This window comes from Idiotropiscis lumnitzeri, unplaced genomic scaffold (assembly GCF_059441095.1).
Source record: "Idiotropiscis lumnitzeri isolate Australia: NSW breed Sydney's pygmy pipehorse unplaced genomic scaffold, RoL_Ilum_1.0 HiC_scaffold_41, whole genome shotgun sequence".
In the NCBI taxonomy this organism is placed as follows: domain Eukaryota; kingdom Metazoa; phylum Chordata; class Actinopteri; order Syngnathiformes; family Syngnathidae; genus Idiotropiscis; species Idiotropiscis lumnitzeri.
The window spans coordinates 1064455-1208633 of record NW_028283579.1 but is presented as its reverse complement, the minus strand read 5'-3'; the positions used below and the strand labels follow the sequence as shown (position 1 = coordinate 1208633).

Below are 144179 nucleotides of genomic sequence, written 5' to 3'. Positions count from 1 at the left end.
GGCCCTGAAGACGGCTGCCAACTTATTTTTGATCGCAGTGGTAGCGCCACCAACTGGTTAAAACAAATACAAATCATTTTCATTGATTTTTTTATCCGGGCAGGTTAACAAAATCTACCTTACATTTGCTCGGATGAGTGTTTAGGCCTTGAGGATGTCACAATACGAAAGTCTTTCGCCTTCTTCAGAGTGTCACATGATGGTGTCTTGTGGCCCGTCTTTATCAGCTGATGTTCCATGAGGGCGTGACTTGCCTGTCACAAGAATGAAGGCAAGTCACGCCCCCCGCTGTCCGTTCACTCCGCCAAAATGCTGCTCCAGGTGGTAGAGAGGATGAAGGCTCCCTTGTCTCTGTTCATGGTTTTTATGCCTCGCTTGCAGATCTCAATGGCCTCTCTGATCCAGCGCTGTTGTTTGTTCTCTTCGGTGCGGATGACCCTGCCCTTCTCCCGGTCCATGATGTGGTTTTCCCTTTTGCAGTGGTCAGTGATTGCTGATTTGTAATGTTCATGTTGTGCTTGTTCTTTTACTGCTCTGATTTTTCATTTTTTTGACAGGTAAGTCACACCCTCATGGAACATCAGCTGATAAAGACGGGTCTCAAGACACCATCATGCGACACTCTGAAGAAGGCGAAAGACTCGCCGAAACATGTCAGGTAAAAAATTAACCTAAAACATAATTGTCTGCTTTTAATGAATCAGTCAAATATCAATAATAAGAAGACAAAATGAACCTAATACAAATAAATGAATGCTTAATAACTCCCCTGCACATGCTCCTAAAAATCCAAACCTTCACCTGTAAATAAAACGTCCCGACCTGAAGACATCTTAATGTTATTATTTTGTTATACACACAGTGCCGCCAAGTGGAATCAAAAATTTGTTTTTATTTTAATTTTCACGTACTGCACGGTGCCCTTTCGACGAATCCGACTGAAAATTAGTCAGAAAAGACTCAAGACAATGATCTTACTCTCTGCCGAATTTTGTGACGTTTTGGCAAAAGGCGTGGCTATTACGGTGCTGAAAAGTCCGATTGTACTCTGTGGCAACAAAAGCTCCAACAACATGACTCAGGTGATCCTATCTTCTCGAAGTTGCACACATTTGAGGATACTTAAGCCCTGAAGACATCTACCAACTTATTTTTCATCGTAGTAGTAGCGCCACCAACTGGTAAAAGCTAATACAAGTTATTTTCTTGGATGTTTTTCTCCGTGCAACTCAACAAGGTCGCCCTCATATATGCTCGGATGACTGTTTCGGCCATGAGGATGTCACAATACGAAATTCGTCCTTTTTCATGAAAAGTTGTGGGAGTGGCATTGCACTGTTCGGCAATAAAACAAAGCTGATTATGAGGTTCTAAATATGAACGACAACTCGTGAAACTTTACACACACATCAGGCCGAGCAAATTTATCAATATTTTATACGTTAGTTGTGCAGCTTTTTTGAAATGGCTCGCCATGGCCCTCGAGAAATGTTCAAAAAAGCAGCCCTGGTTGAGTGTTTCACCTCGCTTTTTGTAAATTTTATGGAGTACAGTGAACCCTCGGTTATCGCGGTTAATGGGGACCGAGACCACCCGCAAAAACTGAAAATCCGCGAAGTAGCGGCGCACCTTCAAAAATGCTTAAAAAAAATATACAATATATATAATAAATATATAAATATATATATATATATATATATATATATATATATATATATATATATATATATATATATACGGGGGGAGAGAGAGAGACAGAGAGTGAAATTCATGTTATAACAAAAAAAACAAATTATTATTAAAACTTATTATTTTTTTATTCCCCAACCATTCTTTTTGTATTTATTTAATTACTCCGACTTTTACCTGCTGGTACGCCGTCCGGTGTGCCCTGTGAAATGAAAGGTGGCATTCTTTATTTATTTATTCATTTATTCATTCATAACTGACAGCCTCGCGCTCCGCTCGTGCCCGGGCAGAAGAGGTGCTCCAATTCGGCTTCACTGTGACACACGCCCGCCCTCCTCCCCCGGAGCTTCCATTCGGTTAAACTTAGGGGCCGCTTGGCACCGCCCGTGCCCGGGGAAGGTGCTCCTCTTCGGCTTACTGTGACGCGAGCATGCCCTCCTCCTGCGGAGCTTCCATTCGGTTAAACTTAGGGGCCGCTTGGAACCGCCCGTGCCCGGGGAAGGTGCTCCTCTTCGGCTTACTGTGACGCGAGCATGCCCTCCTCCTCCGGAGCTTCCATTCGGTTAAACTTAGGGGCCGCTTGGCACCGCCCGTGCCCGGGGAAGGTGCTCCTCTACGGCTTAACTGCCACGCACGCCGGCCGGAGCTCTGGTACGGTCCGAACCGCGCGAAACGTCGCCACCGATCGTGTCCGGGGGAACGTGCTCTTCTTCGTCCACTCTCCTCTTCGCCCACGCTCTTCTTCGGCGCACGCCGGCCGTCTAACTGCTCCAGCGCCCCGTCGTGCCGCTCGGCGAAACTACAATGCCCCCGAATATTTTTTAGACCCGCGAAGCACTGAACCCGCGAAAGGTGAACCGCGAAGTAGCGAGGGTTCACTGTATGTATAAGACCAAGACCTACAAAAAAGTCTCTTGGAGCAATGAGCTAGGTTTTACAGGAAGTCGGCCATTTTGAATTTACTTAAAAGGGGGCGGGTCACCACAATGGACTTTGTGTAGAAATTATTATTGGGGCCCGAGCAGCGACCGCGGCGAGGTCCCTATTGTTTTTGTAGAAATTATTATTATTATTATTTTTCCGATTGTTCGATCGCATTTTTGACCCCCGAAACATGCACAAAAACTCACCAAACTTGGCAGTCTCATCGGGCATGGCGAAAAATTTGATATTTTAACGTCTAATATGAACAGGAAGTGAGTTATGAATTTTTGAAAGTCCGATTTTTGCCCTTTTTTGCATGTTTACAGGGGTCATTCTTTTGCACCCTGATCCTAAAGGCTTCATCTGATTGCCTTAAAATTCTGTCTGTAGCATCTTAAGACCTGGGACAAACACTGGGGCTAAAAATTTTTGTTTCCGAAATACTATATGACGGGGGCGGGGCTTCAAAGTTTTCACTTAAGATTTCCTTCGCCGCAATGGACAAAATGCTTAATAACTCTCCTGCACGTGCTGCTAAAAATCCAAAACTTCACATGTACATAAAGAGTCGGTACCTGAAGACATCTATATGTTTATATTCAGTTATACACCTTGCGCCAATCAATATCATTTTTTACATTTTGACGTACTGCACGGTGCCCTTTTAACGAATCTGATTGAAAATTGGCTAGAAAAGACTCAAGACATTGATCTTACTCTATCCCTATTTTTGTGACTTTCCTTCGAAGGGCGTGGCTATTACGGTGCCGCAGAGTCTGATTATTCTCCGTGGCAACAAAAGTTCCTGCAAAATGATTCAGATGATCCATCTTCTCGAAATTTTTCACATTTGAGGATATTCAGGCCCTGAAGACGGCTGCCAACTTATTTTTGATCGCAGTGGTAGCGCCACCAACTGGTTAAAACAAATACAAATTATTTTCGTTGATGTTTTTCTCCGGGCAGGTTAACAAAATCTACCTTATATTTGCTCGGATGAGTGTTTAGGCCTTGAGGATGTCACAATACGAAAGTCTTTCGCCTTCTTCAGAGTGTCACATGATGGTGTCTTGTGACCCGTCTTTATCAGCTGATGTTCCATGAGGGCGTGACTTACCTGTCACGAGAATGAAGGCAAGTCACGCCCCCCGCTGTCCGTTCACTCCGCCAAGATGCTGGTCCAGGTGGTAGAGAGGATGAAGGCTCCCTTGTCTCTGTTCATGGTTTTTATGCCTCGCTTGCAGATCTCAATGGCCTCTCTGATCCAGCGCTGTTGTTTGTTCTCTTCTGTGCGGATGACCCTGCCCTTCTCCCGGTCCATGATGTGGTTTTCCCTTTTGCAGTGGTCAGTGATTGCTGATTTGTAATGTTCATGTTGTGCTTGTTCTTTTACTGCTCTGATTTTTTTCATTTTTTTGACAGGTAAGTCACACCCTCATGGAACATCAGCTCAAGACACCATCATGCGACACTCTGAAGAAGGCGAAAGACTCGCCGAAACATGTCAGTGAAAAAATTAACCTAAAACATAATTGTCTGCTTTTAATGAATCAGTCAAATATCAATAATAAGAAGACAAAATGAACCTAATACAAATAAATGAATGCTTAATAACTCCCCTGCACATGCTCCTAAAAATCCAAACCTTCACCTGTAAATAAAACGTCCCGACCTGAAGACATCTTAATGTTATTATTTTGTTATACACACAGCGCCGCCAAGTGGAATCAAAAATTTGTTTTTATTTTAATTTTCACGTACTGCACGGTGCCCTTTTGTCGAATCCGACTGAAAATTAGTCAGAAAAGACTCAAGACAATGATCTTACTCTCTGCCGAATTTTGTGACGTTTTGGCAAAAGCCGTGGCTATTACGGTGCTGAAAAGTCCGATTGTACTCTGTGGCAACAAAAGCTCCGGCAACATGACTCAGATGATCCTATCTTCTCGAATTGTACACATTTGAGGATACTTCAGCCCTGAAGACATCTACCAACTTATTTTACATCGTAGTAGTAGCGCCACCAACTGGTAAAAGCTAATACAAGTTATTTTCTTGGATGTTTTTCTCCGTGCAACTCAACAAGGTCGCCCTCATATATGCTCGGATGACTGTTTCGGCCATGAGGATGTCACAATACGAAATTCGTCCTTTTTCGTGAAAAGTTGTGGGAGTGGCATTGCACTGTTCGGCAATAAAACAAAGCTGATTATGAGGTTCTAAATATGAACGACAACTCGTAAAACTTTACACACACCAGGCCGAGCAAATTTATCAATATTTTATACGTTAGTTGTGCAGCTTTTTTGAAATGGCTCGCCATGGCCCTCGAGAAATGTTAAAAAAAGCAGCTCTGGTTGAGTGTTTCACCTCGCTTTTTGTAAATTTTATGGAGTACAGTGAACCCTCGGTTATCGCGGTTAATGGGGACCGAGACCACCCGCGAAAACTGAAAATCCGCGAAGTAGCGGTGCACCTTCAAAAATGCTTAAAAAAAATATACAATATATATAATAAATATATATATATATATATATATACGGGGAGAGAGAGAGTGAAATTCATGTTATAACAAAAAAACCAAATTATTATTAAAACGTATTATTTTTTTATTCCCCAGCCATTCTTTTTGTATTTATTTAATTACTCCGACTTTTACCTGCTGGTACGCCGTCCGGTGTGCCCTGTGAAATGAAAGGTGGCATTCTTTATTTATTTATTCATTTATTCATTCATAACTGACAGCCTCGCGCTCCGCTCGTGCCCGGGCAGAAGAGGTGCTCCAATTTGGCTTAACTGTGACACACGCCCGCCCTCCTCCCCCGGAGCTTCCATTCGGTTAAACTTAGGGGCCGCTTGGCACCGCCCGTGCCCGGGGAAGGTGCTCCTCTTCGGCTTACTGTGACGTGAGCATGCCCTCCTCCTCCGGAGCTTCCATTCGGTTAAACTTAGGGGCCGCTTGGAACCGCCCGTGCCCGGGGAAGGTGCTCCTCTACGGCTTAACTGCCACGCACGCCGGCCGGAGCTCTGGTACGGTCCGAACCGCGCGAAACGTCGGCACCGATCGTGTCCGGGGGAACGTGCTCTTCTTCGTCCACTCTCCTCTTCGCCCACGCTCTTCTTTGGCGCACGCCGGCCGTCTAATCTCTCCAGCGACCCGTCGTGCCGCTCGGCGAAACTACAATGCCCCCGAATATTTTTTAGACCCGCGAAGCACTGAACCCGCGAAAGGTGAACCGCGAAGTAGCGAGGGTTCACTGTATGTATAAGACCAAGACCTACAAAAAAGTCTCTTGGAGCAATGAGCTAGGTTTTACAGGAAGTCGGCCATTTTGAATTTACTTAAAAGGGGGCGGGTCACCACAATGGACTTTGTGTAGAAATTATTATTGGGGCCCGAGCAGCGACCGCGGCGAGGTCCCTATTGTTTTTGTAGAAAATATTATTACTTTTATTATTATTATTATTATTATTATTAGGGCCTGAGCAGCGACCGCTGCGAAGTCCCTATTGTTTTTGTAGAAATTATTATTATTATTATTTTTCCGATTGTTCGATCGCATTTTTGACCCCCGAAACATGCACAAAAACTCACCAAACTTGGCAGTCTCATCGGGCATGGCGAAAAATTTGATATTTTAATGTCTAATATGAACAGGAAGTGAGTTATGAATTTTTGAAAGTCCGACTTTTGCCCTTTTTTGCATGTTTACAGGGGTCATTCTTTTGCACCCTGATCCTAAAGGCTTCATCTGATTGCCTTAAAATTCTGTCTGTAGCATCTGAAGACCTGGGACAAACACTGGGGCTAAAATTTTTTGTTTCCGAAATACTATATGACGGGGGCGGGGCATCAAAGTTTTCACTTAAGATTTCCTTCGCCGCAATGGACAAAATGCTTAATAACTCTCCTGCACATGCTGCTACAAATCCAAAACTTCACATGTACATAAAGAGTCTGTACCTGAAGACATCTATATGTTTATATTCAGTTATACACCTTGCGCCAATCAATATCATTTTTTACATTTTGACGTACTGCACGGTGCCCTTTTAACGAATCTGATTGAAAATTGGCTAGAAAAGACTCAAGACATTGATCTTACTCTATCCCTATTTTTGTGACTTTCCTTCAAAGGGCGTGGCTATTACGGTGCCGCAGAGTCTGATTATTCTCCGTGGCAACAAAAGTTCCTGCAAAATGATTCAGATGATCCATCTTCTCGAAATTTTTCACATTTGAGGATATTCAGGCCCTGAAGACGGCTGCCAACTTATTTTTGATCGCAGTGGTAGCGCCACCAACTGGTTAAAACAAATACAAATTATTTTCGTTGATGTTTTTCTCCGGGCATGTTAACAAAATCTACCTTATATTTGCTCGGATGAGTGTTTAGGCCTTGAGCATGTCACAATACGAAAGTCTTTCGCCTTCTTCAGAGTGTCACATGATGGTGTCTTGTGACCCGTCTTTATCAGCTGATGTTCCATGAGGGCGTGACTTACCTGTCACAAGAATGAAGGCAAGTCACGCCCCCCGCTGTCCGTTCACTCCGCCAAGATGCTGGTCCAGGTGGTAGAGAGGATGAAGGCTCCCTTGTCTCTGTTCATGGTTTTTATGCCTCGCTTGCAGATCTCAATGGCCTCTCTGATCCAGCGCTGTTGTTTGTTCTCTTCTGTGCGGATGACCCTGCCCTTCTCCCGGTCCATGATGTGGTTTTCCCTTTTGCAGTGGTCAGTGATTGCTGATTTGTAATGTTCATGTTGTGCTTGTTCTTTTACTGCTCTGATTTTTTTAATTTTTTTGACTGGTAAGTCACACCCTCATGGAACATCAGCTCAAGACACCATCATGCGACACTCTGAAGAAGGCGAAAGACTCGCCGAAACATGTCAGGTAAAAAATTAACCTCAAACATAATTGTCTGCTTTTAATGAATCAGTCAAATATCAATAATAAGAAGACAAAATGAACCTAATACAAATAAATGAATGCTTAATAACTCCCCTGCACATGCTCCTAAAAATCCAAACCTTCACCTGTAAATAAAACGTCCCGACCTGAAGACATCTTAATGTTATTATTTTGTTATACACACAGTGCCGCCAAGTGGAATCAAAAATTTGTTTTTATTTTAATTTTCACGTACTGCACGGTGCCCTTTTGACGAATCCGACTGAAAATTAGTCAGAAAAGACTCAAGACAATGATCTTACTCTCTGCCGAATTTTGTGACGTTTTGGCAAAAGGCGTGGCTATTAAGGTGCTGAAAAGTCCGATTGTACTCTGTGGCAACAAAAGCTCCGGCAACATGACTCAGATGATCCTATCTTCTCGAAGTTGTACACATTTGAGGATACTTCAGCCCTGAAGACATCTACCAACTTATTTTACATCGTAGTAGTAGCGCCACCAACTGGTAAAAGCTAATACAAGTTATTTTCTTGGATGTTTTTCTCCGTGCAACTCAACAAGGTCGCCCTCATATATGCTCGGATGACTGTTTCGGCCATGAGGATGTCACAATACGAAATTCGTGATTTTTCGTGAAAAGTTGTGGGAGTGGCATTGCACTGTTCGGCAATAAAACAAAGCTGATTATGAGGTTCTAAATATGAACGACAACTCGTAAAACTTTACACACACATCAGGCCGAGCAAATTTATCAATATTTTATAAGTTAGTTGTGCAGCTTTTTTGAAATGGCTCGCCATGGCCCTCGAGAAATGTTAAAAAAAAGCAGCTCTGGTTGAGTGTTTCACCTCGCTTTTTGTAAATTTTATGGAGTACAGTGAACCCTCGGTTATCGCGGTTAATGGGGACCGAGACCACCCGCGAAAACTGAAAATCCGCGAAGTAGCGGCGCACCTTAAAAAATGCTTAAAAAAAATATACAATATATATAATAAATATATATATATATATATATATATATATATACGGGGAGAGAGAGAGTGAAATTCATTTTACAACAAAAAAACCAAATTATTATTAAAACGTATTATTTTTTTATTCCCCAGCCATTCTTTTAGTATTTATTTAATTACTCCGACTTTTACCTGCTGGTACGCCGTCCGGTGTGCCCTGTGAAATGAAAGGTGGCATTCTTTATTTATTTATTCATTTATTCATTCATAACTGACAGCCTCGCGCTCCGCTCGTGCCCGGGCGGAAGAGGTGCTCCAATTCGGCTTAACTGTGACACACGCCCGCCCTCCTCCCCCGGAACTTCCATTCGGTTAAACTTAGGGGCCGCTTGGCACCGCCCGTGCCCGGGGAAGGTGCTCCTCTTCGGCTTACTGTGACGCGAGCATGCCCTCCTCCTCCGGAGCTTCCATTCAGTTAAACTTAGGGGCCGCTTGGAACCGCCCGTGCCCGGGGAAGGTGCTCCTCTTCGGCTTACTGTGACGCGAGCATGCCCTCCTCCTCCGGAGCTTCCATTCGGTTAAACTTAGGGGCCGCTTGGCACCGCCCGTGCCCGGGGAAGGTGCTCCTCTACGGCTTAACTGCCACGCACGCCGGCCGGAGCTCTGGTACGGTCCGAACCGCGCGAAACGTCGCCACCGATCGTGTCCGGGAGAACGTGCTCTTCTTCGTCCACTCTCCTCTTCGCCCACGCTCTTCTTCGGCGCACGCCGGCCGTCTAACCGCTCCAGCGCCCCGTCGTGCCGCTCGGCGAAACTACAATGCCCCCGAATATTTTTTAGACCCGCGAAGCACTGAACCCGCGAAAGGTGAACCGCGAAGTAGCGAGGGTTCACTGTATGTATAAGACCAAGACCTACAAAAAAGTCTCTTGGAGCAATGAGCTAGGTTTTACAGGAAGTCGGCCATTTTGAATTTACTTAAAAGGGGGCGGGTCACCACAATGGACTTTGTGTAGAAATTATTATTGGGGCCCGAGCAGCGACGGCGGCGAGGTCCCTATTGTTTTTGTAGAAATTATTATTAGGGCCTGAGCAGCGACCGCTACGAGGTCCCCATTGTTTTTGTGGAAATTATTATTATTTTTTTTATTATTATTATTAGGGCCCGAGCAGTGACCGCTGCGAGGTCCCTATTGTTTTTCTAGAAATTGTTATTAGGGCCCGAGCTGCGACGGCTGCGAGGTCCCTATTGTTTTTGTAGAAAATATTATTACTTTTATTATTATTAATATTATTATTATTATTATTAGGGCCTGAGCAGCGACCGCTGCGAAGTCCCTATTGTTTTTGTAGAAATTATTATTATTATTATTTTTCCGATTGTTCGATCGCATTTTTGACCCCCGAAACATGCACAAAAACTCACCAAACTTGGCAGTCTCATCGGGCATGGCGAAAAATTTGATATTTTAACGTCTAATATGAACAGGAAGTGAGTTATGAATTTTTGAAAGTCCGACTTTTGCCCTTTTTTGCATGTTTACAGGGGTCATTCTTTTGCACCCTGATCCTAAAGGCTTCATCTGATTGCCTTAAAATTCTGTCTGTAGCATCTGAAGACCTGGGACAAACACTGGGGCTAAAATTTTTTGTTTCCGAAATACTATATGACGGGGGCGGGGCTTCAAAGTTTTCACTTAAGATTTCCTTCGCCGCAATGGACAAAATGCTTAATAACTCTCCTGCACATGCTGCTAAAAATCCAAAACTTCACATGTACATAAAAAGTCTGTACCTGAAGACATCTATATGTTTATATTCAGTTATACACCTTGCGCCAATCAATATCATTTTTTACATTTTGACGTACTGCACGGTGCCCTTTTAACGAATCTGATTGAAAATTGGCTAGAAAAGACTCAAGACATTGATCTTACTCTATCCCTATTTTTGTGACTTTCCTTCGAAGGGCGTGGCTATTACGGTGCCGCAGAGTCTGATTATTCTCCGTGGCAACAAAAGTTCCTGCAAAATGATTCAGATGATCCATCTTCTCGAAATTTTTCACATTTGAGGATATTCAGGCCCTGAAGACGGCTGCCAACTTATTTTTGATCGCAGTGGTAGCGCCACCAACTGGTTAAAACAAATACAAATTATTTTCGTTGATGTTTTTCTCCGGGCAGGTGAACAAAATCTACCTTATATTTGCTCGGATGAGTGTTTAGGCCTTGAGCATGTCACAATACGAAAGTCTTTCGCCTTCTTCAGAGTGTCACATGATGCTGTCTTGTGACCCGTCTTTATCAGCTGATGTTCCATGAGGGCGTGACTTACCTGTCACAAGAATGAAGGCAAGTCACGCCCCCCGCTGTCCGTTCACTCCGCCAAGATGCTGGTCCAGGTGGTAGAGAGGATGAAGGCTCCCTTGTCTCTGTTCATGGTTTTTATGCCTCGCTTGCAGATCTCAATGGCCTCTCTGATCCAGCGCTGTTGTTTGTTCTCTTCTGTGCGGATGACCCTGCCCTTCTCCCGGTCCATGATGTGGTTTTCCCTTTTGCAGTGGTCAGTGATTGCTGATTTGTAATGTTCATGTTGTGCTTGTTCTTTTACTGCTCTGATTTTTTTCATTTTTTTGACAGGTAAGTCACACCCTCATGGAACATCAGCTCAAGACACCATCATGCGACACTCTGAAGAAGGCGAAAGACTCGCCGAAACATGTCAGGTAAAAAATTAACCTAAAACATAATTGTCTGCTTTTAATGAATCAGTCAAATATCAATAATAAGAAGACAAAATGAACCTAATACAAATAAATGAATGCTTAATAACTCCCCTGCACATGCTCCTAAAAATCCAAACCTTCACCTGTAAATAAAACGTCCCGACCTGAAGACATCGTAATGTTATTATTTTGTTATACACACAGTGCCGCCAAGTGGAATCAAAAATTTGTTTTTATTTTAATTTTCACGTACTGCACGGTGCCCTTTTGACGAATCCGACTGAAAATTAGTCAGAAAAGACTCAAGACAATGATCTTACTCTCTGCCGAATTTTGTGACGTTTTGGCAAAAGAATAGAAATAATAGAAATCCCTTTATTGTCATTGTACTCAAGTGTGCAACGAGATTAGAGGCGTGGCTATTAAGGTGCTGAAAAGTCCGATTGTACTCTGTGACAACAAAAGCTCCGGCAACATGACTCAGATGATCCTATCTTCTCGAAGTTGTACACATTTGAGGATACTTCAGCCCTGAAGACATCTACCAACTTATTTTACATCGTAGTAGTAGCGCCACCAACTGGTAAAAGCTAATACAAGTTATTTTCTTGGATGTTTTTCTCCGTGCAACTCAACAAGGTCGCCCTCATATATGCTCGGATGACTGTTTCGGCCATGAGGATGTCACAATACGAAATTCGTCCTTTTTCGTGAAAAGTTGTGGGAGTGGCATTGCACTGTTCGGCAATAAAACAAAGCTGATTATGAGGTTCTAAATATGAACGACAACTCGTAAAACTTTACACACACATCAGGCCGAGCAAATTTATCAATATTTTATACGTTAGTTGTGCAGCTTTTTTGAAATGGCTCGCCATGGCCCTCGAGAAATGTTAAAAAAAGCAGCTCTGGTTGAGTGTTTCACCTCGCTTTTTGTAAATTTTATGGAGTACAGTGAACCCTCGGTTATCGCGGTTAATGGGGACCGAGACCACCCGCGAAAACTGAAAATCCGCGAAGTAGCGGCGCACCTTCAAAAATGCTTAAAAAAAATATACAATATATATAATAAATATATATATATATATATATATATATAAATATATATATATATATATATACTGGGAGAGAGAGAGTGAAATTCATGTTATAACAAAAAAACCAAATTATTATTAAAACGTATTATTTTTTTATTCCCCAGCCATTCTTTTAGTATTTATTTAATTACTCCGACTTTTACCTGCTGGTACGCCGTCCGGTGTGCCCTGTGAAATGAAAGGTGGCATTCTTTATTTATTTATTTATTTATTCATTCATAACTGACAGCCTCGCGCTCCGCTCGTGCCCGGGCAGAAGAGGTGCTCCAATTTGGCTTAACTGTGACACACGCCCGCCCTCCTCCCCCGGAGCTTCCATTCGGTTAAACTTAGGGGCCGCTTGGCACCGCCCGTGCCCGGGGAAGGTGCTCCTCTTCGGCTTACTGTGACGCGAGCATGCCCTCCTCCTCCGGAGCTTCCATTCGGTTAAACTTAGGGGCCGCTTGGAACCGCCCGTGCCCGGGGAAGGTGCTCCTCTACGGCTTAACTGCCACGCACGCCGGCCGGAGCTCTGGTACGGTCCGAACCGCGCGAAACGTCACCACCGATCGTGTCCGGGGGAACGTGCTCTTCTTCGTCCACTCTCCTCTTCGCCCACGCTCTTCTTCGGCGCACGCCGGCCGTCTAACCGCTCCAGCGCCCCGTCGTGCCGCTCGGCGAAACTACAATGCCCCCGAATATTTTTTAGACCCGCGAAGCACTGAACCCGCGAAAGGTGAACCGCGAAGTAGCGAGGGTTCACTGTATGTATAAGACCAAGACCTACAAAAAAGTCTCTTGGAGCAATGAGCTAGGTTTTACAGGAAGTCGGCCATTTTGAATTTACTTAAAAGGGGGCGGGTCACCACAATGGACTTTGTGTAGAAATTATTATTGGGGCCCGAGCAGCGACCGCGGCGAGGTCCCTATTGTTTTTGTAGAAAACATTATTACTTTTATTATTATTATTATTATTATTATTAGGGCCTGAGCAGCGACCGCTGCGAAGTCCCTATTGTTTTTGTAGAAATTATTATTATTATTATTTTTCCGATTGCTCGATCGCATTTTTGACCCCCGAAACATGCACAAAAACTCACCAAACTTGGCAGTCTCATCGGGCATGGCGAAAAATTTGATATTTTAACGTCTAATATGAACAGGAAGTGAGTTATGAATTTTTGAAAGTCCGACTTTTGCCCTTTTTTGCATGTTTACAGGGGTCATTCTTTTGCACCCTGATCCTAAAGGCTTCATCTGATTGCCTTAAAATTCTGTCTGTAGCATCTGAAGACCTGGGACAAACACTGGGGCTAAAATTTTTTGTTTCCGAAATACTATATGACGGGGGCGGGGCTTCAAAGTTTTCACTTAAGATTTCCTTCGCCGCAATGGACAAAATGCTTAATAACTCTCCTGCACATGCTGCTAAAAATCCAAAACTTCACATGTACATAAAGAGTCTGTACCTGAAGACATCGATATGTTTATATTCAGTTATACACCTTGCGCCAATCAATATCATTTTTTACATTTTGACGTACTGCATGGTACCCTTTTAACGAATCCGATTGAAAATTGGCTAGAAAAGACTCAAGACATTGATCTTACTCTATCCCTATTTTTATGACTTTCCTTCAAAGGGCGTGGCTATTACGGTGCCGCAGAGTCTGATTATTCTCCGTGGCAACAAAAGTTCCTGCAAAATGATTCAGATGATCCATCTTCTGGAAATCTTTCACATTTGAGGATATTCAGGCCCTGAAGACGGCTGCCAACTTATTTTTGATCGCAGTGGTAGCGCCACCAACTGGTTAAAACAAATACAAATTATTTTCGTTGATGTTTTTCTCCGGGCAGGTGAACAAAATCTACCTTATATTTGCTCGGATGAGTGTTTAGGCCTTGAGCATGTCACAATACAAAAGTCTTTCGCCTTCTTCAGAGTGTCACATGATGCTGTCTTGTGACCCGTCTTTATCAGCTGATGTTCCATGAGGGCGTGACTTACCTGTCACAAGAATGAAGGCAAGTCACGCCCCCCGCTGTCCGTTCACTCCGCCAAGATGCTGGTCCAGGTGGTAGAAAGGATGAAGGCTCCCTTGTCTCTGTTCATGGTTTTTATGCCTCGCTTGCAGATCTCAATGGCCTCTCTGATCCAGCGCTGTTGTTTGTTCTCTTCTGTGCGGATGACCCTGCCCTTCTCCCGGTCCATGATGTGGTTTTCCCTTTTGCAGTGGTCAGTGATTGCTGATTTGTAATGTTCATGTTGTGCTTGTTCTTTTACTGCTCTGATTTTTTCATTTTTTTGACAGGTAAGTCACACCCTCATGGAACATCAGCTGATAAAGACGGGTCTCAAGACACCATCATGCGACACTCTGAAGAAGGCGAAAGACTCGCCGAAACATGTCAGGTAAAAAATTAACCTAAAACATAATTGTCTGCTTTTAATGAATCAGTCAAATATCAATAATAAGAAGACAAAATGAACCTAATACAAATAAATGAATGCTTAATAACTCCCCTGCACATGCTCCTAAAAATCCAAACCTTCACCTGTAAATAAAACGTCCCGACCTGAAGACATCGTAATGTTATTATTTTGTTATACACACAGTGCCGCCAAGTGGAATCAAAAATTTTTTTTTATTTTAATTTTCACGTACTGCACGGTGCCCTTTTGACGAATCCGACTGAAAATTAGTCAGAAAAGACTCAAGACAATGATCTTACTCTCTGCCGAATTTTGTGACGTTTTGGCAAAAGAATAGAAATAATAGAAATCCCTTTATTGTCATTGTACTCAAGTGTGCAACGAGATTAGAGGCGTGGCTATTAAGGTGCTGAAAAGTCCGATTGTACTCTGTGGCAACAAAAGCTCCGGCAACATGACTCAGATGATCCTATCTTCTCGAAGTTGTACACATTTGAGGATACTTCAGCCCTGAAGACATCTACCAACTTATTTTACATCATAGTAGTAGCGCCACCAACTGGTAAAAGCTAATACAAGTTATTTTCTTGGATGTTTTTCTCCGTGCAACTCAACAAGGTCGCCCTCATATATGCTCGGATGACTGTTTCGGCCATGAGGATGTCACAATACGAAATTAGTCCTTTTTCGTGAAAAGTTGTGGGAGTGGCATTGCACTGTTCGGCAATAAAACAACGCTGATTATGAGGTTCTAAATATGAACGACAACTCGTGAAACTTTACACACACATCAGGCCGAGCAAATTTATCAATATTTTATACGTTAGTTGTGCAGCTTTTTTGAAATGGCTCGCCATGGCCCTCGAGAAATGTTAAAAAAAAGCAGCTCTGGTTGAGTGTTTCACCTCGCTTTTTGTAAATTTTATGGAGTACAGTGAACCCTCGGTTATCGCGGTTAATGGGGACCGAGACCACCCGCGAAAACTGAAAATCCGCGAAGTAGCGGCGCACCTTCAAAAATGCTTAAAAAAAATATACAATATATATAATAAATATATATATATATATATATATATATATATATATATATATATATACGGGAAGAGAGAGAGTGAAATTCATGTTATAACAAAAAAAACTAATTATTATTAAAACGTATTATTTTTTTATTCCCCAGCCATTCTTTTTGTATTTATTTAATTACTCCGACTTTTACCTGCTGGTACGCCGTCCGGTGTGCCCTGTGAAATGAAAGGTGGCATTCTTTATTTATTTATTCATTTATTCATTCATAACTGACAGCCTCGCGCTCCGCTCGTGCCCGGGCAGAAGAGGTGCTCCAATTTGGCTTAACTGTGACACACGCCCGCCCTCCTCCCCCGGAGCTTCCATTCGGTTAAACTTAGGGGCCGCTTGGCACCGCCCGTGCCCGGGGAAGGTGCTCCTCTTCGGCTTACTGTGACGCGAGCATGCCCTCCTCCTCCGGAGCTTCCATTCGGTTAAACTTAGGGGCCGCTTGGAACCGCCCGTGCCCGGGGAAGGTGCTTCTCTTCGGCTTACTGTGACGCGAGCATGCCCTCCTCCTCCGGAGCTTCCATTCGGTTAAACTTAGGGGCCGCTTGGCACCGCCCGTGCCCGGGGAAGGTGCTCCTCTACGGCTTAACTGCCACGCACGCTGGCCGGAGCTCTGGTACGGTCCGAACCGCGCGAAACGTCGCCACCGATCGTGTCCGGGGGAACGTGCTTTTCTTCGTCCACTCTCCTCTTCGCCCACGCTCTTCTTCGGCGCATGCCGGCCGTCTAACCGCTCCAGCGCCCCGTCGTGCCGCTCGGCGAAACTACAATGCCCCCGAATATTTTTTAGACCCGCGAAGCACTGAATCCGCGAAAGGTGAACCGCGAAGTAGCGAGGGTTCACTGTATGTATAAGACCAAGACCTACAAAAAAGTCTCTTGGAGCAATGAGCTAGGTTTTACATTTTGAATTTACTTAAAAGGGGGCGGGTCACCACAACGGACTTTGTGTAGAAATTATTATTGGGGCCCGAGCAGCGACCGCGGCGAGGTCCCTATTGTTTTTGTAGAAAATATTATTACTTTTATTATTATTATTATTATTATTATTTGGGCCTGAGCAGCGACCGCTGCGAAGTCCCTATTGTTTTTGTAGAAATTATTATTATTATTATTTTTCCGATTGTTCTATCGCATTTTTGACCCCCGAAACATGCACAAAAACTCACCAAACTTGGCAGTCTCATCGGGCATGGCGAAAAATTTGATATTTTAACGTCTAATATGAACAGGAAGTGAGTTATGAAATTTTGAAAGTCCGACTTTTGCCCTTTTTTGCATGTTTACAGGGGTCATTCTTTTGCACCCTGTTCCTAAAGGCTTCATCTGATTGCCTTAAAATTCTGTCTGTAGCATCTGAAGACCTGGCACAAACACTGGGGCTAAAATTTTTTGTTTCCGAAATACTATATGACGGGGGCGGGGCATCAAAGTTTTCACTTAAGATTTCCTTCGCCGCAATGGACAAAATGCTTAATAACTCTCCTGCACATGCTGCTAAAAATCCCAAACTTCACATGTACATAAAGAGTCTGTACCTGAAGACATCTATATGTTTATATTCAGTTATACACCTTGCGCCAATCAATATCATTTTTTACATTTTGACGTACTGCACGGTGCCCTTTTAACGAATCTGATTGAAAATTGGCTAGAAAAGACTCAAGACATTAATCTTACTCTATCCCTATTTTTGTGACTTTCCTTCGAAGGGCGTGGCTATTACGGTGCCGCAGAGTCTGATTATTCTCCGTGGCAACAAAAGTTCCTGCAAAATGATTCAGATGATCCATCTTCTCGAAATTTTTCACATTTGAGGATATTCAGGCCCTGAAGACGGCTGCCAACTTATTTTTGATCGCAGTGGTAGCGCCACCAACTGGTTAAAACAAATACAAATTATTTTCGTTGATTTTTTTCTCCGGGCAGGTTAACAAAATCTACCTTACATTTGCTCGGATGAGTGTTTAGGCCTTGAGGATGTCACAATACGAAAGTCTTTCGCCTTCTTCAGAGTGTCACATGATGGTGTCTTGTGGCCCGTCTTTATCAGCTGATGTTCCATGAGGGCGTGACTTACCTGTCACAAGAATGAAGGCAAGTCACGCCCCCCGCTGTCCGTTCACTCCGCCAAAATGCTGCTCCAGGTGGTAGAGAGGATGAAGGCTCCCTTGTCTCTGTTCATGGTTTTTATGCCTCGCTTGCAGATCTCAATGGCCTCTCTGATCCAGCGCTGTTGTTTGTTCTCTTCGGTGCGGATGACCCTGCCCTTCTCCCGGTCCATGATGTGGTTTTCCCTTTTGCAGTGGTCAGTGATTGCTGATTTGTAATGTTCATGTTGTGCTTGTTCTTTTACTGCTCTGATTTTTCATTTTTTTGACAGGTAAGTCACACCCTCATGGAACATCAGCTGATAAAGACGGGTCTCAAGACACCATCATGCGACACTCTGAAGAAGGCGAAAGACTCGCCGAAACATGTCAGGTAAAAAATTAACCTAAAACATAATTGTCTGCTTTTAATGAATCAGTCAAATATCAATAATAAGAAGACAAAATGAACCTAATACAAATAAATGAATGCTTAATAACTCCCCTGCACATGCTCCTAAAAATCCAAACCTTCACCTGTAAATAAAACGTCCCGACCTGAAGACATCTTAATGTTATTATTTTGTTATACACACAGTGCCGCCAAGTGGAATCAAAAATGTGTTTTTATTTTAATTTTCACGTACTGCACGGTGCCCTTTTGACGAATCCGACTGAAAATTAGTCAGAAAAGACTCAAGACAATGATCTTACTCTCTGCCGAATTTTGTGACGTTTTGGCAAAAGGCGTGGCTATTAAGGTGCTGAAAAGTCCGATTGTACTCTGTGGCAACAAAAGCTCCGGCAACATGACTCAGATGATCCTATCTTCTCGAAGTTGTACACATTTGAGGATACTTCAGCCCTGAAGACATCTACCAACTTATTTTACATCGTAGTAGTAGCGCCACCAACTGGTAAAAGCTAATACAAGTTATTTTCTTGGATGTTTTTCTCCGTGCAACTCAACAATATGCTCGGATGACTGTTTCGGCCATGAGGATGTCACAATACGAAATTCGTGATTTTTCGTGAAAAGTTGTGGGAGTGGCATTGCACTGTTCGGCAATAAAACAAAGCTGATTATGAGGTTCTAAATATGAACGACAACTCGTAAAACTTTACACACACATCAGGCCGAGCAAATTTATCAATATTTTATACGTTAGTTGTGCAGCTTTTTTGAAATGGCTCGCCATGGCCCTCGAGAAATGTTAAAAAAAAGCAGCTCTGGTTGAGTGTTTCACCTCGCTTTTTGTAAATTTTATGGAGTACAGTGAACCCTCGGTTATCGCGGTTAATGGGGACCGAGACCACCCGCGAAAACTGAAAATCCGCGAAGTAGCGGCGCACCTTCAAAAATGCTTAAAAAAAATATACAATATATATAATAAATATATAAATATATATATATATATATATATATATATATATATATATATATACGGGGAGAGAGAGAGTGAAATTCATGTTATAACAAAAAAACCAAATTATTATTAAAACGTATTATTTTTTTATTCCCCAGCCATTCTTTTTGTATTTATTTAATTACTCCGACTTTTACCTGCTGGTACGCCGTCCGGTGTGCCCTGTGAAATGAAAGGTGGCATTCTTTATTTATTTATTCATTCATAACTGACAGCCTCGCGCTCCGCTCGTGCCCGGGCAGAAGAGGTGCTCCAATTTGGCTTAACTATGACACACGCCCGTCCTCCTCCCCCGGAGATTCCATTCGGTTAAACTTAGGGGCCGCTTGGCACCGCCCGTGCCCGGGGAAGGTGCTCCTCTACGGCTTAACTGCCACGCACGCTGGCCGGAGCTCTGGTACGGTCCGAACCGCGCGAAACGTCGCCACCGATCGTGTCCGGGGGAACGTGCTCTTCTTCGTCCACTCTCCTCTTCGCCCACGCTCTTCTTCGGCGCACGCCGGCCGTCTAACCGCTCCAGCGCCCCGTCGTGCCGCTCGGCGAAACTACAATGCCCCCGAATATTTTTTAGACCCGCGAAGCACTGAACCCGCGAAAGGTGAACCGCGAAGTAGCGAGGGTTCACTGTATGTATAAGACCAAGACCTACAAAAAAGTCTCTTGGAGCAATGAGCTAGGTTTTACAGGAAGTCGGCCATTTTGAATTTACTTAAAAGGGGGCGGGTCACCACAATGGACTTTGTGTAGAAATTATTATTGGGGCCCGAGCAGCGACCGCGGCGAGGTCCCTATTGTTTTTGTAGAAAATATTATTACTTTTATTATTATTATTATTATTATTATTAGGGCCTGAGCAGCGACCGCTGCGAAGTCCCTATTGTTTTTGTAGAAATTATTATTATTATTATTTTTCCGATTGTTCGATCGCATTTTTGACCCCCGAAACATGCACAAAAACTCACCAAACTTGGCAGTCTCATCGGGCATGGCGAAAAATTTGATATTTTAACGTCTAATATGAACAGGAAGTGAGTTATGAATTTTTGAAAGTCCGACTTTTGCCCTTTTTTGCATGTTTACAGGGGTCATTCTTTTGCACCCTGATCCTAAAGGCTTCATCTGATTGCCTTAAAATTCTGTCTGTAGCATCTGAAGACCTGGGACAAACACTGGGGCTAAAATATTTTGTTTCCGAAATACTATATGACGGGGGCGGGGCATCAAAGTTTTCACTTAAGATTTCCTTCGCCGCAATGGACAAAATGCTTAATAACTCTCCTGCACATGCTGCTAAAAATCCAAAACTTCACATGTACATAAAGAGTCTGTACCTGAAGACATCTATATGTTTATATTCAGTTATACACCTTGCGCCAATCAATATCATTTTTTACATTTTGACGTACTGCACGGTGCCCTTTTAACGAATCTGATTGAAAATTGGCTAGAAAAGACTCAAGACATTGATCTTACTCTATCCCTATTTTTACGACTTTCCTTCAAAGGGCGTGGCTATTACGGTGCCGCAGAGTCTGATTATTCTCCGTGGCAACAAAAGTTCCTGCAAAATGATTCAGATGATCCATCTTCTGGAAATCTTTCACATTTGAGGATATTCAGGCCCTGAAGACGGCTGCCAACTTATTTTTGATCGCAGTGGTAGTGCCACCAACTGGTTAAAACAAATACAAATTATTTTCGTTGATGTTTTTCTCCGGGCAGGTGAACAAAATCTACCTTATATTTGCTCGGATGAGTGTTTAGGCCTTGAGCATGTCACAATACGAAAGTCTTTCGCCTTCTTCAGAGTGTCACATGATGCTGTCTTGTGACCCGTCTTTATCAGCTGATGTTCCATGAGGGCGTGACTTACCTGTCACAAGAATGAAGGCAAGTCACGCCCCCCGCTGTCCGTTCACTCCGCCAAGATGCTGCCCCAGGTGGTAGAGAGGATGAAGGCTCCCTTGTCTCTGTTCATGGTTTTTATGCCTCGCTTGCAGATCTCAATGGCCTCTCTGATCCAGCGCTGTTGTTTGTTCTCTTCTGTGCGGATGACCCTGCCCTTCTCCCGGTCCATGATGTGGTTTTCCCTTTTGCAGTGGTCAGTGATTGCTGATTTGTAATGTTCATGTTGTGCTTGTTCTTTTACTGCTCTGATTTTTTCATTTTTTTGACAGGTAAGTCACACCCTCATGGAACATCAGCTCAAGACACCATCATGCGACACTCTGAAGAAGGCAAAAGACTCGCCGAAACATGTCAGGTAAAAAATTAACCTAAAACATAATTGTCTGCTTTTAATGAATCAGTCAAATATCAATAATAAGAAGACAAAATGAACCTAATACAAATAAATGAATGCTTAATAACTCCCCTGCACATGCTCCTAAAAATCCAAACCTTCACCTGTAAATAAAACGTCCCGACCTGAAGACATCTTAATGTTATTATTTTGTTATACACACAGTGCCGCCAAGTGGAATCAAAAATTTGTTTTTATTTTAATTTTCACGTACTGCACGGTGCCCTTTTGACGAATCCGACTGAAAATGAGTCAGAAAAGATTCAAGACAATGATCTTACTCTCTGCCGAATTTTGTGACGTTTTGGCAAAAGGCGTGGCTATTAAGGTGCTGAAAAGTCCGATTGTACTCTGTGGCAACAAAAGCTCCGGCAACATGACTCAGATGATCCTATCTTCTCGAAGTTGTACACATTTGAGGATACTTCAGCCCTGAAGACATCTACCAACTTATTTTACATCGTAGTAGTAGCGCCACCAACTGGTAAAAGCTAATACAAGTTATTTTCTTGGATGTTTTTCTCCGTGCAACTCAACAAGGTCGCCCTCATATATGCTCGGATGACTGTTTCGGCCATGAGGATGTCACAATACGAAATTCGTCCTTTTTCATGAAAAGTTGTGGGAGTGGCATTGCACTGTTCGGCAATAAAACAAAGCTGATTATGAGGTTCTAAATATGAACGACAACTCGTAAAACTTTACACACACATCAGGCCGAGCAAATTTATCAATATTTTATACGTTAGTTGTGCAGCTTTTTTGAAATGGCTCGCCATGGCCCTCGAGAAATGTTAAAAAAAGCAGCTCTGGTTGAGTGTTTCACCTCGCTTTTTGTAAATTTTATGGAGTACAGTGAACCCTCGGTTATCGCGGTTAATGGGGACCGAGACCACCCGCGAAAACTGAAAATCCGCGAAGTAGCGGCGCACCTTCAAAAATGCTTAAAAAAAATAAACAATATATATAATAATATATATATATATATATATATATATATATATATATATATATATATATATACGGGGAGAGAGAGAGTGAAATTCATGTTATAACAAAAAAACCAAATTATTATTAAAACGTATTATTTTTTTATTCCCCAGCCATTCTTTTAGTATTTATTTAATTACTCCGACTTTTACCTGCTGGTACGCCGTCCGGTGTGCCCTGTGAAATGAAAGGTGGCATTCTTTATTTATTTATTCATTTATTCATTCATAACTGACAGCCTCGCGCTCCGCTCGTACCCGGGCAGAAGAGGTGCTCCAATTTGGCTTAACTGTGACACACGCCCGCCCTCCGCCCCCGGAGCTTCCATTCGGTTAAACTTAGGGGCCGCTTGGCACCGCCCGTGCCCGGGGAAGGTGCTCCTCTTCGGCTTACTGTGACGCGAGCATGCCCTCCTCCTCCGGAGCTTCCATTCGGTTAAACTTAGGGGCCGCTTGGAACCGCCCGTGCCCGGGGAAGGTGCTCCTCTACGGCTTAACTGCCACGCACGCCGGCCGGAGCTCTGGTACGGTCCGAACCGCGCGAAACGTCGCCAACCGATCGTGTCCGGGGGAACGTGCTCTTCTTCGTCCACTCTCCTCTTCGCCCACGCTCTTCTTCGGCGCACGCCGGCCGTCTAACCGCTCCAGCGCCCCGTCGTGCCGCTCGGCGAAACTACAATGCCCCCGAATATTTTTTAGACCCGCGAAGCACTGAACCCGCGAAAGGTGAACCGCGAAGTAGCGAGGGTTCACTGTATGTATAAGACCAAGACCTACAAAAAAGTCTCTTGGAGCAATGAGCTAGGTTTTACAGGAAGTCGGCCATTTTGAATTTACTTAAAAGGGGGCGGGTCACCACAATGGACTTTGTGTAGAAATTATTATTGGGGCCCGAGCAGCGACCGCGGCCAGGTCCCTATTGTTTTTGTAGAAAACATTATTACTTTTATTATTATTATTATTATTATTATTAGGGCCTGAGCAGCGACCGCTGCGAAGTCCCTATTGTTTTTGTAGAAATTATTATTATTATTATTTTTCCGATTGTTCGATCGCATTTTTGACCCCCGAAACATGCACAAAAACTCACCAAACTTGGCAGTCTCATCGGGCATGGCGAAAAATTTGATATTTTAACGTCTAATATGAACAGGAAGTGAGTTATGAATTTTTGAAAGTCCGACTTTTGCCCTTTTTTGCATGTTTACAGGGGTCATTCTTTTGCACCCTGATCCTAAAGGCTTCATCTGATTACCTTAAAATTCTGTCTGTAGCATCTGAAGACCTGGGACAAACACTGGGGCTAAAATTTTTTGTTTCCGAAATACTATATGACGGGGGCGGGGCTTCAAAGTTTTCACTTAAGATTTCCTTCGCCGCAATGGACAAAATGCTTAATAACTCTCCTGCACATGCTGCTAAAAATCCAAAACTTCACATGTACATAAAGAGTCTGTACCTGAAGACATCTATATGTTTATATTCAGTTATACACCTTGCGCCAATCAATATCATTTTTTACATTTTGACGTACTGCATGGTGCCCTTTTAACGAATCCGATTGAAAATTGGCTAGAAAAGACTCAAGACATTGATCTTACTCTATCCCTATTTTTATGACTTTCCTTCAAAGGGCGTGGCTATTACGGTGCCGCAGAGTCTGATTATTCTCCGTGGCAACAAAAGTTCCTGCAAAATGATTCAGATGATCCATCTTCTGGAAATCTTTCACATTTGAGGATATTCAGGCCCTGAAGACGGCTGCCAACTTATTTTTGATCGCAGTGGTAGCGCCACCAACTGGTTAAAACAAATACAAATTATTTTCGTTGATGTTTTTCTCCGGGCAGGTGAACAAAATCTACCTTATATTTGCTCGGATGAGTGTTTAGGCCTTGAGCATGTCACAATACAAAAGTCTTTCGCCTTCTTCAGAGTGTCACATGATGCTGTCTTGTGACCCGTCTTTATCAGCTGATGTTCCATGAGGGCGTGACTTACCTGTCACAAGAATGAAGGCAAGTCACGCCCCCCGCTGTCCGTTCACTCCGCCAAGATGCTGGTCCAGGTGGTAGAGAGGATGAAGGCTCCCTTGTCTCTGTTCATGGTTTTTATGCCTCGCTTGCAGATCTCAATGGCCTCTCTGATCCAGCGCTGTTGTTTGTTCTCTTCTGTGCGGATGACCCTGCCCTTCTCCCGGTCCATGATGTGGTTTTCCCTTTTGCAGTGGTCAGTGATTGCTGATTTGTAATGTTCATGTTGTGCTTGTTCTTTTACTGCTCTGATTTTTTTCATTTTTTTGACAGGTAAGTCACACCCTCATGAAACATCAGCTCAAGACACCATCATGCGACACTCTGAAGAAGGCGAAAGACTCGCCGAAACATGTCAGGTAAAAAATTAACCTAAAACATAATTGTCTGCTTTTAATGAATCAGTCAAATATCAATAATAAGAAGACAAAATGAACCTAATACAAATAAATGAATGCTTAATAACTCCCCTGCACATGCTCCTAAAAATCCAAACCTTCACCTGTAAATAAAACGTCCCGACCTGAAGACATCGTAATGTTATTATTTTGTTATACACACAGTGCCGCCAAGTGGAATCAAAAATTTGTTTTTATTTTAATTTTCACGTACTGCACGGTGCCCTTTTGACGAATCCGACTGAAAATTAGTCAGAAAAGACTCAAGACAATGATCTTACTCTCTGCCGAATTTTGTGACGTTTTGGCAAAAGGCGTGGCTATTAAGGTGCTGAAAAGTCCGATTGTACTCTGTGGCAACAAAAGCTCCGGCAACATGACTCAGATGATCCTATCTTCTCGAAGTTGTACACATTTGAGGATACTTCAGCCCTGAAGACATCTACCAACTTATTTTACATCGTAGTAGTAGCGCCACCAACTGGTAAAAGCTAATACAAGTTATTTTCTTGGATGTTTTTCTCCGTGCAACTCAACAAGGTCGCCCTCATATATGCTCGGATGACTGTTTCGGCCATGAGGATGTCACAATACGAAATTCGTCCTTTTTCGTGAAAAGTTGTGGGAGTGGCATTGCACTGTTCGGCAATAAAACAAAGCTGATTATGAGGTTCTAAATATGAACGACAACTCGTAAAACTTTACACACACATCAGGCCGAGCAAATTTATCAATATTTTATACGTTAGTTGTGCAGCTTTTTTGAAATGGCTCGCCATGGCCCTCGAGAAATGTTAAAAAAAGCAGCTCTGGTTGAGTGTTTCACCTCGCTTTTTGTAAATTTTATGGAGTACAGTGAACCCTCGGTTATCGCGGTTAATGGGGACCGAGACCACCCGCGAAAACTGAAAATCCGCGAAGTAGCGGCGCACCTTCAAAAATGCTTAAAAAAAATATACAATATATATTATATATATATATATATATATATATATATATATATATATATACGGGGAGAGAGAGAGTGAAATTCATGTTATAACAAAAAAACCAAATTATTATTAAAACGTATTATTTTTTTATTCCCCAGCCATTCTTTTAGTATTTATTTAATTACTCCGACTTTTACCTGCTGGTACGCCGTCCGGTGTGCCCTGTGAAATGAAAGGTGGCATTCTTTATTTATTTATTCATTTATTCATTCATAACTGACAGCCTCGCGCTCCGCTCGTGCCCGGGTAGAAGAGGTGCTCCAATTTGGCTTAACTGTGACACACGCCCGCCCTCCTCCCCCGGAGCTTCCATTCGGTTAAACTTAGGGGCCGCTTGGCACCGCCCGTGCCCGGGGAAGGTGCTCCTCTTCGGCTTACTGTGACGCGAGCATGCCCTCCTCCTCCGGAGCTTCCATTCGGTTAAACTTAGGGGCCGCTTGGAACCGCCCGTGCCCGGGGAAGGTGCTCCTCTACGGCTTAACTGCCACGCACGCCGGCCGGAGCTCTGGTACGGTCCGAACCGCGCGAAACGTCGCCACCGATCGTGTCCGGGGGAACGTGCTCTTCTTCGTCCACTCTCCTCTTCGCCCACGCTCTTCTTCGGCGCACGCCGGCCGTCTAACCGCTCCAGCGCCCCGTCGTGCCGCTCGGCGAAACTACAATGACCCCCGAATATTTTTTAGACCCGCGAAGCACTGAACCCGCGAAAGGTGAACCGCGAAGTAGCGAGGGTTCACTGTATGTATAAGACCAAGACCTACAAAAAAGTCTCTTGGAGCAATGAGCTAGGTTTTACAGGAAGTCGGCCATTTTGAATTTACTTAAAAGGGGGCGGGTCACCACAATGGACTTTGTGTAGAAATTATTATTGGGGCCCGAGCAGCGACCGCGGCGAGGTCCCTATTGTTTTTGTAGAAATTATTATTATTATTATTTTTCCGATTGTTCGATCGCATTTTTGACCCCCGAAACATGCACAAAAACTCACCAAACTTGGCAGTCTCATCGGGCATGGCGAAAAATTTGATATTTTAACGTCTAATATGAACAGGAAGTGAGTTATGAATTTTTGAAAGTCCGACTTTTGCCCTTTTTTGCATGTTTACAGGGGTCATTCTTTTGCACCCTGATCCTAAAGGCTTCATCTGATTGCCTTAAAATTCTGTCTGTAGCATCTGAAGACCTGGGACAAACACTGGGGCTAAAATTTTTTGTTTCCGAAATACTATATGACGGGGGCGGGGCTTCAAAGTTTTCACTTAAGATTTCCTTCGCCGCAATGGAAAAAATGCTTAATAACTCTCCTGCACATGCTGCTAAAAATCCAAAACTTCACATGTACATAAAGAGTCTGTACCTGAAGACATCTATATGTTTATATTCAGTTATACACCTTGCGCCAATCAATATCATTTTTTACATTTTGACGTACTGCATGGTGCCCTTTTAACGAATCCGATTGAAAATTGGCTAGAAAAGACTCAAGACATTGATCTTACTCTATCCCTATTTTTATGACTTTCCTTCAAAGGGCGTGGCTATTACGGTGCCGCAGAGTCTGATTATTCTCCGTGGCAACAAAAGTTCCTGCAAAATGATTCAGATGATCCATCTTCTGGAAATCTTTCACATTTGAGGATATTCAGGCCCTGAAGACGGCTGCCAACTTATTTTTGATCGCAGTGGTAGCGCCACCAACTGGTTAAAACAAATACAAATTATTTTCGTTGATGTTTTTCTCCGGGCAGGTGAACAAAATCTACCTTATATTTGCTCGGATGAGTGTTTAGGCCTTGAGCATGTCACAATACAAAAGTCTTTCGCCTTCTTCAGAGTGTCACATGATGCTGTCTTGTGACCCGTCTTTATCAGCTGATGTTCCATGAGGGCGTGACTTACCTGTCACAAGAATGAAGGCAAGTCACGCCCCCCGCTGTCCGTTCACTCCGCCAAGATGCTGGTCCAGGTGGTAGAGAGGATGAAGGCTCCCTTGTCTCTGTTCATGGTTTTTATGCCTCGCTTGCAGATCTCAATGGCCTCTCTGATCCAGCGCTGTTGTTTGTTCTCTTCGGTGCGGATGACCCTGCCCTTCTCCCGGTCCATGATGTGGTTTTCCCTTTTGCAGTGGTCAGTGATTGCTGATTTGTAATGTTCATGTTGTGCTTGTTCTTTGACTGCTCTGATTTTTCATTTTTTTGACAGGTAAGTCACACCCTCATGGAACATCAGCTGATAAAGACGGGTCTCAAGACACCATCATGCGACACTCTGAAGAAGGCGAAAGACTCGCCGAAACATGTCAGGTAAAAAATTAACCTAAAACATAATTGTCTGCTTTTAATGAATCAGTCAAATATCAATAATAAGAAGACAAAATGAACCTAATACAAATAAATGAATGCTTAATAACTCCCCTGCACATGCTCCTAAAAATCCAAACCTTCACCTGTAAATAAAACGTCCCGACCTGAAGACATCTTAATGTTATTATTTTGTTATACACACAGTGCCGCCAAGTGGAATCAAAAATTTGTTTTTATTTTAATTTTCACGTACTGCACGGTGCCCTTTTGACAAATCCGACTGAAAATTAGTCAGAAAAGACTCAAGACAATGATCTTACTCTCTGCCGAATTTTGTGACGTTTTGGCAAAAGGCGTGGCTATTAAGGTGCTGAAAAGTCCGATTGTACTCTGTGGCAACAAAAGCTCCGGCAACATGACTCAGATGATCCTATCTTCTCGAAGTTGTACACATTTGAGGATACTTCAGCCCTGAAGACATCTACCAACTTATTTTACATCGTAGTAGTAGCGCCACCAACTGGTAAAAGCTAATACAAGTTATTTTCTTGGATGTTTTTCTCCGTGCAACTCAACAAGGTCGCCCTCATATATGCTCGGATGACTGTTTCGGCCATGAGGATGTCACAATACGAAATTCGTGATTTTTCGTGAAAAGTTGTGGGAGTGGCATTGCACTGTTCGGCAATAAAACAAAGCTGATTATGAGGTTCTAAATATGAACGACAACTCGTAAAACTTTACACACACATCAGGCCGAGCAAATTTATCAATATTTTATACGTTAGTTGTGCAGCTTTTTTGAAATGGCTCGCCATGGCCCTCGAGAAATGTTAAAAAAAAGCAGCTCTGGTTGAATGTTTCACCTCGCTTTTTGTAAATTTTATGGAGTACAGTGAACCCTCGGTTATCGCGGTTAATGGGGACCGAGACCATCCGCGAAAACTGAAAATCCGCGAAGTAGCGGCGCACCTTCAAAAATGCTTAAAAAAAATATACAATATATATAATAAATATATAAATATATATATATATATATATATACGGGGAGAGAGAGAGTGAAATTCATGTTATAACAAAAAAAACAAATTATTATTAAAACGTATTATTTTTTTATTCCCCAGCCATTCTTTTTGTATTTATTTAATTACTCCGACTTTTACCTGCTGGTACGCCGTCCGGTGTGCCCTGTGAAATGAAAGGTGGCATTCTTTATTTATTTATTCATTTATTCATTCATAACTGACAGCCTCGCGCTCCGCTCGTGCCCGGGCAGAAGAGGTGCTCCAATTTGGCTTAACTGTGACACACGCCCGTCCTCCTCCCCCGGAGCTTCCATTCGGTTAAACTTAGGGGCCGCTTGGCACCGCCCGTGCCCGGGGAAGGTGCTCCTCTTCGGCTTACTGTGACGCGAGCATGCCCTCCTCCTCCGGAGCTTCCATTCGGTTAAACTTAGGGGCCGCTTGGAACCGCCCGTGCCCGGGGAAGGTGCTCCTCTTCGGCTTACTGTGACGCGAGCATGCCCTCCTCCTCCGGAGCTTCCATTCGGTTAAACTTAGGGGCCGCTTGGCACCGCCCGTGCCCGGGGAAGGTGCTCCTCTACGGCTTAACTGCCACGCACGCTGGCCGGAGCTCTGGTACGGTCCGAACCGCGCGAAACGTCGCCACCGATCGTGTCCGGGGGAACGTGCTCTTCTTCGTCCACTCTCCTCTTCGCCCACGCTCTTCTTCGGCGCACGCCGGCCGTCTAACCGCTCCAGCGCCCCGTCGTGCCGCTCGGCGAAACTACAATGCCCCCGAATATTTTTTAGACCCGCGAAGCACTGAACCCGCGAAAGGTGAACCGCGAAGTAGCGAGGGTTCACTGTATGTATAAGACCAAGACCTACAAAAAAGTCTCTTGGAGCAATGAGCTAGGTTTTACAGGAAGTCGGCCATTTTGAATTTACTTAAAAGGGGGCGGGTCACCACAATGGACTTTGTGTAGAAATTATTATTGGGGCCCGAGCAGCGACCGCGGCGAGGTCCCTATTGTTTTTGTAGAAAATATTATTACTTTTATTATTATTATTATTATTATTATTAGGGCCTGAGCAGCGACCGCTGCGAAGTCCCTATTGTTTTTGTAGAAATTATTATTATTATTATTTTTCCGATTGTTCGATCGCATTTTTGACCCCCGAAACATGCACAAAAACTCACCAAACTTGGCAGTCTCATCGGGCATGGCGAAAATTTTGATATTTTAACGTCTAATATGAACAGGAAGTGAGTTATGAATTTTTGAAAGTCCGACTTTTGCCCTTTTTTGCATGTTTACAGGGGTCATTCTTTTGCACCCTGATCCTAAAGGCTTCATCTGATTGCCTTAAAATTATGTCTGTAGCATCTGAAGACCTGGCACAAACACTGGGGCTAAAATTTTTTGTTTCCGAAATACTATATGACGGGGGCGGGGCATCAAAGTTTTCACTTAAGATTTCCTTCGCCGCAATGGACAAAATGCTTAATAACTCTCCTGCACATGCTGCTAAAAATCCAAAACTTCACATGTACATAAAGAGTCTGTACCTGAAGACATCTATATGTTTATATTCAGTTATAGACCTTGCGCCAATCAATATCATTTTTTACATTTTGACGTACTGCACGGTGCCCTTTTAACGAATCTGATTGAAAATTGGCTAGAAAAGACTCAAGACATTGATCTTACTCTATCCCTATTTTTGTGACTTTCCTTCGAAGGGCGTGGCTATTACGGTGCCGCAGAGTCTGATTATTCTCCGTGGCAACAAAAGTTCCTGCAAAATGATTCAGATGATCCATCTTCTCGAAATTTTTCACATTTGAGGATATTCAGGCCCTGAAGACGGCTGCCAACTTATTTTTGATCGCAGTGGTAGCGCCACCAACTGGTTAAAACAAATACAAATTATTTTCGTTGATTTTTTTCTCCGGGCAGGTTAACAAAATCTACCTTACATTTGCTCGGATGAGTGTTTAGGCCTTGAGGATGTCACAATACGAAAGTCTTTCGCCTTCTTCAGAGTGTCACATGATGGTGTCTTGTGGCCCGTCTTTATCAGCTGATGTTCCATGAGGGCGTGACTTACCTGTCACAAGAATGAAGGCAAGTCACGCCCCCCGCTGTCCGTTCACTCCGCCAAAATGCTGCTCCAGGTGGTAGAGAGGATGAAGGCTCCCTTGTCTCTGTTCATGGTTTTTATGCCTCGCTTGCAGATCTCAATGGCCTCTCTGATCCAGCGCTGTTGTTTGTTCTCTTCGGTGCGGATGACCCTGCCCTTCTCCCGGTCCATGATGTGGTTTTCCCTTTTGCAGTGGTCAGTGATTGCTGATTTGTAATGTTCATGTTGTGCTTGTTCTTTTACTGCTCTGATTTTTCATTTTTTTGACAGGTAAGTCACACCCTCATGGAACATCAGCTGATAAAGACGGGTCTCAAGACACCATCATGCGACACTCTGAAGAAGGCAAAAGACTCGCCGAAACATGTCAGGTAAAAAATTAACCTAAAACATAATTGTCTGCTTTTAATGAATCAGTCAAATATCAATAATAAGAAGACAAAATGAACCTAATACAAATAAATGAATGCTTAATAACTCCCCTGCACATGCTCCTAAAAATCCAAACCTTCACCTGTAAATAAAACGTCCCGACCTGAAGACATCTTAATGTTATTATTTTGTTATACACACAGTGCCGCCAAGTGGAATCAAAAATTTGTTTTTATTTTAATTTTCACGTACTGCACGGTGCCCTTTTGACGAATCCGACTGAAAATTAGTCAGAAAAGACTCAAGACAATGATCTTACTCTCTGCCGAATTTTGTGACGTTTTGGCAAAAGGCGTGGCTATTAAGGTGCTGAAAAGTCCGATTGTACTCTGTGGCAACAAAAGCTCCGGCAACATGACTCAGATGATCCTATCTTCTCGAAGTTGTACACATTTGAGGATACTTCAGCCCTGAAGACATCTACCAACTTATTTTACATCGTAGTAGTAGCGCCACCAACTGGTAAAAGCTAATACAAGTTATTTTCTTGGATGTTTTTCTCCGTGCAACTCAACAAGGTCGCCCTCATATATGCTCGGATGACTGTTTTGGCCATGAGGATGTCACAATACGAAATTCGTGATTTTTCGTGAAAAGTTGTGGGAGTGGCATTGCACTGTTCGGCAATAAAACAAAGCTGATTATGAGGTTCTAAATATGAACGACAACTCGTAAAACTTTACACACACATGAGGCCGAGCAAATTTATCAATATTTTATACGTTAGTTGTGCAGCTTTTTTGAAATGGCTCGCCATGGCCCTCGAGAAATGTTAAAAAAAAGCAGCTCTGGTTGAGTGTTTCACCTCGCTTTTTGTAAATTTTATGGAGTACAGTGAACCCTCAGTTATCGCGGTTAATGGGGACCGAGACCATCCGCGAAAACTGAAAATCCGCGAAGTAGCGGCGCACCTTCAAAAATGCTTAAAAAAAATATACAATATATATAATAAATATATAAATATATATATATATATATATATATATATATATATACGGGGAGAGAGAGAGTGAAATTCATGTTATAACAAAAAAAACAAATTATTATTAAAACGTATTATTTTTTTATTCCCCAGCCATTCTTTTTGTATTTATTTAATTACTCCGACTTTTACCTGCTGGTACGCCGTCCGGTGTGCCCTGTGAAATGAAAGGTGGCATTCTTTATTTATTTATTCATTTATTCATTCATAACTGACAGCCTCGCGCTCCGCTCGTGCCCGGGCAGAAGAGGTGCTCCAATTTGGCTTAACTGTGACACACGCCCGTCCTCCTCCGTCCGGAGCTTCCATTCGGTTAAACTTAGGGGCCGCTTGGCACCGCCCGTGCCCGGGGAAGGTGCTCCTCTTCGGCTTACTGTGACGCGAGCATGCCCTCCTCCTCCGGAGCTTCCATTCGGTTAAACTTAGGGGCCGCTTGGAACCGCCCGTGCCCGGGGAAGGTGCTCCTCTTCGGCTTACTGTGACGCGAGCATGCCCTCCTCCTCCGGAGCTTCCATTCGTTTAAACTTAGGGGCCGCTTGGCACCGCCCGTGCCCGGGGAAGGTGCTCCTCTACGGCTTAACTGCCACGCACGCCGGCCGGAGCTCTGGTACGGTCCGAACCGCGCGAAACGTCGCCACCGATCGTGTCCGGGGGAACGTGCTCTTCTTCGTCCACTCTCCTCTTCGCCCACGCTCTTCTTCGGCGCACGCCGGCCGTCTAACCGCTCCAGCGCCCCGTCGTGCCGCTCGGCGAAACTACAATGCCCCCGAATATTTTTTAGACCCGCGAAGCACTGAACCCGCGAAAGGTGAACCGCGAAGTAGCGAGGGTTCACTGTATGTATAAGACCAAGACCTACAAAAAAGTCTCTTGGAGCAATGAGCTAGGTTTTACAGGAAGTCGGCCATTTTGAATTTACTTAAAAGGGGGCGGGTCACCACAATGGACTTTGTGTAGAAATTATTATTGGGGCCCGAGCAGCGACCGCGGCCAGGTCCCTATTGTTTTTGTAGAAAACATTATTACTTTTATTATTATTATTATTATTATTATTAGGGCCTGAGCAGCGACCGCTGCGAAGTCCCTATTGTTTTTGTAGAAATTATTATTATTATTATTTTTCCGATTGTTCGATCGCATTTTTGACCCCCGAAACATGCACAAAAACTCACCAAACTTGGCAGTCTCATCGGGCATGGCGAAAAATGTGATATTTTAACGTCTAATATGAACAGGAAGTGAGTTATGAATTTTTGAAAGTCCGACTTTTGCCCTTTTTTGCATGTTTACAGGGGTCATTCTTTTGCACCCTGATCCTAAAGGCTTCATCTGATTGCCTTAAAATTCTGTCTGTAGCATCTGAAGACCTGGGACAAACACTGGGGCTAAAATTTTTTGTTTCCGAAATACTATATGACGGGGGCGGGGCTTCAAAGTTTTCACTTAAGATTTCCTTCGCCGCAATGGACAAAATGCTTAATAACTCTCCTGCACATGCTGCTAAAAATCCAAAACTTCACATGTACATAAAGAGTCTGTACCTGAAGACATCTATATGTTTATATTCAGTTATACACCTTGCGCCAATCAATATCATTTTTTACATTTTGACGTACTGCATGGTGCCCTTTTAACGAATCCGATTGAAAATTGGCTAGAAAAGACTCAAGACATTGATCTTACTCTATCCCTATTTTTATGACTTTCCTTCAAAGGGCGTGGCTATTACGGTGCCGCAGAGTCTGATTATTCTCCGTGGCAACAAAAGTTCCTGCAAAATGATTCAGATGATCCATCTTCTGGAAATCTTTCACATTTGAGGATATTCAGGCCCTGAAGACGGCTGCCAACTTATTTTTGATCGCAGTGGTAGCGCCACCAACTGGTTAAAACAAATACAAATTATTTTCGTTGATGTTTTTCTCCGGGCAGGTGAACAAAATCTACCTTATATTTGCTCGGATGAGTGTTTAGGCCTTGAGCATGTCACAATACAAAAGTCTTTCGCCTTCTTCAGAGTGTCACATGATGCTGTCTTGTGACCCGTCTTTATCAGCTGATGTTCCATGAGGGCGTGACTTACCTGTCACAAGAATGAAGGCAAGTCACGCCCCCCGCTGTCCGTTCACTCCGCCAAGATGCTGCTCCAGGTGGTAGAGAGGATGAAGGCTCCCTTGTCTCTGTTCATGGTTTTTATGCCTCGCTTGCAGATCTCAATGGCCTCTCTGATCCAGCGCTGTTGTTTGTTCTCTTCTGTGCGGATGACCCTGCCCTTCTCCCGGTCCATGATGTGGTTTTCCCTTTTGCAGTGGTCAGTGATTGCTGATTTGTAATGTTCATGCTGTGCTTGTTCTTTTACTGCTCTGATTTTTTAATTTTTTTGACAGGTAAGTCACACCCTCATGGAACATCAGCTCAAGACACCATCATGCGACACTCTGAAGAAGGCAAAAGACTCGCCGAAACATGTCAGGTAAAAAATTAACCTAAAACATAATTGTCTGCTTTTAATGAATCAGTCAAATATCAATAATAAGAAGACAAAATGAACCTAATACAAATAAATGAATGCTTAATAACTCCCCTGCACATGCTCCTAAAAATCCAAACCTTCACCTGTAAATAAAACGTCCCGACCTGAAGACATCTTAATGTTATTATTTTGTTATACACACAGTGCCGCCAAGTGGAATCAAAAATTTGTTTTTATTTTAATTTTCACGTACTGCACGGTGCCCTTTTGACGAATCCGACTGAAAATGAGTCAGAAAAGATTCAAGACAATGATCTTACTCTCTGCCGAATTTTGTGACGTTTTGGCAAAAGGCGTGGCTATTAAGGTGCTGAAAAGTCCGATTGTACTCTGTGGCAACAAAAGCTCCGGCAACATGACTCAGATGATCCTATCTTCTCGAAGTTGTACACATTTGAGGATACTTCAGCCCTGAAGACATCTACCAACTTATTTTCCATCGTAGTAGTAGCGCCACCAACTGGTAAAAGCTAATACAAGTTATTTTCTTGGATGTTTTTCTCCGTGCAACTCAACAAGGTCGCCCTCATATATGCTCGGATGACTGTTTCGGCCATGAGGATGTCACAATACGAAATTCGTCCTTTTTCATGAAAAGTTGTGGGAGTGGCATTGCACTGTTCGGCAATAAAACAAAGCTGATTATGAGGTTCTAAATATGAACGACAACTCGTAAAACTTTACACACACATCAGGCCGAGCAAATTTATCAATATTTTCTACGTTAGTTGTGCAGCTTTTTTTAAATGGCTCGCCATGGCCCTCGAGAAATGTTAAAAAAAGCAGCTCTGGTTGAGTGTTTCACCTCGCTTTTTGTAAATTTTATGGAGTACAGTGAACCCTCGGTTATCGCGGTTAACGGGGACCGAGACCACCCGCGAAAACTGAAAATCCGCGAAGTAGCGGCGCACCTTCAAAAATGCTTAAAAAAAATAAACAATATATATAATAAATAAATATATATATATATATATATATATATATATATATATATATACGGGGAGAGAGAGAGTGAAATTCATGTTATAACAAAAAAACCAAATTATTATTAAAACGTATTATTTTTTTATTCCCCAGCCATTCTTTTAGTATTTATTTAATTACTCCGACTTTTACCTGCTGGTACGCCGTCCGGTGTGCCCTGTGAAATGAAAGGTGGCATTCTTTATTTATTTATTCATTTATTCATTCATAACTGACAGCCTCGCGCTCCGCTCGTGCCCGGGCAGAAGAGGTGCTCCAATTTGGCTTAACTGTGACACACGCCCGTCCTCCTCCCCCGGAGCTTCCATTCGGTTAAACTTAGGGGCCGCTTGGCACCGCCCGTGCCCGGGGAAGGTGCTCCTCTTCGGCTTACTGTGACGCGAGCATGCCCTCCTCCTCCGGAGCTTCCATTCGGTTAAACTTAGGGGCCGCTTGGAACCGCCCGTGCCCGGGGAAGGTGCTCCTCTTCGGCTTACTGTGACGCGAGCATGCCCTCCTCCTCCGGAGCTTCCATTCGGTTAAACTTAGGGGCCGCTTGGCACCGCCCGTGCCCGGGGAAGGTGCTCCTCTACGGCTTAACTGCCACGCACGCTGGCCGGAGCTCTGGTACGGTCCGAACCGCGCGAAACGTCGCCACCGATCGTGTCCGGGGGAATGTGCTCTTCTTCGTCCACTCTCCTCTTCGCCCACGCTCTTCTTCGGCGCACGCCGGCCGTCTAACCGCTCCAGCGCCCCGTCGTGCCGCTCGGCGAAACTACAATGCCCCCGAATATTTTTTAGACCCGCGAAGCACTGAACCCGCGAAAGGTGAACCGCGAAGTAGCGAGGGTTCACTGTATGTATAAGACCAAGACCTACAAAAAAGTCTCTTGGAGCAATGAGCTAGGTTTTACAGGAAGTCGGCCATTTTGAATTTACTTAAAAGGGGGCGGGTCACCACAATGGACTTTGTGTAGAAATTATTATTGGGGCCCGAGCAGCGACCGCGGCGAGGTCCCTATTGTTTTTGTAGAAAATATTATTACTTTTATTATTATTATTATTATTATTATTAGGGCCTGAGCAGCGACCGCTGCGAAGTCCCTATTGTTTTTGTCGAAATTATTATTATTATTATTTTTCCGATTGTTCGATCGCATTTTTGACCCCTGAAACATGCACAAAAACTCACCAAACTTGGCAGTCTCATCGGGCATGGCGAAAAATTTGATATTTTAACGTCTAATATGAACAGGAAGTGAGTTATGAATTTTTGAAAGTCCGACTTTTGCCCTTTTTTGCATGTTTACAGGGGTCATTCTTTTGCACCCTGATCCTAAAGGCTTCATCTGATTGCCTTAAAATTCTGTCTGTAGCATCTGAAGACCTGGCACAAACACTGGGGCTAAAATTTTTTGTTTCCGAAATACTATATGACGGGGGCGGGGCATCAAAGTTTTCACTTAAGATTTCCTTCGCCGCAATGGACAAAATGCTTAATAACTCTCCTGCACATGCTGCTAAAAATCCAAAACTTCACATGTACATAAAGAGTCTGTACCTGAAGACATCTATATGTTTATATTCAGTTATACACCTTGCGCCAATCAATATCATTTTTTACATTTTGACGTACTGCACGGTGCCCTTTTAACGAATCTGATTGAAAATTGGCTAGAAAAGACTCAAGACATTGATCTTACTCTATCCCTATTTTTGTGACTTTCCTTCGAAGGGCGTGGCTATTACGGTGCCGCAGAGTCTGATTATTCTCCGTGGCAACAAAAGTTCCTGCAAAATGATTCAGATGATCCATCTTCTCGAAATTTTTCACATTTGAGGATATTCAGGCCCTGAAGACGGCTGCCAACTTATTTTTGATCGCAGTGGTAGCGCCACCAACTGGTTAAAACAAATACAAATCATTTTCATTGATTTTTTTCTCCGGGCAGGTTAACAAAATCTACCTTACATTTGCTCGGATGAGTGTTTAGGCCTTGAGGATGTCACAATACGAAAGTCTTTCGCCTTCTTCAGAGTGTCACATGATGGTGTCTTGTGGCCCGTCTTTATCAGCTGATGTTCCATGAGGGCGTGACTTACCTGTCACAAGAATGAAGGCAAGTCACGCCCCCCGCTGTCCGTTCACTCCGCCAAAATGCTGCTCCAGGTGGTAGAGAGGATGAAGGCTCCCTTGTCTCTGTTCATGGTTTTTATGCCTCGCTTGCAGATCTCAATGGCCTCTCTGATCCAGCGCTGTTGTTTGTTCTCTTCGGTGCGGATGACCCTGCCCTTCTCCCGGTCCATGATGTGGTTTTCCCTTTTGCAGTGGTCAGTGATTGCTGATTTGTAATGTTCATGTTGTGCTTGTTCTTTTACTGCTCTGATTTTTCATTTTTTTGACAGGTAAGTCACACCCTCATGGAACATCAGCTGATAAAGACGGGTCTCAAGACACCATCATGCGACACTCTGAAGAAGGCGAAAGACTCGCCGAAACATGTCAGGTAAAAAATTAACCTAAAACATAATTGTCTGCTTTTAATGAATCAATCAAATATCAATAATAAGAAGACAAAATGAACTTAATACAAATAAATGAATGCTTAATAACTCCCCTGCACATGCTCCTAAAAATCCAAACCTTCACCTGTAAATAAAACGTCCCGACCTGAAGACATCTTAATGTTATTATTTTGTTATACACACAGTGCCGCCAAGTGGAATCAAAAATTTGTTTTTATTTTAATTTTCACGTACTGCACGGTGCCCTTTTGACGAATCCGACTGAAAATTAGTCAGAAAAGACTCAAGACAATGATCTTACTCTCTGCCGAATTTTGTGACGTTTTGGCAAAAGGCGTGGCTATTAAGGTGCTGAAAAGTCCGATTGTACTCTGTGGCAACAAAAGCTCCGGCAACATGACTCAGATGATCCTATCTTCTCGAAGTTGTACACATTTGAGGATACTTCAGCCCTGAAGACATCTACCAACTTATTTTACATCGTAGTAGTAGCGCCACCAACTGGTAAAAGCTAATACAAGTTATTTTCTTGGATGTTTTTCTCCGTGCAACTCAACAAGGTCGCCCTCATATATGCTCGGATGACTGTTTTGGCCATGAGGATGTCACAATACGAAATTCGTGATTTTTCGTGAAAAGTTGTGGGAGTGGCATTGCACTGTTCGGCAATAAAACAAAGCTGATTATGAGGTTCTAAATATGAACGACAACTCGTAAAACTTTACACACACATGAGGCCGAGCAAATTTATCAATATTTTATACGTTAGTTGTGCAGCTTTTTTGAAATGGCTCGCCATGGCCCTCGAGAAATGTTAAAAAAAAGCAGCTCTGGTTGAGTGTTTCACCTCGCTTTTTGTAAATTTTATGGAGTACAGTGAACCCTCAGTTATCGCGGTTAATGGGGACCGAGACCATCCGCGAAAACTGAAAATCCGCGAAGTAGCGGCGCACCTTCAAAAATGCTTAAAAAAAATATACAATATATATAATAAATATATAAATATATATATATATATATATATATATATATATATATATATACGGGGAGAGAGAGAGTGAAATTCATGTTATAACAAAAAAAACAAATTATTATTAAAACGTATTATTTTTTTATTCCCCAGCCATTCTTTTTGTATTTATTTAATTACTCCGACTTTTACCTGCTGGTACGCCGTCCGGTGTGCCCTGTGAAATGAAAGGTGGCATTCTTTATTTATTTATTCATTTATTCATTCATAACTGACAGCCTCGCGCTCCGCTCGTGCCCGGGCAGAAGAGGTGCTCCAATTTGGCTTAACTGTGACACACGCCCGTCCTCCTCCGTCCGGAGCTTCCATTCGGTTAAACTTAGGGGCCGCTTGGCACCGCCCGTGCCCGGGGAAGGTGCTCCTCTTCGGCTTACTGTGACGCGAGCATGCCCTCCTCCTCCGGAGCTTCCATTCGGTTAAACTTAGGGGCCGCTTGGAACCGCCCGTGCCCGGGGAAGGTGCTCCTCTTCGGCTTACTGTGACGCGAGCATGCCCTCCTCCTCCGGAGCTTCCATTCGTTTAAACTTAGGGGCCGCTTGGCACCGCCCGTGCCCGGGGAAGGTGCTCCTCTACGGCTTAACTGCCACGCACGCCGGCCGGAGCTCTGGTACGGTCCGAACCGCGCGAAACGTCGCCACCGATCGTGTCCGGGGGAACGTGCTCTTCTTCGTCCACTCTCCTCTTCGCCCACGCTCTTCTTCGGCGCACGCCGGCCGTCTAACCGCTCCAGCGCCCCGTCGTGCCGCTCGGCGAAACTACAATGCCCCCGAATATTTTTTAGACCCGCGAAGCACTGAACCCGCGAAAGGTGAACCGCGAAGTAGCGAGGGTTCACTGTATGTATAAGACCAAGACCTACAAAAAAGTCTCTTGGAGCAATGAGCTAGGTTTTACAGGAAGTCGGCCATTTTGAATTTACTTAAAAGGGGGCGGGTCACCACAATGGACTTTGTGTAGAAATTATTATTGGGGCCCGAGCAGCGACCGCGGCCAGGTCCCTATTGTTTTTGTAGAAAACATTATTACTTTTATTATTATTATTATTATTATTATTAGGGCCTGAGCAGCGACCGCTGCGAAGTCCCTATTGTTTTTGTAGAAATTATTATTATTATTATTTTTCCGATTGTTCGATCGCATTTTTGACCCCCGAAACATGCACAAAAACTCACCAAACTTGGCAGTCTCATCGGGCATGGCGAAAAATTTGATATTTTAACGTCTAATATGAACAGGAAGTGAGTTATGAATTTTTGAAAGTCCGACTTTTGCCCTTTTTTGCATGTTTACAGGGGTCATTCTTTTGCACCCTGATCCTAAAGGCTTCATCTGATTGCCTTAAAATTCTGTCTGTAGCATCTGAAGACCTGGGACAAACACTGGGGCTAAAATTTTTTGTTTCCGAAATACTATATGACGGGGGCGGGGCTTCAAAGTTTTCACTTAAGATTTCCTTCGCCGCAATGGACAAAATGCTTAATAACTCTCCTGCACATGCTGCTAAAAATCCAAAACTTCACATGTACATAAAGAGTCTGTACCTGAAGACATCTATATGTTTATATTCAGTTATACACCTTGCGCCAATCAATATCATTTTTTACATTTTGACGTACTGCATGGTGCCCTTTTAACGAATCCGATTGAAAATTGGCTAGAAAAGACTCAAGACATTGATCTTACTCTATCCCTATTTTTATGACTTTCCTTCAAAGGGCGTGGCTATTACGGTGCCGCAGAGTCTGATTATTCTCCGTGGCAACAAAAGTTCCTGCAAAATGATTCAGATGATCCATCTTCTGGAAATCTTTCACATTTGAGGATATTCAGGCCCTGAAGACGGCTGCCAACTTATTTTTGATCGCAGTGGTAGCGCCACCAACTGGTTAAAACAAATACAAATTATTTTCGTTGATGTTTTTCTCCGGGCAGGTGAACAAAATCTACCTTATATTTGCTCGGATGAGTGTTTAGGCCTTGAGCATGTCACAATACAAAAGTCTTTCGCCTTCTTCAGAGTGTCACATGATGCTGTCTTGTGACCCGTCTTTATCAGCTGATGTTCCATGAGGGCGTGACTTACCTGTCACAAGAATGAAGGCAAGTCACGCCCCCCGCTGTCCGTTCACTCCGCCAAGATGCTGCTCCAGGTGGTAGAGAGGATGAAGGCTCCCTTGTCTCTGTTCATGGTTTTTATGCCTCGCTTGCAGATCTCAATGGCCTCTCTGATCCAGCGCTGTTGTTTGTTCTCTTCTGTGCGGATGACCCTGCCCTTCTCCCGGTCCATGATGTGGTTTTCCCTTTTGCAGTGGTCAGTGATTGCTGATTTGTAATGTTCATGCTGTGCTTGTTCTTTTACTGCTCTGATTTTTTAATTTTTTTGACAGGTAAGTCACACCCTCATGGAACATCAGCTCAAGACACCATCATGCGACACTCTGAAGAAGGCAAAAGACTCGCCGAAACATGTCAGGTAAAAAATTAACCTAAAACATAATTGTCTGCTTTTAATGAATCAGTCAAATATCAATAATAAGAAGACAAAATGAACCTAATACAAATAAATGAATGCTTAATAACTCCCCTGCACATGCTCCTAAAAATCCAAACCTTCACCTGTAAATAAAACGTCCCGACCTGAAGACATCTTAATGTTATTATTTTGTTATACACACAGTGCCGCCAAGTGGAATCAAAAATTTGTTTTTATTTTAATTTTTACGTACTGCACGGTGCCCTTTTGACGAATCCGACTGAAAATGAGTCAGAAAAGATTCAAGACAATGATCTTACTCTCTGCCGAATTTTGTGACGTTTTGGCAAAAGGCGTGGCTATTAAGGTGCTGAAAAGTCCGATTGTACTCTGTGGCAACAAAAGCTCCGGCAACATGACTCAGATGATCCTATCTTCTCGAAGTTGTACACATTTGAGGATACTTCAGCCCTGAAGACATCTACCAACTTATTTTCCATCGTAGTAGTAGCGCCACCAACTGGTAAAAGCTAATACAAGTTATTTTCTTGGATGTTTTTCTCCGTGCAACTCAACAAGGTCGCCCTCATATATGCTCGGATGACTGTTTCGGCCATGAGGATGTCACAATACGAAATTCGTCCTTTTTCATGAAAAGTTGTGGGAGTGGCATTGCACTGTTCGGCAATAAAACAAAGCTGATTATGAGGTTCTAAATATGAACGACAACTCGTAAAACTTTACACACACATCAGGCCGAGCAAATTTATCAATATTTTCTACGTTAGTTGTGCAGCTTTTTTTAAATGGCTCGCCATGGCCCTCGAGAAATGTTAAAAAAAGCAGCTCTGGTTGAGTGTTTCACCTCGCTTTTTGTAAATTTTATGGAGTACAGTGAACCCTCGGTTATCGCGGTTAACGGGGAACGAGACCACCCGCGAAAACTGAAAATCCGCGAAGTAGCGGCGCACCTTCAAAAATGCTTAAAAAAAATAAACAATATATATAATAAATATATATATATATATATATATATATATATATATATACGGGGAGAGAGAGAGTGAAATTCATGTTATAACAAAAAAACCAAATTATTATTAAAACGTATTATTTTTTTATTCCCCAGCCATTCTTTTAGTATTTATTTAATTACTCCGACTTTTACCTGCTGGTACGCCGTCCGGTGTGCCCTGTGAAATGAAAGGTGGCATTCTTTATTTATTTATTCATTTATTCATTCATAACTGACAGCCTCGCGCTCCGCTCGTGCCCGGGCAGAAGAGGTGCTCCAATTTGGCTTAACTGTGACACACGCCCGTCCTCCTCCCCCGGAGCTTCCATTCGGTTAAACTTAGGGGCCGCTTGGCACCGCCCGTGCCCGGGGAAGGTGCTCCTCTTCGGCTTACTGTGACGCGAGCATGCCCTCCTCCTCCGGAGCTTCCATTCGGTTAAACTTAGGGGCCGCTTGGAACCGCCCGTGCCCGGGGAAGGTGCTCCTCTTCGGCTTACTGTGACGCGAGCATGCCCTCCTCCTCCGGAGCTTCCATTCGGTTAAACTTAGGGGCCGCTTGGCACCGCCCGTGCCCGGGGAAGGTGCTCCTCTACGGCTTAACTGCCACGCACGCTGGCCGGAGCTCTGGTACGGTCCGAACCGCGCGAAACGTCGCCACCGATCGTGTCCGGGGGAATGTGCTCTTCTTCGTCCACTCTCCTCTTCGCCCACGCTCTTCTTCGGCGCACGCCGGCCGTCTAACCGCTCCAGCGCCCCGTCGTGCCGCTCGGCGAAACTACAATGCCCCCGAATATTTTTTAGACCCGCGAAGCACTGAACCCGCGAAAGGTGAACCGCGAAGTAGCGAGGGTTCACTGTATGTATAAGACCAAGACCTACAAAAAAGTCTCTTGGAGCAATGAGCTAGGTTTTACAGGAAGTCGGCCATTTTGAATTTACTTAAAAGGGGGCGGGTCACCACAATGGACTTTGTGTAGAAATTATTATTTCGGCCCGAGCAGCGACCGCGGCGAGGTCCCTATTGTTTTTGTAGAAAATATTATTACTTTTATTATTATTATTATTATTATTATTATTAGGGCCTGAGCAGCGACCGCTGCGAAGTCCCTATTGTTTTTGTAGGAATTATTATTATTATTATTTTTCCGATTGTTCGATCGCATTTTTGACCCCCGAAACATGCACAAAAACTCACCAAACTTGGCAGTCTCATCGGGCATGGCGAAAAATTTGATATTTTTTAACGTCTAATATGAACAGGAAGTGAGTTATGAATTTTTGAAAGTCCGATTTTTGCCCTTTTTTGCATGTTTACAGGGGTCATTCTTTTGCACCCTGATCCTAAAGGCTTCATCTGATTGCCTTAAAATTCTGTCTGTAGCATCTGAAGACCTGGGACAAACACTGGGGCTAAAATTTTTTGTTTCCGAAATACTATATGACGGGGGCGGGGCTTCAAAGTTTTCACTTAAGATTTCCTTCGCCGCAATGGACAAAATGCTTAATAACTCTCCTGCACGTGCTGCTAAAAATCCAAAACTTCACATGTACATAAAGAGTCGGTACCTGAAGACATCTATATGTTTATATTCAGTTATACACCTTGCACCAATCAATATAAATTTTTACATTTTGACGTACTGCACGGTGCCCTTTTAACGAATCCGATTGAAAATTGGCTAGAAAAGACTCAAGACATTGATCTTACTCTATCCCTATTTTTATGACTTTCCTTCAAAGGGCGTGGCTATTACGGTGCCGCAGAGTCTGATTATTCTCCGTGGCAACAAAAGTTCCTGCAAAATGATTCAGATGATCCATCTTCTGGAAATCTTTCACATTTGAGGATATTCAGGCCCTGAAGACGGCTGCCAACTTATTTTTGATCGCAGTGGTAGCGCCACCAACTGGTTAAAACAAATACAAATTATTTTCGTTGATGTTTTTCTCCGGGCAGGTTAACAAAATCTACCTTATATTTGCTCGGATGAGTGTTTAGGCCTTGAGGATGTCACAATACGAAAGTCTTTCGCCTTCTTCAGAGTGTCACATGATGGTGTCTTGTGACCCGTCTTTATCAGCTGATGTTCCATGAGGGCGTGACTTACCTGTCACGAGAATGAAGGCAAGTCACGCCCCCCGCTGTCCGTTCACTCCGCCAAGATGCTGGTCCAGGTGGTAGAGAGGATGAAGGCTCCCTTGTCTCTGTTCATGGTTTTTATGCCTCGCTTGCAGATCTCAATGGCCTCTCTGATCCAGCGCTGTTGTTTGTTCTCTTCTGTGCGGATGACCCTGCCCTTCTCCCGGTCCATGATGTGGTTTTCCCTTTTGCAGTGGTCAGTGATTGCTGATTTGTAATGTTCATGTTGTGCTTGTTCTTTTACTGCTCTGATTTTTTCATTTTTTTGACAGGTAAGTCACACCCTCATGGAACATCAGCTCAAGACACCATCATGCGACACTCTGAAGAAGGCGAAAGACTCGCCGAAACATGTCAGGTAAAAAATTATCCTAAAACATAATTGTCTGCTTTTAATGAATCAGTCAAATATCAATAATAAGAAGACAAAATGAACCTAATACAAATAAATGAATGCTTAATAACTCCCCTGCACATGCTCCTAAAAATCCAAACCTTCACCTGTAAATAAAACGTCCCGACCTGAAGACATCTTAATGTTATTATTTTGTTATACACACAGTGCCGCCAAGTGGAATCAAAAATTTGTTTTTATTTTAATTTTCACGTACTGCACGGTGCCCTTTTGACGAATCCGACTGAAAATTAGTCAGAAAAGACTCAAGACAATGATCTTACTCTCTGCCGAATTTTGTGACGTTTTGGCAAAAGGCGTGGCTATTCAGGTGCTGAAAAGTCCGATTGTACTCTGTGGCAACAAAAGCTCCGGCAACATGACTCAGATGATCCTATCTTCTCGAAGTTGTACACATTTGAGGATACTTCAGCCCTGAAGACATCTACCAACTTATTTTACATCGTAGTAGTAGCGCCACCAACTGGTAAAAGCTAATACAAGTTATTTTCTTGGATGTTTTTCTCCGTGCAACTCAACAAGGTCGCCCTCATATATGCTCGGATGACTGTTTCGGCCATGAGGATGTCACAATACGAAATTCGTGATTTTTCGTGAAAAGTTGTGGGAGTGGCATTGCACTGTTCGGCAATAAAACAAAGCTGATTATGAGGTTCTAAATATGAACGACAACTCGTAAAACTTTACACACACATCAGGCCGAGCAAATTTATCAATATTTTATACGTTAGTTGTGCAGCTTTTTTGAAATGGCTCGCCATGGCCCTCGAGAAATGTTAAAAAAAAGCAGCTCTGGTTGAGTGTTTCACCTCGCTTTTTGTAAATTTTATGGAGTACAGTGAACCCTCGGTTATCGCGGTTAATGGGGACCGAGACCACCCGCGAAAACTGAAAATCCGCGAAGTAGCGGCGCACCTTCAAAAATGCTTAAAAAAAATAAACAGGTCACTGCTCGGGCCCTAATAATAATAATAATAATAATTTCCACAAAAACAATAGGGACCTCGCCGCGGTCGCTGCTCGGGCCCCAATAATAATTTCTACACAAAGTCCATTGTGGTGACCCGCCCCCTTTTAAGTAAATTCAAAATGGCCGACTTCCTGTAAAACCTAGCTCATTGCTCCAAGAGTCTTTTTTGTAGGTCTTGGTCTTATACATACAGTGAACCCTCGCTACTTGGCGGTTCACCTTTCGCGGGTTCAGTGCTTCGCGGGTCTAAAAAATATTCGGGGGCATTGTAGTTTCGCCGAGCGGCACGACGGGGCGCTGGAGCGGTTAGACGGCCGGCGTGCGCCAAAGAAGAGCGTGGGCGAAGAGGAGAGTGGACGAAGAAGAGCACGTTCCCCCGGACACGATCGGTGGCGACGTTTCGCGCGGTTCGGACAGTACCAGAGCTCCGGCCGGCGTGCGTGGCAGTTAAGCCGTAGAGGAGCACCTTCCCCGGGCACGGGCGGTGCCAAGCGGCCCCTAAGTTTAACCGAATGGAAGCTCCGGAGGAGGAGGGCATGCTCGCGTCACAGTAAGCCGAAGAGGAGCACCTTCCCCGGGCACGGGCGGTTCCAAGCGGCCCCTAAGTTTAACCGAATGGAAGCTCCGGGGGAGGAGGGCATGCTCGCGTCACAGTAAGCCGAAGAGGAGCACCTTCCCCGGCCACGGGCGGTTCCAAGCGGCCCCTAAGTTTAACCGAATGGAAGCTCCGGAGGAGGAGGGCATGCTCGCGTCACAGTAAGCCGAAGAGGAGCACCTTCCCCGGGCACGGGCGGTGCCAAGCGGCCCCTAAGTTTAACCGAATGGAAGCTCCGGGGGAGGAGGGTGGGCGTGTGTCACAGTTAAGCCGAATTGGAGCACCTCTTCCGCCCGGGCACGAGCGGAGCGCGAAGCTGTCAGTTATGAATGAATAAATGAATAAATAAATAAAGAAAGAAAGAATGGCACCTTTCATTTCACAGGGCACACCAGACGGCGTACCAGCAGGTAAAAGTCTGAGTAATTAAATAAATACAAAAAGAATGGCTGGGGAATAAAAAAATAATACGTTTTAATAATAATTTGGTTTTTTTGTTATAACATCAATTTCACTCTCTCTCTCTCTCCCCGTATATATATATTTATATATTTATTATATATATTGTATTTTTTTTTAAGCATTTTTGAAGGTGCGCCGCTACTTCGCGGATTTTCAGTTTTCGCGGGTGGTCTCGGTCCCCATTAACCGCGATAACCGAGGGTTCACTGTACTCCATAAAATTTACAAAAAGCGAGGTGAAACACTCAACCAGGGCTGCTTTTTTTAACATTTCTCGAGGGCCATGGCGAGCCATTTCAAAATAGCTGCACAACTAACGTATAAAATATTGATAAATTTGCTCTGCCTGATGTGTGTGTAAAGTTTCACGAGTTGTCGTTCATATTTAGAACCTCATAATCAGCGTTGTTTTATTGCCGAACAGTGCAATGCCACTCCCACAACTTTTCACGAAAAAGGATGAATTTCGTATTGTGACATCCTCATGGCCGAAACAGTCATCCGAGCATATATGAGGGCGACCTTGTTGAGTTGCACGGAGAAAAACATCCAAAAAAATAACTTGTATTAGCTTTTACCAGTTGGTGGCGCTACTACTACGATGAAAAATAAGTTGGTGGATGTCTTCAGGGCTGAAGTATCCTCAAATGTGTACAACTTCGAGAAGATAGTATCATCTGAGTAATGTTGCCGGAGCTTTTGTTGCCACAGAGTACAATCGGACTTTTCAGCACCGTAATAGCCACGCCTTTTGCCAAAACGTCACAAAATTCGGCAGAGAGTAAGTGAGTCTTTTCTGACTAATTTTCAGTCGGATTCGTCAAAAGGGCACCGTGCAGTACGTGAAAATTAAAATAAAAACAAATTTTTGATTCCACTTGGCGGCGCTGTGTGTATAACAAAATAATAACATTAAGATGTCTTCAGGTCGGGACGTTTTATTTACAGGTGAAGGTTTGGATTTTTAGGAGCATGTCCAGGGGAGTTATTAAGCATTCATTTATTTGTATTAGGTTCATTTTGTCTTCTTATTATTGATATTTGACTGATTCATTAAAAGCAGACAATTATGTTTTAGGTTAATTTTTTACCTGACATGTTTCGGCGAGTCTTTCGCCTTCTTCAGAGTGTCGCATGATGGTGTCTTGAGACCCGTCTTTATCAGCTGATGTTCCATGAGGGTGTGACTTACCTGTCAAAAAAATTAAAAAATCAGAGCAGTAAAAGAACAAGCACAACATGAACATTACAAATCAGCAATCACTGACCACTGCAAAAGGGAAAACCACATCATGGACTGGGAGAAGGGCAGGGTCATCCGCACCGGAGAGAACAAACTACAGCGCTGGATCAAAGAAGCAATTGAGATCTGCAAGCGAGGCATAAAAACCATGAACAGAGACAAGGGAGCCTTCATCCTCTCTACCACCTGGAGCAGCATCTTGGCGGAGTGAACGGACAGCGGGGGGCGTGACTTGCCTTCATTCTTGTGACAGGTAAGGCACGCCTTCATGGAACATCAGCTGATTAAGACTGGTCACAAGACACCATCACAGGGTTCGAAGTTAACTTTAAAAACTGCTTCCCCATAGGGCAAGTGCCACTAAAATTTGCCTTGCCCGAGTGGCCAAATTACTTGCCCAACTTGGGCAAGTGACAATTCTTTTTCTCTTGCCCTGAGTGACTTTTTGTATGACAAAGTGTATAATTACAAATTGCATGAATTTTTTGTTCGGACAGTTCCCGCCTAGAAAGAATTAAAAATACGTTACAATCATAAGTGTTGCTTATATAAAAATGTATCATGTATTAACACATTAATTAGGTGTCTGCTGACCCAGGATTATGTTATTGTTATGTTATGTTATATATCAAAGAGAATGTGGAATGACACTGAACGATGGAAGGTGGAAGGATGTGGAAAGATCGTGAATGACATTGAATGATTTGGAATGACACTGAAAGATTTTGAATAATACTGAATGACACTGAATGAAGTAAAACTCTCTGGGAACGGGCCAATTCAAGATAGCTGCCGCACTGTGGGGGAGGCTTTGGTACCAAATTTGGAAAGAGACCCAAACGGTTGGGTCCATTTTATATCAGTGTGGGGGTGAAACGTTGGTCTCTGCGGAGCTGTCTGAATATTGGAGAAGTGAGAAGACAAAGTAAAACAGAACAATTAAAATCACTCTTCAAATACATATTGTTTGGTAAGCAGAGCATGATTTACAGCTCACCATTTTATTGCATGCACCAAGCATGTTATACATTTTTCTGTCCACGGGATGGCGTAGTCAAGAAAAATGAAGCATCTCGAAGCCCATTCGTGTGTGAAGTATTTCCCTGCAGGGCTTGGCTGCTTTATGGGGCTTCATTTTGCCATCACTAGTTTTAGATAGTTTTAATTTTTGAAAGAGCATTTTCATTTTACAGTGAACCCTCGCTACTTCGCGGTTCACCTTTCGCGGGTTCAGTGCTTCGCGGGTCTAAAAAATATTCGGGGGCATTGTAGTTTCGCCGAGCGGCACGACGGGGCGCTGGAGCTGTTAGACGGCCGGCATGCGCCGAAGAAGAGCGTGGGCGAAGAGGAGAGTGGACGAAGAAGAGCACGTTCCCCCGGGCACGATTTGGGGCGACGTTTCGCGCGGTTCGGACCGTACCAGAGCTCCGGCCAGCGTGCGTGGCAGTTAAGCCGAAGAGGAACAACTTCCGCCCGGGCACTAGCGGGGCGACATTTCGCTCTGTTCGGGAGCGTACGAGAGCTCCGGAGGAGGCCGGCCGGCGTGCGTGGCAGTTAAGCCGAAGAGGAGCACCTTCCCCGGGCACGGGCGGTGTCAAGCGGCCCCTAAGTTTAACCGAATGGAAGCTCCGGAGGAGGAGGGCATGCTCGCGTCACAGTTAAGCCGAAGAGAAGCACCTTCCCCGGGCACGGGCGGGGCGAAATGAAACCGAGTTCAACCGAACGGAGACACGCTTCGGGGGAGCAGGTGCATGACAATTAAGCCGAAGAGGAGCACCTCTTCCGCCCGAGCACGAGCGGAGCGCGAGGCTGTCAGTTATGAATGAATAAATGAATAAAAAAAATAAATGAAGAATGCCACCTTTCATTTCACAGGGCACACCGGACGGCGTACCAGCAGGTAAAGGTCGAAGTAATTAAAAAAATACAAAAAGAAGTAATTGAATAAATACAAAAATAATGGCTGGGGAATAAAAAAATAATAAGTTTTAATAATAATTTTTTTTTTTTGTTATAGCATGAATTTCACTCTCTCTCTCTCTCTACCCGTGTATATATATATATATATATACATATATATATATATATATATATACATATTTATTATTTTTTTTTTTTAAGCATTTTTGAAGGTGCACCACTACTTCGCACTTTTTTTTTTTAAGCATTTTTGAAGGTGCGCCGCTACTTCGCGGATTTTCAGTTTTCGCGGGTGGTCTCGGTCCCCATTAACCGCGATAACCGAGGGTTCACTGTATTTTTTTCATTATCGAATTTTATTTTTTTCTATTCAAGTTTTGAGTTCATTTTCGTTTACTAAAATAACCTTGGGCTGCAACTACTATCACAGCAACGGCTCATTATATTTTGGCTGCTAAATATGCCAATTTGTCAGAGAGAAGACTGTGACAAAGAATGGCCCAATCGCAATAAACACTCTACACCATACGTTCCTCGTTGACGTGTACATGGGGTGTTGCAGAGCACAGGTTCCAAGCGTACCGATATTGCAAAATTGGGACAATGCGTGTGACGACACCAACTTCCGCCTCCTATGTCATCGAGCTTGGCGGCACGTTATCATTATGTATTTATTTGTAACAATTTTGACGTTGAGAGTGATATTAAAACTTAAGTAATGTGGTAGTTAAGAAAAAACCCTGGCTTGGGACCCACCGGAACAAGCTATAGCTTCATTTGTACTATTTGAGGCGCTCTCACAATCTGCGGCGCATGCACACAAGGTCGCTAAGTACGCTAGCTGCACTCGGACAAAACACGTAGGTGACTTTAAAAGAGTGACCGAAATTGCACACATGCAACTGTTTATCATAATGTCATAATTTGATATGTACATTTGAAGAGAATTTTTTTCAGCATGGGCACAAGAATTCCACCGAACATCGCCAGTTCAATGGGATTTTGGTTAAGTCCGCAAATAATTGTGGACAATATACTTTGGCTGCGCGCTCGAATAATTTTACTCGTATATACTTCAATGAGGGTGTAGTGTGGGTATCGGGATCTTTAACACGCCCTAACACGAAGCTGACTCTCCAACCGCCACAGCCTTTTAATGACGAAATTATAAAATAAACAAAAACACTGTTCAACAACATAAAATAAAATAAAAAATCACATCATACTTACATTTATAAACTTTAATCCTCAAGAACATTATTCTCAGGTTGACCGAAAGACGAGGACACGGGAGCGCCTCTGGCATGTTCTTCTTCCTTGTGTAGGCGAATGACGTTTTAAGGTGCTTGTCCGCCACCTGCTGTGCTGAACTATGTATTAAATAAGAAAAGCAAATTGTTGAATGTTTTTTCCCCAATGAAGACTGAATTGTAAAATACCCGGAAATGGCTTTTCTGTTTTATTGTGCATTTAAAAAAAATTCAGATTGTCCTTTTTTGTTGAGATAATTGTTGAATATTGAAATTGCACATGTAACTGGTAATTTAGTTTTAGATATTATTTGAACCAGTGGAGGGCCATGCATTTCACACCTGGGCCTTCAATGAAGTCCTACTTAGTCCTACTTGAATAAATCCCCCTCATAATACCATAATTTATGACACCACGGGTGGACAAACAATATACAGAAAAGCACTTAGACAGCACTGACCGAGTGTTGGACGATATAGCTTCTCTTGAAAGGTCCGTGTTGAAAATGGCCTCGCAAGTGAATCTTCAATTTCTAAAGATAAAGATGTCTTTTAATTGTCCCATAACGGGGACATTTGCAGTGTTACAGCAGCAAAGATATACATCACACAGTGGCACCGACGTAATGTAGCCGTTAATGTATAACATTGGCAGCAGGCATTCATAAAAAGCATGCAAATATACACAGTATATACGTATATACACAGATCCCCATGTATATACACACTTACAGCCCACAACATATACAAGTGTAAGGAAACACTCCTAATGCCTGTCTATGGTTCAGAGGGGAAATAAATAAAAATGCTGCAATGATAAAAAAAAATACTGAATGATTGAAAATACTGCAATGATAAAAATACTGCAAGAATAAAAGTACTGTACCCAGCCAACATGTCCAACTGGGCCCCAAATGGGGTAAATGCGGGATTCCTGGGTACCAAGTGGGAATGGGCTAGAAGTGGGCAATGGTACAGGGTTCCATGTGGGCGCCATCTGGGATTGGTGGGCATGGGCTTAAACTGGGCAAATGTTGTGGGTGCAATACGGGTTGTGTATGGGCTAAGTGGGCATGGGTTAGAACTGGTAAAGATAAAGATAAAGATGGCCTTTATTAGTCCCACAATGGGGAAATTTGAGGTGTTACAGCAGCAAAGATATAGCTCACACAGAGTCGGCGGCGTAATGTAGCCGTTAATGTATAACATTAGCAGCAGACATTCATAAAAAGCATGCAAATATACACAGTATAAACGTATCTAAGTGTAAGGAAACACTCCTAATGTCTGTCCATTATACAGAGGGGAAAATGCTGTAATGATAAAAACTACTGAATCTACTACTGAAACCATTTATAGGTCCTATTTGGGTTATGTGTGGGCTAAGTGGGCATGGGTTAGAACTGGTCAACCATGTGAGGGTCTCATATGGGCTGTATATGGGCCAAGTGGGCATGGGTTAGAGCTGGTCAACCATGTCTGGGTCCTATTTGGGTTATGTGTGGGCTAAGTGGGCATGGGTTAGAAGTGGTCACCATTTATCGGTCCTGTTTGGGTTATGTGTGGGATAAGTGGGCATAGGTTAGAGCTGGTCAACCATGTCTGGGTCCTGTATGGGTTATAGATGAGCTAAGCGGGCATGGGTTTGAAAATTTGTTCTGGAGCCTTTTTGATATTTAATGCATGCTATGCTAATAGTAACCACCCGAAGACTATTCTCAGTAGAACTATTCAATGGATGCCAAAACGATAGAGACATGGCCATGGAGCCTATGCTGCGAGATTGTGAAAGGACTAAAATAAGTGTAGGATTTTTGAGGACCAGAAGTCAGCTTTTATTAGGTTTGACATTGATTTAACTTATGGAACAATGCAAATTATGGTCGGGTTGTTGTTGGACTTTTTCCGCTTTTGACTAAGGGACGGGTGTTTTTATTTTCTGGGACTCTTTAGAACAAGCGGCACGGTGGCGGACTGGTTAGCAAGTCCGCATCACAGTACAGAAGTGCAAGGTTCTCCCTGTGCCTGCTAGGGTTTTCGCCGGTTTCCTCCCACTTTCCAAAAACATCCAGTATAGGTTGATTGGTCACTGGTCCAAGGTCTGAGTGTGAGAGCGGATGGTTGCTTGTCTCTGTGTGCCCTGCGATTGACTGGCAACCAGTTCAGGGTGTACCCTGTCGACTGCCCGAAGACAGCTGGGATAGGCTCCAGCACTCCCGGGGACCCTTGTGAGGACAAGAAGCAGTACAGAGGATTGATTGATTTATTAAAATTAAAATTAAATTCATGTATTTATCTATGCTAAATTTAACAAGGCTGGACGTTATATTTTGTGAATTTACATGTACCCCCAACTGTGACTTAATAACCCTTAAGGGACAAGATAACATTTTATAATATACCAGACAGCTAAGATTGTCATCTATGAACTATTTGACAAGGCAGGTCCAGCATTGTCAGCCACATCCAACAGTCAACACAGTTACTTTTTTTTAAATAAACAAAATCAACATTAGTAATTAGTTATTTTATTAATTCTGTATGCTGTGAAAGATCTTTATTCAAAGTATATTTGAAGTTATTTCTACCTTATTGCTTGATTTTTGTAGATTCAAGTTGGAGTTGTCAAAATTACAGATTCTTTTGAAGGCAGCATATTCAAACTGTGAGAAAAGGAGCGAATGCAAGCTACGCGGTCTTTGAGGTGCGGCAGAAGAGCTGAAAGCACGGTGAGTCCCGAACGATAATTGAATTAATTAATTAATCTTGGGTAAATGTCTGGCTCTCATTTTTTAGACTTACTTTACAATGTGTTTTGTAATTTTTCAAGGTTGCCTGTGTTGGAAAACTGCTTGGTGCGTTAGCTAAAACACAGTATGCTAAAATGATAAGTGACGAGAACACAGAGGGTATATCAACAACGTACGTACTCGAATTATTTTGGGGAAAACTTAAGTACATTATAATCACCCTTTTAATAATACTGATAAGCGTTGTGTGTTTTATTTATTTTTATGAGGACCTTTACAACGAGCTACATATTGTTCGCATTGGGCCTACGACGCTAAACACAGTGTCCCTCGATCTCTCTCCAAAATTCTCCAAAAGACTTAAGCTTTCACTCAAATTAATACAATCTACTCCACTAGCTCATTTAAGGCTTTTTTGTGATGTGTTTGATTTGGGTAAGTAAAGCAAAACATATTAACTGTTGAATGTTGCCTGTTATTTAAATAATAGAAATTCAAGATGAAAGTTGAACAGATATTGAAATGCTAGATTGGCTCATTCAGAATCATGCCACAATGTGCTTTGTATGTTTTGTGTGTGGGTTTATCAAGCTCTAATTCAATGCAGTGTCCAAAACGAGCGCGCATAATTGTTGGATGAATGTTGGTTAATAGAGTCAGATAATAGTTAAAATTCCAACAGTTGAACAGATGTTGAAATGCTAGATTGGCTCATTCAGAATCATGCCACAATGTGCTTTGTATGTTTTGTGTGTCGGCTTATCAAGCTCTAATTCAATGCAGTGTTGAGCTGCATTTGAGAGGAACTACGTAAGTAACTAATGTGGAAAAATTGTGACTTCTTTGTGTACTTTTATTTTGAATATTCAAATTTTGTGGGTAAAGGTTAGAGAAAATAAGTTAAAAATGAGAGCTGTACAGGTATTTAAGTTTTTGGTTTGTAAAATACCCGAATGTGGGTTTCAGCAGGTGAGGCAATGATTGGACAGAGCAAAAGCTATGCTCCAAAATAGAAGTGATTACACCTTCACTAGACTAACCTGCAGCTAATTACATAATTATAAAATTAACACTTTAACCTGGCTTCCCCATCACAGATGTATTCTTTTAAATGCAAAGCTTTTTGTTCTAGCTTTTGTTGTTAAATGACATTCATGCCCAAGTGTCTATGCATCCATTGCAGGGATGTTTTCTCAAGTGACGAGTCTGAAGCCTGTGATGACGAAGTACCATCTACACCTCCCCATGGATTGTCACAGAGAAAAAGCTTCCTAACCAAGAGAGGCGCTGCAGAAGGTCCTTGAGTACGTCCAACGTGTTGAGTCTGTGAGTCTACTGCAGGATCTAATGCAGGTATGAAAATGATGAAATTTTAATGTATTATCTTCAAAATTATAAATAATTATTTAATTTCTTGAAATATAAAATTAGGTACCCTAAACCCAAGTAGGAACCCCAGTCCCAGTACATTCCTGATTCTGGAGCTACAGAGATCAAACCATCCTACTGTATCACTAAATAGCCCCACCTCTAAAACCCTGATTCGGAAGGCCGAGTTGAAAGACTTCAGAGTTCAAGATGGTCAACTGCAACTATGATAAGCCGAATGTGTTCACCCCAAGTCGGAAACTGAGAAAAAGACTCAATTTTCACATGATTTCAGTCCCTTCTATATTTAAAAGAATGTATTGGGGCTCTAAAAATGTGAAATATTTTTACAAGTATTTCTTTTACTACTCATAGGCAGTTTCATAATAATAGTACAATTTGGCATCGTGTATTGTTTTTTGGTTCCATTCAAAATGCACAAGACGTATAGACATATTTTGTTTGTGGATCGCTGCAGCATCACACGAGCGCACAGAGACAAACGTGGCAGCAACTTAAAACAATTAAAACATCGAATCGAAATCGGGAACTGAAAATCAAAAATCGAATCGGGGCTTGAGTGAATCGTTACCTCCCTAATCATAATCATTTTGGTAGAATGTTGGGCTCTTGCCCTTTGAGTGTATATGGCGTTACCGAAGCTGTTCACTTAATCGACAATTCCTTTCCTGTGACGTTTATCATACCCAGTTTAACTGCCAAAATATTTTTAAGTGTGTGATGATTATCTGGATCGAGTGACACCCATGTTATAATGGTTGCAGGTATTGGTGGATTGGACGATAGTGTCAGAACAATGATGGCGTTCATCATGACAAATCCTCTGTCTCTGAAGTACAATCTCTTTGGACATCGTAGCAAGAACAAGCGCCGAGACCTGCCTTTTTCTGATGTTCTATACGGTAATATATTTTTTTTTTAATTTTTTTTTTAAGGGATTGTGGTGTGAAGACATTTCAGCATGTCCCATAAGGTTTCACAATCATTAAATAGCTTTACTAAGTTGGCTTCTTGTCTTTTTTGTTTTAGGAGCACTGAAAAGGAATGGAGCCACAAAGGACATCAACGAGAAGGACACAGGCAACCCTGTCCAAGTGGTTCATGGGAGCTTGTGATCAAGGTGGGAATAGGGCAGTTCGAGCTCGGAGATCTCAAGGCAACTGTCAGGTTTAAAACGTCCTGACGCCATTTTTAGACTGAAGGTGGCATAAATCCAGACCAAACCAGTTAGAGTTTTGTTTTTGACCATTCGCGAATGGGAGAGGAAGTCAGGAGGTGAAGCAGGCGTCTTGCCAGTTCAATCTCGCGCACTCTCTCTCACTCTCTACCACCCGTTCGGTCTTTTATCAGCAACCTAAGCAGACAATGGAGGTCTGTCTGAAATTCTAGCAGGCAGGCAGGAAGCAATCAACCACAGTAGTCAGTCAGGAATTCGAAACTAAAGTGTGTGCGTGTGTTCCAGTTGTGCGCGTGTGTGCTAAAGCAATAATGTGAGTGTCTGTGTGTGTGCGCAATTATAACTGATACAAATAGTGTATAAAAACATGATTAGAAATACACAAACTATTTACATATCCTCATCCCATCTCACATTTCCCCGTTTGTGGGTTTAAATCATGTCCTTACGGCTTTAAGACAGATCATCATAATGAAATCATACAACAGTGTGGTCATCCGTGGAGGGGCGAAAACCCTCAGTAGGGACAAAATTCCCCTCCTCCCTTCCGGCGTGGAACGAGATTCTCATGGTATGTTGGTCACTTGGGAATAAAACATAAAAAAACTTCAATATACCTAGTGAAAAATAACAAAACTGTCTCCACGCAGAGTTTGTCTCCACGCAGAGCTTGTCTCTGCGGCGACTTGATGGAGGCCCTTGCCTCGTTGTAGGAGGGGACAGCCGTCTTTACCTCCCGGATCTTCGTGTGTGGTGTATGTGTGTGCATGTGTGGGGGCAGGGGCAAAAGGGTCCATGTGTTATTTAGGTTTCAGTGTCCAGTTCGAGTTTGTCATTGTCCAGTTCGAATTCGTCATTCTCAACATCAATCAGGTTGTAATGGTACATTTGGGCAACAAACATGCAGTTAATAATCATCTTTGTCATAAGAATAATGCAACATGAACAGACTACACATAACAAAAATGAAAACCATAATTATCCCGATATATTGTCTTTCAAATTCTTCGTAGTGGTCATAACATCAATAATTGTTTCATTTTATTAAAAATGTAAATGCAGTAATGTTCTCCAATCAAGGCTAAAATTCTTTATGTACGTCATTAATTTCCAAACAATATCTAATCTTTTTGTTCTGTGGCTTCAACATTCGTATCTGTGGCTGGTTGTGCGGTTCCGATGTGCGTGTGGTCCGATATTGTGACTCAGGTGGGCTCCTGTTCGAGGGATTCGCGTTGCTCGGCCTTTAGCTGGAAACCGGAGAAGCTTGTACTGCAACTGGTGGATCCAGCTGCCACGCCCCGCGACCTTTGCTGCCGTCGGGGTCACTGCAATCATCTGGCGAGGGCCATCTCAGCATTCACTTGTCCCAACGAAGTCGTTTCAGCACCTTGAAGAAGAGTTGGTCTCCCACACGGACGTGATTTCTCTGTGGATCAGAACACACTGACCAGTAATTGCGTCTTTTTTTTTTTTTTTCTTTTTGGTCAAAACATGTTTCCCATGTGGACTGGGACTGATGTGCCAGTCGCTGGTGGTTCTGATGAACCTGAGAGTCGATAGGGGATAGTGTCCTAACTTCGGCTGGCACTATCCTCATTGTTGTGATTGAAACACAGTCTGGTCATTGTCTCCTTTTTTTCCCTCATTGTCTTGATAAGTTTGCCCTTAACAGTCCCATTTGTGCGTTCCACAAGTCCTGCAGACTGTATGCACAATGACGCTTTGAGTCAATTTTGCAACAACTGTCCCACTTGTTACAACATCATTCACAAAATGCATAATTTTCACTTCAAATCACTTCTTGAAATTCCAAATGTCAGGATAATTTGTGTTAGGTTGAAGATGTATTTTATCCCATATTTTACTCTATTAGTATTGCAAAAGAATTGTTCCACAGCGTGACCCATGTTTGACCATATGGATGAGAAGACTTCACAGAGAAGCGGATGCCTGAAGACTGGATCAACGTCTGCAACATCAAAGGAGGTGTGCTGAGACACACCTCTGAAACAAAAGGACTGAGACTTTAGTACCAGAGCACTAAAAGGGCATATCTGCCTTTTCAATCAGTGGATGACTGCCATTGATGTCTGTCTTTCCTCTTGTGTCTGAGATGTTTACATGTTCCTGCTGGTGCTCCCCCCTTCATCCCTTAGTGCAAATACATTGTATTGTTAGGGACTTCCCTAATAAAATAGAGGGCTCGGCGGAGTGTGCTCCAGAACGAATTTGGAGATGTAACTGAGCACACCTCCGTTCGTTCTCCTCGCGAGTAAAAGATCAACTCTTGTCTTCCTTCCATTCATTTAGCCTATGTTCAGTGAATGCTTAGGTGATTGAACCTGACAATTTGATTACACAACACTTTTTCCAACTGTTTTAGCATCAACATATGTTGTCGGAAACAACTTAATCCATTTTGAAAACATATGAATTACAACCAAACAATATTGCATCTCAAACAAATAACACTGTCTAAAAAAAAGTTTTTTGTTGAAAAGTCTGTATGTGGGAACAATTTCATATCATACTACCCCTCTCTTGACACATAGTTATGCTCGTGTGTCACTCTTATTACTTTTCCAATCAATGAATTAGGCAGCCAGGATTTGCCATCTGCCAATTTGCTGATCCTGTCCTCAGCAATGTTTGCACCTTTGTTCTCCCAATGTGTGCGTTCAATTACTGGTACCTTTTTCCCTGGCGTGGGATCAAATTGTCAAGTTGATTTTCTGCGTGTGTGTGCGTGTGGGGGTGTGTTCATTTTCCCTTTTAGCTGCGCTGTGTCGATATAAAGGCGAGGCAGTTTCCAATTGTAATTGTGTCATTTTCTGTTAAGTGAATTTTGCGTTCACAAATAACTATTTTAGACGTGCTTTATGCACAACTTTTCTTTTCCTGTTGTGGTTTTTAAAGCCCAATGTCGACAGAACGCATGAACATTTATCTTGACTGTCAGTCCACATTGTAACCATACAACTCATACAAGATGGGAAACCCCAAATTTTAATTAGCTCACACCCGCCTACGCTCTTCCTGCTTATCCTAACAATCTCTTATCCGTTGGTATCACAATGTTAGTACTCCCATCGCATAAAAGTCAGTTTGATTTCAGGCTGCGACCTTGGTTCTCAAACACTTTTACTTCTTATCAGTCTGGAATGCGCACCTGGTCTGTGTTACAAGTCTGAGTTCCTCCAGTCGGGAGGAAGGTCAAGTCGCGGTTTGGTGATAATTTGGACGGCTCCACAGTCGTGTGGCGCCTCCTAGATGATGCGGGGAAAAAATGACGCTGGGCTGAAATGCACCGCAACTTATCAGTATAATGTGTCCCTGTGACAATTAGGCCGGCGTGCAATGTGAATGTGGTGGGAAAAGAATGTAATTTTTTGATTCCTTAAAGCAGCAGTGAAAGCTCTTAATCACACTCTAAGTGGTTCTCTGCCACGAAATCCAAATTGTTGTGACTAAATATGCAAATGAATTCATTTTGCCCTGGTTCCTGCAGTAACCCAGGCTAATGAAGTCATTTTTTGCAGTCACTGTTTTGCTCAAATGGCTTATAATAATTTGGTAGTGCGTTAAGATGCTTTGTCGATACAATCTTGTAGTGTATCTTCACAAGTTCCAACATACACAACCCATTCCATGGCCATGACGATACTGTTTTAAAGATTACCAAGGCTTGTTGGACCTTTCTCTGCCACATAAATTACAGCCCTGAGAGGCACTGGGCCTCAACTTTATCTATGAAGGGTCAGGGATTTAATGGGGGTCACCGAGGCGTCCCAAGGAAAGTTTTTACAGAAAAGTGGTCTGGCAATATCTTTTCTCTTTCTTATCACTGACAATGCGCCCCTTTAAAGTTTTGACGTTTGTTTGAATTCGCCCGTGCTTATTAATTCTATTGAAGTCCAATTTTGCCAGTGTATCACGGCCTAATGAGTAAAACGCATGTTGATGTAGAACTCCTTCTACACACACTTTTATGTTTGACTTTTTACGTCACGTGATCCTCCATTGCTACCACAACTCGTCCTGAAAAGTTAATGTTTTGTAACAAGACTTACTGCTTCCTCCTTTCTTTCTTTTCTTTTTCCTTCCTTCTGCCCAACACGTTCATGCTTTCTGTGCATAATTTAGAATTTTCTTTTCCATTTTACAAGTTGGCCAATTTAAATTAGGTTGTTTTATTTGAAAAGCCTGTAATTCTCTTTTTTTTCCCCTTTTCACCTAATCACAAATTTCTTATCACAAAAATGAACATGTTAATTCTATTTTATTTCCTATTTTTCCAATCTTGTGACTCATTTCACTTCAACCAGTTCTACCTTAAAGTGGACAAGTACACATCAATGTTTTTTGTAGTTTCTATTTTCTTCTCTGCTTTAATGAAAATTATAGCCCTTCTAGCCAAATTTTTCCTGTGTCATTTCTATCTCTGCATTTCATTCCATTTCTGGCCTACCTTAATACTAAAACAAAAATGCTCTTTCAAAAATTAAAACTATCTAAAACTAGTGATGGCAAAATGAAGCCCCATAAAGCAGCCAAGCCCTGCAGGGAAATACTTCACACACGAATGGGCTTCGAGATGCTTCATTTTTCTTGACTACGCCATCCCATGGACAGAAAAATGTATAACATGCTTGGTGCATGCAATAAAATGGTGAGCTGTAAATCATGCTCTGCCCACCAAACAATATGTATTTGAAGAGTGATTTTAATTGTTCTGTTTTACTTTGTCTTCTAACTTCTCCAATATTCAGACAGCTCCGCCGAGACCAACGTTTCACCCCCACACTGATATAAAATGGACCCAACCGTTTGGGTCTCTTTCCAAATTTGGTACCAAAGCCTCCCCCACAGTGCGGCAGCTATCTTGAATTGGCCCGTTCCCAGAAAGTTTTACTTCATTCAGTGTCATTCAGTATTATTCAAAATCTTTCAGTGTCATTCCAAATCATTCAATGTCATTCACAATCTTTCCACATCCTTCCACCTTCCATCGTTCAGTGTCATTCCACATTCTCTTTCATATATAACATAACATAACAATAACATAATCCTGGGTCAGCAGACACCTAATTAATGTGTTAATACATGATACATTTTTCTATAAGCAACCCTTATGATTGTAACGTATTTTTAATTCTTTCTAGGCGGGAACTGTCCGAACAAAAAATTCATGCAATTTGTAATTAGACACTTTGTCATACAAAAAGTCACTCAGGGCAAGAGAAAAAAAATTGTCACTTGCCCAAGTTGGGCAAGTAATTTGGCCACTCGGGCAAGGCAAATTTTAGTGGCACTTGCCCTATGGGCAAGCAGTTTTTAAAGTTAACTTCGAACCCTGTGATGGTGTCTTGTGACCTGTCTTTATCAGCTGATGTTCCATGAAGGCGTGCCTTACCTGTCACAAGAATGAAGGCAAGTCACGCCCCCCGCTGTCCATTCACTCCGCCAAGACGCTGCTCCAGGTGGTAGAGAGGATGAAGGCTCCCTTGTCTCTGTTCATGGTTTTTATGCCTCGCTTGCAGATCTCAATGGCCTCTCTGATCCAGCGCTGTAGTTTGTTCTCTTCTGTGCGGATGACCCTGCCCTTCTCCCGGTCCATGATGTGGTTTTCCCTTTTGCAGTGGTCAGTGATTGCTGATTTGTAATGTTCATGTTGTGCTTGTTCTTTTACTGCTCTGATTTTTTAATTTTTTTGACAGGTAAGTCACACCCTCATGGAACATCAGCTGATAAAGACTGGTCTCAAGACACCATCATGCGACACTCTGAAGAAGGCGAAAGACTCGCTGAAACATGTCAGGTAAAAAATTAACCTAAAACATAAATGTCTGCTTTTAATGAATCAGTCAAATATCAATAATAAGAAGACAAAATGAACCTAATACAAATAAATGAATGCTTAATAACTCCCCTGCACATGCTCCTAAAAATCCAAACCTTCACCTGTAAATAAAACGTCCCGACCTGAAGACATCTTAATGTTCTTATTTTGTTTTACACACAGCGCCGCCAAGTGGAATCAAAAATTTGTTTTTATTTAAATTTTCACGTACTGCACGGTGCCCTTCTGACGAATCCGACTGAAAATTAGTCAGAAAAGACTCAAGACAATGATCTTACTCTCTGCCGAATTTTGTGACGTTTTGGCAAAAGGCGTGGCTATTACGGTGCTGAAAAGTCAGATTGTACTTTGTGACAACAAAAGCTCCGGCAACATGACTCAGATGATCCTATCTTCTCGAAGTTGTACACATTTGAGGATACTTCAGCCCTGAAGACTTCTACCAACTTATTTTTCATCGTAGTAGTAGCGCCACCAACTGGTAAAAGCTAATACAAGTTATTTTCTTGGATGTTTTTCTCCGTGCAACTCAACAAGGTCGCCCTCATATATGCTCGGATTACTGTTTCGGCCATGAGGATGTCACAATACGAAATTCGTCCTTTTTTGTGAAAGGTTGTGGGAGTGGCATTGCACTGTTCGGCAATAAAACAACGCTGATTATGAGGTTGTAAATATGAACGACAACTCGTGAAACTTTACACACACATCAGGCCGAGCAAATTTATCAATATTTTATACGTTAGTTGTGCAGCTTTTTTGAAATGGCTCGCCATGGCCCTCGAGAAATGTTCAAAAAAGCAACCCTGGTTGAGTGTTTCACCTCGCCTTTTGTAAATTTTATGGAGTACAGTGAACCCTCGGTTATCGCGGTTAATGGGGACCGAGACCACCCGCGAAAACTGAAAATCCGCGAAGTAGCGGCACACCTTCAAAAATGCTTAAAAAAAATACAATATATATAATAAATATATAAATATATATATATATATATATATATATATATATATATATATATATATACGGGGAGAGAGAGAGTGAAATTCATGTTATAACAAAAAAAACAAATTATTATTAAAACATATTATTTTTTAATTCCCCAGCCATTCTTTTTGTATTTATTTAATTACTCCGACTTTTACCTGCTGGTACGCCGTCCGGTGTACCCTGTGAAATGAAAGGTGGCATTCTTTATTTATTTATTCATTTATTCATTCATAACTGACAGCCTCGCGCTCCGCTCGTGCCCGGGCGGAAGAGGTGCTCCAATTCGGCTTAACTGTGACACACGCCCGCCCTCCTCCCCCGGAACTTCCATTCGGTTAAACTTAGGGGCCGCTTGGCACCGCCCGTGCCCGGGGAAGGTGCTCCTCTTCGGCTTACTGTGACGCGAGCATGCCCTCCTCCTCCGGAGCTTCCATTCAGTTAAACTTAGGGGCCGCTTGAAACCGCCCGTGCCCGGGGAAGGTGCTCCTCTTCGGCTTACTGTGACGCGAGCATCCCCTCCTCCTCCGGAGCTTCCATTCGGTTAAACTTAGGGGCTGCTTGGAACCGCCCGTGCCCGTGGAAGGTGCTCCTCTTCGGCTTACTGTGACGCGAGCATGCCCTCCTCCTCCGGAGCTTCCATTCGGTTAAACTTAGGGGCCGCTTGGCACCGCCCGTGCCCGGGGAAGGTGTTCCTCTACGGCTTAACTGCCACGCACGCCGGCCGGAGCTCTGGTACGGTCCAAACCGCGCGAAACGTCGCCACCGATCGTGTCCGGGGGAACGTGCTCTTCTTCGTCCACTCTCCTCTTCGCCCACGCTCTTCTTCGGCGCACGCCGGCCGTCTAACCGCTCCAGCGCCCCGTCGTGCCGCTCGGCGAAACTACAATGCCCCCGAATATTTTTTAGACCCGCGAAGCACTGAACCCGCGAAAGGTGAACCGCGAAGTAGCGAGGGTTCACTGTATGTATAAGACCAAGACCTACAAAAAAGTCTCTTGGAGCAATGAGCTAGGTTTTACAGGAAGTCGGCCATTTTTAATTTCCTTAAAAGGGGGCGGGTCACCACAATGGACTTTGTGTAGAAATTATTATTGGGGCCCGAGCAGCGACGGCGGCGAGGTCCCTATTGTTTTTGTAGAAATTATTATTAGGGCCCGAGCAGCGACCGCTACGAGGTCCCCATTGTTTTTGTGGAAATTATTATTATTTTTATTATTATTATTAGGGCCCGAGCAGTGACCGCTGCGAGGTCCCTATTGTTTTTCTAGAAATTGTTATTAGGGCCCGAGCTGCGACGGCTGCGAGGTCCCTATTGTTTTTGTAGAAAATATTATTACTTTTATTATTAATAATATTATTATTATTATTATTAGGGCCTGAGCAGCGACCGCTGCGAAGTCCCTATTGTTTTTGTAGAAATTATTATTATTATTATTTTTCCGATTGTTCGATCGCATTTTTGACCCCCGAAACATGCACAAAAACTCACCAAACTTGGCAGTCTCATCGGGCATGGCGAAAAATTTGATATTTTAACGTCTAATATGAACAGGAAGTGAGTTATGAATTTTTGAAAGTCCGACTTTTGCCCTTTTTTGCATGTTTACAGGGGTCATTCTTTTGCACCCTGATCCTAAAGGCTTCATCTGATTGCCTTAAAATTCTGTCTGTAGCATCTGAAGACCTGGGACAAACACTGGGGCTAAAATTTTTTGTTTCCGAAATACTATATGACAGGGGCGGGGCTTCAAAGTTTTCACTTAAGATTTCCTTCGCCGCAATGGACAAAATGCTTAATAACTCTCCTGCACATGCTGCTAAAAATCCAAAACTTCACATGTACATAAAGAGTCTGTACCTGAAGACATCTATATGTTTATATTCAGTTATACACCTTGCGCCAATCAATATCATTTTTTACATTTTGACGTACTGCACGGTGCCCTTTTAACGAATCTGATTGAAAATTGGCTAGAAAAGACTCAAGACATTGATCTTACTCTATCCCTATTTTTGTGACTTTCCTTCGAAGGGCGTGGCTATTACGGTGCCGCAGAGTCTGATTATTCTCCGTGGCAACAAAAGTTCCTGCAAAATGATTCAGATGATCCATCTTCTCGAAATTTTTCACATTTGAGGATATTCAGGCCCTGAAGACGGCTGCCAACTTATTTTTGATCGCAGTGGTAGCGCCACCAACTGGTTAAAACAAATACAAATTATTTTCGTTGATGTTTTTCTCCGGGCAGGTTAACAAAATCTACCTTATATTTGCTCGGATGAGTGTTTAGGCCTTGAGCATGTCACAATACAAAAGTCTTTCGCCTTCTTCAGAGTGTCACATGATGGTGTCTTGTGACCCGTCTTTATCAGCTGATGTTCCATGAGGGCGTGACTTACCTGTCACAAGAATGAAGGCAAGTCACGCCCCCCGCTGTCCGTTCACTCCGCCAAGATGCTGGTCCAGGTGGTAGAGAGGATGAAGGCTCCCTTGTCTCTGTTCATGGTTTTTATGCCTCGCTTGCAGATCTCAATGGCCTCTCTGATCCAGCGCTGTTGTTTGTTCTCTTCTGTGCGGATGACCCTGCCCTTCTCCCGGTCCATGATGTGGTTTTCCCTTTTGCAGTGGTCAGTGATTGCTGATTTGTAATGTTCATGTTGTGCTTGTTCTTTTACTGCTCTGATTTTTTTCATTTTTTTGACAGGTAAGCCACACCCTCATGGAACATCAGCTCAAGACACCATCATGCGACACTCTGAAGAAGGCGAAAGACTCGCCGAAACATGTCAGGTAAAAAATTATCCTAAAACATAATTGTCTGCTTTTAATGAATCAGTCAAATATCAATAATAAGAAGACAAAATGAACCTAATACAAATAAATGAATGCTTAATAACTCCCCTGCACATGCTCCTAAAAATCCAAACCTTCACCTGTAAATAAAACGTCCCGACCTGAAGACATCTTAATGTTATTATTTTGTTATACACACAGTGCCGCCAAGTGGAATCAAAATTTTTTTTTTATTTTAATTTTCACGTACTGCACGGTGCCCTTTTGACGAATCCGACTGAAAATTAGTCAGAAAAGACTCAAGACAATGATCTTACTCTCTGCCGAATTTTGTGACGTTTTGGCAAAAGGCGTGGCTATTACGGTGCTGAAAAGTCCGATTGTACTCTGTGGCAACAAAAGCTCCGGCAACATGACTCAGATGATCCTATCTTCTCGAAGTTGCACACATTTGAGGATACTTAAGCCCTGCAGACATCTACCAACTTATTTTTCATCGTAGTAGTAGCGCCACCAACTGCTAATAGCTAATACAAGTTATTTTCTTGGATGTTTTTCTCCGTGCAACTCAACAAGGTCGCCCTCATATATGCTCGGATGACTGTTTCGGGCCATGAGGATGTCATAATACGAAATTTGTCCTTTTTCATGAAAAGTTGTGGGAGTGGCATTGCACTGTTCGTCAATAAAACAACGCTGATTATGAGGTTCTAAATATGAACAACAACTCGTGAAACTTTACACACACATCAGGCCGAGCAAATTTATCAATATTTTATACGTTAGTTGTGCAGCTTTTTTGAAATGGCTCACCATGGCCCTCGAGAAATGTTCAAAAAAGCAGCCCTGGTTGAGTGTTTCACCTCGCTTTTTGTAAATTTTATGGAGTACAGTGAGCCCTCGGTTATCGCGGTTAATGGGGACCGAGACCACCCGCGAAAACTGAAAATCCGCGAAGTAGCGGCCACCTTCAAAAATGCTTAAAAAAAATATACAATATATATAATAAATATATAAATATATATATATATATATATATATATATATATATATATATACGGGGGGAGAGAGAGAGACAGAGAGTGAAATTCATGTTATAACAAAAAAAACAAATTATTATTAAAACTTATTATTTTTTTATTCCCCAACCATTCTTTTTGTATTTATTTAATTACTCCGACTTTTACCTGCTGGTACGCCGTCCGGTGTGCCCTGTGAAATGAAAGGTGGCATTCTTTATTTATTTATTCATTTATTCATTCATAACTGACAGCCTCGCGCTCCGCTCGTGCCCGGGCAGAAGAGGTGCTCCAATTCGGCTTAACTGTGACACACGCCCGCCCTCCTCCCCCGGAGCTTCCATTCGGTTAAACTTAGGGGCCGCTTGGCACTGCCCGTGCCCGGGGAAGGTGCTCCTCTTCGGCTTACTGTGACGCGAGCATGCCCTCCTCCTCCGGAGCTTCCATTCGGTTAAACTTAGGGGCCGCTTGGAACCGCCCGTGCCCGGGGAAGGTGCTCCTCTTCGGCTTACTGTGACGCGAGCATGCCCTCCTCCTCCGGAGCTTCCATTCGGTTAAACTCAGGGGCCGCTTGGAACCGCCCGTGCCCGGGGAAGGTGCTCCTCTACGGCTTAACTGCCACGCACGCCGGCCGGAGCTCTGGTACGGTCCGAACCGCGCGAAACGTCGCCACCGATCGTGTCCGGGGGAACGTGCTCTTCTTCGTCCACTCTCCTCTTCGCCCACGCTCTTCTTCGGCGCCCGCCGGCCGTCTAACCGCTCCAGCGCCCCGTCGTGCCGCTCGGCGAAACTACAATGCCCCCGAATATTTTTTAGACCCGCGAAGCACTGAACCCGCGAAAGGTGAACCTCGAAGTAGCGAGGGTTCACTGTATGTATAAGACCAAGACCTACAAAAAAGTCTCTTGGAGCAATGAGCTAGGTTTTACAGGAAGTCGGCCATTTTGAATTTACTTAAAAGGGGGCGAGTCTCCACAATGGACTTTGTGTAGAAATTATTATTGGGGCCCGAGCAGCGACCGCGGCGAGGTCCCTATTGTTTTTGTAGAAAATATTATTACTTTTATTATTATTATTATTATTATTATTATTATTAGGGCCTGAGCAGCGACCGCTGCGAAGTCCCTATTGTTTTTGTAGAAATTATTATTATTATTATTTTTCCGATTGTTCGATCGCATTTTTGACCCCCGAAACATGCACAAAAACTCACCAAACTTGGCAGTCTCATCGGGCATGGCGAAAAATTTGATATTTTTTAACGTCTAATATGAACAGGAAGTGAGTTATGAATTTTTGAAAGTCCGACTTTTGCCCTTTTTTGCATGTTTACAGGGGTCATTCTTTTGCACCCTGATCCTAAAGGCTTCATCTGATTGCCTTAAAGTTCTGTCTGGAGCATCTTAAGACCTGGGACAAACACTGGGGCTAAAATTTTTTGTTTCCGAAATACTATATGACGGGGGCGGGGCTTCAAAGTTTTCACTTAAGATTTCCTTCGCCGCAATGGACAAAATGCTTAATAACTCTCCTGCACGTGCTGCTAAAAATCCAAAACTTCACATGTACATAAAGAGTCGGTACCTGAAGACATCTATATGTTTATATTCAGTTATACACCTTGCGCCAATCAATATAAATTTTTACATTTTGACGTACTGCACGGTGCCCTTTTAACGAATCTGATTGAAAATTGGCTAGAAAAGACTCAAGACATTGATCTTACTCTATCCCTATTTTTATGACTTTCCTTCAAAGGGCGTGGCTATTACGGTGCCGCAGAGTCTGATTATTCTCCGTGGCAACAAAAGTTCCTGCAAAATGATTCAGATGATCCATCTTCTGGAAATCTTTCACATTTGAGGATATTCAGGCCCTGAAGACGGCTGCCAACTTATTTTTGATCGCAGTGGTAGCGCCACCAACTGGTTAAAACAAATACAAATTATTTTCGTTGATGTTTTTCTCCGGGCAGGTTAACAAAATCTACCTTATATTTGCTCGGATGAGTGTTTAGGCCTTGAGCATGTCACAATACGAAAGTCTTTCGCCTTCTTCAGAGTGTCACATGATGGTGTCTTGTGACCCGTCTTTATCAGTTGATGTTCCATGAGGGCGTGACTTACCTGTCACAAGAATGAAGGCAAGTCACGCCCCCCGCTGTCCGTTCACTCCGCCAAGATGCTGGTCCAGGTGGTAGAGAGGATGAAGGCTCCCTTGTCTCTGTTCATGGTTTTTATGCCTCGCTTGCAGATCTCAATGGCCTCTCTGATCCAGCGCTGTTGTTTGTTCTCTTCTGTGCGGATGACCCTGCCCTTCTCCCGGTCGATGATGTGGTTTTCCCTTTTGCAGTGGTCAGTGATTGCTGATTTGTAATGTTCATGTTGTGCTTGTTCTTTTACTGCTCTGATTTTTTCATTTTTTTGACAGGTAAGTCACACCCTCATGGAACATCAGCTCAAGACACCATCATGCGACACTCTGAAGAAGGCGAAAGACTCGCCGAAACATGTCAGGTAAAAAATTAACCTAAAACATAATTGTCTGCTTTTAATGAATCAGTGAAATATCAATAATAAGAAGACAAAATGAACCTAATACAAATAAATGAATGCTTAATAACTCCCCTGCACATGCTCCTAAAAATCCAAACCTTCACCTGTAAATAAAACGTCCCGACCTGAAGACATCTTAATGTTATTATTTTGTTATACACACAGTGCCGCCAAGTGGAATCAAAAATGTGTTTTTATTTTAATTTTCACGTACTGCACGGTGCCCTTTTGACGAATCCGACTGAAAATTAGTCAGAAAAGACTCAAGACAATGATCTTATTCTCTGCCGAATTTTGTGACGTTTTGGCAAAAGGCGTGGCTATTAAGGTGCTGAAAAGTCCGATTGTACTCTGTGGCAACAAAAGCTCCGGCAACATGACTCAGATGATCCTATCTTCTCGAAGTTGTACACATTTGAGGATACTTCAGCCCTGAAGACATCTACCAACTTATTTTACATCGTAGTAGTAGCGCCACCAACTGGTAAAAGCTAATACAAGTTATTTTCTTGGATGTTTTTCTCCGTGCAACTCAACAAGGTCGCCCTCATATATGCTCGGATGACTGTTTCGGCCATGAGGATGTCACAATACGAAATTCGTCCTTTTTCGTGAAAAGTTGTGGGAGTGGCATTGCACTGTTCGGCAATAAAACAAAGCTGATTATGAGGTTCTAAATATGAACGACAACTCGTAAAACTTTACACACACATCAGGCCGAGCAAATTTATCAATATTTTATACGTTAGTTGTGCAGCTTTTTTGAAATGGCTCGCCATGGCCCTCGAGAAATGTTAAAAAAAAGCAGCTCTGGTTGAGTGTTTCACCTCGCTTTTTGTAAATTTTATGGAGTACAGTGAACCCTCGGTTATCGCGGTTAATGGGGACCGAGACCACCCGCGAAAACTGAAAATCCGCGAAGTAGCGGCGCACCTTCAAAAATGCTTAAAAAAAATATACAATATATATAATAAATATATATATATATATATATATATATATATATATATATATATATATATATATATATATATATATATATATATATATATATATATATATATATATATACGGGGAGAGAGAGAGTGAAATTCATGTTATAACAAAAAAAACAAATTATTATTAAAACGTATTATTTTTTTATTCCCCAGCCATTCTTTTTGTATTTATTTAATTACTCCGACTTTTACCTGCTGGTACGCCGTCCGGTGTGCCCTGTGAAATGAAAGGTAGCATTCTTTATTTATTTATTCATTTATTCATTCATAACTGACAGCCTCGCGCTCCGCTCGTGCCCGGGCAGAAGAGGTGCTCCAATTCGGCTTAACTGTGACACACGCCCGCCCTCCTCCCCCGGAGCTTCCATTCGGTTAAACTTAGGGGCCGCTTGGCACCGCCGTGCCCGGGGAAGGTGCTCCTCTTCGGCTTACTGTGACGCGAGCATGCCCTCCTCCTCCGGAGCTTCCATTCGGTTAAACTTAGGGGCCGCTTGGAACCGCCCGTGCCCGGGGAAGGTGCTCCTCTTCGGCTTACTGTGACGCGAGCATGCCCTCCTCCTCCGGAGCTTCCATTCGGTTAAACTTAGGGGCCGCTTGGAACCGCCCGTGCCCGAGGAAGGTGCTCCTCTTCGGCTTACTGTGACGCGAACATGCCCTCCTCCTCCGGAGCTTCCATTCGGTTAAACTTAGGGGCCGCTTGGCACCGCCCGTGCCCGGGGAAGGTGCTCCTCTACGGCTTAACTGCCACACACGCCGGCCGGAGCTCTGGTACGGTCCGAACCGCGCGAAACGTCGCCACCGATCGTGTCCGGGGGAACGTGCTCTTCTTCGTCCACTCTCCTCTTCGCCCACGCTCTTCTTCGGCGCACGCCGGCCGTCTAACCGCTCCAGCGCCCCGTCGTGCCGCTTGGCGAAACTACAATGCCCCCGAATATTTTTTAGACCCGCGAAGCACTGAACCCGCGACAGGTGAACCACGAAGTAGCGAGGGTTCACTGTATGTATAAGACCAAGACCTACAAAAAAGTCTCTTGGAGCAATGAGCTAGGTTTTACAGGAAGTCGGCCATTTTGAATTTACTTAAAAGGGGGCGGGTCACCACAATGGACTTTGTGTAGAAATTATTATTGGGGCCCGAGCAGCGACCGCGGCGAGGTCCCTATTGTTTTTGTAGAAAATATTATTACTTTTATTATTATTATTATTAGGGCCTGAGCAGCGACCGCTGCGAAGTCCCTATTGTTTTTGTAGAAATTATTATTATTATTATTTTTCCGATTGTTCGATCGCATTTTTGACCCCCGAAACATGCACAAAAACTCACCAAACTTGGCAGTCTCATCGGGCATGGCGAAAAATTTTATATTTTTTAACGTCTAATATGAACAGGAAGTGAGTTATGAATTTTTGAAAGTCCGACTTTTGCCCTTTTTTGCATGTTTACAGGGGTCATTCTTTTGCACCCTGATCCTAAAGGCTTCATCTGATTGCCTTAAAGTTCTGTCTGGAGCATCTTAAGACCTGGGACAAACACTGGGGCTAAAATTTTTTGTTTCCGAAATACTATATGACGGGGGCGGGGCTTCAAAGTTTTCACTTAAGATTTCCTTCGCCGCAATGGACAAAATGCTTAATAACTCTCCTGCACATGCTGCTAAAAATCCAAAACTTCACATGTACATAAAGAGTCGGTACCTGAAGACATCTATATGTTTATATTCAGTTATACACCTTGCGCCAATCAATATCAATTTTTACATTTTGACGTACTGCACGGTGCCCTTTTAACGAATCCGATTGAAAATTGGCTAGAAAAGACTCAAGACATTGATCTTACTCTATCCCTATTTTTATGACTTTCCTTCAAAGGGCGTGGCTATTACGGTGCCGCAGATTCTGATTATTCTCCGTGGCAACAAAAGTTCCTGCAAAATGATTCAGATGATCCATCTTCTGGAAATCTTTCACATTTGAGGATATTCAGGCCCTGAAGACGGCTGCCAACTTATTTTTGATCGCAGTGGTAGTGCCACCAACTGGTTAAAACAAATACAAATTATTTTTGTTGATGTTTTTCTCCGGGCAAGTGAACAAAATCTACCTTATATTTGCTCGGATGAGTGTTTAGGCCTTGAGCATGTCACAATACGAAAGTCTTTCGCCTTCTTCAGAGTGTCACATGATGCTGTCTTGTGACCCGTCTTTATCAGCTGATGTTCCATGAGGGCGTGACTTACCTGTCACAAGAATGAAGGCAAGTCACGCCCCCCGCTGTCCGTTCACTCCGCCAAGATGCTGGTCCAGGTGGTAGAGAGGATGAAGGCTCCCTTGTCTCTGTTCATGGTTTTTATGCCTCGCTTGCAGATCTCAATGGCCTCTCTGATCCAGCGCTGTTGTTTGTTCTCTTCTGTGCGGATGACCCTGCCCTCCTCCCGGTCCATGATGTGGTTTTCCCTTTTGCAGTGGTCAGTGATTGCTGATTTGTAATGTTCATGTTGTGCTTGTTCTTTTACTGCTCTGATTTTTTTCATTTTTTTGACAGGTAAGTCACACCCTCATGGAACATCAGCTCAAGACACCATCATGCGACACTCTGAAGAAGGCGAAAGACTCGCCGAAACATGTCAGGTAAAAAATTAACCTAAAACATAATTGTCTGCTTTTAATGAATCAGTCAAATATCAATAATAAGAAGACAAAATGAACCTAATACAAATAAATGAATGCTTAATAACTCCCCTGCACATGCTCCTAAAAATCCAAACCTTCACCTGTAAATAAAACGTCCCGACCTGAAGACATCTTAATGTTATTATTTTGTTATACACACAGTGCCGCCAAGTGGAATCAAAAATTTGTTTTTATTTTAATTTTCACGTACTGCACGGTGCCCTTTTGACGAATCCGACTGAAAATGAGTCAGAAAAGACTCAAGACAATGATCTTACTCTCTGCCGAATTTTGTGACGTTTTGGCAAAAGGCGTGGCTATTAAGGTGCTGAAAAGTCTGATTGTACTCTGTGGCAACAAAAGCTCCGGCAACATGACTCAGATGATCCTATCTTCTCGAAGTTGTACACATTTGAGGATACTTCAGCCCTGAAGACATCTACCAACTTATTTTACATCGTAGTAGTAGCGCCACCAACTGGTAAAAGCTAATACAAGTTATTTTCTTGGATGTTTTTCTCCGTGCAACTCAACAAGGTCGCCCTCATATATGCTCGGATGACTGTTTCGGCCATGAGGATGTCACAATACGAAATTCGTCCTTTTTCATGAAAAGTTGTGGGAGTGGCATTGCACTGTTCGTCAATAAAACAAAGCTGATTATGAGGTTCTAAATATGAACGACAACTCGTAAAACTTTACACACACATCAGGCCGAGCAAATTTATCAATATTTTATACGTTAGTTGTGCAGCTTTTTTTAAATGGCTCGCCATGGCCCTCGAGAAATGTTAAAAAAAGCAGCTCTGGTTGAGTGTTTCACCTCGCTTTTTGTAAATTTTATGGAGTACAGTGAACCCTCGGTTATCGCGGTTAACGGGGACCGAGACCACCCGCGAAAACTGAAAATCCGCGAAGTAGCGGCGCACCTTCAAAAATGCTTAAAAAAAATATACAATATATATAATAAATATATATATATATATATATATATATATATACGGGGAGAGAGAGAGTGAAATTCATGTTATAACAAAAAAACCAAATTATTATTAAAACGTATTATTTTTTTATTCCCCAGCCATTCTTTTTGTATTTATTTAATTACTCCGACTTTTACCTGCTGGTACGCCGTCCGGTGTGCCCTGTGAAATGAAAGGTGGCATTCTTTATTTATTTATTCATTTATTCATTCATAACTGACAGCCTCGCGCTCCGCTCGTGCCCGGGCAGAAGAGGTGCTCCAATTTGGCTTAACTGTGACACACGCCCGCCCTCCTCCCCCGGAGCTTCCATTCGGTTAAACTTAGGGGCCGCTTGGCACCGCCCGTGCCCGGGGAAGGTGCTCCTCTTCGGCTTACTGTGACGCGAGCATGCCCTCCTCCTGCGGAGCTTCCATTCGGTTAAACTTAGGGGCCGCTTGGAACCGCCCGTGCCCGGGGAAGGTGCTCCTCTTCGGCTTACTGTGACGCGAGCATGCCCTCCTCCTCCGGAGCTTCCATTCGGTTAAACTTAGGGGCCGCTTGGCACCGCCCGTGCCCGGGGAAGGTGCTCCTCTACGGCTTAACTGCCACGCACGCCGGCCGGAGCTCTGGTACGGTCCGAACCGCGCGAAACGTCGCCACCGATCGTGTCCGGGGGAACGTGCTCTTCTTCGTCCACTCTCCTCTTCGCCCACGCTCTTCTTCGGCGCACGCCGGCCGTCTAACCGCTCCAGCGCCCCGTCGTGACGCTCGGCGAAACTACAATGCCCCCGAATATTTTTTAGACCCGCGAAGCACTGAACCCGCGAAAGGTGAACCGCGAGGTAGCGAGGGTTCACTGTATGTATAAGACCAAGACCTACAAAAAAGTCTCTTGGAGCAATGAGCTAGGTTTTACAGGAAGTCGGCCATTTTGAATTTACTTAAAAGGGGGCGGGTCACCACAATGGACTTTGTGTAGAAATTATTATTGGGGCCCGAGCAGCGACCGCGGCGAGGTCCCTATTGTTTTTGTAGAAAATATTATTACTTTTATTATTATTATTATTAGGGCCTGAGCAGCGACCGCTGCGAAGTCCCTATTGTTTTTGTAGAAATTATTATTATTATTATTTTTCCGATTGTTCGATCGCATTTTTGACCCCCGAAACATGCACAAAAACTCACCAAACTTGGCAGTCTCATCGGGCATGGCGAAAAATTTGATATTTTTACGTCTAATATGAACAGGAAGTGAGTTATGAATTTTTGAAAGTCCGACTTTTGCCCTTTTTTGCATGTTTACAGGGGTCATTCTTTTGCACCCTGATCCTAAAGGCTTCATCTGATTGCCTTAAAATTCTGTCTGTAGCATCTGAAGACCTGGGACAAACACTGGGGCTAAAATTTTTTGTTTCCGAAATACTATATGACGGGGGCGGGGCTTCAAAGTTTTCACTTAAGATTTCCTTCGCCGCAATGGACAAAATGCTTAATAACTCTCCTGCACATGCTGCTAAAAATCCAAAACTTCACATGTACATAAAAAGTCTGTACCTGAAGACATCTATATGTTTATATTCAGTTATACACCTTGCGCCAATCAATATCATTTTTTACATTTTGACTTACTGCACGGTGCCCTTTTAACGAATCTGATTGAAAATTGGCTAGAAAAGACTCAAGACATTGATCTTACTCTATCCCTATTTTTGTGACTTTCCTTCGAAGGGCGTGGCTATTACGGTGCCGCAGAGTCTGATTATTCTCCGTGGCAACAAAAGTTCCTGCAAAATGATTCAGATGATCCATCTTCTCGAAATTTTTCACATTTGAGGATATTCAGGCCCTGAAGACGGCTGCCAACTTATTTTTGATCGCAGTGGTAGCGCCACCAACTGGTTAAAACAAATACAAATTATTTTCGTTGATGTTTTTCTCCGGGCAGGTGAACAAAATCTACCTTATATTTGCTCGGATGAGTGTTTAGGCCTTGAGCATGTCACAATACGAAAGTCTTTCGCCTTCTTCAGAGTGTCACATGATGCTGTCTTGTGACCCGTCTTTATCAGCTGATGTTCCATGAGGGCGTGACTTACCTGTCACAAGAATGAAGGCAAGTCACGCCCCCGCTGTCCGTTCACTCCGCCAAGATGCTGGTCCAGGTGGTAGAGAGGATGAAGGCTCCCTTGTCTCTGTTCATGGTTTTTATGCCTCGCTTGCAGATCTCAATGGCCTCTCTGATCCAGCGCTGTTGTTTGTTCTCTTCTGTGCGGATGACCCTGCCCTTCTCCCGGTCCATGATGTAGTTTTCCCTTTTGCAGTGGTCAGTGATTGCTGATTTGTAATGTTCATGTTGTGCTTGTTCTTTTACTGCTCTGATTTTTTTCATTTTTTTGACAGGTAAGTCACACCCTCATGGAACATCAGCTCAAGACACCATCATGCGACACTCTGAAGAAGGCGAAAGACTCGCCGAAAGATGTCAGGTAAAAAATTTACCTAAAACATAATTGTCTGCTTTTAATGAATCAGTCAAATATCAATAATAAGAAGACAAAATGAACCTAATACAAATAAATGAATGCTTAATAACTCCCCTGCACATGCTCCTAAAAATCCAAACCTTCACCTGTAAATAAAACGTCCCGACCTGAAGACATCGTAATGTTATTATTTTGTTATACACACAGTGCCGCCAAGTGGAATCAAAAATTAGTTTTTATTTTAATTTTCACGTACTGCACGGTGCCCTTTTGACGAATCCGACTGAAAATTAGTCAGAAAAGACTCAAGACAATGATCTTACTCTCTGCCGAATTTTGTGACGTTTTGGCAAAAGGCGTGGCTATTAAGGTGCTGAAAAGTCCGATTGTACTCTGTGGCAACAAAAGCTCCGGCAACATGACTCAGATGATCCTATCTTCTCGAAGTTGTACACATTTGAGGATACTTCAGCCCTGAAGACATCTACCAACTTATTTTACATCGTAGTAGTAGCGCCACCAACTGGTAAAAGCTAATACAAGTTATTTTCTTGGATGTTTTTCTCCGTGCAACTCAACAAGGTCGCCCTCATATATGCTCGGATGACTGTTTCGGCCATGAGGATGTCACAATACGAAATTCGTCCTTTTTCGTGAAAAGTTGTGGGAGTGGCATTGCACTGTTCGGCAATAAAACAAAGCTGATTATGAGGTTCTAAATATGAACGACAACTCGTAAAACTTTACACACACATCAGGCCGAGCAAATTTATCAATATTTTATACGTTAGTTGTGCAGCTTTTTTGAAATGGCTCGCCATGGCCCTCGAGAAATGTTAAAAAAAGCAGCTCTGGTTGAGTGTTTCACCTCGCTTTTTGTAAATTTTATGGAGTACAGTGAACCCTCGGTTATCGCGGTTAATGGGGACCGAGACCACCCGCGAAAACTGAAAATCCGCGAAGTAGCGGCGCACCTTCAAAAATGCTTAAAAAAAATATACAATATATATAATAAATATATATATATATATATATATATACGGGGAGAGAGAGAGTGAAATTCATGTTATAACAAAAAAACCTAATTATTATTAAAACGTATTATTTTTTTATTCCCCAGCCATTCTTTTTGTATTTATTTAATTACTCCGACTTTTACCTGCTGGTACGCCGTCCGGTGTGCCCTGTGAAATGAAAGGTGGCATTCTTTATTTATTTATTCATTTATTCATTCATAACTGACAGCCTCGCGCGCCGCTCGTGCCCGGGCAGAAGAGGTGCTCCAATTTGGCTTAACTGTGACACACGCCCGCCCTCCTCCCCCGGAGCTTCCATTCGGTTAAACTTAGGGGCCGCTTGGCACCGCCCGTGCCCGGGGAAGGTGCTCCTCTTCGGCTTACTGTGACGCGAGCATGCCCTCCTCCTCCGGAGCTTCCATTCGGTTAAACTTAGGGGCCGCTTGGAACCGCCCGTGCCCGGGGAAGGTGCTCCTCTACGGCTTAACTGCCACGCACGCTGGCCGGAGCTCTGGTACGGTCCGAACCACGCGAAACGTCGCCACCGATCGTGTCCGGGGGAACGTGCTCTTCTTCGTCCACTCTCCTCTTCGCCCACGCTCTTCTTCGGCGCACGCCGGCCGTCTAACCGCTCCAGCGCCCCGTTGTGTCGCTCGGCGAAACTACAATGCCCCCGAATATTTTTTAGACCCGCGAAGCACTGAACCCGCGAAAGGTGAACCGCGAAGTAGCGAGGGTTCACTGTATGTATAAGACCAAGACCTACAAAATAGTCTCTTGGAGCAATGAGCTAGGTTTTACAGGAAGTCGGCCATTTTGAATTTACTTAAAAGGGGGCGGGTCACCACAATGGACTTTGTGTAGAAATTATTATTGGGGCCCGAGCAGCGACCGCGGCGAGGTCCCTATTGTTTTTGTAGAAATTGTTATTAGGGCCCGAGCTGCGACGGCTGCGAGGTCCCTATTGTTTTTGTAGAAAATATTATTACTTTTATTATTATTATTATTATTATTATTATTAGGGCCTGAGCAGCGACCACCTTGCACCACCCAGTGGTGACAAAAATTATAATTTTTTACATTTTGACGTACTGCACGGTGCCCTTTTAACGAATCTGATTGAAAATTGGCCAAAAATGACTTTAGACATTGATCTTGTTGAATCCTTTTGGGCAATTTATCGATACTCATAGTGGTGTCTTTGAAAAAGGTACCGATGACGCGCTGGTCCAATGATCAGCATCTCGGTTTTATCTGAGTTAAGACGCAAAAAATTGAAAGACATTCATAGTTTAATTTCGGCAAGGCATGCCTCTAATTTATAGCAATCACACGGATTCGTTATATCCAACGGCATGTATAATTGCGTATCATCAGCATAACAATGAAAACTAATGTTATATTTCCGTATAATATCACCAAGCGGTAGCATCTAGTACCAATCCCTGCGGAACTCCGCGTGTGATCTTACAAAGATCAGAAGTCGCATTGCCATGAATTACACGGTGCCTCCTCTCCGACAGATACGAATTAAACCAAGAAAGCGCTGAACCTGAAATGCCAACACAAGTTTCAAGGCGTTTTAATAATATGTTATGATCAAGTGTCAAAAGCGGCGCCAAGATCGAGTAAGAGTAATACAGTGAACCCTCGGTTATCGCGGTTAATGGGGACCGAGACCACCCGCGAAAACTGAAAATCCGCGAAGTAGCGGCGCACCTTCAAAAATGCTTAAATTATATATATATATATATATATATATATATATACGGGTAGAGAGAGAGAGAGTGAAATTCATGTTATAACAAAAAAAAATTATTATTAAAACTTCTTATTTTTTTATTCCCCAGCCATTATTTTTGTATTTATTCAATTACTTATTTTTGTATTTATTTAATTACTTCGACTTTTAACTTCTGGTACGCCGTCCGGTGTGCCCTGTGAATGTTATGATCCTCCAGCAGAGCTGGAGGATTGAGCAGGACTCTCCAAACGCAGACACAAGTAGGATAACAATCCGACGCCAGGTAGTCAGTGTAGGTGGTAGTGAGTGTAATCAGTGAGTGAATGGGAATCCGGTGCGGGGCTGGTGGGCGCGTCTCGCAGCAGCTGACCGCATGGCGCGAGACGATCGCTGGAGGAACGCCCACACAGCTGAAAAAACAAAAACACACGCGGCATGACAGGCACGGATCATGCCAGTGAAATGAAAGGTGGCATTCTTCATTTATTTATTTATTCATTTATTCATTCATAACTGACAGCCTCGCGCTCCGCTCGTGCCCGGGGGGAAGAGGTGCTCCTCTTCGGCTTAACTGTGACGCGAGCATGCCCTCCTCCTCCGGAGCTTCCATTCGGTTAAACTTAGGGGCCGCTTGACACCGCCCGTGCCCGGGGAAGGTGCTCCTCTTCGGCTTAACTGTGACGCGAGCATGCCCTCCTCCTCCGTAGCTTCCATTCGGTAAAACCTGATTGGAAAGGTTCAAATTGATTATTACTAGTCATATATTCATTAAGTTTTTCAAGATTTTTGCAATAAACGGAAGATTTGAAACCGGTCTATAGTTGTTGAGACTCTCTGGGTCGAGGTTTGGTTGCTTAAGTAGCGGTCGCATAATGGCGGTCCTAAAGCTGCTGGTACTATACCCGTGGTAAGTGATAGATTAATAATATTTAAGACAGACGGTCCTAGGGTCATAAACAGTTCTTTAATTAGTTTGCCAGGAAGCGGATCGAGCACACAAGTTGTCGGTTTTGCCCCACTAACCAATTTTGTTTGGCTTTCAAGAGATACTTTTTTAAATTGAGATAAGGTTATCGGACAGTTATCAGCCCTAATGTCCCTATTAACACCATTTATGACGGAATTCAACGGAATTGTAAGAACAGTGTCTTTAATCTCATCACGAATACACTCAATCTTCTGAGTAAAGAATTGCATGAAATCGTGAGCTGAATAGGAAGAGCTATCCGAGGTTGGTTGCTGTTGCGTTAGCATTGCTACAGTAGCAAATAAATATTTAGGGTTGTTTTTATGTAAAACAATTAATCTAGAGTAATAATTAGTTTTGGCTAGATTGAGCGCTTCCTTGTATAAACTAGCGCACCATGCCTGACGGAAGACCTCCAGTTTGGTCGCACGCCATTTGGGCTCAAGCTTCCTACAAGAATCGTTTCAGTATGCGTGTTTCCTCATAAAACCACGGAGTCAGCCTCTTTGGACAAGTTTTAGTTTTTAAAGGTGCGACGGAGTCAGGCGCATTTAACAGAGCGACATTAAAGTTGTTTGTAAGATCATCAATCGTACCAATATAATTAGGAAACGAATCGGTTACTAAAGGGAGTAGCTCAGAGAGCGCAGCGGTGGTTAAGGAGCTAATGTTGCGGCTGCTATAGCTTTGATCATGGTCAGAACGATGGCAATGCGCCAAGACTTCAAATTTGATTAAGTAATGGTCAGCTATAGCACTAGTATATGGTAATACAATTATTTTTGAGGATGCTAAGCCCCGGGTTAATACCAAATCTAACGTGTTACCATTTATATGCGTTGCTTCATCTATTATTTGCATGAAACCAAACATATCAATTATTGTCCGAAACGCCACGGTAAGTGGTTCCGACGGGAGATTCATATGAATGTTGAAGTCGCCCATGATATATTATCCGCATGAGTTACCAAATCAGCCACAAATTCAGAAAATTCATCTAAAAAGCCTGAGTAAGAGCCAGGGGGACGGTAAAAAACGGCAAGATAAAACGGCAGTGCGGCCGTGGATCGCATAATGAGAACTTCAAATGTTTTGAAGGAATTGCTAGGACGAGGACTAAGTTTTAGATTAAATTCGGAAATGAGGGCTACACCCCCATCTTTCTCATCATTGCCTCTCGCAGGCAAGGGGCCAGAGACAATTACTCGACTCAGACTCATCTTTCTGGCGAGATCACAAGTCCTTGCTATGTTTTTTCTTTGTGATCTCTGATTGCTTCATCCTAGTTGTTGGAGCAGTTTTCTTTTGAGTAATGCAGTATGGCAACACCACCACTAGGGCAATTGATGACGTCAGCACTGGTTGCGTTCATCCATAAATAACAAATGCAGGACAGGTGGGGGAACGCTGGTCGGATACCGTTTTTCAACCGCACTTACTCAAGACGCATTATTTATGTACAAACTGGAAGATAGAAGATAGTATATTGTATTGATTACCGCATATGCGCGGATGTTTTTGATTTGAAGTTTGGAAGACCGTAGCCATTGATTTATTTATTTGATTTACTTGACTTCACGGCATGACATCTGGACTGAAATGACTACGATTAAGACTAACCCTTGACTGTTTGACGTGACATACATAACTACACATCAACATCAAGACCAGTGAAGCCGAGCGAACGTCATCGCAACTTCAACCCATGGTGAGTGAGTGCGCGTTAAAACTTTCTTTAGCCAGCGTATCATTGAAACGGCAGTAACACTAGTGTCATTGGAGCCGACGTGTATTACTATATCTGAATAGCTAGCGTTGTTTGCACTGCGCTGGTGTCTAGGTCTCTTGTGTGCTAGCTCCATAAGATTAGCTTCAATGTCGGGTGCTCTGGCCCCAGCAATACACATTCTGTGGTTGGATTTTCAAGCTTAATGTATCGAGTAATGGAGTCACCTTTCACTAAAGTGCGGGAGCCAGGAGACCGAGGTGGAATGGAACTGCTCTGTGTCTTAACAGGCTCAACGCGATTAGCAAGCCGTTTACGGCCAATGCTAACCGGTGCTGTCCGCCACATTTACGCTTACCACAGTACTCTGCTCTAGCTGGCGGACACGTCCCTCCAGCAGGGAGAGTCTTTCCATGAGAATGGTGCAAGTGTTGCATGTGGTGGTGCACGAAACCATAGTTGCGTTTTCACTTACTTTTGATACATTGTATCTGATAGTCCCTTGCAGACTAACCATGTGTTGCACGTCATCGCCCAAACAGACTCTATTGTGAGCTACTTCTAATAATTTATTGACGTCCTATTTTGTTCTTCCAAATGTAGCAACCGATAATAATGTGCCCTTTTAAAGTTTTGACGTTTGTTTGAATTCGCCCTTGCTTATTGACTCTGATATTAAGGTCCAATTGTGTCAGTGTATCACGGCCTAATAAGTAAAACGCACGTTCATGTAGAACTGCTTCTCCACTTGCTTTTTTTGTTTGTTTTTTACGTCACGTGATCCTCCGTTGCTTTCACGACTGGTCCTGACAAATCACAAATTTCTTATCAAACTTGATTCTGTCTGTGTAAATTGTAATCGGTTTTCCTGGGTGGTTGACGGCAGTTTCGAGCAAAGTGGCCATGTTTCCTACAGTTGTAGCAGACGTCGTCTTTTGTTGGCAGGTGTCCTCTTCCTCTTCCACGTCCTTGGTAGAAGATCGGTGCTGACGGGGTGGTCGTGAGGCCCGCAGCCCATTTACGCATATTATCTTGGATTGGTGTGATTGTTTGGCAGGCCGCTTTGCATTCATCTCTTGTGGCAGGCTTCCCAGGGCGCTGTTGTCCACTTGTTGAGGCAATCCCGGCTCCTTTTCTCGCTGGCCCTCCTCCTCAGCTCTCTCACCCTGACTTCCTTTTTCACTGTCACTGTCTCTTTGATCCTCGGCTGGTGCATTTCCTCCTTTTTTTCTCGCTCCTGTTTCTTCGTCTTTCTTTATCTCCATATTAAGTACTTTCTGCTTCTTCTCTTAAACGTCTTTCACTCTCTTTCTAAATCAGCACACATCTTTCTTGGAGATGATAACCACCGGACTGCACCACTCCGACTTGGAAGGCTCAATGACTCCAAGCTTCAGCATTTCCTGGAGCTCCTTGGTTAGTCTCTCCACCAAGTGTTGCGGAACTCGGTAGGGGCGCTGACGAATTGGTAATCCTTCTTTGAGACGAATGACGTGTTCTACCACCGTCGTCTTCCCTGGGCTGGCGGAAAAAAGAGAAGGCACCGTCTTGAAAATTAAGCACATCTCTGTGACTTGCTTGGGTTTCCGACGTGCCAGTGCAGGCGCATCTGTCGTCGTCGAGGACTCCAGCTCTGCCTCGTCATCATCATCATCATCATCATCATTGTCGTCGTCCTCGTCCTTGTCGTCGTCGTCGTCCTCCTCCACCTTCCGCGCGAGTATGACCTCCTTTGGAGCCTGGTTTGAACGCTCCTTCCACTCTTTGAGGAGGTTCACATGATAAGTTTGTTTATTTTTTTTCTTCTCCGGATGGAAAATCTCATAGGTCACTGGACCCATCTTCCGGGTGACCTCATATGGCCCCTGCCACTTTACTAAAAGCTTGTTGTTGCATGTGGGGAGAAGCCGCAATACTTTTTGGCCGGGTTTAAACTCCCGGTGGCGAGCTTGCTGGTCATACCAGGTCTTCTGGCTTTTCTGGGCCTCCCGCAGGTTGACCTCTGCCTCCTACTGGTACCTGGCCAGTCTCTCCCTCATTTCCAGCACAAATTTCACCACCCCCCGATCACTTCACGTGGTGGAAGGTGCCTCCTAGGCCTTTCGGAGCAAGTCCAATGGCCCCTGAACCTCCCAAGCATGCAAGAGTTCAAAGGGAGAGAAACCTGTTGACGCCTGAGGAACTTCGCGATAGGCAAACAGCAAAAAGGGCAGCCACCGGTCCCAGTCTTTTCCAGTATCATCCACAAATTTCTGGAGCATCTTCTTTAAGGTCTGATTGAACCTTTCCACTAGTCCATCAGTCTATGGGTGGTATGGAGTGGTTTTGATGGCGGAGATGCCCAGTTGTTTGTTGAACAGTTGCATTAACCTTGAAGTGAAATTGGTTCCCTGGTCTGTTAGAATCTCATCTGGTATGCCAACTCTGGAAAGGAGTTGCACCAAGGCACAAAGTACTGCCGGAGCAGTGATTGTGCGCAATGGAAATGCCTCTGGGAAACGTGTGGCGTTGTCACACACTACACCACTGCTTTTTGTCAAAGGACCCACAATGTCCATAGCAATCCTGCGGAATGGAATGTGCAGCTTTTTTAAAATGGCTTGCCATGGCCCTCTAGAAATATTCAAAAACATCAGCCCTGGTTGAGTGATTCACCTACTTTTTGTAAATTCGATGGAGTATGTATAAGGCCAAGACCTACAAAAAAGTCTCTTGGAGCCATGCGCTAGGTTTTACAGGAAGTCGGCCATTTTGAATTTACTTAAATGGGGGCGGTTCACCACAATGGACTAAATGCTTAAAAACTCCCCTGCTCATGCTCTAAAAAAATCCCAAACTTACCCTGTACATAAGGTGCTAACTTTGATAGGTAAGCTAAACTTTAGCCACAGTAGACGCGTCAGCGACTATGCAATCGGTGGGTGGCATTCATGAGAATCGGGATCGCTCAACATACAGATAATAAATAAAATCACTGTAACTGGAGGGATTGTAAACTGCTAAAGCAGGTACAACAAGCGGATCCAAAAAATTTCTGAGAGTTACCGGTGAGCAGTGGCAGCCAAACGTGCCAGCGTCCACCCAACCGGGAGTTGATTCAATATTCACAATATTTTATTATTTTGTCGTACAGTTGTTTAAAAATGGCTCGCTATCGCCCCCTAGAAAAAAAAAACAACAAAAAAAAACAGCCCCATATCTCTGTTTCACCAAACTGAAAATTTGATGAAGTGTGTACAAAGCCAAGACCTAATAAAAAGTCTCATGGAGCCGTATGCTAAATTGAACAGGAAGTCGGCCATTCTAAATTTATCAGAATCCGAAATCCTTTTATTGTCATTGTACAGTGTGCAACAAGATTAGGGAGCTCCCCTCTCCAGTGCAATACAACAATAATTTAATCAAATATATAAATTAGATAAATAAGAGAATAAATATTGTGATGGAAAATAGTATGAAATTGGAGAAATACAACACAATACGTCGCTGTTCAGCAAGGTAAGGGTGGTCGTGTGTGTGTGCATGTGTGTGAGAGTTCAGAATGGTGATGGCTCTCGGAAAGAAAATGTTTTTCAGTCTATTAGTCTTTGATTTGATGCACCTGTAGTGCCTGCCAACAAATTTACTTCAAACATTGACGAGGCTTTGAAAACAAAAGCTGCTCTAACTTTAACTACAAGCAAATTCCTCTTGAAGATTCCTCACGTTATTTCTCGGAAATATTTCACATTTCCAACGTGCCAGTACCCCAACGTTGTCCGGGTGGCGAGGGCCCTTTATAGCTGCTCGCAGCTCTAGTTTTTAATTAATTTTTTAAAATCAATGGTGATGACAGTGAAATATGTCTGGTCTGGTATCATGATAGCTGGAGGATATTTTGTCATGATATTTTAGTCAGGCGTGATAACAGTGATGTATGCTGATTTCAGGCTACTTTTATTTTGAAATGCCGTATCACATTTTGGTGGGACCGCAATTGATGGACAACTGGGGTTGTCTAGTGTCCCCCAAAATGGGTCTGATATCACGATAGCTCGAGGGTATTTTGAAATGATTATTTTAAAATCAGTGTTGATGACAATGAAATGTGCATATTTCAGGTGTTTTTTTTTTTATTGTGAAATTACACCAGATTTTGATGGGACCACTTTTGATGAACAGCTGGGGTCGTCGAGTGTCCAACAAAACTAGTCTGGTATTACGACAGCTCCAGCTCTTTTATTTTAAAATGCCTCCTTACATTTTGATGGGACTACTTTTGGTGGAAAGCTGTGTTGTCTAGTGTCCTCCAAACCTGGTTTGGTATTACCATAGCTAGAGGATATTTTTTAATGAAATTTTAAAGTCAGGCATGATGACAGTGAAATGTGCAGATTTCAGGCAACTTTTAGTTTGAAATTACAAATTAGATTTCAATGGGACCACTTTTTATGGACAGCTGGGGTAGTCTCGTGTCCCACAAAACTGGTCTGGTATCACGAAAGCTCGAGCTATGTTTTTTTTTAACTCAGTGGTGATGACCGTGAAATAAGCGAATTTCAGGCTACTTTTATTTTGAAGTGCCACATCACATTTTGATGTGACCACTTTTGGTGGACAGCTGGTGTGGTCTAGTATCCCCAGTCCTGGTTTGGTATCACGATAGTTTGAGGATATTTTTTAAAGATTTTTCTTTTAAATCAGTGTTGATCACAGTGCATATTTCAGGTGATTTTTTTATTTTGAAATGCCACATCAAATTTTGAAGTGACCACTTTTTGTGGACAACTGGGGTGGTCTGGTGTCCCGCAGAACTCGTCTGGTATCACGATAGCTTGAGGATTTTGTAATGATTTTAATTTTTTTAATCATTGGTGACGACAGACAAATAAGCAAATTTTCACGCTTTTATTTTTAAATATCCAATCAGATTTTGATGGGACCACATTTGTTTTTCCGGTTCCGTCGCCACGCGAGTGGCTACCTGCTAGAGCAGCACGGCTCACTATTTGAGCCTTTTTCGCGTGTTTTTCCCTTTACCCAGTTTTATTTATTTTACCTCATCGCAGCAATGGACATCCAAATTGCGGTGGTTTTATTGCTGCTGAGGGCTGTTTTTTGCGTGATCGTGTCCGGAGATGTCACTGGGAGCTACGGATCAATCGTTTACACAAGAGATCAGCTGTTAGCACTTCGTGCTAACCCCGTGCCGACTCCCGGAGCGAGACCCGATATCCCCCACGAGTTGAGGAGGAAGAGACGGGGGATGTCGCGCGGGGGCGAAACGCCAGGCAAAGAGGAGGCGTGACCACCCCGTCCTCCCGTCCGTTTTTATGGGAAATGTTAGATACCTTCCCAAGAAAATGGACGAGCTAACAGCGCTAACGCGGCACGAGAGGAACTTCCAATGAGCTAGCTTGCTGATGTTCACGGATTCATGGCTAACAGAGCTAACGCCGGACACCGTTGTGGAATTTGACGGCTTCCAAATACTACTTGCGGACAGGACACTGGAAAGCGGTAAGAGGAAAGAGGAGGGCTGGCTGTGTTTGTTAATGATAGATAGTGTAACCCTAGGCACATCACAGCTAAGGAGCAACTTTCCAGTCGGGACAATGAGCTGCTAGCTGTTAGCATGCGTCCATACTTGACAAGCATCGCGAGTTAACAAGGACGCGCACGTAACAGGTGCGTGAGTAAACTGCTTAAAACTTTGATCGTCATTCGGCTGACCTGCAAATTGAGACGCTACAGTCAGTTTGACGTTTTTGTTTGCTTCATTGTGGATTGACATGGAGGAACAAGACAGTGGAAAGCGGACATTAAAAATGACGGAGAAAAGCTGTAGAAGATCACAAGCCTAAACGGATGCAGGCACGCAGCTGCAAATTTGCTCAATTGACCTCCATGCAACGTCAAATTGAACAATTGATGGAGGATGATGCAAATGTTGACGCTGTAAAAAACTGAGGTTCGTGTTTGCTTTAGCGGCATGGAGCAAGAATTTGTGGACCTCAATTCCGGTCTGCAAAATTTAAAGACTGAAGAGGATTTTGCCGATGACCAAAATAACTGGTTTGATCCAAAAAATGTAATTAATGGAAATGTGAGCAATGGAAGAAGGACGTTTTGAAACGTGCAGAGGAAGGATGCAATAAACAAATATCACCTGCTGATAGTAGATCTGCATCAACTAACTACACCCATAGAAGTAGAAGTAAAGAATCTAACAGACAGAAGCTCACTTCTGTCAACGTCTTCAATTAAATTAAAGGCTCAAATGGAACGAGCATGTTTAAAGGCAAAGGCTGCTGATTTACAACAAAGGTTGGCACTTGAGCAAGAAGAAGCTGCAATTAAAGCAAAGAAGGAAATGCATGCAATGCAAACGGCACTCCCTGAGTCTGATGCTAAATTGGATGTCTTGAGAAGATATGAAAATACCCAGGAGGATGGTATCCACATTCCTGATGAGTGTGTTACAATTTAAACAAGGAAAAACATTCAATTACCATCACAGCCTATCAGAGCAACAAGCAGTGTTGACCTGAAATGCTCCCACTTCGACTATTCCAATGGCTAGATTTCCACATCAGACAGAAAGTAGAGAACAACAGGGACATGTGCTTGATGGCCTTTGCCACGCAATCTCACAGCAAGCCAGTGTCGCAGAATACTTAGCAAAGAGTCAAAAAGCATCGCTTCTTCCCGAACTTTCCATTCCTACGTTTTACAGGCGACCCTCTGCATTATAAAACCTGTATAGGTGCCATTGAACATGGGATTGAAGGCCGTACAAGTGATAACCGTGATCATCTTCAATTTTAGCTGCAGTATACTAGTGAACAACCACATGAGTTGGTGAAGAGCTGCATCCATATGGAACCTCTGACAGGATATACCAAAGCAAAACAAATCTTGAAGGAGTTTTATGGTGATGACTTCATGATAGCAGAAGCATATTTAAAGGAAGCCATGGATTGGCCAACAATCAAGTCTGAAGATGGTGTTGCACTTCAGTCTTTCACATTATTCCTTATGGGCTGTTCGAACATAATGGCAGATGTTAATTACATGGAGGACTTGGACAACATGGCTAATATAAAGGCATTGGCAAACAAACTTCCATACAGACTTATAGAATCTTGGAGAAAATTTGCCTGCAATCTCCAAGAAAGAACAAATAGAAGAGTGAAGTTTAAGGATTTTGTTGACTTTGTTGACAAGCACGAAAGATTTCTATAAAACAGAAAACAAAATCACAACACACAGAAACAACAAAATCAAAGAAAGTCTTCACAACAGTCATTGTGCCCGCCAAGATGGAAAACAACAAAACCACCACGCCAAAGGCAGAACCTGTTTCAGTGGATGCTATTGCCAAACCATGTGCTAATTGTAATGGAGAGCAACACAGTCTCACAATTGGTAAGGAATTTAGGAGAAAGCATCACAAGGATAAGATTGACTTCTTGAGGAGCAAGGGTCTGTGTTTTGCATGTTTGATGCACGGTCGCATTAGCAGTTGCTGGAAACAAAAGCTTCAATGTCAAGAATGCTCTAGACTGCATCCTACAGCACTACACATTGTCCATAAACTTCTGCAAAGAAACAGCCTAAGACGATTGTGAATAGCAGTACCTATTAAGCGCCCTCGTACAAACAACAGAAACCTGGGGTGTCACTTGGGCCTGTAAATAGGACTGCATCCTTTCAATAATTCCGGTATGGGTCAAGGCACAAAAAGGAACCAAGACAGTGGCGACTTACTGTCCGGTTTAAAAATGCCCTGACGCCTTTTTTAGACTGAAATAACTTACTAAAGTTTTCGTTTTGTGCCATTCAGAATGGGAGAGGGAGCCAGGAGGCGAAACAGCCGTCTTGCCAGTTCAATCCCGCACACCCTCTGACTCTCACCCTCCGTTCTGCCTTTTTATTGAAACTAACTCATCAATAACTAATCACCAGAAGACAGAAAAGCATCAACAACTAATCACCAAGAGACAGAAAACATCAATAACTCACGGTATAAAGGTCAGTTTAACTAAAGCATCAATAACTAATCACCAGGGACTCCAGCAGGCAGAAAATCATAACCCAAGGTCAGTTTAACTAAACACATCTTCAGGATACGGTGTCTGTGTGTGTGTGTGTTAAAATAACAAGTAAGTGTCTCTGTGTGTGTTCAACATTAATGAGTGTATAAAAACATGATTATGAATACACAAACTGATTACCTATCCTCAGCCCATCTTACATTTCCCCCCTGTTGTGGATTTAAAAATCATGTCCTTACGGCTTTAAGACAGATCATCATAATGAAATCATACAACAGTGTGATCATCAGTGGAGGAGCGAAAACCTCACATTAGGGAAAAATTCCCCTCCTCCCTTCCGGCGTAGAATGAGATCCTCATAATTTGATGACCATCAGGGAATAAAACTTGTCCCTGGGGTGACTTGGTGGAGGCCCTTGCCTCGTTGTAGGAGAGATAAGATAAGATAAGATAAGATAAGATGTCCTTTATTAGTCCCACAATGGGGAAATTTGAGGTGTTACAGCAGCAAAGATATAGATCACACAGAGTCGGCGGCGTAATGTAGCCGTTAATGTATAACATTAGCAGCAGACATTCAGAAAAAGCATGCAAATATACACAGTATAAACGTATCTAAGTGTAAGGAAACACTCCTAATGTTTGTCCATTATACGGAGGGGGAAACGCTGTAATGATAAAAACTACTGAATGATTGAAAATACTGCAATCATAAAAATATTGCAATGATAAAAGTACTGTAATGGTAAGAGTACTGAAATGATAGAAAAGTACTGCATGATAGAAAATACTGCAATGGTAAAAGTACTGTAATAGTAAAAGTACTGCAACGATAGAAAAATACTGCAATGATGAAAGTACTGCAATGGTAAAAGTACTGCAATGGTAAAAGTACTGTAATAGTAAAAGTACCGCAATGATAGAAAAATACTGCAATGATAAAAGTACTGCAATGATAAAAGTACTGTAATAGTGAACATCCTGCAGTGGTAGAAATACTACAGTGATAGAAGTATTGTAATAAGAATACTGTAATGGTAAACAAAATACATCATTGGTCAATATTTAAGTACACCCTTGGCTGAAAGTACAGTAGTAGTTAATATTGCATCCTAGGACTGCACAATTGCACTAATGCCCTCCCGTTTGTAGGCCTGACCCAATGTTCTTGTTAAAAAGTCTGACAGCAGTTGGCAGGAAGGAGCGGCGAAATCTCTCTTTGGTACAGCGAGGGTGTAAAAGTCTGTCACTGAAGGAGCTGTAAAGTGTTCTCAGAGTGTCATTGAATGGGTGGGCTGGTTTGTCCAGCATTGATGACAGTTTTGCCGTCATCCTTCTGCCCCCCACTGAGTCCACAGAGTCCAGGGAGCAGCCCAGGACAGAGCTGGCCCTCCTCACCAGTTTGTCCAGTCTCTTTTTGTCTCGGCCCGAGATGCCTCCTGCCCAGGAGACCACTCCATAGAAGATGACTGATGAAACCACCGAGTCATAGAAGTTCCTGAGGAGTGTTCCCCGAACGCCAAAGGACCTCAGCCGCCTGAGTAGGAAGAGTCTGCTCTGACCCTTCCTATAGAGAGCGTCTGTGTTGTCGCTCCAGTCCAGTTTATTGTTCAGATGAACACCCAGGTACTTGTAAGTTGAGACCCTCTCAACGTCTGTTCCCTGGATATTCACTGGTGCAGGTGGAGAGTGCCGACGCTTGCGGAAATCCACCACCAGCTCTTTGGATTTCCCAGCGTTGATTTGGAGGCGGTTCTGCTGACACCAGTCCACGAACCCCTGCGTAACCCCTCTGTACTCCCGATCGTCATCGTCAGTGATGAGGCCGACAATCGCAGAGTCATCAGAGAACTTCTGCAGGTGACAGGTTGTGGAATTGTATTTGTAGTCCGAGGTGTAGAGGGTGAACAGGAAGGGAGCCAGCACAGTTCCCTGCGGCGCTCCCGTGCTGCAGAGGAGCACGTCAGACACACAGTCCTGTGTTCTCACGTACTGTGGCCGGTTTGTGAGGTAGTTGTGAATCCATGTGATGAGGTGGTGGGCCACTCCCGCCTGCTCCAGCTTGTCTCCCAATAAGGCGGGCTGGATGGTGTTGAAAGCACTTGAGAAATCAAAGAACATGATCCTCACCGTGCCCCCCGCCTTCTCCAGGTGGAAGAGTGAAGTGTGGAGCAGGTAGATGATGGCATCATCCACACTGATGCCAGGCTGGTATGCAAATTGGAGTGGGTCCATTGAGGAGCTGACCAGGGGGCGCAGATGGACGAGGACCAGTCTCTCCAGGGTCTTCATCAGATGAGACGTCAGCGCCACTGGTCTGAAGTTGTTGAGCTCCTTCGGATGGGGTGTCTTTGGAACCGGAACCAGGCAGGATGTTTTCCACAGCTGGGGGACTCTGCCCAGCTTCAAGCTCAGGTTGAACATGTGCTGGACGATTCCACACAGCTGGTCTGCGCAGGATTTGAGGAGCTGGGAGCTGGTCCCATCTGGGCCTGCCGCCTTCCTCGCCTTCATCTTCCTCAGCTGGTTCTTCACCTGAGATGTTGTGAGGAACAAGGCTGAGCAGGAGGAAGTGGTGGTTGTCTGATGAGGCTGGGAACTGGAGCCTGTGGAGAGAGAGAGGGGCGAGAGAGGGGGAGAGAGGGTCTTGTTCGCAGTGGCAGGAGGGGTGGGTGGGGGCTGCATCAGGGAAGCCTGAGCGGGGTCAGACATTTGATCAAACCTATTGAAAAATAGGTTCAACTCATTTGCCCACTGAAGCCCCCCCCCCTTCTGGGTCTTACCTGCTTGTCCGTGGCCTGAGATGGTCTTCAGGCCCCTCCAGACATCCCTGGCATTGTTCCGCTGCAGTTGTTCTTCCATCCGCATCCTGTAGGACAGCCGTCCTTACCTCCCGGATCTTCGTGTATGGTGTGTGTGTGTGTGCACGTGTGAGGACAGGGGCAAGAAGTCCATGTGTTTTTACGTTTCAGTGTCCAGTTTGAGTTCGTCATTCTCAACATTAATCAGGTTGTAATGGTACATTTGGGCAACAAACCTACGATTAACCATCGTCTTTGTCATAAAAATAATGCAACATGAACAGACTACACATAACAAAATGAAAACTATAATTATCCCTATATATTGTTTTTTAAATTCTTCATAGTGGTCATAACATCAATAATTGTTTCATTTTTATTAAAAATTTAAATGCAGTAATGTACTCCAATCAAGGCTGATATTCCTTTATGTACGTCATTAATTTCCAAACAATATCTAATCTTTTTGTTCTGTGGCTTCAACATATTTATCATCTCATCAATATTAGCACCACAGAGTACTGAGTTTCGAGATCCTCACAATAGTCGTTCTCAAAATGATATTTTATTTTTATCAATTTAGCTTTGTTAAGGTAAGATATTTTATTGACAATCTAACATTAATATGCAAAGAACATGTACATTAGTACGAAATGTAAAAGAAAATTGTGGTGGGGGGGTGTGAATTGTTTTCTTCTTGGTAGGGGGGGCATGACAGGAAATAATTGAGAACCACTGGTCTCGTCACACACCAGCTCGGGTTCATTCCCTACCAGAGAAATGACATTCCATGTCCCCAGAGCTAGGCGCTTTATGTTGCCGGGGATTGGACTGCCTTTGACTGCCTCCTAGCTCAAAGGAAACCCAAATTCTTTGGTCCCGCCCACTGGTAGTGAGCCGAAGCCCTTGTATTAAATAATAAATAAATACATAAAATAAAAAAATTAATAAATTTAAAAAACGGACCGATCCACTGCTTGGGTTAGTTTGACCCACCTTGAGATCCGTTCCCACTCAGTGACAGTGTCTACAAGCCACTGCCACCAGGCCAGTGAACCCAACGTCCAGGCAGTGACAAAAAACGTGATCAAATTACATTGCTCATCATAAGGTGTTTGTGAGACGCTCTTTGTATGTTTCCTCAATTAAGACCTGTTTTCCATTGGTGTATTTGAAAAAAGTGGTGAACCTGTTAAATTCACTACAAAACGTTAAGAAGATGAAAGTAATGTTTGAAGGAATATTATTTTTCTATCGACGTGCCGGCGGGCGGGCACAGATAGAGAGTGATAAAGCAGCACCACCCGCGCGGGGCGTGCTGACGAAAAGGCAAGCGCTCCTCCTCTCATCGCGTCCTTATTAAGACAGAAAAAAGACGCTGTTGAATTTGACCTATTCGCAGTTCGAGCAGGTGCTTAACGCTGGAGAATATCACCACTTCGAAGTTCGAACTGCTGTTGAAACGGAGAGGTAAGTGTTTTTCGTTGGGTTTTTTTCAAAACATGCGTCGAGTGCATTTGTTCATAGTTAGAGATAGTTGTGTGGAAAACACTATACAAAGTAGCACCATGGATGTGGGCCTACAACACTGGCCTAGCAAACATGTGCTCCTACATCGACATAATTGACGAGCTCCAGTTAAGCATTGAATAATTATAAAACGTCATGGTGCTTTTACTCATTTAAAGAACTAAACCGACGCGTATTGTCATCCGGTGGTCAGGTTTGCATTGAATGTGAGCACGAGGGACGCTAGCTTGTTGCGTTAGCTTTGCGGAGCTAACAGCTTGCACTTTTGTTATAGAACCACAGAATGCAAGTACCATGATAATTTCTGTCATTAATTTTTGTGTAAGACACGATGTTCACTGGTTAATTACATGATTCTTAAAGCAAAGGTTACTGTGAATGCAATTTTGGTAAGATTTTTGTAGTCGCACTGCATAAATCTGTCTGTGTCTGTTGTTTAAACTTCAATATAAACTATTATGGTTGAAATCGTTAATTGGGATGGAGGAATTGATATTTTTTTAATTTATAATTTATTTTTCTTACACTGATATTGTTAAAACTCCATTTAGCCCATAGTATTAATAATTCTCAACACAATACTGTCTTTTTTCTTTATAGAATAAACAATGCCTTCCCTGAGATGCAGGAAGTCCCCAAAGCAGGATACTATTGAACATGCAGTCAAGGGTCTGGACAAGACTGCAGAGTTAGAAGCGAAGTATATAAACTAATTTAAAGGTATGATGTTAACGCTTTTGCTAAGATATATTATTGTTTTCTGATAACCAAGCTGACATCGTTTTTTAAGTGGTTATTTTACATTAAGAGTGTCTTGACCTTTTCTTTTGCCACTTTTGTCAGTTTCAAGTTATTTCAGTGAGTGTGAAACCTGATGGTAGGAGTTCTATCTAAATTAAGGCTGTACTTGATGACGCCCTCCGGCATTTTTATACCACAATAGACCGGTGAACAAGTCCGATATTGATAGTCTAGTGTAAAGCACGTAATACGTCACAGAGATCACGTGACGCGATCCAATATGACTGTGTACAGTGTATGTCATTGTTTTGAAACTAAATAATCTTAAAGTTTTTTTTTTACGTAACCAGGTGCAATTGACATTTGTACTTTCAGTCCTAATACATACTGGCTAATGCAATGCTGGAAAATGAATTTTGGCTGGTCTGTTCCTTTAAAATCATAAAGAAGGGCTCTGCTCTATCCCTCACAAGAAGCAATGTTTCAAACCACCCTACATTAGGATAGTGGCCCAAATGAATATGATGACTCCTTATTTGTGTGCTTAAAAATATGACGAAGCTAACTTGATTTCCCTGTTAACTAGGTCGAGGAGTATTTACCAAGGCCCCTTTCAGGAAAGACGACTTTATTCTTTATTATGGAGTACAGAGGAAAATTGATAGATTCTGATGAATCTCAACGCAGGAAGATGGATGGAAGAGGCACTGTCTTTTTGTTTGACTTCCGCCGGCAAGAAAAAACTTGGAGGTGAGGCAAAGATTGAGATGTTATCTTATTTTTGTTTTTATTTAAAAAAATAAACACATACTCATCCCATAAGTGTTAGGGGAAAAATCATTCTCTAAGCAAAAATGTATAATTACTTTTATTCATGCGTTGAATCTGTACAAATGAAAATATAGATCATGAAGTCTCAAAGACAAGCTGTTAATAGGGTCTGATTCCAATAGAAATTTCTTGTATGATTTGATTTAGATTTAAAAATTGTGGATTTCCTATTTTTATGTTTTGTGTACACAAGATTGTCTCAAAGATTAATTTCTGACATTGATTGAATAATTGTTTTTTTTTTTTTTAATCTATTTTAAGTGTTGATGCAGCTCAAGAAGATGGCAGTCTGGGAAGACTGGTTAATGATGACCACATGCACCCCAACTGTAAAATGAAGAAGATGACAACAGAGGACAGACCACACCTCTGTCTGTTTGCGCTCCGAGACATTGATGTTGGCGAAGAAATAACTTAAGACTATGGACCAGCTGGCCTTGGAGAACACAGGTTTGTAAGATGCATCTTTAAGTACAATAACAGAGCCCACTTGTGGTGTTCTGGTGATGTAGTTTCCAATTAGTTTGGCAATCTAATAAATGTATGTGAAGTTTCTATGGAAGTTGAACATGATGACTGACTGGGGGAGTTCTCCATTGTCCACTATCTGTAATTCAAATTTGTGGGTCTGAGTCAAAGTTTGGCTCTGCAGGAACAACGAACTGGTCAGGGAGTGACAGTATTACAAAGTTCTGCGTTACTCCTTTCTGGGCGGTGGCCCTGTTAGGCCATCATATGCCATATTGCAAATATCCCCATTGTGGGACTAATTAAGGACATCTTTATGTTGTGGTTTCCCTACCAGAACCAGCACCAACCCTGTATATTCATGATATAAAACACTGTTTCAATTTGATATTTAGCCTTTCTATACTGTAAAAATAGAAGACCCCAGGCTTTCCTGCGCTCCCTTGCCCAATTGGTGGTGTTCAGGAGACAACCTGGGACTGAAATATCAGTCACAACCAGTGTTGTTTTCGTCACTGATGACTATGACGAAAATACTTCGTTAACGCCCCTTTTTTAATGACGATGACAAGCTATACGAGGTTCTTTTATGACGAAAACATGACGTGATGTACATGAATTTTTTTCGTTGACTAGACAAAATTGTTAGCATGTGGTTCATAAATTATTTTATGTTGCTTTTAGTGAAATAAAGCCACAACAGTTGCCCAACAAAATGTTTTGCTTCTCTGCTTATTTTGGAGTAGTGAGTATTGATTCCACTGTTGCCACTTTTTTCTGTTTGTAATGAAGAATCCTTAGTAGTCCATCCAAAAGTCTTTGTTATTGGGTGGAAACCTTGAATGCCTTGTTTTAACTCAAATGGACTTAAACCCATCCATCCATCCATCCATCCGTTATCTGTACCGCTTCTCCTCACTAGGGTCGCGGGGGGTGTTGGAGCCTATCCCAGCTGTCTTCGGCAGTAGGCGAGGTACACCCTGAATTGGTGTCCAGCCAATCGCAGGACATGCATAGACGAACAACCATCCACGCTCACACTCATGCCTCGGGGCAATTAGAGTGTCCAAGCAACTTGCCATGCATGTTTTAAGAATATGGGAGGAAACCGGATTACCCAGAGGAAACCCACGCAGGAAGGCCGGAGCCAGAATCGTACCTACGACCTCAATATTGTGAGGCCATCATGCTAACCAGTTGGGCCACCGTGCCGCTTGGACTAAAACCTTTGTGAATAAATTGACGAAAACTAGGGTAAAACTTTTTTTGCGTTTCCGTCGATTAAAACTGGACTAAAACCCTTTTTTTAGTTTTCGTTGACTAAAACTGGACTAAAACTATAACGAATTGGGATGACTAAATGTGATGTAAACAAATCAGCACTTTGTCCAAATGACTTGGACAAAATCTAAAATGCCTGCCAAAAACAACACTGGTCACAACACGTGTCTACAGAAGATTAATTGGCATGGGCGAAATTAATTAGTTTTATTTCATTCATGAGCTTATGTTTTGTTTTGGGTGGCTAAGGCTTAAAATGTGTAAAAATCTAATCCAACCTCAAATATAATTAATTCAATAAATTTATGATGCTACTAAAACATCGAAGCAGCCTCCTCCAGGCTTTACAGACTCAGAAATGGAGGTATGCGTATCGTGTGCTCATCCTGTCGTGTCTCGAGATGTTAAAATTGCAGTTAGATAGACGTGTGCTGATTAGACAAGACTTCTAATATATCTGGTGTCACAGGATATTTGTCAGTGAATGTGTATGTCTGGTTTGAGGCTCACTCAGCTTTTTCTTGTGTTGTGGGGTCCAGTTGAGTTGAATTGCGAGTCAGGTATGTTGGCCATCTGACACCCAACTGTCAGGTTTGCGTTCGTGGGGACCCCGTAGAGCCATTTTTATTGTTGACATAAATCATAGCTAATCATCTTTTCCTTCATTATCATATGAAATACAGTTAGGAGTTGTATGTGCCTTTACTATGTTATAATCTTAGAACCTACCAGCCACTACAGCTGTCCGACAAGAAGACTTTTGGCTGTCCTGTGCTCCATTGCGGCCCTGGTGGCGTTCAAAAGACAACCTGTGACTGAAATATCAGTCACAACATATCTCTACTGAAGATTAATTGTCATGCGCTAAAGTAATTGGTTTTGTTTCATTCGTGAACTTGTTCGTTAAAATGTGTAAAATTCTGATCCATTTTCTTTTTTTGAATTCATTAAATTAATATTCAACTTGTTCATTAGGATGGAGGACAACCGACAATGACTGAATCGGCTGAGGTTGATGCCACCAGAACATCGAAGCAGCCTTCTCAAGGTTTGACAGACTCTGAAAAGGAGGTATGCGTATCATGTGGTCATCCTGTCGTGTCTTGAGATGTTAAAATTACAGTTAGATAGACCTGTGCTGGTTGGACAAGTTTTCTAATATATCTGGACATAAATCGTAGCTAATAATATTTTCCCTCATCATCATATGATATACAGTTATGCGTAGTGTATGTCTTTACTATGTTACAATCTAAGAACCTACCAGCCACTACAGTTCTCTCATTGGGAGACTTAAGCTTTCGTCAGGCTGTCGACTGCTGCATTGCCCTCTTATTGGCTTTAAGTACACAACCTGTAACTGAATTATCTGTCAGAACAGAACCTATGTGTCCACAGCAGGTGATTTGGCATGTGGATTCTTCAGATTTTTAGAAAATAGGTAAAATTGTGATCAAAAGTTTAAAATGTATAAAATTCTGGTATAGTTTGCAATAGTATATCTATTAAATCATTTCAAAACTTCTTAACAAGGATGGAGAACATTGGCTGTGACCGAATTGGTTGAGGTTTACATTACCAGGACCATTGAGCAGCCTCCTCGGGATCTACAAATTTAGGAATGAAGATATGCATCCCATGTTACAATCCTGTTATGGCCCGAGGTTTTGAAGTTGCAGTTACATATTGGGCTGGGCGATATGGCTGATAAGTACATAGCGATATAAGTATTTCATATGGGTCCATCGATACACATTGAATTCTTTTTTCGTATTATTTTATTCATTATTTTTTTTATTTTCCAATATTTTCACTGCCCTGTTAAAAAAACATTTAATGTAGTTTTCCTCCCGGGAGCTTTTTGTTACGGTCAATTAAGTGTTTTTGTTAAATATAGCTGCGTAGAATAATTATATGCATTATTATCGTACCACAATGTTTTGGTTTTGCAAATAATTTCCTAAAATCATTCTAATTTTATGACATTATTTTGTCATAATATCATTCATCAATATTTTAGTTTTTTTTTTTTTTCAAATAGAATTAAGACCTTTTTCTGTGCAGATTCCTCTGGGGATTAAGTATTTAATGGGTTCTCAATTTTCTCTTGGACTCTGATGCAACCCAGTCTCCTCCCTTGGACAAAAAATATGGGCTGAATCTTCCTTGGAATAACGACACAGATTCTGACGAATCATTGTCAAATCCTGCCCCTGAACTTTGTGCCTCAGACCCAGACCATATTACTATCCCAAGGCTCAGGAGGACCAAAAGTATACAGGTAAACAACCCATATAGATTTCAGGGAATCTTACAAGCAAATTGCATATATTTTATTGGTCTCCTGCCTTCTATCCTTTATATTTCGTTGTTGTTGTTGTTTTTTAGATTAAAAAAACAGGCTGACTTTGGAATGGAGAAGCATTATTACTCCAACTCAGATGACGGTGGAGATGAATATATTCCGGATACAAGTGAGGCCTCTGATTCAGACGGAAGTGAATCTTTGAAAATTGTGGACCCTCTCTTGAAGTCTAAGAATGCCTTCAGAGATTTTTCTCCCACACCACGAATCTCAAAAGCCACCTCAACGCAGGTTGTTAATCAAGGGCGTTCACCCGTTCGGAGGAGTAGCAGCACTGGTGTGATTCTTGAATTCTATGGCTCTTCAAATATTTGTGCAGTTTAACACAAATCATCCAAAATAGAATTCAAGCACATCTGTGACAGAAATTCAAATTCAGAAGTCAAAGAGAGAGAACAAAAAAAAAATCTAATGTTGCGCTTCTTCCGAAGACATATACTGTAAACAGTAAATGTATGTTAGGACAATCTTGAAAAAAGTATTAGAACACCCTTTACTTTTATTTCTTGTTAATTTTATTAACCAAAATATGTCCATTTTTATTACAGATTAATGAATACAAAATTAAAACTCTAATCAGCTACTTTTTAATCGTTATATTTGTATAAACAAATGTTATACATCTGTGTGTTAACTTATACAAGAAATGACGGAAAAGCAAGGGTGGTTTAGTATTTTTTTATCGTATATAGTCTGTATAATATCTTTAACCTATGCTGATGCTGTTTAATACTGATTTAAATAATAATAATAATGTCATAATCTGTTGGTTTTACATGAACAAAACCTTTCAAGCACTTTTTAAAATTCTAAATACTACCTCTTGTCAGTAAGTTGGTTCACAGCACTGCCTTGGAGTGAAAGTGTGTAGTGCTGAGACAGTCGGTATGTGCTGAGTCGTCTGACGTTTGTGTGACTGGTACCCAGGAAGGTAGCAAAACCAGGCAGTGTGTATGTCGTACCCAGGAAGGCAGAGAAACCAAGCAATATGTATGTGGTACCCACGAAGGCAGAGAAACTAAGCAGTGTGTATGTGGTACCCGGGAAGGTAGCAAAACCAGGGAGTGTGCATAGATACAGACCCCAAAAGTGATTAAAACCAAATAAAGTCCCCAGAAGATCATCTGTAGTCAGGTGAAGGACCCTGTACTTTGTTCAACTCATTTACTCCCTTAGACGTACAAAGACGTCTTTTAATGCAATGGCGCCCTCTACCAAAGACGTATAAGTACGTTTCCTGTCTTTTTTACGTCATAGTGTACATAAGGGTCTGATGCAACCTCTGACTGAGAATCAGCCTTGTCCGCATTGTGAATCATGTAAAAATCACCCAGCAGGGGGCAGAGGTGCAAAAGATCCGCCTTGAATCTGCGCCAGAGGTACAAATGGGGGGGCGGGATCCTGGGGTAGACTTATAAGTGTGGAGAGCAGCGTGGGTAGCAGCAGCATCGGCAGCACTAGCAGCAGTCGCATTAGTAGCGTTAGCAATGAAATCCTCCAAGCAAATGACGATCGAGGAATGCTTTTTTTTTAAAAAAAAGCTTCCTAAAAGCATCAAGGCGATGGAGACGCTTTGGTTGAGAGGATGACGCTTCGTCGTCGTCACAACAAAACGGCGTCTAAAGAGGGTGCGCGTGCCTTGCGGCCTGCATCGCCTGCCTTCGGACAATAGCCAAAGCAGCTGAGAGTCCTCACCAGATCCCCCCGAACGAGGAGGTAAGCGCTCGCAAGTTACCATTGAACATGTGGTTTTACCCCTCATGCTTTTATTGTACATATCATGCATCTTGCGGGCAGAAAATGTCGCGTAAATGTGCAGTTAGACGCGAGCTTGCTCGCTGACTTCCTCATCCGGCCGCCTCTATTGCACAATTACACGCGAGCGTAAGTCCTCGCCGACGAGGAAGTAAACGCTCGCAAGTTACCATTAAACATGTGGTTTTAGCCCTCATGCTTTTATTGTACATATCATGCATCTTGCGGGCAGAAAATGTCGCGTAAATGTGCAGTTAGACGCAAGCTTGCTCGCTGACTTTCTCGTCCGGGCGCCTATTGCACAATTACACGCGAGCGTAAGTCCTCGCCGACGAGGAAGTAAACGCTCGCAAGTTACCATTGAACATGTGGTTTTAGCCCTCATGCTTTTATTGTACATATCATGCATCTTGCGGGCAGAAAATGTCGCGTAAATGTGCAGTTACGCGCGAGCGCATCTCCTCCCCGACGAGGAAACAACAATACTGAATGGTGTGGTAATCATGCATACTTTCTAAAATTCACAGATTGTGCATCCCGCGGCAAGAAAGTTCCTCCTCGTCTTGTTGGTGTAAAGAAAGGTAAATTATAATATGAAACTTCACACGCCAGCAATAAAATGCAGCAATAAATATATATTTCCAATTGTTTGTATTTCTGTAATTTACAGGTTGTGCATCAGGAAGCAGTGGTTCCGGATGGCGTCACACTGGATGGCAACCGAGGAAAATCGACTTTACAGCAACCCCTGGACCACTGAATGCCGCTGCCCATTTGGAGTCTGAGGAGCCAGCTGATTTCCTGCAGCTGTTTCTCACGGATGAGCTTCTGCAGCACATCGCGGATGCCAGCAATCACTTCCCAGACAATTATTTTCACACAAACCCCAGTGGACAAACACAAGCTCGCCTATTTTCCACGGACCAGCAAAGCCAGACCACAACGAAAGTGTCGGGTCTGTTTGTGCAAAGGCAAACGGAGTGAAACAAGAATGTGGTGTGAACTATGTTGTGTGCCCTTGCATCAAGGCAACTGTTTTATTTTATATCACACAAAAAAAAAGTATGTATGACACTGATGTATTTCATTTTTGTACATAGTTCAACAGTTCAGTCGTTTAGTGTTATGTGCAAATAAATTTATTTTATCAAAAACATTTTTTGTGCTTTTTTTTGTTATTTTATAGAAGGCATGCATTATTTAGATGTTAGAGGTGTCATAAAAGCCATAAATAATAGTGTCAAAATTCAAATTATGGTCAAAATGCATCAGTTTACAAAAAGCTCATTTTCTCAGTTTTTTCCCCAGGGATTGGAGTTTTCATGAAATTTAGCTATTTTCAAATGCCGATTGCTCAAGAATGGAAAAAGATAGGAACAAACATTTTTTTCTGTTGAAAGAAGAGAGTCTCATCTTTCTTCGGGTGTGCTCCATGTCTATATAGCATTAGAATACTATATTCTGTGGGCCTTGCAATATTAGTCAAAACCCAGGAAAACGCTGGGATTGAGCGGGTTGCTCCAGTGAAAATGGCTGGTATTTAATGAGTTAAGACTGGTTAGGACATCCGGCTCGCAGTCCCAAGGTGCAGGGTTCGATCCCGGGACCCAGCTTTCCTGTGTGGAGGTTGCATTTGTGAGTGAGTTTGAGCGCAGATGGTTGTTCGTCTTTGCGTGCCCTGCGATTGGCTGGCAACCACTTCAGGGTGTGCCCCGCCTACTGTCCGTTGACAGCTGGGTAGGCTCCAGCACGCTATCCTTGTGAGAATAAGCGGATTGGATATTACATGTATGTGTTTATGCCCTAGGCCAGGCGAGGGCAAACTACGGCCCGGGGGCCACATGCGGCCCGTTAAGTTTTAATCCGGGCCGCCGAACTTGAAAAAAATTTAATGAATAAACCTTGTTAATGTTTTATTTTCTAAACACTGTGGTTTTCAAAGACAAATATTATTGTTGGAATGCTTTTATTCACTTTCATTTAAAATTAAATGTATTTTTTTTCTCAGATGAGGTGAGGTTTCCAAAACACTCCATCCATCTGCTCCTGGTCCGGCCCCTCTGTCATATTTTAGAACCCATTGTGGTCCTCCAATCAAAAAGTTTGCCCGCCCCTGCCCTAGGCTTTGTGTCTTTGCTTGGTTGACTGTGTAATGAGTGTATGAATGCATTTCTTTCTACCAGACACCTTGGACTTCCCATGGCAGATTAATAATCTATTTTATCTATCCATCAGGGTCACGAATGTCATTTGATGAGTAGAGAATTTAGAGTCTCCAATTAACCTAATATACATGGATTTGCGCATGGAAACCTGAGAAAAAGCCCTTAGTCCTACTTTTCCATCTGAACCACTTTATCCTCACGAGGGTCACAGCCGTGACATCCCAGCTGACTTCAGAAAGTAAGTGGGCGACGACTCATGATCTCTTGGTTGAATAATATTGTTAGGGGCTCAAAATGGCCCTCTACAATAAAATGGCAGAAGAATATTACATACTCTCTGGCAGAAGAATATTGCGTTTTTTTTGTTTTGTCCAATTAACTTAAATAAAACTTGGGAAAATTTAATGATTACATGTAAACCAGCTGGTCTTCCCCATACCAAGCCCTGGCTAAAACTGACTGAAAAATGCATGATGTGTGCCTTTTAAACTCCTCGGCCCATCCACTATGCCAGGGATGGGCAAACTTTTTGATTGGGAGGGGGGGGGCACAATGAGTCCTAAAATACATTTAATTTTAAACGAAAGTGAACAAAAGCATTACAACAATATATATGTCTTTGAAAAACCACAGTATTTAGAAAATAAACCATTAACAAGGCTTATTCATTTAATTTTTTTCAAGTTTGGGGGGCTGGATTGAAACGTTTAACGGGCCACAAGTGGCCCCCGGGCCGTAGTTTGCCCAAGTGCCCTAAGCCAATTGATTCTAAAAAATAACAGTTTTCTTCATCAAAACAACATTTTATGATCAACATAAATGTTAGTGAGTACATAAAGGTATACTCATTCGATCTATCATAACCCCATGCACTTAGACTGTACAAAAAAAAGAAAATTTTTATTTTAAAACCTAGTATTTCGCCATGACGTCACACGCTAGCGTCAAGTGCTTGGCGCTAAAAACCCGGAAGTAACAGCGGCGCTCGGTTTGAAAGTGGAGAGTTGTGCATGGTAGGCGAATTCGGGAGAAATGTTTGTTGAACACGAGGACTGTGGCGTAGAAGATGGTTTAACAGCGATCTAGTGCGCACCCAACCGTGATGGCTGACCAACGAAATAAATGCGGACCGACGGAGTGGACTGACAGGACGTGGAAAACAGGTGTGTGGCATGTGTGCGTGTGCACGAATGTGGGAGCGCGTTCACTATGGTGGCAGCGATCGCAAAGCAGCAGCACCACTCCTTGACAAAAGTATTGTACTTTCTCTGATGTTTTGGGTTTGCTCTGCTTTGGGGTTTGTAGTTCTGGCCACGCAAAAGTAACAAAGCAAGTTCTTGGATGTCTGCTTTTTTCTTGAACTGTTAATTGGTTAACATCGTGGCTCTTATTTTTATCTAATGTATGGAGTTTGGTGGCTATCTATATGCACAACTATATTAGTTGCACTTGAAATTGCATACAGAAAATTAGTATAAATAGGTTACGCTATAAAGTATAACAATATTAACAATCGTTATTGTTGTTACTGTTTATTTATTTTATTTTGCAATAACTGTGCTCCAAGCTTAGCTGTTGTGCCAGCTGCCAAGTAAAAATATGTAATCTCACTCAATAATAGGAATAAATACTTAACTAACATCTCAATTTTTCGGGTTGGGCTGTGGGGGAGGGGAGGGTGGCTGCCTGACATAAAGCAGACTGTCCTGCACATGCGCAGACCAGCCGAGTGTGTGAAGTGTGCGTAAGTGCAGTACCGGGACCGACCACTAGACAGCGATCCTGAGTAATTTTTCCGCACACACATTTCTAGCACACTCGTCTTGTTTTTGTGACCTTCCTGGGAAGCCCTGAAACTTTGACAGGACCTCCCCCTGAGCTTCTTATCACTGAATTCAATGCTCTTTTTTGTGGGGCCCAGATTTTTGGTCCCCACAAAAATTTTGGTCCCCTACAGTGGGTGTGCTGTCCGATGTTGGTCCCCAACATGTAGCTTATACAAACACACACACACACCCCTACTTGTTTTTGTGACATTGTTGGGCCACCTGAGCAAAACTCACATTGTGGGAACCACCCTTTCTAGTGGTTGTACAGCTCTGAAAAAAATCAGGCAGTGTCCAGGAATTTAGTTAAACACAAAAACCACTTCAAATTACCAATTAATGACCTGGAGGTCAAATGAGTGACTCAAGTGCATGTAATTCAGTCACTGTAGCCCAAAGATTCTCTGGGCCAGTGGATGAACCATTATTCGTCTTGGACAGCATTGAAGCAGGCCGTAGCCTGGTTTCTAAAGCTGAAAGACTTACTGACAGAGTAAAGGAAAATAGAAAGGAGTTAATCACATTAGGTGAAGAAGGCAAGATGAATTTATTCAAGAGAACTGTCAAAGGAAAGTATTTGACCTGCGACGACTTGGATAAAGCAGAAAGAGAACTTGTGAAATACTGTCAAAGGCGAAGTTTCAAAAAAGATTTAGCCATATTTGAAAAACAAAAAAGGGTGAAGAAAAGTAGCCCACTTTACAAGTTCAATATAGTACTTCAAGATGGTGTCATGAGGGTTGGTGGACAGTTGAGCCACGCAGCCATGCCTGAAACAGCAAAACAGCAAGCCATCTTGCCAAGGATTCACATAACACAAAGCTAGTCCTGAGATACATTCATGAGATTACAGCTCACGCTGGAAGGAACCACATGATGGCTAATCTGCATCAACAGTTTTGGATACCTCGAGCTGCTAGAGTCATCAGAAGAGTGCTACCTGACGATCCGCCTTTCAAGAGAATTGGCGTTGATTATTTTGGTCCATTCTAAGTAAGTAGGGTTAGAGGACAAGTAAAGAGATACGGCGTGATTTTTACATGTCTCGCTGTACGAGCCGTACATCTGGAAATTGCATCTTCACGTGACACAGATGCTTGTCTCAACGCAATCCGAAGATTTCTTGTCAGAAGAGGACAAGTGAGAGAGATGTATTCTGATAACGGAACCAACTTTAGATCAGCTGACAGTGAAATGAAGAAATCAATCAAAGAATGGAACACTAAGTAAATCGAGAAACACTTGCTGCAAAAAGGTATTCAGTGGCATAGCAATCCCCCAGCAGGTTCCCACCACGGAGGAAGCTGTGAGCGACTTATTTGGTCTGTGAGAAAAATCCTGAATGTCACTGTAAAAGAACAAATTTCGGGTGAAGAAAGTCAATATACCTTGCTTGGTGAGGCTGAAGCAGTTATAAACAGCAGGCCTATCACAAGGACATCTTCCGACCTCAACGACTTGGAAGCACTCACACCCAACACTCTGTTGTGGCTGAAGGTCAAACCTGAGTTACCTCCTGGAGTCTTCTGTAAAGACGACCAATACGCCCCAATACGTACCTCTGGGAATGAGCTGGTCAGCTCTTTAAAGAGTATTATGTAAGTTGAAATACATTAATCCATTTTTCTTTTTTGGACCATCTTTAACTGTGTAGTGTGTAATGTCTAAAATACAAAATGATCTGATTTTAGGGTGCAGTTGACGACTGTGGCACAGGTCCTCGCTCTACAAGTGCTAATAGTCTTCGGCAAAGAGAAAAATCTGCCATAAGGTACAGAAAACATTGGCATCAGAGTAAATGGATGCATGTTTTTGCAATGTGCGAGGAAACTGGCGAACTCAGAGAAAACTACGCAGGCTTGGGAGAACATGCAAACTCTACACAGGAAGGCCGGAGCCGGAATCGATCCCACAACCTCTGCATTGTGAGACCATCGTGCTCACAAGTCGCCCACCGTGGCGGCCGTCCATTATGAATGCCATCCCACCATCCATTATCTGTACGGCTTCTCCTCACAAGGGTTGCGGGGGGTGCTGGAGCCTATCCCAGCTATCTTGGGGCAGTAGGTGGGGTACACCCTAAACTGGTTGCCAGCCAATCGCAGGTCACACAAAGACAAACAACCATCCGCGCTCACACTCACACCAATTTAGGGTGTCCAAACAACCTGCCATGCATGTGTTTGGAATGTGGGAGGAAACCGGAGAACCCACGCAGGCGTGTGGGAAACATGCAAACTCCAAACAGGAAAGCCGGAATCAATCCCGCGACCTCTGCATTGTGAGACCATCGTGCTAACAAGTCGCCCACCATGCATCCCTGCTAAATAAATGATTAATTTTTACATTTTAGTATTTGTAAGCGATCTTGTGTTCATGACAGCATTTTCAACAGTGTGGGTGTTTGTATGAAAGCATTTCACTCGTGTATGGGCATGAGCATGTTTCAGTTGTATTTATGAATAACAATAATTTCACAATTGTGCCTGAGCGCCTTTCACTGGTGTGTATGAGAATGTTTCACCTATGTGTATGAGCGCATTTGACGAGTGTATGAGCAACAACTATTTCACTAGTGTGTATGAGAGCGTTTCACTCGTATGTATGATAGCGTTTCATAAGTATGCATGAGCAACAACAATTTCACTGGTGTGTAAGAGTGCATTTCAGAAGTGTGAAGCGATTCCTGACTTTTGTCCCCAACGGCACCTCATACTCCCCATCTCCCGCTCACTTCTCCTGACCCCATGAGCCATCCCCGTTGCTACTACATGGAGATTTGATGTGTTTTTTTGTTTTTTTTGTTATTAGCTTCTTCAACATCTCTTCTGATTCTCATCTCTTCTCTGGCGCTCGTCTCCGCCTGTCTGATTTGAAGTCGACCTCAGAATTTGCACTATTTTGACATGACTTCTGTGGTAATCACTACTGACATATTGTGTCATTTGCTCAATAATACATTAAAATTATAATAAATAATTAAAATGGGTCCGGTGCCGAGCTCTGGCTTCATATCTTTAAAAGTGGTCTTCTCAAATCTGTTACTAATGGCCTCTAAATCAGTTGTGGTAGAGAAGGGGCAAATTAGACCTTATGGCATCTTAATTTGGTCAAGTCTTGTACCCATTTTCAAGGCCAGCGACTATTGCTTTAGCTATATACAAGAAAAGGATTACTCTGAATATACACAACAACAAATCCCAGATGTCCAACCCAAATGTTGTTTCAAAATAATCCAGTTCAGATGATAAACAAATGTATTGGTATGTTGAGGTCATTATTTCAAATCAAAATATACACTTCTTTTTCAGACAATGGGGAGGATCGAAGAAGTGGAAAAGTTGCAGGAGTAACTTCAAAACAATGCAAAGAGACAGAATCTGGAAGAATGTCAAGTTTGTCCATGTTTATATTTCTGGAATTTAGTGGGCGTGCATCTCGAAATGTTTGGGGATGGTTCGGGCTGCCAGACAAGACTTTCACTGCGAGCGCTGGACCACTGGATGCTGCGGCAAACAGCGGACTTCTTGCAGCTATTTATTACCAACAAGCTACTCCTGCACATCAATGATGCGGATGGCACAGACTGCTTTGCAGACAATTATTTTGAGGCAAAACCAAGAGGTCTGTAAGCACTCTGAAAACAAAGTAAAATATTTGACACCCACGGCAAAAAAAGCCATGCTACAGCATAGGGCTGGGCGATAAACCGAAAATTTACCGTTACCGAAATTTATTACAATGACCGAAATCATTTTGCCCATGTCGGTAAATTCGATGAATAAAAAAAGAAAAGCCTTTTGTCTGCGGCAATGTTCATGCCCCTTTAAGACCGCTACAGCGCCTCTAGTCATGTGACTCCACCCGTCTGTCGCTCTCGTTGCTGGCGATTCAAATCCAGAAGCTTTCTCACCACCCACAACACAACCATGCTGTGCTGAAAGTTCAAAGTGAGAAGCAAGGTTCGACAAGTGACAACAGCCCATGAACGGAGGCGACACCATACGAGAGAACGTCTCAGAGGTGGACGCGATAGCTTAGCACATAGCTAAAGATAAAGCTCCTCTAGTTACGTGGCGCGCACAGGATTTAAACGCTTCATGAAAGCCGTATTTCCCGATATGGACTACATCGGGCCGGGAGCTTAGACATGTCAAGCATTTTGCATCTACATCCGACTTGTGGTCGGGTCGCAACATGGATCCCTGATTGAGCCTAACTGTGCATTACATAGATGACAAGTGGCGACTGCGCAGCAGAGTACTCGAGACGGCACATTTTCCCCGATAATACCCACTTGTTTATTTGGCTTGCATTGACATTTTCTTTCATTTTATTTAGCGTTTTTTTATTTGCCATTATTTACATCATGAGAGCATCTTGGCGCAATCTATTTGCAGAAAAAGATTTCGCAAGAGGTACCCTTTTTCTTTGTGACATTGTTCAAGTCATGCAAAGCAAGCTCAGGGTTCGCGGTTAACCGCTTCCCGATTGCCCGGGGCAAGTGAAATTTGGCCACGGGCAAGGTAAAATTATGGGCAACTTGCCCGACCGGGCAAGCATTTTTTAAAGCAGCCAAATATCTTTAATTTTGACGAAAACGGTGGTGTGATCTGTTTGTGTGCACTGTATGGTGATGGTTTAACCCAGACAACCCCTTATGTTTTGGTATGGTCCATTGGCCTTATCGGGGGCAATGGGCGGGCGCTACGGGGATCAGTTAGTTCAGTGAATGTCGAGTTAAAGTGGACGTCAATAAATCCCGCAGTATTGGAACTCGCTGTCGTAGCATCCTCATTTGAAGTTTGAAAAACACAACAAAAACCTACGATATTTTGGCCGAAAATTGGCGACGAGTTCGTTCAAATCCGAACATTTCGGATTCCTCTGACATGACTAAAATAGCTCGAATATTTTTAAGTAGACAATTCAGTTGTGAGTAAGGAAGGGAGTAATATTTGATTATTGGCTGTTAATTCATTAGCTCCATGATGTGACCTGACATAGTGTCAGTGACTGTGTTCTGTTTATGCTATGAAACTTATGGAGGCAGCACCACAGGCACTGGTCTTAAAGGAATACACAAATTTGCCACACTCATAATTTACTCATGTGATTCCTCAATTAATACGCTCTCCTGGACTTAAAATTGATCATCTGGATTGCTGTAATATCATTTTCCCAATTTAACATGCAGATTTGTTAATTATTAAAACTACAATTAACATTTTCAATAACTGCACAGGATGATACATTTGCTCTTGTGAGTAGGGTTTCATGGTTGACGATGAAAACAAGATTAATTTATGCTTATCAGATTATATGTTTATTTACATTTGTGGCGCACATTTTACAACCATAAACATTTTATTCTTAGAGAAAAAAAATTGTCACTTGCCCAAGTCGGGCAAGTAATTTGGCCACTCGGGCAAGGCAAATTTTAGTGGCACTTGCCCTATGGGCAAGCAGTTTTTAAAGTTAACCGCGAACCCTGCAAGCTATTTGGAATGTTCATACAAATGATTTTTGTACTTTTATTTTTCATTGAAAGTAAAGTGTACCAGTTGGTCAATAAAAAAAACAGTCAATATGCAATTCCTGCATTTATTTTGATTTTAGTCCACGTGGGAATTTATTGTGCATTTATCGTTATCGAGGTAAAATTGCTCGATTTCTCGCGATATTGATTTGAGGTCATATCGCCCAGCCCTTCTACAGCATGTATACAGTGTGAGACGTGTTGTGTTCACTTGCTCCAAGGCAATTGTTTTTAAGTGTATACCACATACCCAACGAATTGTGTAATTTGTATGGCGGGGTGTACACATGCGTTGCAAAAACACATGCACACACTGTCACTCACGCACTTCCGTATATAGTTTATTTCAGCACCTTTTGTCATGCTGTTTTTATTTTATAGAAGGAAAGCATTATTTTGATGTCTGAGCTGTCACAAAAGAAAAAATAGAACTGTTGAAGTCAAGTCAAGCTTGTGCTTGAAATGTTTGTTCTTAGTTTCTCAGTTTTTCGTGAGCAATGGGAATTCAGTTATATTCAAACGCTGTCAGGTAAAGGCTCCATATTTTTATAGCATTATAGCACACTATTCTGTGGGCGCTAGAATTGAAGGGTTTGCGTTAGTAAAAATAGGTGGGATTAAATGAGCTGAAGTGTATCTCTTGAGTGCTCCTTAAATATTTGCCTGTGTTGGTATATTTTATTTTGGTCGTGTCATGTTTATTCTTACGCTGAAAGAGACATGAGGTGTTCGAAAAAAATAAATGATTTTTTTTTCCCGGTCAAAACTACCAATGGTGTCTGTTTTTTTTCCCTCCGTGAAATGTACGAGTTATCACTTTGACGCGCATGATGTCACGTGGCTGGAGGACTGGAAACTTGCACGAACAACATTTACGTTGAAATGTAACAATGACACATATATCGACATCTAACAAACATGCATGGGCATCTAACATTGACACTTACATTGACGTCTATAACATAAACCATTACAATCACATCTAACAAACACGGACATCTAACAGACACATCGACATCCATCATAAACATTTACATAGACATCGACATCTAACCAACCTTTACATAGACATCTTACACACATCGACATCTAACAAACATTTACATAGACATCTAACATAAACACATCTAATATAGACACATAGATTGACATCTAACATCGACACATTGAGATCTAACATAGACATACATTGACATCTAACAAAGACTGTTACATCGACAACTAACATCGACACAAGGCTTTGTCAAATGACACGTCATGACGACATATACAGAGACACAAGGCACAACAGCATATTTTTGGTACAAATTGAACCCGATATGTTAGCTACCTCGTTCGACTTAAAGGGTTAGCGAACTTGTTATGGTGGTTGAGGCGTGGTGGCTACCCAGCTCGTGTAGTGTATATTAAACTTAAGTTAATAATTTATGACCAGTAAACACGGATGTTGTAACGCAAAACAATGTTCAAATGTTAGTTTTTTTTCAACACATTTCATGAGAAAAAGCTCTACTTGTCTGTGAGAAATGTATGTTGTAGACCCATTATATAACACAATATTACACAATTTTACATTGGAATTTCATTTAATAAAACATTGACAATTATCTTTACAAACACTGTGTATGATTCATCTTTTCATTTGTTGTTCAATGAGCAAAACAGTGGCGATCAAAACAGTGCAAATTAAATGACATTTTATAGGTATCTGGCTGCAATACAGTGAACCCTCGCTACTTCGCGGTTCACCTTTCGCGGGTTCAGTGCTTCGCGGGTCTAAAAAATATTCGGGGGCATTGTAGTTTCGCCGAGCGGCACGACGGGGCGCTGGAGTGGTTAGACGGCCGGCGTGCGCCGAAGAAGAACGTGGGCGAAGAGGAGAGTGGACAAAGAAGAGCACGTTCCCCCGGGCACGATTTGGGGCGACGTTTCGCGCGGTTCGGACCGTACCAGAGCTCCGGCCAGCGTGCGTGGCAGTTAAGCCGAAGAGGAACAACTTCCGCCCGGGCACTAGCGGGGCGACATTTCGCTCCGTTCGGGACCGTGCGAGAGCTCCGGAGGAGACCGGCCGGCGTGCGTGGTTGTTAAGCCGAAGAGGAACACCTTCCGCCCGGGCATGAGCGGAGCGCGAGGCTGTCAGTTATGAATGAATAAATGAATAAATAAATGAAGAATGCCAGGGCACACCGGACGGCGTACCAGCAGGTAAAAGTCGAAGTAATTAAATAAATACAAAAAGAAGTAATTGAATAAATACAAAAATAATGGCTGGGGAATAAAAAAATGTTTTAATAATTTTTTTTTTTGTTATAACATGAATTTCACCCTCTCTCTCTCTACCCGTATATATATATATATATATATATATATATATATATATTATTTTATTTATTTATTTTTTTAAGCATTTTTGAAGGTGCGCCGCTACTTCGCACTTTTTTTTTTTAAGCATTTTTGAAGGTGCGCCGCTACTTCGCACTTTTTTTTTTTAAGCATTTTTGAAGGTGCGCCGCTACTTCGCGGATTTTCAGTTTTCGCGGGTGGTCTCGGTCCCCATTAACCGCGATAACCGAGGGTTCACTGTAGTAAGTTACATTCTAATTTACATTTACAGGTAATGGAAATGACTACTGGTAACCTCAATTTAACTGTATTTCAGTCAGAATGCCTCAAACATCATAAAAAAATAAAACGTTGAGTATTATTTCTCCTTCAAAATGTCAGAAGAAATACTCTATAATGGCCTGACGACATTAACATAGTTTATAGTATATAGCAGGGGTGGGAAAACTTTTTTATTGGCGGGCCACAATGGGTTCTAAAATTTGACAGAGGGGCTGGACCAGGAGCAGATGGATGGAGTGTTTTGGTAACCTCATCTCATCTGAGAAAAAAAATACATTTAATTTTAAATGAAAGTGAACAAAAGCTTGTCTTTGAAAAACCACACTATTTTGAAAATAAAACATTAACAAGGTTTATTTATTTTTTTTTCAAATTCGGCGGGCCGGATTAAAACGTTTAACGGGCCGCATGTGGCCCCCAGGCCGTAGTTTTCTCACGACGGTATATAGCATAGCGGCATAGGTTCCCTCGTCAACATCAAGTGAGTTACCCTCTTACCAAGACCAAAATACGGGGCTCCCCATCTCCCGGTCACTTCTCCAGACCCCAACAGTCACCCTCGTTGCGAGAACTTTAAGATTCGATGTTTATTTTTTTTCGCTTCTTCAACTTCGTGTCTGATTCTTTTCTCTTCTCTGGCTCCAGGATTCCGCTGTCAATCAGATGACGATTGAGGCGGGACTTCCGGTTCAAAGTCACCCTCAGAGTTTGCAACCATTTGAGATGGCTTCTGTGGTAATAACAACTGTCATAGGTGCAATTTGCTCTATAAAGCATTAAAAAAAAAAAATAATAATAAATTACAAAAAATAGTCAAGTACAGCACTCGTCTCATAAACTAGGTAAGAATTTAGCGTTACTAACGTTGCTACACTATAAAGAGTGTTTTACTGACTAGCTAAACCCAGTTTTGGTTTAGCTGTTATAAAAGTTTGGTTTTTTAGTGCTGTAAATGCATTTTCAGCTCGCGCTGTACACATTTGCTATGAGAGGCATTATCTCATAAGGGAAATATTGGACAATCAAATTAATGACTGCCCAGGCATCAGGATGTCTTTTTACACTATATAAAGGTGGAAATTTACATTGGAAACGTTTAGTTTAGCTGTTAATGAAGTTTCGTTTTTTTTAGTGCTGAAAATTCATTGTCTGCTGGCGCTGTACACTTTTTCTAAGTGTTGCAATATCTCATGAAGGAAATACTGGACAATCAAATTAATGACTTTCCAGGCTTCAGGATGCCTTTCTACACTATATAAAGGTGGAAATTTACATTGGAAACGTTTGGTTTAGCTGTTATAAAAGTTTGGTTTTTTAGTGCTGTAAATGCATTTTCAGCTCGCGCTGTACACATTTGCTATGAGAGGCATTATCTCATAAGGGAAATATTGGACAATCAAATTAATGACTGCCCAGGCTTCAGGATGTCTTTTTACACTATATAAAGGTGGAAATTTACATTGGAAACGTTTGGTTTAGCTGTTATAAAAGTTTGGTTTTTTTAGTGCTGAAAATGCATTTTCAGCTCGCACTGTACACATTTGCTATGTGAGGCATTATCTCATAAGGGAAATACTGGACAATCAAATTAATGACTGCCCAGGCTTCAGGATGTCTTTTTACACTATATAAAGGTGGAATTTACATTGGAAACGTTTGGTTTAGCTGTTATAAAAGTTTGGTTTTTTGTGCTGAAAATGCATTTTCAGCTCGCACTGTACACATTTGCTATGTGAGGCATTATCTCATGAAGGAAATACTGGACAATCAAATTAATGACTTTCCAGGCTTCAGGATGCCTTTTTACACTATATAAAGGTGGAAATTTACATTGGAAACGTTTGGTTTAGCTGTTATAAAAGTTTGTTTTTTTAGTGCTGTAAATGCATTTTCAGCTCGCGCTGTACACATTTGCTATGAGAGGCATTATCTCAAAAGGGAAATATTGGACAATCAAATTAATGACTGCCCAGGCTTCAGGATGTCTTTTTACACTATATAAAGGTGGAATTTACATTGGAAACGTTTGGTTTAGCTGTTATAAAAGTTTGGTTTTTTAGTGCTGAAAATGCATTTTCAGCTCGCACTGTACACATTTGCTATGTGAGGCATTATCTCATGAAGGAAATACTGGACAATCAAATTAATGACTTTCCAGGCTTCAGGATGCCTTTTTACACTATATAAAGGTGGAAATTTACATTGGAAACGTTTGGTTTAGCTGTTATAAAAGTTTGGTTTTTTAGTGCTGTAAATGCATTTTCAGCTCGCGCTGTACACATTTGCTATGAGAGGCATTATCTCATAAAGGAAATATTGGACAATCGAATTAATGACTGCCCAGGCTTCAGGATGTCTTTTTACACTATATAAAGGTGGAAATTTACATTGGAAACGTTTGGTTTAGCTGTTATAAAAGTTTGGTTTTTTAGTGCTGAAAATGCATTTTCAGCTCGCACTGTACACATTTGCTATGTGAGGCATTATCTCATAAGGGAAATACTGGACAATCAAATTAATGACTTCCCAGGCTTTCAGGATGCCTTTTTACACTCTATAAATGTGGAAATTTACATTGGAAACGTTTGGTTTAGCTGTTAATGAAGTTTCGTTTTTTTAGTGCTGAAAATTCATTGTCTGCTGGCGCTGTACACCTTTTCTAAGTGTTGCAATATCTCATGAAGGAAATACTGGACAATCATATTAATGACTTTCCAGGCTTCAAGATGCCTTTCTACACTATATAAAGGTGGAAATTTACATTGGAAACGTTTGGTTTAGCTGTTATAAAAGTTTGGGTTTTTAGTCCTGTAAATGCATTTTCAGCTCGCGCTGTACACATTTGCTATGAGAGGCATTATCTCATAAGCGAAATATTGGACAATCAAATTAATGACTGCCCAGGCTTCAGGATGTCTTTTTACACTATATAAAGGTGGAAATTTACATTGGAAACGTTTATTTTAGCTGTTATAAAAGTTTGTTTTTTTAGTGCTGTAAATGCATTTTCAGCTCGCGCTGTACACATTTGCTATGTGAGGCATTATCTCATAAGGGAAATACTGGACAATCAAATTAATGACTGCCCAGGCTTCAGGATGTCTTTTTACACTATATAAAGGTGGAAATTTACATTGGAAACGTTTGGTTTAGCTGTTATAAAAGTTTGGTTTTTTAGTGCTGAAAATGCATTTTCAGCTCGCACTGTACACATTTGCTATGTGAGGCATTATCTCATAAGGGAAATACTGGACAATCAAATTAATTACTTCCCAGGCTTCAGGATGCCTTTTTACACTCTATAAATGTGGAAATTTACATTGGAAACGTTTGGTTTAGCTGTTAATGAAGTTTCGTTTTTTTAGTGCTGAAAATTCATTGTCTGCTGGCGCTGTACACTTTTTCTAAGTGTTGCAATATCTCATGAAGGAAATACTGGACAATCAAATTAATGACTTTCCAGGCTTCAGGATGCCTTTCTACACTATATAAAGGTGGAAATTTACATTGGAAACGTTTGGTTTAGCTGTTATAAAAGTTTGGTTTTTTAGTGCTGTAAATGCATTTTCAGCTCGCGCTGTACACATTTGCTATGAGAGGCATTATCTCATAAGGGAAATATTGGACAATCAAATTAATGACTGCCCAGGCTTCAGGATGTCTTTTTACACTATATAAAGGTGGAAATTTACATTGGAAACGTTTGGTTTAGCTGTTATAAAAGTTTGGTTTTTTAGTGCTGTAAATGCATTTTCAGCTCGCGCTGTACACATTTGCTATGAGAGGCATTATCTCATAAGGGAAATATTGGACAATCAAATTAATGACTGCCCAGGCTTCAGGATGTCTTTTTACACTATATAAAGGTGGAAATTTACATTGGAAACGTTTAGTTTAGCTGTTAATGAAGTTTCGTTTTTTTAGTGCTGAAAATTCATTGTCTGCTGGCCTGTACACTTTTTCTAAGTGTTGCAATATCTCATGAAGGAAATACTGGACAATCAAATTAATGACTTTCCAGGCTTCAGGATGCCTTTCTACACTATATAAAGGTAGAAATTTACATTGGAAACGTTTAGTTTAGCTGTTATAAAAGTTTGGTTTTTTAGTGCTGTAAATGCATTTTCAGCTCGCGCTGTACACATTTGCTATGAGAGGCATTATCTCATAAGGGAAATATTGGACAATCAAATTAATGACTGCCCAGGCTTCAGGATGTCTTTTTACACTATATAAAGGTGGAAATTTACATTGGAAACGTTTGGTTTAGCTGTTATAAAAGTTTGGTTTTTTAGTGCTGTAAATGCATTTTCAGCTCGCGCTGTACACATTTGCTATGAGAGGCATTATCTCATAAGGGAAATATTGGACAATCAAATTAATGGCTGCCCAGGCTTCAGGATGTCTTTTTACACTATATAAAGGTGGAAATTTACATTGGAAACGTTTAGTTTAGCTGTTAATGAAGTTTCGGTTTTTTAGTGCTGAAAATTCATTGTCTCCTGGCGCTGTACACTTTTTCTAAGTGTTGCAATATCTCATGAAGGAAATACTGGACAATCAAATTAATGACTTTCCAGGCTTCAGGATGCCTTTCTACACTATATAAAGGTGGAAATTTACATTGGAAACGTTTGGTTTAGCTGTTATAAAAGTTTGGTTTTTTAGTGCTGTAAATGCATTTTCAGCTCGCGCTGTACACATATGCTATGAGAGGCATTATCTCAAAAGGGAAATATTGGACAATCAAATTAATGACTGCCCAGGCTTCAGGATGTCTTTTTACACTATATAAAGGTGGAATTTACATTGGAAACGTTTGGTTTAGCTGTTATAAAAGTTTGGTTTTTTAGTGCTGAAAATGCATTTTCAGCTCGCACTGTACACATTTGCTATGTGAGGCATTATCTCATGAAGGAAATACTGGACAATCAAATTAATGACTTTCCAGGCTTCAGGATGCCTTTTTACACTATATAAAGGTGGAAATTTACATTGGAAACGTTTGGTTTAGCTGTTATAAAAGTTTGGTTTTTTAGTGCTGTAAATGCATTTTCAGCTCGCGCTGTACACATTTGCAATGAGAGGCATTATCTCATAAAGGAAATATTGGACAATCGAATTAATGACTGCCCAGGCTTCAGGATGTCTTTTTACACTATATAAAGGTGGAAATTTACATTGGAAACGTTTGGTTTAGCTGTTATAAAAGTTTGGTTTTTTAGTGCTGAAAATGCATTTTCAGCTCGCACTGTACACATTTGCTATGTGAGGCATTATCTCATAAGGGAAATACTGGACAATCAAATTAATGACTTCCCAGGCTTTCAGGATGCCTTTTTACACTCTATAAATGTGGAAATTTACATTGGAAACGTTTGGTTTAGCTGTTAATGAAGTTTCGTTTTTTTAGTGCTGAAAATTCATTGTCTGCTGGCGCTGTACACCTTTTCTAAGTGTTGCAATATCTCATGAAGGAAATACTGGACAATCAAATTAATGACTTTCCAGGCTTCAAGATGCCTTTCTACACTATATAAAGGTGGAAATTTACATTGGAAACGTTTGGTTTAGCTGTTATAAAAGTTTGGGTTTTTAGTCCTGTAAATGCATTTTCAGCTCGCGCTGTACACATTTGCTATGAGAGGCATTATCTCATAAGCGAAATATTGGACAATCAAATTAATGACTGCCCAGGCTTCAGGATGTCTTTTTACACTATATAAAGGTGGAAATTTACATTGGAAACGTTTAGTTTAGCTGTTATAAAAGTTTGTTTTTTTAGTGCTGTAAATGCATTTTCAGCTCGCGCTGTACACATTTGCTATGTGAGGCATTATCTCATAAGGGAAATACTGGACAATCAAATTAATGACTGCCCAGGCTTCAGGATGTCTTTTTACACTATATAAAGGTGGAAATTTACATTGGAAACGTTTGGTTTAGCTGTTATAAAAGTTTGGTTTTTTAGTGCTGAAAATGCATTTTCAGCTCGCACTGTACACATTTGCTATGTGAGGCATTATCTCATAAGGGAAATACTGGACAATCAAATTAATGACTTCCCAGGCTTCAGGATGCCTTTTTACACTCTATAAATGTGGAAATTTACATTGGAAACGTTTGGTTTAGCTGTTAATGAAGTTTCGTTTTTTTAGTGCTGAAAATTCATTGTCTGCTGGCGCTGTACACTTTTTCTAAGTGTTGCAATATCTCATGAAGGAAATACTGGACAATCAAATTAATGACTTTCCAGGCTTCAGGATGCCTTTCTACACTATATAAAGGTGGAAATTTACATTGGAAACGTTTGGTTTAGCTGTTATAAAACTTTGGTTTTTTAGTGCTGTAAATGCATTTTCAGCTCGCGCTGTACACATTTGCTATGAGAGGCATTATCTCATAAGGGAAATATTGGACAATCAAATTAATGACTGCCCAGGCTTCAGGATGTCTTTTTACACTATATAAAGGTGGAAATTTACATTGGAAACGTTTAGTTTAGCTGTTAATGAAGTTTGGTTTTTTTAGTGCTGAAAATTCATTGTCTGCTGGCGCTGTACACTTTTTCTAAGTGTTGCAATATCTCATGAAGGAAATACTGGACAATCAAATTAATGACTTTCCAGGCTTCAGGATGCCTTTCTACACTATATAAAGGTGGAAATGTACATTGGAAACGTTTGGTTTAGCTGTTATAAAAGTTTGTTTTTTTAGTGCTGTAAATGCATTTTCAGCTCGCGCTGTACACATTTGCTATGAGAGGCATTATCTCATAAGGGAAATATTGGACAATCAAATTAATGACTGCCCAGGCTCCAGGATGTCTTTTTACACTATATAAAGGTGGAAATTTACATTGGAAACGTTTGGTTTAGTTGTTATAAAAGTTTGGTTTTTTTCGTGCTGAAAATGCATTTTCAGCTCGCACTGTACACATTTGCTATGTGAGGCATTATCTCATAAGGGAAATACTGGACAATCAAATTAATGACTGCCCAGGCTTCAGGATGTCTTTTTACACTATATAAAGGTGGAAATTTACATTGGAAACGTTTGGTTTAGCTGTTATAAAAGTTTGGTTTTTTAGTGCTGAAAATGCATTTTCAGCTCGCACTGTACACATTTGCTATGTGAGGCATTATCTCATAAGGGAAATACTGGACAATCAAATTAATGACTTCCCAGGCTTCAGGATGCCTTTTTACACTCTATAAATGTGGAAATTTACATTGGAAACGTTTGGTTTAGCTGTTAATGAAGTTTCGTTTTTTTAGTGCTGAAAATTCATTGTCTGCTGGCGCTGTACACTTTTTCTAAGTGTTGCAATATCTCATGAAGGAAATACTGGACAATCAAATTAATGACTTTCCAGGCTTCAGGATGCCTTTCTACACTATATAAAGGTGGAAATTTACATTGGAAACGTTTGGTTTAGCTGTTATAAAAGTATGTTTTTTTAGTGCTGTAAATGCATTTTCAGCTCGCGCTGTACACATTTGCTATGAGAGGCATTATCTCATAAGGGAAATATTGGACAATCAAATTAATGGCTGCCCAGGCTTCAGGATGTCTTTTTACACTATATAAAGGTGGAAATTTACATTGGAAACGTTTAGTTTAGCTGTTATAAAAGTTTGTTTTTTTAGTGCTGTAAATGCATTTTCAGCTCGCGCTGTACACATTTGCTATGTGAGGCATTATCTCATAAGGGAAATACTGGACAATCAAATTAATGACTTTCCAGGCTTCAGGATGCCTTTCTACACTATATAAAGGTGGAAATTTACATTGGAAACGTTTGGTTTAGCTGTTATAAAACTTTGGTTTTTTAGTGCTGTAAATGCATTTTCAGCTCGCGCTGTACACATTTGCTATGAGAGGCATTATCTCATAAGGGAAATATTGGACAATCAAATTAATGACTGCCCAGGCTTCAGGATGTCTTTTTACACTATATAAAGGTGGAAATTTACATTGGAAACGTTTAGTTTAGCTGTTAATGAAGTTTGGTTTTTTTAGTGCTGAAAATTCATTGTCTGCTGGCGCTGTACACTTTTTCTAAGTGTTGCAATATCTCATGAAGGAAATACTGGACAATCAAATTAATGACTTTCCAGGCTTCAGGATGCCTTTCTACACTATATAAAGGTGGAAATGTACATTGGAAACGTTTGGTTTAGCTGTTATAAAAGTTTGTTTTTTTAGTGCTGTAAATGCATTTTCAGCTCGCGCTGTACACATTTGCTATGAGAGGCATTATCTCATAAGGGAAATATTGGACAATCAAATTAATGACTGCCCAGGCTCCAGGATGTCTTTTTACACTATATAAAGGTGGAAATTTACATTGGAAACGTTTGGTTTAGTTGTTATAAAAGTTTGGTTTTTTTCGTGCTGAAAATGCATTTTCAGCTCGCACTGTACACATTTGCTATGTGAGGCATTATCTCATAAGGGAAATACTGGACAATCAAATTAATGACTGCCCAGGCTTCAGGATGTCTTTTTACACTATATAAAGGTGGAAATTTACATTGGAAACGTTTGGTTTAGCTGTTATAAAAGTTTGGTTTTTTAGTGCTGAAAATGCATTTTCAGCTCGCACTGTACACATTTGCTATGTGAGGCATTATCTCATAAGGGAAATACTGGACAATCAAATTAATGACTTCCCAGGCTTCAGGATGCCTTTTTACACTCTATAAATGTGGAAATTTACATTGGAAACGTTTGGTTTAGCTGTTAATGAAGTTTCGTTTTTTTAGTGCTGAAAATTCATTGTCTGCTGGCGCTGTACACTTTTTCTAAGTGTTGCAATATCTCATGAAGGAAATACTGGACAATCAAATTAATGACTTTCCAGGCTTCAGGATGCCTTTCTACACTATATAAAGGTGGAAATTTACATTGGAAACGTTTGGTTTAGCTGTTATAAAAGTTTGTTTTTTTAGTGCTGTAAATGCATTTTCAGCTCGCGCTGTACACATTTGCTATGAGAGGCATTATCTCATAAGGGAAATATTGGACAATCAAATTAATGGCTGCCCAGGCTTCAGGATGTCTTTTTACACTATATAAAGGTGGAAATTTACATTGGAAACGTTTAGTTTAGCTGTTATAAAAGTTTGTTTTTTTAGTGCTGTAAATGCATTTTCAGCTCGCGCTGTACACATTTGCTATGTGAGGCATTATCTCATAAGGGAAATACTGGACAATCAAATTAATGACTGCCGAGGCTTCAGGATGTCTTTTTACACTATATAAAGGTGGAAATTTACATTGGAAACGTTTGGTTTAGCTGTTATAAAAGTTTGGTTTTTTAGTGCTGTAAATGCATTTTCAGCTCGCGCTGTACACATTTGCTATGAGAGGCATTATCTCATAAGGGAAATATTGGACAATCAAATTAATGGCTGCCCAGGCTTCAGGATGTCTTTTTACACTATATAAAGGTGGAAATTTACATTGGAAACGTTTAGTTTAGCTGTTAATGAAGTTTCGGTTTTTTAGTGCTGAAAATTCATTGTCTCCTGGCGCTGTACACTTTTTCTAAGTGTTGCAATATCTTATGAAGGAAATACTGGACAATCAAATTAATGACTTTCCAGGCTTCAGGATGCCTTTCTACACTATATAAAGGTGGAAATTTACATTGGAAACGTTTGGTTTAGCTGTTATAAAAGTTTGGTTTTTTAGTGCTGTAAATGCATTTTCAGCTCGCGCTGTACACATTTGCTATGAGAGGCATTATCTCATAAGGGAAATATTGGACAATCAAATTAATGACTGCCCAGGCTTCAGGATGTCTTTTTACACTATATAAAGGTGGAATTTACATTGGAAACGTTTGGTTTAGCTGTTATAAAAGTTTGGTTTTTTAGTGCTGAAAATGCATTTTCAGCTCGCACTGTACACATTTGCTATGTGAGGCATTATCTCATGAAGGAAATACTGGACAATCAAATTAATGACTTTCCAGGCTTCAGGATGCCTTTTTACACTATATAAAGGTGAAAATTTACATTGGAAACGTTTGGTTTAGCTGTTATAAAAGTTTGGTTTTTTAGTGCTGTTAATGCATTTTCAGCTCGCGCTGTACACATTTGCTATGAGAGGCATTATCTCATAAAGGAAATATTGGACAATCGAATTAATGACTGCCCAGGCTTCAGGATGTCTTTTTACACTATATATAGGTGGAAATTTACATTGGAAACGTTTGGTTTAGCTGTTATAAAAGTTTGGTTTTTTCGTGCTGAAAATGCATTTTCAGCTCGCACTGTACACATTTGCTATGTGAGGCATTATCTCATAAGGGAAATACTGGACAATCAAATTAATGACTTCCCAGGCTTCAGGATGCCTTTTTACACTCTATAAATGTGGAAATTTACATTGGAAACGTTTGGTTTAGCTGTTAATGAAGTTTCGTTTTTTAGTGCTGAAAATTCATTGTCTGCTGGCGCTGTACACCTTTTCTAAGTGTTGCAATATCTCATGAAGGAAATACTGGACAATCAAATTAATGACTTTCCAGGCTTCAAGATGCCTTTCTACACTATATAAAGGTGGAAATTTACATTGGAAACGTTTGGTTTAGCTGTTATAAAAGTTTGGGTTTTTAGTCCCGTAAATGCATTTTCAGCTCGCGCTGTACACATTTGCTATGAGAGGCATTATCTCATAAGGGAAATATTGGACAATCAAATTAATGACTGCCCAGGCTTCAGGATGTCTTTTTACACTATATAAAGGTGGAAATTTACATTGGAAACGTTTAGTTTAGCTGTTATAAAAGTTTGTTTTTTTAGTGCTGTAAATGCATTTTCAGCTCGCGCTGTACACATTTGCTATGTGAGGCATTATCTCATAAGGGAAATACTGGACAATCAAATTAATGACTGCCCGGGCTTCAGGATGTCTTTTTACACTATATAAAGGTGGAAATTTACATTGGAAACGTTTGGTTTAGCTGTTATAAAAGTTTGGTTTTTTAGTGCTGAAAATGCATTTTCAGCTCGCACTGTACACATTTGCTATGTGAGGCATTATCTCATAAGGGAAATACTGGACAATCAAATTAATGACTTCCCAGGCTTCAGGATGCCTTTTTACACTCTATAAATGTGGAAATTTACATTGGAAACGTTTGGTTTAGCTGTTAATGAAGTTTCGTTTTTTTAGTGCTGAAAATTCATTGTCTGCTGGCGCTGTACACTTTTTCTAAGTGTTGCAATATCTCATGAAGGAAATACTGGACAATCAAATTAATGACTTTCCAGGCTTCAGGATGCCTTTCTACACTATATAAAGGTGGAAATTTACATTGGAAACGTTTGGTTTAGCTGTTATAAAAGTTTGGTTTTTTAGTGCTGTAAATGCATTTTCAGCTCGCGCTGTACACATTTGCTATGAGAGGCATTATCTCATAAGGGAAATATTGGACAATCAAATTAATGACTGCCCAGGCTTCAGGATGTCTTTTTACACTATATAAAGGTGGAAATTTACATTGGAAACGTTTAGTTTAGCTGTTAATGAAGTTTCGTTTTTTTAGTGCTGAAAATTCATTGTCTGCTGGCGCTGTACACTTTTTCTAAGTGTTGCAATATCTCATGAAGGAAATACTGGACAATCAAATTAATGACTTTCCAGGCTTCAGGATGCCTTTCTACACTATATAAAGGTGGAAATTTACATTGGAAACGTTTGGTTTAGCTGTTATAAAAGTTTGGTTTTTTAGTGCTGTAAATGCATTTTCAGCTCGCGCTGTACACATTTGCTATGAGAGGCATTATCTCATAAGGGAAATTTTGGACAATCAAATTAATGACTGCCCAGGCTTCAGGATGTCTTTTTACACTATATAAAGGTGGAAATTTACATTGGAAACGTTTGGTTTCGCTGTTATAAAAGTTTGGTTTTTTAGTGCTGAAAATGCATTTTCAGCTCGCACTGTACACATTTGCTATGTGAGGCATTATCTCATAAGGGAAATACTGGACAATCAAATTAATGACTTCCCAGGCTTCGGGATGCCTTTTTACACTCTATAAATGTGGAAATTTGCATTGGAAACGTTTGGTTTAGCTGTTAATGAAGTTTCGTTTTTTTAGTGCTGAAAATGCATTTTCAGCTCGCACTGTACACATTTGCTATGTGAGGCATTATCTCATAAGGGAAATACTGGACAATCAAATTAATGACTTCCCAGGCTTCAGGATGCCTTTTTACACTATATAAAGGTGGAAATTTACATTGGAAAGTTTGGTTTAGCTGTTATAAAAGTTTGGTTTTTTAGTGCTGTAAATGCATTTTCAGCTCGAACTGTACACATTTGCTATGTGAGGCATTATCTCATAAAGGAAATATTGGACAATCGAATTAATGACTGCCCAGGCTTCAGGATGTCTTTTTACACTATATAAAGGTGGAAATTTACATTGGAAACGTTTGGTTTAGCTGTTATAAAAGTTTGGTTTTTTAGTGCTGAAAATGCATTTTCAGCTCGAACTGTACACATTTGCTATGTGAGGCATTATCTCATAAGGGAAATACTGGACAATCAAATTAATGACTTCCCAGGCTTCAGGATGCCTTTTTACACTCTATAAATGTGGAAATTTACATTGGAAACGTTTGGTTTAGCTGTTAATGAAGTTTCGTTTTTTTAGTGCTGAAAATTCATTGTCTGCTGGCGCTGTACACTTTTTCTAAGTGTTGCAATATCTCATGAAGGAAATACTGGACAATCAAATTAATGACTTTCCAGGCTTCAGGGTGCCTTTCTACACTATATAAAGGTGGAAATTTACATTGGAAACGTTTGGTTTAGCTGTTATAAAAGTTTGTTTTTTTAGTGCTGTAAATGCATTTTCAGCTCGCGCTGTACACATTTGCTATGAGAGGCATTATCTCATAAGGGAAATATTGGACAATCAAATAAATGGCTGCCCAGGCTTCAGGATGTCTTTTTACTCTATATAAAGGTGGAAATTTACATTGGAAACGTTTAGTTTAGCTGTTAATGAAGTTTCGTTTTTTTAGTGCTGAAAATTCATTGTCTGCTGGCGCTGTACACTTTTTCTAAGTGTTGCAATATCTCATGAAGGAAATACTGGACAATCAAATCAATGACTTTCCAGGCTTCAGGATGCCTTTCTACACTATATAAAGGTGGAAATTTACATTGGAAACGTTTGGTTTAGCTGTTATAAAAGTTTGGTTTTTTAGTGCTGTAAATGCATTTTCAGCTCGAACTGTACACATTTGCTATGTGAGGCATTATCTCATAAGGGAAATACTGGACAATCAAATTAATGACTTCCCAGGCTTCAGGATGCCTTTTTACACTCTATAAATGTGGAAATTTACATTGGAAACGTTTGGTTTAGCTGTTAATGAAGTTTCGTTTTTTTAGTGCTGAAAATTCATTGTCTGCTGGCGCTGTACACCTTTTCTAAGTGTTGCAATATCTCATGAAGGAAATACTGGACAATCAAATTAATGACTTTCCAGGCTTCAGGATGCCTTTCTACACTATATAAAGGTGGAAATTTACATTGGAAACGTTTGGTTTAGCTGTTAATGAAGTTTCGATTTTTTAGTGCTGAAAATTCATTGTCTGCTGGCGCTGTACACCTTTTCTAAGTGTTGCAATATCTCATGAAGGAAATACTGGACAATCAAATTAATGACTTTCCAGGCTTCAGGATGCCTTTCTACACTATATAAAGGTGGAAATTTACATTGGAAACGTTTGGTTTAGCTGTTATAAAAGTTTGGGTTTTTAGTGCTGTAAATGCATTTTCAGCTCGCGCTGTACACATTTGCTATGAGAGGCATTATCTCATAAGGGAAATATTGGACAATCAAATTAATGACTGCCCAGGCTTCAGGATGTCTTTTTACACTATATAAAGGTGGAAATTTACATTGGAAACGTTTAGTTTAGCTGTTATAAAAGTTTGTTTTTTTAGTGCTGTAAATGCATTTTCAGCTCGCGCTGTACACATTTGCTATGTGAGGCATTATCTCATAAGGGAAATACTGGACAATCAAATTAATGACTGCCCAGGCTTCAGGATGTCTTTTTACACTATATAAAGGTGGAAATTTACATTGGAAACGTTTGGTTTAGCTGTTATAAAAGTTTGGTTTTTTAGTGCTGAAAATGCATTTTCAGCTCGCACTGTACACATTTGCTATGTGAGGCATTATCTCATAAGGGATATACTGGACAATCAAATTAATGACTTCCCAGGCTTCAGGATGCCTTTTTACACTCTATAAATGTGGAAATTTACATTGGAAACGTTTGGTTTAGCTGTTAATGAAGTTTCGTTTTTTTAGTGCTGAAAATTCATTGTCTGCTGGCGCTGTACACTTTTTCTAAGTGTTGCAATATCTCATGAAGGAAATACTGGACAATCAAATTAATGACTTTCCAGGCTTCAGGATGCCTTTCTACACTATATAAAGGTGGAAATTTACATTGGAAACGTTTAGTTTAGCTGTTATAAAAGTTTGGTTTTTTAGTGCTGTAAATGCATTTTCAGCTCGCGCTGTACACATTTGCTATGAGAGGCATTATCTCATAAGGGAAATATTGGACAATCAAATTAATGACTGCCCAGGCTTCAGGATGTCTTTTTACACTATATAAAGGTGGAAATTTACATTGGAAACGTTTAGTTTAGCTGTTAATGAAGTTTCGTTTTTTTAGTGCTGGAAATTCATTGTCTGCTGGCGCTGTACACTTTTTCTAAGTGTTGCAATATCTCATGAAGGAAATACTGGACAATCAAATTAATGACTTTCCAGGCTTCAGGATGCCTTTCTACACTATATAAAGGTCGAAATTTACATTGGAAACGTTTGGTTTAGCTGTTATAAAAGTTTGGTTTTTTAGTGCTGTAAATGCATTTTCAGCTCGCGCTGTACACATTTGCTATGAGAGGCATTATCTCATAAGGGAAATATTGGACAATCAAATTAATGACTGCCCAGGCTTCAGGATGTCTTTTTACACTATATAAAGGTGGAAATTTACATTGGAAACGTTTAGTTTAGCTGTTAATGAAGTTTCGGTTTTTTAGTGCTGAAAATTCATTGTCTGCTGGCGCTGTACACTTTTTCTAAGTGTTGCAATATCTCATGAAGGAAATACTGGACAATCAAATTAATCACTTTCCAGGCTTCAGGATGCCTTTCTACACTATATAAAGGTGGAAATTTACATTGGAAACGTTTGGTTTAGCTGTTATAAAAGTTTGGTTTTTTAGTGCTGTAAATGCATTTTCAGCTCGCGCTGTACACATTTGCTATGTGAGGCATTATCTCATAAGGGAAATACTGGACAATCAAATTAATGACTTCCCAGGCTTCAGGATGCCTTTTTACACTCTATCTATAAATGTGGAAATTTACATTGGAAACGTTTGGTTTAGCTGTTAATGAAGTTTCGTTTTTTTAGTGCTGAAAATTCATTGTCTGCTGGCGCTGTACACTTTTTCTAAGTTTTGCAATATCTCATGTAGGAAATACTGGACAATCAAATTAATGACTTTCCAGGCTTCAGGATGCCTTTCTACACTATATAAAGGTGGAAATTTACATTGGAAACGTTTGGTTTAGCTGTTATAAAAGTTTGTTTTTTTAGTGCTGTAAATGCATTTTCAGCTCGCGCTGTACACATTTGCTATGTGAGGCATTATCTCATAAGGGAAATACTGGACAATCAAATTAATGACTGCCCAGGCTTCAGGATGTCTTTTTACACTATATAAAGGTGGAAATTTACATTGGAAACGTTTGGTTTAGCTGTTATAAAAGTTTGGTTTTTTTAGTGCTGAAAATTCATTGTCTGCTGGCGCTGTACACTTTTTCTAAGTGTTGCAATATCTCATGAAGGAAATACTGGACAATCAAATTAATGACTTTCCAGGCTCCAGGATGCCTTTCTACACTATATAAAGGTGGAAATTTACATTGGAAACGTTTGGTTTAGCTGTTATAAAAGTTTGTTTTTTTAGTGCTGTAAATGCATTTTCAGCTCGCGCTGTACACATTTGCTATGAGAGGCATTATCTCATAAGGGAAATATTGGACAATCAAATTAATGACTGCCCAGGCTTCAGGATGTCTTTTTACACTATATAAAGGTGGAAATTTACATTGGAAACGTTTAGTTTAGCTGTTAATGAAGTTTCGTTTTTTTAGTGCTGAAAATTCATTGTCTACTGGCGCTGTACACTTTTTCTAAGTGTTGCAATATCTCATGAAGGAAATACTGGACAATCAAATTAATGACTTTCCAGGCTTCAGGATGCCTTTCTACACTATATAAAGGTGGAAATTTACATTGGAAACGTTTGGTTTAGCTGTTATAAAAGTTTGGTTTTTTAGTGCTGTAAATGCATTTTCAGCTCGCGCTGTACACATTTGCTATGAGAGGCATTATCTCATAAGGGAAATATTGGACAATCAAATTAATGACTGCCCAGGCTTCAGGATGTCTTTTTACACTATATAAAGGTGGAAATTTACATTGGAAACGTTTGGTTTAGCTGTTATAAAAGTTTGGTTTTTTAGTGCTGAAAATGCATTTTCAGCTTGCACTGTACACATTTGCTATGTGAGGCATTATCTCATAAGGGAAATACTGGACAATCAAATTAATGACTTCCCAGGCTTCAGGATGCATTTTTACACTCTATAAATGTGGAAATTTACATTGGAAACGTTTGGTTTAGCTGTTAATGAAGTTTCGTTTTTTTAGTGCTGAAAATTCATTGTCTGCTGGCGCTGTACACCTTTTCTAAGTGTTGCAATATCTCATGAAGGAAATACTGGACAATCAAATTAATGACTTTCCAGGCTTCAGGATGCCTTTCTACACTATATAAAGGTGGAAATTTACATTGGAAACGTTTGGTTTAGCTGTTATAAAAGTTTGGGTTTTTAGTGCTGTAAATGCATTTTCAGCTCGCGCTGAACACATTTGCTATGAGAGGCATTATCTCATAAGGGAAATATTGGACAATCAAATTAATGACTGCCCAGGCTTCAGGATGTCTTTTTACACTATATAAAGGTGGAAATTTACATTGGAAACGTTTAGTTTAGCTGTTATAAAAGTTTGTTTTTTTAGTGCTGTAAATGCATTTTCAGCTCGCGCTGTACACATTTGCTATGAGAGGCATTATCTCATAAGGGAAATATTGGACAATCAAATTAATGACTGCCCAGGCTTCAGGATGTCTTTTTACACTATATAAAGGTGGAAATTTACATTGGAAACGTTTAGTTTAGCTGTTATAAAAGTTTGTTTTTTTAGTGCTGAAAATGCATTTTCAGCTCGCACTGTACACATTTGCTATGTGAGGCATTATCTCATAAGGGAAATACTGGACAATCAAATTAATGACTTCCCAGGCTTTAGGATGCCTTTTTACACTCTATAAATGTGGAAATTTACATTGGAAACGTTTGGTTTAGCTGTTAATGAAGTTTCGTTTTTTTAGTGCTGAAAATTCATTGTCTGCTGGCGCTGTACACTTTTTCTAAGTGTTGCAATATCTCATGAAGGAAATACTGGACAATCAAATTAATGACTTTCCAGGCTTCAGGATGCCTTTCTACACTATATAAAGGTGGAAATTTACATTGGAAACGTTTGGTTTAGCTGTTATAAAAGTTTGGTTTTTTAGTGCTGTAAATGCATTTTCAGCTCGCGCTGTACACATTTGCTATGAGAGGCATTATCTCATAAGGGAAATATTGGACAATCAAATTAATGACTGCCCAGGCTTCAGGATGTCTTTTTACACTATATAAAGGTGGAAATTTACATTGGAAACGTTTAGTTTAGCTGTTATAAAAGTTTGTTTTTTTAGTGCTGTAAATGCATTTTCAGCTCGCGCTGTACACATTTGCTATGTGAGGCATTATCTCATAAGGGAAATACTGGACAATCAAATTAATGACTGCCCAGGTTTCAGGATGTCTTTTTACACTATATAAAGGTGGAAATTTACATTGGAAACGTTTGGTTTAGCTGTTATAAAAGTTTGTTTTTTTAGTGCTGAAAATGCATTTTCAGCTCGCACTGTACACATTTGCTATGTGAGGCATTATCTCATAAGGGAAATACTGGACAATCAAATTAATGACTTCCCAGGCTTCAGGATGCCTTTTTACACTCTATAAATGTGGAAATTTACATTGGAAACGTTTGGTTTAGCTGTTAATGAAGTTTCGTTTTTTTAGTGCTGAAAATTCATTGTCTGCTGGCGCTGTACACTTTTTCTAAGTGTTGCAATATCTCATGAAGGAAATACTGGACAATCAAATTAATGACTTTCCAGGCTTCAGGATGCCTTTCTACACTATATAAAGGTGGAAATTTACATTGGAAACGTTTGGTTTAGCTGTTATAAAAGTTTGGTTTTTTAGTGCTGTAAATGCATTTTCAGCTCGCGCTGTACACATTTGCTATGAGAGGCATTATCTCATAAGGGAAATATTGGACAATCAAATTAATGACTGCCCAGGCTTCAGGATGTCTTTTTACACTATATAAAGGTGGAAATTTACATTGGAAACGTTTAGTTTAGCTGTTAATGAAGTTTCGTTTTTTTAGTGCTGGAAATTCATTGTCTGCTGGCGCTGTACACTTTTTCTAAGTGTTGCAATATCTCATGAAGGAAATACTGGACAATCAAATTAATGACTTTCCAGGCTTCAGGATGCCTTTCTACACTATATAAAGGTGGAAATTTACATTGGAAACGTTTGGTTTAGCTGTTATAAAAGTTTGGTTTTTTAGTGCTGTAAATGCATTTTCAGCTCGCGCTGTACACATTTGCTATGAGAGGCATTATCTCATAAGGGAAATATTGGACAATAAAATTAATGACTGCCCAGGCTTCAGGATGTCTTTTTACACTATATAAAGGTGGAAATTTACATTGGAAACGTTTAGTTTAGCTGTTAATGAAGTTTCGTTTTTTTAGTGCTGAAAATTCATTGTCTGCTGGCGCTGTACACTTTTTCTAAGTGTTGCAATATCTCATGAAGGAAATACTGGACAATCAAATTAATGACTTTCCAGGCTTCAGGATGCCTTTCTACACTATATAAAGGTGGAAATTTACATTGGAAACGTTTGGTTTAGCTGTTATAAAAGTTTGGTTTTTTAGTGCTGTAAATGCATTTTCAGCTCGCGCTGTACACATTTGCTATGAGAGGCATTATCTCATAAGGGAAATTTTGGACAATCAAATTAATGACTGCCCAGGCTTCAGGATGTCTTTTTACACTATATAAAGGTGGAAATTTACATTGGAAACGTTTGGTTTCGCTGTTATAAAAGTTTGGTTTTTTAGTGCTGAAAATGCATTTTCAGCTCGCACTGTACACATTTGCTATGTGAGGCATTATCTCATAAGGGAAATACTGGACAATCAAATTAATGACTTCCCAGGCTTCGGGATGCCTTTTTACACTCTATAAATGTGGAAATTTGCATTGGAAACGTTTGGTTTAGCTGTTAATGAAGTTTCGTTTTTTTAGTGCTGAAAATGCATTTTCAGCTCGCACTGTACACATTTGCTATGTGAGGCATTATCTCATAAGGGAAATACTGGACAATCAAATTAATGACTTCCCAGGCTTCAGGATGCCTTTTTACACTATATAAAGGTGGAAATTTACATTGGAAAGTTTGGTTTAGCTGTTATAAAAGTTTGGTTTTTTAGTGCTGTAAATGCATTTTCAGCTCGCGCTGTACACATTTGCCTATGAGAGGCATTATCTCATAAAGGAAATATTGGACAATCGAATTAATGACTGCCCAGGCTTCAGGATGTCTTTTTACACTATATAAAGGTGGAAATTTACATTGGAAACGTTTGGTTTAGCTGTTATAAAAGTTTGGTTTTTTAGTGCTGAAAATGCATTTTCAGCTCGAACTGTACACATTTGCTATGTGAGGCATTATCTCATAAGGGAAATACTGGACAATCAAATTAATGACTTCCCAGGCTTCAGGATGCCTTTTTACACTCTATAAATGTGGAAATTTACATTGGAAACGTTTGGTTTAGCTGTTAATGAAGTTTCGTTTTTTTAGTGCTGAAAATTCATTGTCTGCTGGCGCTGTACACTTTTTCTAAGTGTTGCAATATCTCATGAAGGAAATACTGGACAATCAAATTAATGACTTTCCAGGCTTCAGGGTGCCTTTCTACACTATATAAAGGTGGAAATTTACATTGGAAACGTTTGGTTTAGCTGTTATAAAAGTTTGTTTTTTTAGTGCTGTAAATGCATTTTCAGCTCGCGCTGTACACATTTGCTATGAGAGGCATTATCTCATAAGGGAAATATTGGACAATCAAATAAATGGCTGCCCAGGCTTCAGGATGTCTTTTTACTCTATATAAAGGTGGAAATTTACATTGGAAACGTTTAGTTTAGCTGTTAATGAAGTTTCGTTTTTTTAGTGCTGAAAATTCATTGTCTGCTGGCGCTGTACACTTTTTCTAAGTGTTGCAATATCTCATGAAGGAAATACTGGACAATCAAATCAATGACTTTCCAGGCTTCAGGATGCCTTTCTACACTATATAAAGGTGGAAATTTACATTGGAAACGTTTGGTTTAGCTGTTATAAAAGTTTGGTTTTTTAGTGCTGTAAATGCATTTTCAGCTCGAACTGTACACATTTGCTATGTGAGGCATTATCTCATAAGGGAAATACTGGACAATCAAATTAATGACTTCCCAGGCTTCAGGATGCCTTTTTACACTCTATAAATGTGGAAATTTACATTGGAAACGTTTGGTTTAGCTGTTAATGAAGTTTCGTTTTTTTAGTGCTGAAAATTCATTGTCTGCTGGCGCTGTACACCTTTTCTAAGTGTTGCAATATCTCATGAAGGAAATACTGGACAATCAAATTAATGACTTTCCAGGCTTCAGGATGCCTTTCTACACTATATAAAGGTGGAAATTTACATTGGAAACGTTTGGTTTAGCTGTTAATGAAGTTTCGATTTTTTAGTGCTGAAAATTCATTGTCTGCTGGCGCTGTACACCTTTTCTAAGTGTTGCAATATCTCATGAAGGAAATACTGGACAATCAAATTAATGACTTTCCAGGCTTCAGGATGCCTTTCTACACTATATAAAGGTGGAAATTTACATTGGAAACGTTTGGTTTAGCTGTTATAAAAGTTTGGGTTTTTAGTGCTGTAAATGCATTTTCAGCTCGCGCTGTACACATTTGCTATGAGAGGCATTATCTCATAAGGGAAATATTGGACAATCAAATTAATGACTGCCCAGGCTTCAGGATGTCTTTTTACACTATATAAAGGTGGAAATTTACATTGGAAACGTTTAGTTTAGCTGTTATAAAAGTTTGTTTTTTTAGTGCTGTAAATGCATTTTCAGCTCGCGCTGTACACATTTGCTATGTGAGGCATTATCTCATAAGGGAAATACTGGACAATCAAATTAATGACTGCCCAGGCTTCAGGATGTCTTTTTACACTATATAAAGGTGGAAATTTACATTGGAAACGTTTGGTTTAGCTGTTATAAAAGTTTGGTTTTTTAGTGCTGAAAATGCATTTTCAGCTCGCACTGTACACATTTGCTATGTGAGGCATTATCTCATAAGGGATATACTGGACAATCAAATTAATGACTTCCCAGGCTTCAGGATGCCTTTTTACACTCTATAAATGTGGAAATTTACATTGGAAACGTTTGGTTTAGCTGTTAATGAAGTTTCGTTTTTTTAGTGCTGAAAATTCATTGTCTGCTGGCGCTGTACACTTTTTCTAAGTGTTGCAATATCTCATGAAGGAAATACTGGACAATCAAATTAATGACTTTCCAGGCTTCAGGATGCCTTTCTACACTATATAAAGGTGGAAATTTACATTGGAAACGTTTAGTTTAGCTGTTATAAAAGTTTGGTTTTTTAGTGCTGTAAATGCATTTTCAGCTCGCGCTGTACACATTTGCTATGAGAGGCATTATCTCATAAGGGAAATATTGGACAATCAAATTAATGACTGCCCAGGCTTCAGGATGTCTTTTTACACTATATAAAGGTGGAAATTTACATTGGAAACGTTTAGTTTAGCTGTTAATGAAGTTTCGTTTTTTTAGTGCTGGAAATTCATTGTCTGCTGGCGCTGTACACTTTTTCTAAGTGTTGCAATATCTCATGAAGGAAATACTGGACAATCAAATTAATGACTTTCCAGGCTTCAGGATGCCTTTCTACACTATATAAAGGTCGAAATTTACATTGGAAACGTTTGGTTTAGCTGTTATAAAAGTTTGGTTTTTTAGTGCTGTAAATGCATTTTCAGCTCGCGCTGTACACATTTGCTATGAGAGGCATTATCTCATAAGGGAAATATTGGACAATCAAATTAATGACTGCCCAGGCTTCAGGATGTCTTTTTACACTATATAAAGGTGGAAATTTACATTGGAAACGTTTAGTTTAGCTGTTAATGAAGTTTCGGTTTTTTAGTGCTGAAAATTCATTGTCTGCTGGCGCTGTACACTTTTTCTAAGTGTTGCAATATCTCATGAAGGAAATACTGGACAATCAAATTAATCACTTTCCAGGCTTCAGGATGCCTTTCTACACTATATAAAGGTGGAAATTTACATTGGAAACGTTTGGTTTAGCTGTTATAAAAGTTTGGTTTTTTAGTGCTGTAAATGCATTTTCAGCTCGCGCTGTACACATTTGCTATGTGAGGCATTATCTCATAAGGGAAATACTGGACAATCAAATTAATGACTTCCCAGGCTTCAGGATGCCTTTTTACACTCTATCTATAAATGTGGAAATTTACATTGGAAACGTTTGGTTTAGCTGTTAATGAAGTTTCGTTTTTTTAGTGCTGAAAATTCATTGTCTGCTGGCGCTGTACACTTTTTCTAAGTTTTGCAATATCTCATGTAGGAAATACTGGACAATCAAATTAATGACTTTCCAGGCTTCAGGATGCCTTTCTACACTATATAAAGGTGGAAATTTACATTGGAAACGTTTGGTTTAGCTGTTATAAAAGTTTGTTTTTTTAGTGCTGTAAATGCATTTTCAGCTCGCGCTGTACACATTTGCTATGTGAGGCATTATCTCATAAGGGAAATACTGGACAATCAAATTAATGACTGCCCAGGCTTCAGGATGTCTTTTTACACTATATAAAGGTGGAAATTTACATTGGAAACGTTTGGTTTAGCTGTTATAAAAGTTTGGTTTTTTTAGTGCTGAAAATTCATTGTCTGCTGGCGCTGTACACTTTTTCTAAGTGTTGCAATATCTCATGAAGGAAATACTGGACAATCAAATTAATGACTTTCCAGGCTCCAGGATGCCTTTCTACACTATATAAAGGTGGAAATTTACATTGGAAACGTTTGGTTTAGCTGTTATAAAAGTTTGGTTTTTTAGTGCTGTAAATGCATTTTCAGCTCGCGCTGTACACATTTGCTATGAGAGGCATTATCTCATAAGGGAAATATTGGACAATCAAATTAATGACTGCCCAGGCTTCAGGATGTCTTTTTACACTATATAAAGGTGGAAATTTACATTGGAAACGTTTAGTTTAGCTGTTAATGAAGTTTCGTTTTTTTAGTGCTGAAAATTCATTGTCTACTGGCGCTGTACACTTTTTCTAAGTGTTGCAATATCTCATGAAGGAAATACTGGACAATCAAATTAATGACTTTCCAGGCTTCAGGATGCCTTTCTACACTATATAAAGGTGGAAATTTACATTGGAAACGTTTGGTTTAGCTGTTATAAAAGTTTGGTTTTTTAGTGCTGTAAATGCATTTTCAGCTCGCGCTGTACACATTTGCTATGAGAGGCATTATCTCATAAGGGAAATATTGGACAATCAAATTAATGACTGCCCAGGCTTCAGGATGTCTTTTTACACTATATAAAGGTGGAAATTTACATTGGAAACGTTTGGTTTAGCTGTTATAAAAGTTTGGTTTTTTAGTGCTGAAAATGCATTTTCAGCTTGCACTGTACACATTTGCTATGTGAGGCATTATCTCATAAGGGAAATACTGGACAATCAAATTAATGACTTCCCAGGCTTCAGGATGCATTTTTACACTCTATAAATGTGGAAATTTACATTGGAAACGTTTGGTTTAGCTGTTAATGAAGTTTCGTTTTTTTAGTGCTGAAAATTCATTGTCTGCTGGCGCTGTACACCTTTTCTAAGTGTTGCAATATCTCATGAAGGAAATACTGGACAATCAAATTAATGACTTTCCAGGCTTCAGGATGCCTTTCTACACTATATAAAGGTGGAAATTTACATTGGAAACGTTTGGTTTAGCTGTTATAAAAGTTTGGGTTTTTAGTGCTGTAAATGCATTTTCAGCTCGCGCTGAACACATTTGCTATGAGAGGCATTATCTCATAAGGGAAATATTGGACAATCAAATTAATGACTGCCCAGGCTTCAGGATGTCTTTTTACACTATATAAAGGTGGAAATTTACATTGGAAACGTTTAGTTTAGCTGTTATAAAAGTTTGTTTTTTTAGTGCTGTAAATGCATTTTCAGCTCGCGCTGTACACATTTGCTATGAGAGGCATTATCTCATAAGGGAAATATTGGACAATCAAATTAATGACTGCCCAGGCTTCAGGATGTCTTTTTACACTATATAAAGGTGGAAATTTACATTGGAAACGTTTAGTTTAGCTGTTATAAAAGTTTGTTTTTTTAGTGCTGAAAATGCATTTTCAGCTCGCACTGTACACATTTGCTATGTGAGGCATTATCTCATAAGGGAAATACTGGACAATCAAATTAATGACTTCCCAGGCTTTAGGATGCCTTTTTACACTCTATAAATGTGGAAATTTACATTGGAAACGTTTGGTTTAGCTGTTAATGAAGTTTCGTTTTTTTAGTGCTGAAAATTCATTGTCTGCTGGCGCTGTACACTTTTTCTAAGTGTTGCAATATCTCATGAAGGAAATACTGGACAATCAAATTAATGACTTTCCAGGCTTCAGGATGCCTTTCTACACTATATAAAGGTGGAAATTTACATTGGAAACGTTTGGTTTAGCTGTTATAAAAGTTTGGTTTTTTAGTGCTGTAAATGCATTTTCAGCTCGCGCTGTACACATTTGCTATGAGAGGCATTATCTCATAAGGGAAATATTGGACAATCAAATTAATGACTGCCCAGGCTTCAGGATGTCTTTTTACACTATATAAAGGTGGAAATTTACATTGGAAACGTTTAGTTTAGCTGTTATAAAAGTTTGTTTTTTTAGTGCTGTAAATGCATTTTCAGCTCGCGCTGTACACATTTGCTATGTGAGGCATTATCTCATAAGGGAAATACTGGACAATCAAATTAATGACTGCCCAGGTTTCAGGATGTCTTTTTACACTATATAAAGGTGGAAATTTACATTGGAAACGTTTGGTTTAGCTGTTATAAAAGTTTGTTTTTTTAGTGCTGAAAATGCATTTTCAGCTCGCACTGTACACATTTGCTATGTGAGGCATTATCTCATAAGGGAAATACTGGACAATCAAATTAATGACTTCCCAGGCTTCAGGATGCCTTTTTACACTCTATAAATGTGGAAATTTACATTGGAAACGTTTGGTTTAGCTGTTAATGAAGTTTCGTTTTTTTAGTGCTGAAAATTCATTGTCTGCTGGCGCTGTACACTTTTTCTAAGTGTTGCAATATCTCATGAAGGAAATACTGGACAATCAAATTAATGACTTTCCAGGCTTCAGGATGCCTTTCTACACTATATAAAGGTGGAAATTTACATTGGAAACGTTTGGTTTAGCTGTTATAAAAGTTTGGTTTTTTAGTGCTGTAAATGCATTTTCAGCTCGCGCTGTACACATTTGCTATGAGAGGCATTATCTCATAAGGGAAATATTGGACAATCAAATTAATGACTGCCCAGGCTTCAGGATGTCTTTTTACACTATATAAAGGTGGAAATTTACATTGGAAACGTTTAGTTTAGCTGTTAATGAAGTTTCGTTTTTTTAGTGCTGGAAATTCATTGTCTGCTGGCGCTGTACACTTTTTCTAAGTGTTGCAATATCTCATGAAGGAAATACTGGACAATCAAATTAATGACTTTCCAGGCTTCAGGATGCCTTTCTACACTATATAAAGGTGGAAATTTACATTGGAAACGTTTGGTTTAGCTGTTATAAAAGTTTGGTTTTTTAGTGCTGTAAATGCATTTTCAGCTCGCGCTGTACACATTTGCTATGAGAGGCATTATCTCATAAGGGAAATATTGGACAATAAAATTAATGACTGCCCAGGCTTCAGGATGTCTTTTTACACTATATAAAGGTGGAAATTTACATTGGAAACGTTTAGTTTAGCTGTTAATGAAGTTTCGGTTTTTTAGTGCTGAAAATTCATTGTCTGCTGGCGCTGTACACTTTTTCTAAGTGTTACAATATCTCATGAAGGAAATACTGGACAATCAAATTAATCACTTTCCAGGCTTCAGGATGCCTTTCTACACTATATAAAGGTGGAAATTTACATTGGAAACGTTTGGTTTAGCTGTTATAAAAGTTTGGTTTTTTAGTGCTGTAAATGCATTTTCAGCTCGCGCTGTACACATTTGCTATGTGAGGCATTATCTCATAAGGGAAATACTGGACAATCAAATTAATGACTTCCCAGGCTTCAGGATGCCTTTTTACACTCTATAAATGTGGAAATTTACATTGGAAACGTTTGGTTTAGCTGTTATAAAAGTTTGGTTTTTTAGTGCTGTAAATGCATTTTCAGCTCGCGCTGTACACATTTGCTATGAGAGGCATTATCTCATAAGGGAAATATTGGACAATCAAATTAATGGCTGCCCAGGCTTCAGGATGTCTTTTTACTCTATATAAAGGTGGAAATTTACATTGGAAACGTTTAGTTTAGCTGTTAATGAAGTTTCGTTTTTTTAGTGCTGAAAATTCATTGTCTGCTGGCGCTGTACACTTTTTCTAAGTGTTGCAATATCTCATGAAGGAAATACTGGACAATCAAATCAATGACTTTCCAGGCTTCAGGATGCCTTTCTACACTATATAAAGGTGGAAATTTACATTGGAAACGTTTGGTTTAGCTGTTATAAAAGTTTGGTTTTTTAGTGCTGTAAATGCATTTTCAGCTCGAACTGTACACATTTGCTATGTGAGGCATTATCTCATAAGGGAAATACTGGACAATCAAATTAATGACTTCCCAGGCTTCAGGATGCCTTTTTACACTCTATAAATGTGGAAATTTACATTGGAAACGTTTGGTTTAGCTGTTAATGAAGTTTCGTTTTTTTAGTGCTGAAAATTCATTGTCTGCTGGCGCTGTACACCTTTTCTAAGTGTTGCAATATCTCATGAAGGAAATACTGGACAATCAAATTAATGACTTTCCAGGCTTCAGGATGCCTTTCTACACTATATAAAGGTGGAAATTTACATTGGAAACGTTTGGTTTAGCTGTTAATGAAGTTTCGATTTTTTAGTGCTGAAAATTCATTGTCTGCTGGCGCTGTACACCTTTTCTAAGTGTTGCAATATCTCATGAAGGAAATACTGGACAATCAAATTAATGACCTTCCAGGCTTCAGGATGCCTTTCTACACTATATAAAGGTGGAAATTTACATTGGAAACGTTTGGTTTAGCTGTTATAAAAGTTTGGGTTTTTAGTGCTGTAAATGCATTTTCAGCTCGCGCTGTACACATTTGCTATGTGAGGCATTATCTCATAAGGGAAATACTGGACAATCAAATTAATTACTTCCCAGGCTTCAGGATGCCTTTTTACACTCTATAAATGTGGAAATTTACATTGGAAACGTTTGGTTTAGCTGTTAATGAAGTTTCGTTTTTTTAGTGCTGAAAATTCATTGTCTGCTGGCGCTGTACACTTTTTCTAAGTGTTGCAATATCTCATGAAGGAAATACTGGACAATCAAATTAATGACTTTCCAGGCTTCAGGATGCCTTTCTACACTATATAAAGGTGGAAATTTACATTGGAAACGTTTGGTTTAGCTGTTATAAAAGTTTGGTTTTTTAGTGCTGTAAATGCATTTTCAGCTCGCGCTGTACACATTTGCTATGAGAGGCATTATCTCATAAGGGAAATATTGGACAATCAAATTAATGACTGCCCAGGCTTCAGGATGTATTTTTACACTATATAAAGGTGGAAATTTACATTGGAAACGTTTAGTTTAGCTGTTAATGAAGTTTCGTTTTTTTAGTGCTGGAAATTCATTGTCTGCTGGCGCTGTACACTTTTTCTAAGTGTTGCAATATCTCATGAAGGAAATACTGGACAATCAAATTAATGACTTTCCAGGCTTCAGGATGCCTTTCTACACTATATAAAGGTGGAAATTTACATTGGAAACGTTTGGTTTAGCTGTTATAAAAGTTTGGTTTTTTAGTGCTGTAAATGCATTTTCAGCTCGCGCTGTACACATTTGCTATGAGAGGCATTATCTCATAAGGGAAATATTGGACAATCAAATTAATGACTGCCCAGGCTTCAGGATGTCTTTTTACACTATATAAAGGTGGAAATTTACATTGGAAACGTTTAGTT

The 144179-nt window shown here is 41.4% G+C and overlaps 1 protein-coding gene and 1 long non-coding RNA gene across 11 annotated transcripts; both read left to right on the top strand.

The window, feature by feature from the left end:
• The first annotated feature begins 42319 nt into the window (after positions 1-42319).
• On the top strand, positions 42320-111053 carry LOC148315766 (uncharacterized). Of its 10 annotated transcripts, none has more exons than XM_088287363.1 (14): positions 42320-42415; positions 55035-55154; positions 56359-56528; positions 57400-57466; positions 57594-57684; positions 63285-63385; positions 63462-63562; positions 74322-74422; positions 74500-74585; positions 77815-77915; positions 77993-78078; positions 100192-100287; positions 101345-101497; positions 101605-102343. In XM_088287363.1, the coding sequence occupies exons 11-14, from the start codon at positions 78034-78036 to the stop codon at positions 101620-101622; spliced, it is 312 nt and encodes a 103-aa protein (XP_088143489.1). In that variant the 5' UTR covers positions 42320-42415; positions 55035-55154; positions 56359-56528; positions 57400-57466; positions 57594-57684; positions 63285-63385; positions 63462-63562; positions 74322-74422; positions 74500-74585; positions 77815-77915; positions 77993-78033; the 3' UTR covers positions 101623-102343. The 10 variants fall into 10 exon arrangements, 9 of the variants coding, with proteins under 9 accessions (XP_088143489.1, XP_088143487.1, XP_088143492.1 ...); XM_088287361.1 differs by having other exon boundaries at positions 57329-57466; XM_088287366.1 differs by lacking the exons at positions 100192-100287; positions 101345-101497; positions 101605-102343 and adding exons at positions 110139-110245; positions 110639-111053 and having other exon boundaries at positions 57329-57466.
• LOC148315767 (uncharacterized) lies at positions 102967-104266 on the top strand. Its single transcript, XR_015840603.1, has 3 exons — positions 102967-103297; positions 103864-103917; positions 104007-104266. It is a non-coding gene; the product is annotated as an uncharacterized LOC148315767 (long non-coding RNA).
• Positions 111054-144179: the final 33126 nt, after the last annotated feature.

Bases quoted from the DNA above. Each gene is read 5' to 3' on its own strand.
- LOC148315766 (XM_088287363.1), top strand. From the start codon at position 78,034: ATGCGACACTCTGAAGAAGGCGAAAGACTCGCCGAAAGATGTCAG. The intron at 78,079-100,191 runs GTAAAAAATTTA...CTTGTTCATTAG, and splicing joins GACTCGCCGAAAGATGTCAG to GATGGAGGACAACCGACAAT. The intron at 100,288-101,344 runs GTATGCGTATCA...GATGCAACCCAG, and splicing joins TGACAGACTCTGAAAAGGAG to TCTCCTCCCTTGGACAAAAA.